The sequence below is a fragment of the Diadema setosum genome, chromosome 10, assembly GCF_964275005.1.
Source record: "Diadema setosum chromosome 10, eeDiaSeto1, whole genome shotgun sequence".
Classification (NCBI taxonomy): Eukaryota; Metazoa; Echinodermata; class Echinoidea; order Diadematoida; family Diadematidae; genus Diadema; species Diadema setosum.
Genome location: NC_092694.1, coordinates 33,315,629 through 33,445,059, shown reverse-complemented (window position 1 = coordinate 33,445,059; position 129,431 = coordinate 33,315,629). Strand labels below are relative to the sequence as shown.

General features: G+C 37.5%; 5 protein-coding genes across 5 annotated transcripts in view; 1 reads left to right on the top strand and 4 right to left on the bottom strand.

Moving 5' to 3' along the window:
* Positions 1-15,693: 15,693 nt before the first annotated feature.
* LOC140233955 (uncharacterized) lies at positions 15,694-19,298 on the top strand. Its single transcript, XM_072314043.1, has 4 exons — positions 15,694-16,518; positions 17,632-17,743; positions 18,449-18,461; positions 19,151-19,298. Exons 1-4 carry the CDS (start codon positions 15,694-15,696, stop codon positions 19,296-19,298), a joined length of 1,098 nt encoding a protein of 365 aa, XP_072170144.1.
* An 8,126-nt stretch (positions 19,299-27,424) lies between these two features.
* On the bottom strand, positions 27,425-34,335 carry LOC140234028 (uncharacterized). The gene is made up of 6 exons (XM_072314109.1): positions 34,187-34,335; positions 32,396-32,500; positions 31,716-31,866; positions 30,420-30,511; positions 29,440-29,731; positions 27,425-28,366 (listed from the first exon to the last, which is right to left on the bottom strand). The coding sequence occupies exons 1-5, from the start codon at positions 34,208-34,210 to the stop codon at positions 29,447-29,449; spliced, it is 657 nt and encodes a 218-aa protein (XP_072170210.1). The 5' UTR covers positions 34,211-34,335; the 3' UTR covers positions 27,425-28,366; positions 29,440-29,446.
* Positions 34,336-37,837: 3,502 nt separating this feature from the next.
* LOC140234136 (uncharacterized) lies at positions 37,838-77,947 on the bottom strand. Its single transcript, XM_072314208.1, has 5 exons — positions 77,912-77,947; positions 42,301-42,405; positions 41,607-41,757; positions 39,782-39,876; positions 37,838-39,458 (listed from the first exon to the last, which is right to left on the bottom strand). The coding sequence occupies exons 1-5, from the start codon at positions 77,933-77,935 to the stop codon at positions 39,174-39,176; spliced, it is 660 nt and encodes a 219-aa protein (XP_072170309.1). The 5' UTR covers positions 77,936-77,947; the 3' UTR covers positions 37,838-39,173.
* Positions 77,948-83,912: 5,965 nt separating this feature from the next.
* On the bottom strand, positions 83,913-113,186 carry LOC140233954 (D-aspartate oxidase-like). The gene is made up of 12 exons (XM_072314042.1): positions 112,948-113,186; positions 104,942-105,053; positions 103,912-103,994; positions 103,267-103,332; positions 102,104-102,158; positions 100,981-101,082; positions 99,003-99,076; positions 93,747-93,826; positions 87,014-87,044; positions 85,816-85,933; positions 85,286-85,387; positions 83,913-84,074 (listed from the first exon to the last, which is right to left on the bottom strand). The coding sequence occupies exons 1-12, from the start codon at positions 113,139-113,141 to the stop codon at positions 83,955-83,957; spliced, it is 1,137 nt and encodes a 378-aa protein (XP_072170143.1). The 5' UTR covers positions 113,142-113,186; the 3' UTR covers positions 83,913-83,954.
* A 15,517-nt stretch (positions 113,187-128,703) lies between these two features.
* Positions 128,704-129,431, bottom strand: part of LOC140233953 (monocarboxylate transporter 12-like) — a 12,295-nt gene continuing 11,567 nt past the window's right edge. The window contains exon 4 of the mRNA XM_072314041.1: positions 128,704-128,870. Coding sequence (XP_072170142.1) covers positions 128,704-128,870 — 167 coding nt within the window. The remainder of the gene's footprint in view (positions 128,871-129,431) is intronic.

The window sequence follows — 129,431 nt, the reverse complement described above, 5'->3', positions numbered from 1 at the left end:
ACGGGTCACATCGCACTGCTGGTATAATTCCGGGGAACTCCCCGTTACGGCTTTTATCGAACAAACAGAATCCCGAGACGCCACAGTGTGTTCCTGCAATTAGTCTGATGTTACCAAACCACAATATGATACACGAAGATGATTGATTGACACCATCATGACCATTATGTAGGACCGTGGAGGAGGAGGAAAACATAACAGTAACCAATAACAAGAAGTAAAGAATTTTAACTGGGGTACCCACATTGTCCTCTACAAGCTTTGCTTTTCAGTGGGTCCCCGCCATCCCCATCCTATGATTAATTTATCACTGTAATTCGTATTTGTATGATCCCCTTCTAAAGTATGATGCACCCTTTTTTATTGATTACTTTAATATGTTGAAGTTTCTTTACTTTTATGTACATTTTGCACAATATGTTATTGATTATGTTGAGATCGATGGAGAAAATGTTAAAAATGCACTTAAAAAGAAATAAAGATGTGTCGTTATAAGTTATCACCAGTTTCATCACTAGTCATTTGGTTACCACTACCTCTCCAATTTCTTGCCCAGCACTTAGACCAATATACACTTCCTGTCCACTTTGCTCAAGAGGCTTACGCAAAATGGGTATTAATCGTGCTATAAGTATACTGATTGCTCAACTATTCCCTCCCATCTTGTTAGAACTCATTGGGAACCCCATGTCCAAGCCTGTAGCCGAGCCGAGAGCCTGAAGACGCAAAGCTATAGCTATTTTAATCATCTAAACACCTCTGACGCGTTTTGAAAGGAAGAACATTCAGAAAAAGAAAAAAAAAGAATAGAAAGCAGGCGAAGCTTTCCTTGTACGAGTTTTCCTCTTTGTGCGGCAGATATATATATATATATATATATATATATATATTTTTTTTTTTTTTTTTTCGTGTAGCGCGCCAACAATAACAAGTTTCTTCGTCATGCTTCCACCTATTTCCTGTTCTGTCCCTATCCCTGGCAAAGTCCACAGAACTCAAATTTAAAAGGAGAAATTACTATGTTCTCTTCTTCATGAGCGATAGCATTTGCACAATCAATTTTCTTTCTATGTTTTCTTCAACGTTCATTGAATTACTTTAGGGAACTTTTTGCGATGTTCCTTCACTTTCGTTTTGTTTTGTTCGACTGCTACCACTATCACTACTTCTCTTTTATACAATGTTTTCTTTAAAGAACGTTAACCTTCCAATGGTTAAGTAATACAGATACGCAGAGATTGCCAGGACCAGTTATAAAATGCTACTTATCATATTACATGACTTTCTAAATCCTTCGTCTTTGATGTTCTAAGCTAATGAATCAGTTCTGCAATTGGTTCTCAAGCCAGTCATATACTTTATAGCGGAGAGATGGAATTACTTAATATCTTTTCGTCTCTCTCTATATTCATTATATGTCTATTTGTCTGTCTGTCTGTCTGTCAGTCTAATATGACACGTATCTATCTCCCGTGTAGGACCTATATCAATCTCATTGATGCTCAATATCGTTTGCAACGACGTTGTTGAGTCAAAGGTGCTGTTAATCAAGGTACCAATCAAACACAATGGGGCAACGATCATATCCTTGTCACACGTTTCACGGAAGTTCCAAATCAATCTACGAAATACTATGTAGTAAGAAACGGGAAGTGCATACAGGCGAAGACAAAGAAAAGAAAATGAAATAATGATAATAAAAACAAACATTTCGGGTCGTAAATTAAGGTTTAGATAAAACCTCAATTAAGGGTCAAAGGTTACAGAGACGTTTAGCCAGGACAGAAAGATGCAATATAAAGCCACTAAGTATGACAGTGAATCGACAACTCCCGATAACGGAAATGATAATCCAGTCCTTAAAGCACGATGTGTATGAATAGGCGGTAAATTGTATATGGGCTGCTGTGATCAGCTTGGCCCCATTAAAAAAAAAAAAAAAAAATGATACGATAACAACTCTTGCTGGAATGGCAATTGTCGTGGTAACAACAAGAATCTAGCTTCCTGATTGGCTGTTGCTATTATACATATATACTTGTATATAATATATATATATATATAATAAATCCTTATATATAGAATGAACTTGAATAAATTCTGAAACACAATGAATTCTTTTCAGAGGACACTTAACTTCTGAGAGAAATGTTTATCATAAAGGCTCGAAGTGAGGTAGATCCATGAAAGTTAGATCGGGAATAAAATCGGTCACATGAGAAGAAGGCGCGTTAGTGGGGCTCGAACATCGGTAAATCAGAAACCTCATTAATTCTACAGGAACAGCAAATTAACTACATACTTCACGTGACCATAGCGTTCTACTGTGTGACACCCAAATAATGTGCTCATTTGCCAAATTAGACCGAACGAAGAATTGAATGAACAGCTTAATTGCTTGTTTTTATTTATTTATTTCATTTATTGTGTTTATTTCTTTATTTTTTATTAATTACTTGATTGATTGATTAATTAATTTACTTATTCATTTACATGTATTTTTTTATTCATTTATTTATTTATTCATTCAGTCAGTCAGTCATTCTTTTACTCCTTTTTAATCTAGCGATACCCAGGAATATACTATAATTTGTGTTGAATGTGTTGATATAATGTCTCCCTCGACTACATAGGAAGTAAGTGAATTCTAATTTATCAAAGAATCATGTAAGAGAAATTGTACACATGTGACTGCAGAGTCACGCAACCAGTATAGTTTTATAGCTCTTCCGACTTAAAGACAATCCCCATGTTGAATGACTTCTTATCTAAAATATTCATGGCCTATTTAATACCAAGGGAGAAAGAGAGAGAGAGAGAGAGAAAGAGACAGAATGTGAGAGATAGAACTTTACAAAGAGCGAGAGACAGGCGGACAGACACGGAGAGTTCTTGCCATGAAAGATACAATCACTTTAATGAATAGTGCTAGGAAACAGAAAGCTACGGATAGCTGCAGATAAATTAAGAAGAAAGGTAGGTATGCACGTTGTCTTAGAGTTACATTTTATCTGTGTCACAAAAGAACTGTCTTTGAGAACTACAGGTGTAACTCTATTTGCATACAGCAGTGCGCAACATGCGGGTTTTCTTCTTCTCATTCATGTCATTCTTCTTCTTCTTCTTCTTCTTCTTTTTCTTTTCTTCTTTTTCCTCATCCCTCCTCCTTTTCATCTCCTTCCTTAGCCTTTGCTTAATGAATCAATCAAATTGAATAAAGTCAAATTAAATCTATATTTTCCTCATAGGAAGCATCATTATGTAGTCACTGGTAGTAGGCCAATATCTATTCTATAGCTGCTTTTATTCCAAATAATGCCGATCCTTACTCAAATTACATCTCATCTGTATTTTTTTTTTTCATTATTGCTTGCCATTGCATTTTAGCAATAACTTCGGTAATGGACGCAAAGTCCCAAATTTTGTAAAATGTGTTTCATGTCTCTATGATCCAAGATCTTTTATCGTCAGTTTTAAAGTACAGTGAAAGTCTGCCCATCTTTTTCTGTTTTCTACATCAATGAATGGCATATACGTACATTCGTAGTCATTTAAAGGTCATTTAGAATGGTCTCATATTCAAGTAATGTGCAGTTTAATCGCCCCGTCACTGTACAGGCATGCTAACCTGGAAACATTAAACCGCACATTACTTGAATATGAGACCAGTCTGAAGCAAATAAATTTCACACAACAATAGATACATAATGTACTCTTAAATGAATCCCACAAGGATTGGAACAATCATCCCCCCAGCATTCGCATTGATTCCCACTGATCAGTTACAAGCCATTTGCGCAGCCGAGATTATGAGGGAAACATGACTCTTTATTTCAATTCTTACCTTGTATATTATTCAATTCATTCATTCATGTTTTTGTTATTATTCAATTTTTTATTAAAAGGGTGATTTTATACGATTGATCATAATTCGTATAAGCAACAGCCAACGACAGACGGGAACGTCGACAATGGAAAGGAGAAAATGCTAACAACGATGACAAATAAAAACAGCGGAAGAGATTTGGTCAATCTATTGTAGATTTATTGCCATCACAAACAGGCTCTAATGTTCCTGACACCATAGAAAGGGTGGGGTTTCTTCCGATCTGATACTCATGCAGACCACTAATAGTGAGCCAAATACGAAAGTAGATCGTTTTGTATATGTACCTCGGTAGATATGACGCAAAAGTGATACACCAAATAATGACTTCCTAACTTTCTCACGTATCGTATTAACAGAGTTTTTCTATTCCCACTTTTTTCCCTCTCAGTCGCTCAGTCTGGTTTTTTTTTTTTCAAATTATTCTTGGTGAATAATATCATGTGCTCTGATCCTACAGATTCCAAGGCTAGTTCTTTCTTTTTCACTTGGTGCTTAAATCAATACGGATCCATCATACGATTATATTCACACAGAGTAATCGTAAAAAAAAAAAAAACCTACAATACAAAACAAAACAAATAAACAAATAAAACAAAACAAAGCAAAAACCTGTGCAACTATCCACTACCTCTCTCTCCACAAAACAAAGTTCATTGCACAGGACCTGGTCCATTAACGAAATGTGTGTTTGATGCTATTTCAAAAAAAAATGTTCCAAAGTTTGACAGTACTTATCAAAGTTTGGCAGAATCTAACAAAAACATGAAAAAAAATGACATTTCTGGCACACGACAATTCATTTCATCTCATCACAAAGTGAAACATGTAAGATAGGTAAATATGACATTATGCTGACAAAATTAATAACAACAAAGAGTGAATTTAAATGCATTATTTCTTGTTTTTTTCTCCACAATCTAAAAATATATTGTTTCCTGCGACTGCAGGCACAACAAACTTTGAGTGTAAATGAGTAGCTTTTATTGGATTGATCAAAGGCCCTATAGATACAGGCAAAAATTGATTGGACCTCCCTCCCCCCGAATTACAGCTTTGAACCTCAGTCATATTGTTATTCCTCCTGTCAGTATCGTCTCATATTTTTCTTCTTAAACTCTTGTCATCTTCTTAACACTATTCTTGTTTGCTGTGTATTGATTTTATTTTTATCTTATGAATGACTTTGTTTCTGTTTTCTTCCATGCAGGTACGGTAGCAAATAGATACAAAATATCCAAGCAAACTAGAAGCAACAAATCAGTGCAAGATTTTTCATTTATTTTTTCTTTTGTCTCTGATAACAAAATAAATCGCAGAGCAGCGAAGAGCAGAGCAGCAGAGCAGCGCAACAGAGCTTAGCAGAGCAATAGAGCAGCGAAATTACATAATATATAATCATAACTTAGAGGAGAGAGAACAATATCGAATAACACCCTACAAGTCCATCATTTTAGCATTCCTCCCCATTTCCAATATTTTCGTATACTTACAATTTTTCTGTAAACTTATCCTTTATTTTGTATATGATGTATTCAATTTCTGTAGTATATTCATATGTTTCTGTTGGAACTAAAAAAAAAATGAATGAATGAATGAATGAATGAATGAATGAATGAATGGATGAATGAATGAATGAATAAATGAAACTAAATACGCAATAAGCAGAGTTAGACTTGGACGGCGACCCAAACAGCCATACAATCATGGCAAAGGTATATTGCCCAGATTTACATTACCACACCGAACGCACATTCTAAAGAGAAAGTCGAATGATTATGGGACAGTGAATTTCCTGTTACAGATTGTGTACAGGTACGTGTTGTGAAGTATTGACGGAATCTGCATGTGTGTCATTCAATTTATGTGAGAATATTATGTGGGTGTATTTGTGTTCATGTGTTAGGTAAAACGTTTGCACCTTTTTGACTGAGAAACTATGAGACCGTTACCAATCTAAAATTTGGAAAATTCTGCCTTACATTCTTATTTCATGTCAGGAATACATACACACACGTCAGGCCAAAAAAGAAAAAAAAAAAGAAAAGTGAAGCGTATATAATTATGACCAGTAGGAATAATATCAAACCATCTACATGACCATAGGTGACCCAGGCCTGCATCACAAAACCAACAAAAAGTCGCCACACAGGAATTTTTAGTTAAGAGCAGATCCTGAAAGAGCAGATTTTAGTCTTTAAAATGATGTATAACTCAATTTAAATGGAAACTCTTAACCTATCCTAATTTATTGGAAAGAAAGCAAACACCCTGGGAAAGTGTGAAGTGAAAAAAGAGGCTCTGACATGTCTTAAGTACAGGGTCTATTCAAGCGCTTAAAATCTTTACCAAGCCGAGCTAGGTGTGGAATGAATGGGATAAAAGAGAATTTACACCACCGGAGCAACAACGATGAAGGGAATGTTAAATTAAGCTGAAATTGAACATGCTTTATTGACACATTCTGACCAAGATTAATGCCAGATTTGAAAGCAGTAGCCAAATACGACAAAGTCAAGATTTGCTAGGTTGACCAATTTCACCTATTTTCAGTCCTCACACAAAGCAGTGCTTTTTGTTGGTCTTGTGATGCACGGTCACGTTAAAGAGTTGCAAAAAGAAACTTACCTTTCGGTTGTGGTGAACTCGAACAAGATCATCAATCACCAAGAGAATCTGTTTCATCGATATTTCAACGTCCACTCGACTTAAATCTCCGAAGTTTACCACAGTTTATCAAAGACAAGCTACAGTTATGTGGTTCTTTCTGCGAGTGTTTCCCGGATACCATGCAGCGCTCGTTTTGGAGCTGCCCATGCAGGGGGAAGTGCCTTCGACAACTCGTCGAACGCTCCCGCAACAGCGAAGGTGGGGAAGTAATAGAGCAAGTTTTCACACCAAAGGAGGTGCGAGAGGGAGGGAGAGTGAGGTGGGGGTGGAGGGAGGGAGGGGTGCATGAGGGGATGAGTGAGATAAGAGGGAGAGAAATGGAAGGGTAGAGGTATACAGAGGGGGAAGATGGGGGGGGGGGAGGGTATACACACTGACAGGGTTCACAGGAAGAGGAAGCGGAAGCGGAACTATAGAGGGAGGGCGAGGAAGAGAGAGAAGAACCCGGCGAAACCAAACCCGGAAGTGAATTCATGTCTAGAGTAGTATGTCCATATTGAACGGGTGTCACGGGGATGAATATCAGGTAATTTGCAGGTTAATTACCCAACTCTTGACTCGAAAAGCATGATAGCACGATTTAGGTGAAAGGTCATATCGAAGCAACACATCATGACAAAGCTAAAAAAAAAAAAAAAGAGAGACAAAAAATAAAGATGACTGTTTCAAGGAATCGACAAAATATAAATATACCATGTTTCATGTGTCTGGTGTGCCCAAGGAGATTATGTTATACCTCCACTGTGTGTTATTGGATGTATGTTTGTGTGCGTGTGTGTGTATATATATATGTGTATGAGTATGGGGTGTATGATGTCTATGCGTTTATGATTACATTTGGTATGATATGCAGGGTCCGCGGAACAGGAGGAGGGGGGGGGGGCTGGGACTACATCCCCTCTTCCTTTGACTCTTTAAAAAGAAACAAATATCATAAAAAAAAATACAACAAATGCAATGACTTTCCGAAGGCTCTTCCCAGAGATTGTTCAGTTGTCGTTCCGCTGCCCATGCCCGATATGTTTGTATTCATGTTGGTTTTTATGTTTGTATGTGCATATGATTTAACTATAATCACATATAAGTATACATTGTGTATGTTGTTTGTCTATGTGTGTGTGTGTGTGTGTGTGTGTGTGTGTGTGTGTGTGTGTGTGTGTGGGTGTGTGTGTGTGTATGTGCGTGTATCTGTGCATGCTTCACGTGCAGACTGATTTGTGAGTAGGCGTTATGTCTCGCCTCGTCATAACATAGATTGTTTGCAGTCAGGTGATGTGTGTCCTTGCCTACGTCACACACGACTGGCGCAGGCGTAAATTGATTAAGTTTAATTACATTAAGGCCCGTATTCGGTTCAACACTTTTAACGTACTCAACAGGCTGTATGCTCAATATCAGACTGTCATTCTCCCTCCAGAATCTGGAATTTTTAAAAGTATCTTATGACATCATTGTGGTTCGCGTGAAATACTGTATTACAGTCAAATCAAACAAGCCAAATGGCAGAGATTTCTCCCGAATCTTACATAAACACACGCCAAAGTGATGTTTTTCACCTCCCATGTCCTCAAATAATAAAACGATGACCAAAATAGAACGATAATGTATACAGGGCCTGATGCAGATACTAGAATGATCTTTTCCCGTAAGATAACAAGGACGCCCAAATTCATAAATATACAGTAATCACGTCCTATTGTGAAAGCATATGAAATTACGTCACAGTTGCGACTTTCCTTATTCATATTTATCTTATGTTGAGTTTAATAACTGCAAAATGGGCTAAGTCTCATTTTAAAATATTTTAAAGTGTTCAACATCTGATAGAGAAAATAAAACCTTTCATATAATACCTCACTTGTTGCGTGCATGGCATTGAATGTTCTTGTCGTTATGATTAAAAAAAAAACTCTTATCTTTTTTAATCTTTTTAAGCGGTTTAATCGCAAATATTTCAAATTGACAAGAATAGAGTTTACTCCTTTTTTTGATCAAACTCTTCACAAAATATATCATCATATCATATACTTTACTCCCCATATTATCATTTGATATGGTCTTTTTTTTTATCCCCTCTCCTTTTTCCCCCTACAACCACCAATTTTCCGAGGCTTATAGCCATATGAATTTGATTTTGTGTAATTCCAGTCATATTTCTCTATACAATAACATTCGGTAGAACAACCTTAACCGTAATTTCGATTGTGAAGAATTGCCATCACAGATAATGTGTGTGTCTGTCATCAATTATGTAATTTTTTTGTTTACTAATTATTGACAAAGACAGACATGATTGTGTTCAGATCAATAACAATAAAAATCGATATGCGAAGTGGATGAGAAGAAATATATTGAATTGAATTATAAAACTAAAATACAGATTTCATATTTTTTTTTTTGTATCAACAGAATCAGTGATGCACACTACTTTCAACCACCTTTAATAGTAGATGATATGATGACTTCAGACTATTATCGTCTCCTTACGGATCCCAGATACCTGGACACATATTTCCATAACGTTTTGTTTAATGCTATCTTAGGAAATGGACGGAAAATGGATCGTATCGCTGCTTATAGTAAATTGGGAATATCAGATTAGTCGGTTCGCTATATGTAACTTACCACCCTCGTGATACTGGAATTCGCACCCCTTGCTGCGGCCATTTCTACACTATTTTGAAATTTTGTTTATTTTATCTTATTTTGTTTGCCCCCGGGGTGTTTTCTTGCCATTTTGACGATTATTCAATCTGTCAACTCTTCGCAGGTTTGTGCAGAGCATGGGAGTTGATTTTCATCAAGGATTATAACTTCGTCATCACTTAAAGATCAAAATATTCGATAAGTTTCCTCTCTACTTAGTCCTTCCTCTTCCTCTCCCTCCCTCTCTGTTCGTCTGTGTGTCTGTTTGTTTGTCTATCTATCTGTTTGACCCTTCCTAAACACTCTGTCTGTCCTTCGGATTTTGGCTTTTGCATATCTGCGTTTTTTTTTTCTCATTCTCACATTGTCTTTTGCTAATTCGTTTTCAATATCGCTTGCATAATCCAGACCTTTCGTGAGTTCTCTGGTATTCTTTTCAGGCATAAAATCTAACCGATCAAATCGCATTAATCTCCGAATAGAACTCATGCAATTAGAATCAATGTCGTTGCTATGATTGTGGTTGTAGTGATGTCGGAATCGCTCGTCAATATCGTCTTTGTGTGTTATCATTATTTCCGTTTCTTCGCTGCTTTATTATCTTACAAAAATACGTAAGAGAGTGTCTACGAGGAGTGCGATATATTGAGGTCCCTATAACCACCCCCTCATTGTGTGTTTTGTTGTCACTCCATTTTATTCAATGCTGATATGAATTTTTGACCATGTGAGATTTGAATACGGTGTATTTTGTATCAATTTGTGCAACAAAACAAGTCAAATAACAAGAGCGCCCTCTTTCGAAATTCAATTTTCAAGGGCCTTTCCATGGGCACACACCTTGGAGTACTGCCATATTAGTTGCTACGGTACACGTCTACGGCAGTCTCCCATCAGTTACCTGATCTCACAGGGTATACTATGCGATCTGCCTGTCGCAGTAATGCCGTGGGTAAAGAAGTGAGTTGCTTTTGTGTGTATCATTCTCTGCGAGAGCATTAATCGTCCAATGGTTGTTATGGCAACGAAGACCTAGACGGAGAAGAAAGGATAATGATAAAAAAAAAACAACGACAGCAATAACAGAAACTGTCAGCATTCATAAGTCCTCTAAAATGAAGGACAGAACCAAAGGTTGGGGTACATGTATTTGAGATTCAAGGTTTCCAACTTAACAACGAAAATAAACAAATTATTTTAATAACATCTAGAATAAAATATCTTTTACGTCACGAGGGCAATATACAGATGTAGGCCTAATTGAAAGGATGACAGGTTTCTTCTTCCTTTTTTTTTGACGACGACGAACTCACTAAAAAAAGCAAGACAGGAATTAAGTCATATGCCCTTTTATATACAATAATTGTGTATACAATTATAGCCTCCCTGAGAAAGGAAAGATTGAATTGAAAAAGAATTCCAGCAAAGTTACATAAAAATGAAGTAATATTAGCCACCTCGTTTGTGTATGCTCAGTAAAGTACAACTGTACTAGGCAACATTTCTGCATAGTATGGTTGGACCTACTACTCATCGACCGCCTAATGTTTATTTGCTTGATAAGAATATTTAACACTGAAATTCACGTAAAAAAAACTTGACCTACGTGACTGAGAAAATCCAGCATTATCAAATGCCGTTGTTCCCTTTTTGATTCGAAGTTTCAGTGCAAAAATATCGCCGTCGAACTTGCGTGGCCTCGTTTCAGCTCCCCGCGGTAAAGCTCCTTATTGAGATCGACCGCCTTGATTAAAACCATTAATGAACAGTGAATTTTCGCGTTTTCCCACACCATCCTCATCAACGGTCAAAGCCAATCCATTTTTATGTGCTCTGCGCGCAGTGAAGTGCGTACTAAACGCTCTGTGCGCCAATGTATACGCGGTCGGTTTCAAAAAGGGTGGTCGATATGTGGTAGGGCTACCATACCAATTACTAGAGTATGCTGAGGTATACTTAACCCGTTCCATACGGGAACCTTTTGGCCCATGTGTCAAGTTTACGGAGATTTCAGAGATGAGTACGGAACGGGTTTATAACAGCCGTGAAAGAGCCGCGGGTTTTCATTGCCATCAACGAAATTCAACGGGAAACCCGTGCAAAAGGAGTGGCGCAGTAGCAATCTTTAAACTTGATAGTATGGGTTTCCTAAAAGGGGGAAAAGGGAAGAGAGGGGAAGATTGGGGAGAAAAGGAGAAAAGAAAGAGAGGGAATGGGATAGGAAGGAAAGGAGGGGGAAATGGAGATACGGGGGGGGGGAGGGGAAAGGAAGAGGGGAGGAGAGGAGGGACAGTGATCAGAGAGGGGGAGGGAGGAGGAGGTAAAAGAGGTGTAGAAGAATAAGGGGAGAGTTTGTCTTCACCTGCCTTGGAACTGTTCCGATCTCTATATTCTTCTTTATGGATTAAGGTGGCTGTGATTACCTCCTTGCTTGATAAGGACTTGGCTGAAAGACAGGCTGATGACGGATAATCGTCTTCTCTTATTTTCTACTTGGAGTCTGGCTTGCTGTCTAATTCTGTCCTTTCCCTCATACTTCATGTCCAGCAAACGTGTCTCTGATAAGGGAATAAGAATCGAATTGACATCATGAATTCCTACAAACGTAAGATGCTAACGACATGCTGATATTTTCGGATGACAGCTTGAATAGAACATTCTGGCAGTCATTCCTTTTTTTTTTTCAGGTGAAATTAGAAGTGTTTTATAGTATACAATAGAATGAGGTATATAGCGTCAGCGATATTGCGTTCAGTAATCTATTTGACCGTTTCAAAGCAACAAGCGCGGAGGAAATGATTCCGCGTGATTTTTTTTTTCTAAAGAACCATTATGTTAAAAAAATGTATCTGTAGGTCTATAAATTATATCTCTGTAATCTGTCACATGGGGTGTGCGGGCACGCATGCATGACTATACATTTTGTACGAGCATGTGCGTGCGTTGACGCAGTGTGCTTCTTGACGTCTTACTAGACAAAGTTCTGTACTATAGTACTATGTGTGTGTGTGTGTGTGTGTGTGTGTGTGTGTGTGCGTGCGCGCGAGCGAGAGCGGACGTTTACAGTTGCTAGGCCGTTAGTAAATTGGAAATCAACCTATTTGCATAGCACACATCTGGGTAAAGTCCGGGCTATATAGCAGCAGCAATGTGTTTATTTTTCATCCTAAAATAAACATGCTGCTCAAGTGTAGCCTGAACAAAGTGTAGGAAGCTCCTTCCCTCTTTAATAACTGAAAACAGCATGGGTTTATGCGTGACCTGAATCATATTTAAGAATCATTGTGTAAAGGCACAATAACATGGAAGAGATATTGATATAATTTTTTGCTCGTTTGAATGTTTCTTCTTGTCTTAATGATAGATACATCACAATACTCTTTCGAGATGATATCTGTACATATTGTTGCATTAGCCACATTGCTCCTTCCCGACATGATTCTTTGTGTTTGGTTTAGTGGTACTTGCGTAGGCCTATATACATGTATCACAATGTACTTCAGATTTTTTTTTTTTTGAAATGTTATTCGAAATATTCAACACGACTTGAGTATGTTGAGGATGGAAGTTATTATTGTGTGTCAATGTGTTAAGGAGGGGATAGTTAAATGAAGAGACAGAAAAAACAGACAAGACATAGTCTGGCAGGTAGACGGAACTCGTATTAGGCTGATAGAGAATATATTCGTACATCAGATATATAGAGAATATACTCGTAAGCACGTAAGTCAGATATAGCTAGATAGAGATAAGGATAGCCTAGGAGACAGGGATCGATATACGAGATTGAAATGAGAATGGAATGAAAGATCAGAAATATTGATAAGACAAGAATTGAGGAGAGAGAGAAGAGACGAGGGGGGGGGGGGGGCGTTGAGAAAGAAAGAGGGTAGATGAAAGGTTTGGGTAAATAAGTAATCCAAATTTGCGCATGAATTCCCCGCTCCGGTTGCCTCAGCTTTTGTTTACTCAGTGCCCGAACAAAAGCACAGCGTTCGAGTCCGCTGGTGTCCAAACACAACGGGGAAAGGCTATAATGCCAAAAACTCAAAGTGAACGCATGAATGCATGGATGAGACGTTATAGGGAAAGAAAATCAACTCCATCAATGTTATGCGAGCTATAATTAAACGGCCAGTCACTGTCAAGTCGATGGTTGCCAAGGAAACGCGACGCCGCGGCATGGGATGGATGTTATTCAACTACAGCCAGAGCGAGGAATGACAGTGATCAGGAGAACAGGGCACGGTCCGGCTCGGATAATTACACAGCAACTCAATGAATTATATCATTATGTCACATGCAGATGCCTGCCAAGCTCGGATCGGAATATTGCCTGCTTTCTGAATCCTTTGAAAGTTGTTTGTTTCGATTGAAAGGATTCATTATTGCCACAGCGTTTCTTCTCTGCATGACCACTGTTCCCATGTCGATAAATGAAATGAACTGTTCAATCCGTAGTAATGGTGCGACGCAGATTTATTTCAGCTTAATCACACACTGTGCTGTTTTTGACTAGGCTATTCAAGATTGCGAATTAATGTTTTTGCCTGGAGGTAGATTGCATTCATAAGATCCGTTATAGGCCAAGCAGAGGATAAAACACGGGGGCACGGTCGGCAGAAGGAATTCTGGAGCGATCATTCATCGTGCGATGCGGGAAGTGAGATGTCTGCGTGATTTCAGCCCGTCGGCAACTGGTTACGGTCGGGGAACTCGCCCGTTCATGTTCTAATCACAGTGAAGGTAAGCGATTGAAGTCATATTACGGGTGCTGCTTGCTAGGTGATATCATGGTTCGCGTGTTACTACCTGAGCACGGATGTCCTGAATGTATACGAGGGGAGAGTGCTCATAATTATGTAAAGGTATAGGAAACAGACAGGAACTGGCAGTTAGCTGAGATTGGACTTCAGATTTTGGTTATCATGCAATTTTACTGGCGAAGTCGGTGTCTATTCTGCTTCTAGTACGCAGAAACAAAAAAAAAAAAGCGAAGGGTTGTTCTCAAAATGATACACGATAAAATGGATTGTGTGACCATTATTATTGTTTTCTTATGTGAATGTACTTAATGGACTTAAGAAGTGAGTACATGTTTTATTATTTTGTATTTGTATGTTTGTGTGTAAAGTCTATGGATGCATAGTCTAATTGTGTTTATGACAAATGTGTGTGCGTGTGCTTTATATGAAGGGATTTATGTATGAATTTTTCCCCTCATCTCACGCTTTTTTTAATACATATAACACTGTCTACTTCATATTGTTTGTTATTTCATACAATTGCACAGTGCCTTTACCAAGTACGTTTGTATGAAATGCTTGTTGATACTATACATTATATCAAACATTGGATTGCCATGTTTAGAAAACGTTCATCAATGTTAAAGTATGAATCTAGAGCATCAGCTGAAAAGACAGAGATAATATGATAATGATAACGATAATTATCTTATATTGTAGCCTCTTCGGTGTTATAGTATTGTTATACCATAGGGCAAGAGGTCAAGAGTCTTATAAACTATACCAGAGGGGCCTAACTGTTCTACAGTATATTACCATAGTTCTTATGCATGGATATTCTTTTAATAAACAAACAAATTAAAAGACAAAATCACTCACAGGATGTACCGTCTCAGAACGTGTAGGATAGAAATGCCAATTTGATTGAAACCAACGACAATATGTCATGCAAAATTCATGGTATAATTAAAGTACTCCATCTACCCCCCCCCCCCCAAAAAAAAAAAAAAAACCAACAAACAAACAAACAAAACAAAACCAATCAATCAAACAAACAAACAAACACACACAAACACATTGTTTTTCTTATTTCTTTCAAACCGTCTCGTTATGCACCATGAACGCCTTCAGCAAAAGTTCAAGGGTTGTTTACTAGGGTCGGGTTTGAATAAGAACCCGCGGATATATCATTATGATAGCGAATCTTGCTGGAATGGCAATTGTCATGGTAATGACACGAATTCAGTTCCCTGACTGGCTGTTTCTACGGGAAGTTGCCATTCCAGCAAGAGTTGCTATCGTGACATCTATATAACGAAATGGGCCCGATGTCGAACGGATATCAATTGACTCCCTGGTAATGTAAGGCTTAACAGTCTGAACAGGTAGCAAATAATGCTACGTAACGTTTTCTGAACACTAATGCTCTCCTCATCTGAAGTAACATCACATTGTCTGTTTTCAATGCTCGAGGGTAATGTGGATATCGTGGACTTTACTTTATTCAAGCCTTGAAATGGCTTCATTTTGTTCGTGGTATTATGTCGTCACAATACGTCCTTCGATGCAGGTTCTCTGAATCTATAGGATTGTCTGCAGTCTGTTACTCTGCGGTCGTACAATGTATGTCAAATGAAATATGCATTGCCGTGGATGTAAATCTGGGATAATCCTTGATAGAAACACTGGCATTCTGATTTGAGTCTTCTAATCATTTCTTTGCTTGTATTGTCTTCAGAAAACGATATGTCCAACTTTTCAACTCCTCGAAACAAGAGGAGCTTGGGGTATGGTGCGTCATCAACCAAGCTACGACTTCTAGTGGACCATGATCCGGCATTCGGCATGAAACGGTTGAAACTGGGTGGTCGGGAATTGGAAGACCTCCCGCGGGAACTGTTCGAACTGACCGACCTGGAGTATCTCGCCCTCAGTCCCGACCGGAAGTCATGTTTGTTCTTCCGGCTCCACTCTGTGCCCCGTGACATCCAGCGGTTGGTCAACCTGCGCGTGCTGTGCCTGGACACCAACGAACTGACCGAGCTGCATGCGTCAGTCTGTCAGCTGGTGCAGCTAGAGAGATTGGTGCTAAGCAACAACCTCCTAACAACTCTTCCGAGTGACTTCAGGGAACTCCAGCAGCTGAAGAGTTTGCATCTGGCTAACAACTACTACGAGGAGATCCCAGAGGCCGTCTTTGACTTGAAGCAGCTCGAGTTCATAGATGTGAGCGATAACAAGATCCTCAAAGTATCGGATCGAATTGGCGAACTCTCAAACTTGGAGGCGCTGTTGATGCTGTACAATCTCCTTGAGGAACTCCCCGAGTCAATAGGCAAATGCTCGAACTTGCGCAACCTTTGGCTAGGTATGAACCGCCTGACCACTCTGCCACGAGGCATTGGTCGCCTGCTGAAGCTGGACTGGGCTGAGCACAGCCACTCGTCAAACTTGGACGGCAACCCCCTGGTGTATCCGCCCATCGAGGTTTGCCGTAGAGGGCCTTCCAGCATCGAAAGGTACTATGAAATGTACAGCACCCCTTCCGGCGCAGCTGCAGACCTCAACGTGGTAAGTTGTTTGTCGCGGTTGTTGCCTAGAAACCAGCTTTGTGGAAATCATAACAGAATCCCATATAATAATGCAGTCTAATTGATAAGCTGATAATTATAATATCCGCTTCCACATTGAAACCAAAGCAATGATACACTGTATACTCTGCTAATTTTTGTTATTCCTACATTTCGACGCCCAAGACTGCTGTTAATTTTCTTCACAAGACTAGTGTGTAAGCTATCAAAATTTGAACACAAATTTCTGGCAAGAATTATCATCTAGTCCTCATTTGATTGGTGACGTCTCTGAAGTTATTCCTTAATCCATATCGGAAACATTTGGAATAGAACTGGTAAAATCCATGATTTTACATTCGATCGTGTAATGATTAGTATACGTAACGTATATTGTCGAATGGATGACTATTATTGTAAAATCGTTCGTTCCGTTATACACGTATTGACTTTGTGAACAATCCAGAAATCCAATCCAATCAAATCAAATTGAACTGATGAGAAATGAAAAAAGGTCAATATGAATATAAAATAATAGACTAAAGGGTATGCAGACTATTTTGTTTTTCATCACGGCCGAAACGCGAGAGTCGTGCCAGATATCAATATATTACATGGGTGTTTGTTTTCGAAGATGAACTGAACACAGGACAAACCACGACAGTGGGAATATGCATACAACCCTTTGCTGGCAGTAGATTCTTTATTGCTAGTAAAAGAAGCAGAATCATAGAAGTACAAACATTTTATACGTGTACGAGTATGATAGAGCGTAGGTCGGCCCCTCTCACCAACGGAAACTCGTATTCTCTAGTACGGCCGTGGAACAGGCATTTCAGAAGCATGTCCAGCTTGATAAAGGGCAGTATATGACCGCTATGTCTCTTAACTGAAGTGTTATTATTATCATTCTTTTTATTGTTATGGTTATTTTATTATTATTATTATTATTATTATCATTATTATTATTATTATTATTGTTATTATTATCAATATTAATGTTATCATTATTATTATTACTATTATTATTATTATAATTATTATAATTATTATTATTTTTACATTATTATCATTGTAATTATTATTATATTGTCATAACAATCCAATCCTGCAGTCTGATATAGACGAAGATGACCCCGGAATTCTTTCAGACGATTCCGGGAGCTCGCTCGGGGAATCGTTCGATCGCAACTTGAACGGGAACACGTTCCGCGTCATCATTGAAGGTCCGTAGAACAAGATTAAAGAACATTCACCAGTTTAAACTTCCCGCCAACCACATGGGTAAAGACGATAATAATCTAGGCGGGATCACACATAACTTTTGTCTTTATACACTCGTTTATGATTATGCCTAAGTATCTATGCTCGGGATCCTGTTGACTTTCTTTATGCCACTTTTGATCTCATGATTGGAAACGGAGAAAACCAACTTTAAACTTGACAAAATCAACGTTTAAAAGCTGTTTTAAACAATACTTGCACTTCATTTCATTTTATGCTTTCAATATTTGAGGTTGGATAGAATGAGGGTGTATATATCTGTCAGTCGCGTGCTTTTGGCAAGCTACTGGAAAACGAAAACATGGAGCTTTTCTTGTTTTTTTTTATTTTTAATTCGGATCATACCTTGTCTTCCCTTATATGTATTATTTTACTCTACTCTTATACTCTGTATATACTCTAATTGCTGAATGGCTGTTTTCCGAATGTGGTGCACCAACAAGGATGAGTTAATCCTTTTTTTTTTGTGCCAATGAGTCAGGTGTGCTCAAATTTCACATGCATTCCTATATGGACAGATAATTATTATGATGTGACACGCAAAGGGATATTGCCCATTCAATGCCCGCACTTATTAGATGCTGATATACAATGTAGCAAACACTATCATCTGTTCTTTTCTTTTCTATTATCCAATGCTATCAAAGGAACTCCCAAAAAGTAAGTAAACTGTTCCCCCTAGTTGCCTTGATTCCTATTACCTCCAAACATGTGATTATGATTATCATATCGACCCATTGGCAATTGACACAGACTGAATGTTAACCAACATCATGCTGAAACATAGGAGATATAAACATGTCTTCACAATCCTATCCTTATCATTCATGTTAACGCACTGATATCATGTTTCAGGGACGGATCCCGACATTCCGTAAAATGTGGCGCCGTTACAAAGTTAAAGGGGGCGCACGAGCCCCCCATTTTTTCTCTGTATTTCTTTTGTTTTAACAAAAATAAAGGGGAGGGGGGGGGTGGGCGGTGCAACCCCGCCTGGATTCGCCACTATGTTTTCCTGGTATCACACACACACACACACACACACACACACACACACACACACACACAACACACACAAACACACACACACACAAATATATATAACTAGTAGCATTAATCAATAGTAACATTAATTAGTAGTATCATTGCTAATAGCATTAATCATCAATTTAATAGTATAGTTGCAGTAATACAGAACCTACATACATCTTACATGTGCCTAAATCTTTATATCAGTTCAACTGCATCGTTGGTGATATACATCAGTGCGTAAACACGAGTATCTGTCTGACTCAATTCATCTATTCATAGGATGAAATTAATCTCACGTTTATACATCCATACAACAGGTCCTTAGATGCTACTGCCGCTGAATCTGTAGAGAACGGTGTCAATGATGCAGGATCTGTTCGAGGAGGCGAATCTGTGCGGAAACCCCGTCGCCCTGACAACCGCCCTGGCAGGCAACGGCCAAGTTATAACACAGACGTAGATTGAAGTATAGGAGAGCGCGAAAACAACCGTACGTGTTGGATACATCATAGTATTACGATTGATGTTCTGTGATCACTGATTTTTTACTATGCTCTACGGTTATCAAAGCGCAGTCCCGTGTCCCCTCCGGCAGAAATAGGCGGCGAAATGCCACCATATGCATGGTTATCAACTGTTGGAGCATTAGAAATTGCATGAATGATTGACAACTGATTGAGCATGGAGCGGCTTCCCGCCTTAACATTTCAGTGACCTCTTTCAATCATCGTGAGCAATCGATGTTACTTCATCGTAGCATGGAGCTAGTTTCGTCGCAGCTCCATGATTTTAGCATAATAGTTCTTACAACATTATTATCTATTTAAAACAATTTTAATCTTTGAAGAGTCACTGGCTTTGGAATCTCTTTCCTGCGCTGGTTCAACCGGAGAAAGACATTCTCTGGCATATAATACAGTGTATTAGAAATAGAGATATTGATGAGTTAGTATAGGCCTATGGCCAGTTTCAATTAATTAATCTTAATTTACCCCGTCGGGCTGGAAAGGTTGCAAGAAAACTTGCAACCTTTGATTCATCGCTATCTGAAATAGAAAGTTTCTACTTTACTTGAATGTAAACTCTATTTTAAATTCAAATAACTTGCGCATAATTATGGTTATACGCTTGTATACAGGAAGCGAAAAGGAATACCTTCGTCTTTCATCTCATTTTGCTAACATGACTCTCTCACAATAATTAATGTTTCCATGAATAGAGAGTTTGGCGGGTTGAACTAGTCATTGCCTTTTTCTATTGATTTTATCTATTTATTGTTATTATTCTTCTTATACAAACACGTGATTTTAAGATTTACACAAATTAGACGGCGAGTGTGTGTATTAGCGTACTATAACACGCAGTTTGTGTAATTATTATCATTATTATTATGATAATTTTTCTTGGGGGGGGGGGTCCAAGTGAGGTCAATATTTGACAATTTTAATTAAGAAAAAATGATATTTGTCTGTACTTGATAATGCCCCACACAAACACATAAGGATACACAATCACACACACAGGCATTGATTTTTAATCCTGACATAATCTTTTGATAAGGCCTGGTGACATGTTTTTATTAAAAAAAAATCGTACTAAACTCCGCGGCAATATTACGAGAATATCATCACGAACCAGAACTGCACGTGACAGCTTGACTTGCCGAGTATAAGGGCACCGGTAGGCCTACATAACTATTCCGTGATTCTAAACATTTATTGAATTTAACGATCGTATTCTTGCAAAACAATATATTTGGGGGAGATTAATAAGTCGAATAACATTTGGTTGTTGTTGCTGTTGTTGTTGGTAATAATGAGGGGTTCGTCTGATAGGGTTTCCCCACAATATTCCCAATGCAAAAATACATTGTACATTGTACTGTAGTTCAGTTGTGGAGAAATGAAAGCTGAGAAAATACACATTCACTGGAATAATTGGCGGGAAATGATATAATTTAAAGGGAAAGGCTAGTAACTGATCAGTGGAAATGCTGAGGGATGATTGTTCCAATCCTTGTGGGATTCATTTAAGAGTACATTATATATCTATTGTTGTGTGAAAATTATTTGCTTCAGAATGGTCTCATATTCAAGTAATGTGCGGTTTAATGTTTCTAGGTTAGCGTGCCTGGTCAGTGACGGGGCATTTTTCCTTGATAACAATTTTACTATTGTGGTTTATGTGCGACTTCTATGATAAGTCGCAATTGTCAATAAAATGGAGTCCTATAGAACTTGGTGAATTTATTCAGTAATAAATTCTCGTCACTTATCATAACATGCTTGGGTAATAATTTCAAAGACCTGCTAAGTCATTTAGAAAGTTTCCCCCTCCCCCACATTATCAAGTAAAAACTTGGATTTGTAGAACTTCAATCTAGGACGTTGATTCACGGTTGATTATACAATAACCTGCATTGGCCGGGCTGTGGGGGTCACGCTGTAAACGAAAAAGAAAAGTACTTACTAACATATCCCTGCTTCAAGAAAAGATCTGAAACAGCATCTTGTGTCCAATTTGGATTAAATTTCTAACATTCCATTTTTACTCTATAAATTTCTCCAGCAGTTGCCGTTTTATTAGGAAACTTGTAGAATGCTGATTCACTGGTGATTTTCTAAACGGTATTGGTCACATGTGGCTTTACACACAGAGACAATAGTGCCCTAACAAAAAAGTCCTGTGGTACTCCCTGTGGTACTTGTCGGTACAACACAATGTACCACACACTTGTAATGTTACCACAGGAACTGTGTGGTACTGTACCACAGGCTTGTAGGGTACTCCCTGTAGTACTTGTCAGTACCACACAATGTACCACATAAATAAATGTTACCACAGGAACTGTGTGGTACTGTTTTACAGGCTCATGTGGTACTCCCTGTGGTACTGGTTGGTACCACACAATGTACCACACAAATATATGTTAACACAGGAACTGTGTGGTACTGTGTCACAGGATCGTGTGGTACTCTGGGATGTACCACAGGGCAGTACCACAGGACATTACCACAGGAAAGTTCCACAGGACAGTACCACAAGACAGTATACACACAAATTGTCCTGTTGTATTTTGGGATGTATACCACACAACAGTACCACAGGACAGCACCACACGACTTGTTCTGTGGTATTTTTGGACGTACCACAGGACAGCACCACAGGGCAGTTCCACAGGACAGTACCACAGGAAAGTACCACAGGAAAGTACCACAGGATAGTACCACAGGACAGTACCACAGGAATTGTCCTGTGGTATTTTGGGACGTACCACAGGACAGTACCACAGGATAGTACCACAGGACAGTACCTCACGACTTGGCCTGTGGTATTTTGGGACGTACCACAGGACAGTACCACAGGGCAGTACCACAGGACAGTACCACAGGACAGTACCACAGGAATGTACCACAGGATAGTACCACAGGACAGTACCACACGACTTGTCCTGTGGTATTTTGGGACGTACCACAGGGCAGTACCACAGGAATGTACCACAGGATAGTACCACAGGACAGTACCACACGACTTGTCCTGTGGTATTTTGGGACGTACCACAGGGCAGTACCACAGGACAGTACCACAGGAAAGTACCACGGGATAGTACCACAGGATAGTACCACACAACTCGTCCTGTGGTATTTTGGGACGTACCACAGGACAGTACCACAGGAAAGTACCACAGGGCAGTACCACAGGAAAGTACCACAGGACAGTACCACACGACTTGTCCTGTGGTATTTTGGGACATACCGCAGGACAGTACCACAGGAATTATCCTGTGGTATTTTGGGACGTACCACAGGACAGTACCACAGGATATTACCACAGGACAGTACCTCACGACTTGTCCTGTGGTATTTTGGGACGTACCACAGGACAGTACCACAGGGCAGTACCACAGGACAGTACCACAGGAAAGTACCACAGGATAGTACCACAGGACAGTACCACACGACTTGTCCTGTGGTATTTTGGGACATACCACAGGGCAGTACCACAGGACAGTACCACAGGATAGTACCACAGTACAGTACCACACGACTTGTCCTGTGGTATTTTGGGACGTACCACAGGATAGTACCACGGGATAGTACCACAGGACAGTACCACACGACTTGTCCTGTGGTATTTTGGGACGTACCACAGGACAGTACCACAGGGCAGTACCACAGGGCAGTACCACAGGACAATAACACAGGAAAGTACCACAGGACAGTACCACATGACTTGTCCTGTGGTATTTTGGGACGTACCACAGGACAGTACCACACGAATTGTCCTTTGGAATTTTGGGACGTACCACAGGACAGTACGACAGGAATTCCTGTGGTAATTTTCGAAGTATACCACAGGAGAGTACCACAGGAACTGTCCAAAATCCCACAGGAAAATCATAATATGGTGCTATTCCACACCGAAGTACCACACAGCAAATTAAATTCGTAAGTACCACAGAAAAATGCTACACGATATTCTTTTTTTTTTCTTAACATTTTATACCAGAGGACTATCACATCAGGAGAATATCAAACAGCAGTACCACACAGGAGTACCACACAGGAAAATTGTAAGGCAGAATCAACTGAAATTTATAACAAAAATACAAACAAAAAAGCACATATTAGTATTTCTCAATTAATTGATAGATGAGTTATGCTGTGAATTATAACAATTGATTTGCCATTACTTATCCTGTCCTATACTCCTACAGTATTACCTATTTAGTGAAAGTGCTGATGTAAAGCATGAGAAATTTCATAAGGACTTCTGTGGTACTCCTCTGGTACTCCTGTGGTACAAATTTTTACATAGCTCATGAATATTCATAAAAGCACTCTAGATTTCAGAAAATACATATATGACTTAAAAAGTCAAAGTATTAATGATGGAACTTACTTTGAACTTTATGAAAGATTGTCTAATTATGTTATGTTATTCCCAATATCATAGATATTGTTATGAAAGTGTAATTTCACATCTTGATAATAAAGTATAATCGAGTTAGTAACCATGCCTTAATGCTTTACGGATAGACGGCCATATATATATGTACTGAGAGAGTCGATGCCTACCTAGGAATAGAATATGACTATATAGATCTATTACAGGACTAGATTGGCACTTGGCCATTAGATTCTCGTTTGAGGTTATATGTTAGGAGTAGGACAGGTTATTAAGTAGGGCCATGTTTGTCCTTAAATCCATCACTCACCTATCAGAAATATTCCTTGAAATGTGGCTAAAAGTCTCCCAGATTTTTTTTTTTTTCGATCTATCTTGTGTGGTACTCTCCTGTGGTACCATGGAAATGCTGTGTGGTACTGCCCTGTGGTAATGCTGTGTGGTAATGATCGACCTGTGGTACTGTCCTGTGGTACTGTCCCAAAATACCATAGGACAGTTCCTGTGGTACTGTTCTGTGGTACTAATCCTGTGGTACTGCCCTGTGGTACGTCCCAAAATACCACAGGAATTCCTGTGGTACTGCCCTGTGGTACGTCCCAAAATACCACAGGAATTCCTGTGGTACTGTCCTGTGGTACTGTTCTGTGGTACCGGTCCTGTGGTACTTTCCTGTGGTACTGCCCTGTGGTACGTCCCAAAATACCACAGGAATTCCTGTGGTACTGTCCTGTGGTATGTCCCAAAATACCACAGGACAATACCTGTGGTACTGTCCTGTGGTACTTTCCTGTGGTACTGTCCTGTGGTACCGTCCTGTGGTAATTACAACAGGAGTACCACAGGACTTTTTCGTAAGGGTGTTTCTATATTTTATGTGGATTTATTCTCTATTTTTGCTGCTCCTCAGGAAAAGGAGATGCTGAAATAAATTAGAATGTATCAATCGCAATGGATGGGTGTCGTGTCTTGATTATCGGCACTCCGATTTGTAAGTGCATGGTGTGTGTAATGAGAGGATCTTGAATTGATGTGCTCATCTTGAGGAGAAAGCAAACATGCAATGGCCTAAACATGTAATGTGTACAAAACTTATACATACACACACAAGCACACGCACACACACACCACACAGGCGCGCACACATTGCTATATAATACATAATATAATTACTATATAATATATAAATTACATAATTATACATACATTGTATATGTATATAATTTATATATACATATACATTGTATAATACAGTTAAACTCGCATAAGTCGATCTTCTCGGGACTGAGCAAAACACATCGACTTAGGCGAGTTTCGACTTGTGCGTAAGTCGAAAAAATCGACTTAACAACAGTCACACCACACGTACATTATGTATAATGTACATGTATGTTGTCTACTCTGGAGCCGACAGGTGGAGAGGTGTGCCGCAGCACGGGTCGCCCGGCAGGGCCGCGGCTAACTTTGCATGGACAGTGCATTAGCATTGGCACAGGTCCGATTACTTTACACCCTTGTTAAACCTTGGGGAAGTGAATATGAACCATATTTGAGCAGTGATTGATTCCAGTTTACCATACCGTGGCTTGAAATGCGTGTAGAGGTGTACTTCTGATTTACCCGTGCCCGTAACTTTCCCCCAACTTTCCGCTTTGAAAACTCAGCAGCTTCATCCATCCACTGCACAGCGCAGACTGCAAACATACACAGACTATACACAGCCCAGTCGCTGTACGCACAATTATACACAGCAAAGTCGCTGTACGTACGTAGCGCTAGCGCGACAGGGCTGTACCAGCGGACCTCCAAACACGAAGAGAGTTCAACAATCGCATGCGATCGCTTTGAATTTTGATACTTTAGATCAATTTTTTGTCACCTGTCTGGTCGGGCTAGTTCTTACGTAAACAAAAACTGGCGTCTCGTGATTTTGACAGTGATTCATTGCACAATAAAATCTTATTCGACTTAGGCACAGTGAATTTAATGGTTTTTCCGTGAAAGTGTTCTTGGAATTTCATCGACTTAGGCAAGTATTCGACTTACAAAATTCGACTTGTGAGTGAATTATTACACGTAAGTCAATGGGGAAAAATCGGGACTTTTTAAAATCATCGACTTGCGCGATTATTCGACATATGCGATGTCGACTTAGGCGAGTTTAACTGTACATACAACTGTACATACATCGTGTATATCCAATTTGCAAAAACTGTCGACAAGCAGTCTCCTCGCATTATCAATATAGTTCCAATATTGTTATTCATATTACGATGTGTGTGTGTGTGTGTGTGTGTGTGAGAGAGAGAGAGGGGGGGGGGGTGGGAGGAGTGTAGGCTTGAATGACCATTGCTCCCCCACCCTCCCCCTAAAAAAAAAAAGAAGAAGTAATAATGATAATGAATGATAATGAAAAGTCCAGTAAACTGTTTTCCCTGATGGGAGTACAGGCTGTGGTTAAAAAAAAATGTGGGAACAATTCAATATTATAGTAATTATTTGGGCAAACTGCAGACCCACTGGTTATGGTAAATCAGTCCAAAGCAGGGAATAAGATTATCAATTTTGATGAAATAATGGCAAGGACTGATTTTGTAGCTGGTAGAAGAATAATGATGAATAAAAAGTCTATCTTCGCATGAATATGACCTGTGTATTTCATATTCTTTTTTGGAGGAAACAAGAGCTAATTCTCCATGGACACTGCAGTAAAAATGGCATGTCAAATACACGTACATGTACAAGTTTGTATACGGTAGAATTTTCTTTGCGCTGCATCTACTCCTGTTGGTTCCCTTGTTCCCAGCCTAATTTCGAGGCTATTTTTACAAGCCTACTAGACAAATCAGTGTTATAAATTCAATGATTCTCCACATCATGGACTATTCTAGCCAATATACATTCTAAATGCACACTATTAATCTGTCCTTGAGCAATTCTACTTCATCGGCCTTGGGTGAAAGAAACAGTACCTGGGCTAATTATGCATTCAAAATCAAACACTAGACAATTATTCATGTAATACTTATATACTGTATAACAAAATGGATTTTTTTTTTTTTTTAATAATTGTGGTTGCATTTCATGTCCACTTGCAGTATATTGACTTCCCAAGACCCAAGTATGAAAGGTTACAGCCACACTAGAAGCGTTCTTCAGGATTGTCAAATTCCCTAGGATCGTGCCATGATATCTGCACGCACCCAGGTGAGCCTCCAATGCAATGGTTCCAAGCTGGGAGAGCATGAGCATGTGTATGCACATCAAAAATGCCTGGAAATTCACAGTGAACACCAAGCAGACCACTCAGTTTTCAATGTGGTGGCTCGCTGGCTGGGAGGCACACATGACGCCCGAATCACATCCAACAGTACAGTCTCTAGAGACTGTGAGCAAGGCTAGCTTCAGCAAATGCGACTTACATGAGATTCATGATACAGTGGACTCCCGTTATAACGAAGTCCTAAGGACCGGCAGTTTTCTTTTGTTATATCGAAATCTCATTAGAACCGAACAAATAAACAATAAAAATACACAGAGCCGATGTTGCGGCCTGAGTTTTTAATTCATTGTAACCGGAATTTTGTTATTATCCTGTTCGTTTTAACGGGAGTGCACTGTATGGATAAAAGCCCTGGCTGATGACGCCATTCCTAAACTCAAGAACTGAAGCAGAATGGCGGTTCAATGGGAAAGAACATGATTTTATACACTGCAACATGTTATGTACACTCAGACTATAAATAAATACACGCATCACTGAAGAGGATTGGGAAACATTCTCTACAACACTGTCAGCTATGAGTTGTGAATTGAACAAAATGGACATGTAAAAGCTTTTCCTCTTCCTCAATTAATAATTGAAATACCTCAGAGCAATTTGAAAAATGGCATACAACCACAGAAATATAAGAACAAATGTATCTCTATGCTTACAACACAAACAATATAGCGTATATGTATGTTACAGAAGTAATGTTGTATTGCATTGGAATACCCTAACTGCAGGACAATAAACTAGAATTATGCTAAAATCATGACTAAAAGTGATCAGAATATACTGGACATTGTCAGCGGTGATCTATCACTACGTTTCCTCCCACTTCGTCTAATAGCCATTCAATCTCAACCCACATGGTCTAATCCCATTTGGTCTACAACCAGTTCTTCCACTGACCATTTAGCCCAATTGCCACTTAGCCTCATTATCAGTTAATCTACTTCCAGATGGGATATGCAAACTTTGTCTAATACCCACTGTTTATTAGACAAAATGGGGAAAAAATCCAAGGAGAAAAAAACAACAACAATCCATTACAGAGACTCCTAATCTGTGACTTTTTGTGGGATTAGAGCTGGGTGGTCACAAATACGGAAAATATTTACAGTTTTCCAAAACAGAGCTCACTAGTGCACGAGAGAGTGGATTAAAATACTCAATGGGCATTTCATGAATCTCTTTTGGTATGTTCATCTATCCTGGACTAAGGCCAGGGATGCACTCGATTAGTACCTCCTTGCTATCCAGAGTACCTATGTAGTACCTCCTTGCTGAGACTCTAAATCCAGCTACAGCATGTACAATGATTGAGGCCTCTTGCATCCTGCATAACATCTTTTGGCAACTGCAAGGTCAATAGACATGGAAGTTATTATAACTTATTTTGGTTGTTGACATCCCCATGACATTGATGTTACATTCAATAAACTTATGCATGAAACAAAATTAAAGAATTAACCAAACTCTATGTAGTTATCTTTTTTGCTTGTGCCAATTGTTATCCAAAATCATCCGAACTAGCAAGTCTGTCAGAAGTTGAAGTCATCCTGACTTCCCACAGGGAAGGACTAAAGATGATGCTGCTGCTACCATGCAGTATTGCAGTAAAGGGTGTCAAGAACAACAACTTCTTCACCGAAGCGGACATAAAGGTACAAATCTACTTCCTAGGACATTTAATGAAACAGTTCTAACTGAACTACATAATTCCTCAAAGACTAATGCTAATATCAGCTAAAAGTGGTTTTGTTCTTTCCTTGCATATAAACTTTACATAACACTTGTTAGGAAATAAATCAAGTCTTACTAAAATGTCATTAAATGTTTATGTGCCATGGTGCTAACCACCAGTCTTGTGTACCACATTATTCTAAGACAGCAACATAGTCATGCTTTTGGAAAACATTCTGTTAAAAGCATTCTGTTTATCAAATCTATGTAACTTTTATAAATTTTTGTTACCCATGACATGTAATGAGCAAAGTTGTACAGAAAATACCAAACTTTGCTTGATATAAATTGGATGACAAAGCTATGACTGTTTTTCTTTCAAACAACCAGTAGCTGCATTACTGTAGAGGCATGACATTTGCACACAAAACAGTGACCGAAACTTAGAGTTTACTCTCAAATCTAGTTGAGAACACACAATGATAGTCAATCACTACAGAAAATGCAAGCTACATGCGGCAAGAATGGAGTTGCGAGAAATGTTCTCATTGTACAGAGGCATTCAGTGATTTATCAGTTGGTTTAGGCAGGTTTGTGCGTTTGAGCAGAATATGCAAACTTGTCATGTCGTCGACTGAGTCGGGCATGCGAATGTGGCACATAAAGATTTAAGAAAACTGCATACATGCCTCACATAAGGAATTTCAACATTTCAGAATCAAACAGTAAACAGAATGGCATGCCTACCATGTTTCTATTTCAGTTTTGAAATGACAATGTCCAGCTTGTTAGAGATTTCTCTGAGAATGTATGTTTGCTCCTGGATCAAGTAATGACAGTCTTCCAATGTTGGCACTTTCCTTGCTGCAGATGCCTGGGAAGGTGGCATAGGAGCAGACTTGGGAGGAAGGACTGAGGATGTTGCACTATTAATTCTGGACTCTTCAGTCTTACACCGCACCGGTGACTCTTCCCCTGGACCGTGGAGCCAAGAGCCGTCACTCATGTCATCAAAGAGAGCTGGAGCCATTTCATCCTCCTGCAAAATATTGATGAAATCGTCGGTCCTATGCCAAAAGGGCCTTAAACCACTTCCACTGTTACATGTCAAAAGGCCCTTAATGCTATAGACTTTGTACACTATTAGACAGTGCCCTTTTGGCATTACAGGGGAAGGGGATGCCCTTGTGGCATAAGGCCGACAAAATAATGATTTGTATAATCTTCACAGCCAAATTTTGCTCATGAAGACTTTGCAATACAAAGAGTAAGAGACGATGTTCTAACTCCATTGACGGTGGGCTGGTTTTACTATAACACGCATTTCCCATAGACACTTACCTGAGTATACTTGGGACTTGTCCTCAACGGGCTAGGGTCATACATCTTAGGTGTATAGTGCTCTCCCGTTACAACACTGTTATAATAATATTCTGGTTACAACGAAGTCAAAATTCAGGCTGCAACATTATCCACTCTATGTATTTTTATTGTTCATTTGTTCAATTAAAACGAAATTTTGATATAATGAAAGAAAACTACCGGTCCCAAGGACTTCGTCATAATGGGAGTCCACTGTACAAGGACCTGACTTGGAAGTACCTAATGCAATTGATAACAATAGGTTAAAATACAGTAGGCTCTCACATCAATTACGACTCAATCTGTAAGTGACCTATAAAGAATGTGCAGCATAACTACTCATAATATATTGTTGCTTCTAATACCTCACTTGAAGAGGGAATTGGCTCAGCTTGTAGTGTAGAAAGAATGGCCAGGATCGACTCATGCAGACGGTGATGACGGACATTTCCTTCTCCTGCATAAATGATAAATTATGAATTTGAGTGACTGGATAATGGTATGATTTTGAGTATATTTGGTAGCATAGTATAAGTACAGTAAGTCACTACACTGCACTGACAAAGGTGTTCAGAGACAACCTTCAACCCTCTCAGAAATATTGTTTATGCGTTTGAGTAATTTTTATCTAAAACTACATTTTAAAAAGTGTGGTATTGTAACAGAACTGTTGCATGGCTTGACTATTTGTAAAAGATCAAATCTCCTGGGTTCATCATATAATTGAAGAACATTCTAACAGCTTAATCAAAATACAACATATCGAATTAACATCAAATGCATTCTAATACAGTAATCAAAGTTATTTAAGTTCTATTGTTCATTCAAAGTAAACTGTTTCACAGAGTCCAAAAGTATCAAGCTCAAGTTCAAAATTATCAAGAACCACTTCCTATATTGTGTCTAAAAAGAAAAAAAAAATGTTTGAAAGAATCTGAATGCAATGATGTTTGAAACAGACCCAGTGTTACAGGCAAATTTGAACTAAATATTGTACAAATATGTATGACTCGTAGACTGGAGAAATACAAGGGTAATACAGTAGTTTTCAAATTGTAATTTAAGTGAAGATACAGCCAGGGTCACATGAAAATAATGCAAAAGATTCTTGGTATAAATGTGTTGCTAAAAGCTATTTGTTTATTCTGGCAGCTTTTTCTGTGCCAGTTGCGGAGGATTTTTGCATATGTTTTGGAATATCCTATTTACTCACCATTTTTTTTTTTTTTTTGTTAAAGAACTTCAAAATCATATTCTGCTTGGTCAAGCTGTTCTGTTACACATACAATAATGTCAAATTCAAGAGATGCATGATGAAAACATTACCAGTTATATTTTCAAAGAGGATACATTAATATGTAAATCAGGAAAAGAAGTTAAGTGGACAGTAGGCCTATATCCTAAACAGGATAACTTGGTTCTCTGTGACTTTAGTAGATGTAATCATGTACAGCTCTGGTAAAACCACTAGTAAGAACATATAAGAATTATTTGATACAAAAACATCTGTTTCATTGTTCAATGAGTTTGGTTACATGTATTTCTGATATTATCATCATAGTATTCCTCTATGCAAGTATATATCACTAAAAGTATATGCTTTGAGACTAATAGGCTCTGCATAATCACACAAAAGGAAACGGTCAGATGGTTGCACATACCTTTTTTGTCGAGTTCCATTTTGTAATGAAGAGCACTGCTTTTCAGGTCGTGCCACTTCTTTTTGACCTCACGCCACGTCCGTACTGGACCACCAGCAGTCTGCAGGACTCGTGTGGCCATTAACCAGCACTTCTTTTTTCTCCTTTCAATCTGCAATTTAGAGCAGCTGGTCAATGTCTCAACTAATTAATTATAATCACACATGAAGTTCTGCATAAAATATGCTCAGATGAATAGAGGTTAGCAGGTTAGTTTCACTTTCAATTTCTACATACTACACTAGAAGCTTGGGTCTACAGGCTACAATTACGACACTGACCACACCTACCACATATTCTTTGAGGCAAAACAATAATTTTTAAATTTTATTGTCATTAAAAGTTGTCAAAGTAGGCCATTACATGTAAGAACAGACAATTGCACTATGTAAGGAATTCAATGTTACCATTTCAAAAACAGCAGTAGGCCTACCAATCATTTACAGATAGGCAGGGCACTGATGATGCAGCCTGTTTAATTTACAACTATCCCATCCTGGTGTATATGATGTTAAATCATAACCTTCATGTCATCACAGCACAAAACTTGGACAAGAAGTATCAGCTATTCACTTTTTCCTTTTTTCTTTTTTTGCTGAACATCATAGCCGAGTATAACACACAATATACAAGTCACTTACTTTTCCTGAGCAATGGCCTGCCCTGCTGGAAAGCTTTGTTGCATGTTGCTGAACGAAAGTCAGAAGAGCCCCTATCTCTTCTTGGCTGAAGTTGTGTTTCCTTTTCTGTTTAATGAACAGAATAACATAAATTATGCCTCGAGTTATAGATGCCATCAAAACGTACAATTAAAAAAAAAAAAAAAAAAAAAAAACAAAAACAAAAAAAAAACCACTAATTTATATACAAGGTATCGCTTACTGACTGTCTCCACTACTGGTACGGTACCTGGGTAGCGGGTACTAGCTATACTAGACTCTACTCATAGGGTTTCTTACCTAATTCAATCCTGGGTTTTAGCTGGGCTAGATTATTTCATACTTCTATACTTTATTAGCACAGCCATATTGGCGTATACCAGTATGCATACCTTCTACTACGGACAATATAAAGCCAATCACTTTCTAGTTTTACAAGAGTTCCATACAACCTAGATCTGAGGTTATATGTAACGTTAGATGGTCTTTCACACCCTGTTTAGTTGGATTGAGTGAGGAGTTTGTGAATGTTTGGAGATCAAATAACAAACAGGTGCGAAAGTACACCAGCGCATGCCTATAAGTTGAAAAAAAAAGGTGATTTCCAGAGACTCCAACCCCAAGCACCTTCTGATCTGGAGATTCTCCCGCCTGAAACCCTTAGCAATTGGGAGACTCCAACTTGATGAGCACGAAGTTCCTTGCTGCCGGGGTCCAACTCGAGGGTCCTAGATGTTATCTCGTGCTATATCTAAGGCTTATTTTACAACATACGATGACACAGAGTAAGAAATCATTTCAAGTGGGAGAAATTAAATCTCAAGGGGGAGAACAGGAGATTTTGCAAAAATGGGCTTTCGGCGGGAGATCTCCCGTTGAAGGCGGGAGAGTTGGAGTCTCTGGATTTCTATCTTGTGAATGTTTGGAGATCAAATGACAAACAGGTGCGAAAGTACACTAGTGCATGCATATTGTAAAGTTGAAAAATAAAAAGGCGATATCTATCAATGTAATATATGACTAAGAGGTGTAGACTTGATAACGTTTATGTCGTTAGGTGCCTTTACGCGTATTTAATAAACAGATAAAAGAGTTGACTTTAGGATTAGAGGTCTAGGGTTTACAACTGTGTACAAGGCAAGGAGCGTCTCGGGGTTAGGTTAACTTTAACCTGACAAGTACGTTTTGGGGTCGCTGGTGCGGTTAGGTTAGGGTTACTTTTACTGCGACCAGCCCCATACGCATAGCATTATGCTATGTGTATGGGGCTGGTCGCAGCGCGCAGTAAAAGGGTTATAGTGTAGCTGTAAAATTAGAGTTTATGGATTTCAGATCAGGGTAGGGTACCGGTATCATTAATTATTACCGGTTGATAGGCCTATGACATATGTAAAATTTTATGGTTGTGCGGATCAGAAATAGCCCCCACCCCAGCTAGGCCTAATCCTACAAATAGGACAATGTAGGTTAGTGGGATATATATAGAACTCTTTCCTAACTCCCTAGTTACGGAAAGTAAAACTCAGGATTGCCTCGTAGGTCCTACATGCATTGACACATATGGGACTGAGCTGAGCACAAATAGACTCGTTCAATTGTTACAGGTTGTGCAGCAGCGCAGCAATAGCAATCAGCGTGAGAGTGCAAAGGATAGACTGGGAACTGTGTTGTTATTCGGACTATCACTGCCAGTGATTTCGACCGGAATCGGGTAAATTGTAAACTAAATAATGACCACGAAAGAGCAATTAAAATGCTTCACAAGAATCATACCCTCTGCTTCGTTGTCGTTGCCATTTTGCTCTGTTTTGCTTTTGTTTTTGCTAGTTGCAGCTACAGTAGCCCCATATCGTAACTCGTGCGATGTTGATGCGATGGCAGCAGACTACGCTGCATGCTGCAGACGACGTGCGTATCCGTGAGACACTTACCAGCAGACGGCACATAAAATTGTACTAAATTGAAAGATCGTATTCCGATGTCTCGTAGCTAGTGGTGACGACGCTATTGCTGAAGTATTACAATGTACAGTGTATTACTTGTAAACTGAAGAGCATAATTACTGTACAAAGAGCGCCCGGGGTTAGAAGGGGGCGGGGTCACTAAGGGCAAGATAATACAATGTGTCCATGTAATATCTATTTTATAACACTGAAAGGGCCTACGTATATATTTTGATATTCCGGTAATTTTCGTAATCTAAGTTTCGTAGAAGTCCTACATGCATATTATGTACTCAGTTTGTTTGTGTGTTTTTTTTTTCTCTCTCTCTCCCTTTCTCTCACTTCACTCTTCCTGCAGCACAGCGACTCGGTGTAGGGATTTGTCCAAGGTGCGTTGGGTTATCTATGGACTGTACAATATACAGATGTAGTTCTTAATTGTAAATCCGCTTCTTATGTAACAGTATAAGCTCTATATCAAGGACAATCATATTACATGTATACAATTTGTTCTACTACGTGTTGATAGAATACAGCCTACACTCACTGCTATTTAGCATAGTTCCTCCCTATAGCATTTCTATACTCCTACAATCATGTAAACTCATCTTTTATCATGCATTGTGATGTTGGCCTAATCTATGCATTCAGTTTCTGTAAAAATGTATAATTTATGTTTCTATTGGAAATTGAAAAATGAAAGAATGAATACATGAATGAATTTTATCAGATTATTATATCTTGATATAAAACATAATGTTATCAAGATATAATAAGATAATAATTGACATCTGTGATTTGGCACACACAGTGATTAATTATTTGTATTCTCAATACCCCCCCCCCCCCCATAAAAGGGAAAAAAAAAATAGTACAAGGGTTGTATTTAATTATGGACAATGTGAAGTACTAGTAGCTATAAATTGTTATACGTGTACATGTCACCATTATTTGATTCATGGGTGTCTAATTCACTGTGTACAAAGTTTAACCCTAAAAGGGCCGGGCTTTTTTGGCTATGCTCAGACCGCGAAATTATTTTTCCAGCATAAGTTCCGGACCCCAAGTCTCAAAACTTCAATTTATTGACGGAATAAACGGCAATGTAATGTGAGATACTATTTGTATTACATGCAATACTTTCGGTGTGTTGAAAATTTTAAAAGTTCAATGATCTAATTAAGAAATGTATTACCCCCCCCCCCCCCAAAAAAAAAGAAGAAGTAAAAAGTGGGATTTGAAGCAAAAGGTGGGACTCGAACCTGGGACCTCCAGTGTATGAGTCAGAACGTACACCTTTTGCCACACGAGATATCGCTGCAAGCAGACGTTCTTTTTTCATTCTTAGAGCGTCTTGTTAATGATTACGTCATACGGTCTAATGAATATTCATACATTCTCTCACGGGATCCGGAACTTAAGGGAAAGATAATTTAATTTTAATAAATGAGAGTGATTAATTGTAAAAATAATCAGGTTTTTATGACTTTCATGACAGAGCACTGTTTTCCATAGGATATGTACACAAAATCACAAAATTGTGCCCGTTTTGGGGTGACCATTCCCTTACAAAAATGGGCGTGGCTTCGCAAAAGTGTGCGCGGACGTTGCAAATTTGGTCTCAAAAGTTGCGCGAGACTTGAACAAACAAAGTCAAGAAGCCTCGCGATGAGGCCTTCTCGTGTTACAGAATTATAGCGCGAAATGTCGGGGGGGGGGGCGGATTCTGCCCCCCCCCCCCCCAGCCCTTTTAGGGTTAAGGGAGATGGACCGAAAGGGGTGTGGTTGTGGAAACAGATGTATTTTTGTAATATTCTGCATTATATCTACATGGACAATCACAATAATCTCAGTGATATTCAGTTTTTAAATTGATGTTTATTATCATCACCCTTCTTTACTGCTCATGAAAACACTGAAATACAATCACATACAATGGTATACATATTACAACAATCTGTAAATGAAACTCAACAAGGAAAGAAAAATGTCAATATCAATATAACAGACAACTTTGTAATAATTCATCCAATTGTCACATTTCATCAAAGCTGGAGACTCTAATTAAGCTGACGTGACAGAATCCCCAATTAAAATTAAGTATTTTCACTCGAACTGCAGACAAAAGGTGTGAGCCCAGGGTGTAAATAAGCAACAACCTCTGTAATCCCCCTCCTCTCCCCCCCCCCCCATCATAGTATTACACAAAGAAACCATTAGGAAAAGATCATCGAATTACCACATAAACTGAAGTTTGCCATTATTTTTATACCCAAGACTGTTTTCATATGCATTAATAACATCGACATTTAATCTCACCCTTTTATGCATGTTTACTGGAAAATGGAGGACCTGTAAGACCATGCACATGCAGGAACATTGTGAAACATAAGTATGCAAAACAGCAAAATTAAGACAAAATGTATCTTTATTTCATCATATACATGTTATTCAGGTTTCAGATTTATATGGGCAAAATATTTCAAGAAGTGCAAAGTATTTTTCTCTAACCTCAGACAAGTTTTGGTTTATTCAATTAGGTATTTTGTGCACAATGCAAATTTCTTTGCATTCACATACTACAGTAATGATTTGAACAAGACATCCAGCAAAAGATTATTGCTGGGAAAATGGTGATATTCTCTTCAGGATTAAACGACAAGTTCACCTTCATAGACATGTGGGTTGAGTGAATGCAGCAATATTAGTGGAACACATCAATGAGAGTTTGAGGGAAATCGGACAATCCGTTCAAAAGTTATTAATTCTTGAAGTTTCTGCTCAGTCATGGCTGGATGAGAAGACTACTATAGCTTGTGATGTCATATGAGTACAACTACATAAAGAAAGTATAAAGAAAATTCAAGATATTCTCACTTTTCTCACATAATAAAAGAACACTCGACTTCTCTCTTTCAGAAGTCAGGGGGAATAATGTTACCCCTAACATAAGTCAGTAAGAAGTCGAGGAAATGTGCACTTTATTCAAAAAATCAAGTTTTGTGAAATTCTCTTTTTATTTTCCTTATATCGTTGTATGCATGTGACATCATACACTGTAGTAGTCTTCTCCCCCAGCAGTGATTGCACAGATATTTTAAAAATTCATAACTTTTGAACGGATTGTGGGATTTCCCCAAAACTTTCACTGATGTGTTCTACTAACATTGTTGCCTTCACTCAATCCACATGTATATGAAGGTGAACTTGTCCTTTAATAGATGTTTTCTGAATAATGCATTATGGTATAATTTTGATATGCATAGTAACTGATTTCTTAAAAAAAAAAAAAGAGTTTACACTGTACATGTTTACGAATAGGATAGAAGTGACTAATACTGCAGTACGTTTGTACATGACAGTAGGATGCAAAGAAAAGTGCTACTTAAAATTAAATCTTGATTCCAATATAATGAAGAATCAAGAAATAAACTGGTAATGCATTTTTTTTTTTTGCCAATAAACTCACTCTTTATTGGCAAAAAAAAAAAATGCATTACCAGTTTATTTCTTGACTCTTTGTTTTATATATACAGCTGTATATACATACATTGTATATCATATATTTGCTCAACATACTAAGGTATCTTAATTATCAGAAAAGAAAGAAATTTTGTTTTATATTAGTGAGAGAGAGAGAGAGAGCCTGAATGAAATTTCTCAGTAGATCACAGTCTTGCTTGTGGTGGGGTGGAGAGCTCTAATTCTGCACCAGCTTTGCAGCATCCTCGACACAGCCCCAGCGGAGGGTGATCCCAGCTCCACCATGGCCGTAGTTGTGCACCACTTACCGGAAACAGACAGAAACAAAGGTACTATAACAACACATTTGAGAAAATTGTAAAGCAGAAATTTGATACAAAGAGACCTGATACAATACACAACGGTATCATTGGCCGAGAATCATACAGGCTTTACGAAAATGTCACAACACTGAAAACTACCAACGATGAATAAAACAATTTTGTGCTTGTTGGATAATGCATACCAGCAAGCAAATTTTAAACTTAGTTCGTTCACCGGTATTACAAACATTCAACATCTGTATTGTACAATTTCTATGTTAAAAACCTGCACTTTCATAAAATGAAAAGAAAAACCAGTAAATATTTTAAAACTTAGAAAAATAGATCCAAGACTGAAATATACACTCCCTTGAACTAATATCATCTTCTTAAGGAGATGATTAAACACAAGTATTGCTATCTGTTTGAAGTGTTGTTGGTGTAAGGAATGTCTGTAGCAGTTTACTGATTGTTCCTTAATTATTTTGGTTGTTGTAACATCCTCATGGCATTGATGCTGCATTCAGTAAGCTAATGCATGAAACATATTGTAAGAATTAAAATCAAAAGTCCTTGAATCATCTTTCTTGCTTGTGAAGTTTGTTAGCTAAAATCATCAAAACCAGCAAATCTGTCAGAAGTTGAACTCATCCTGAGTTCCTGCAGGGAAGGAGTAAAAATGATGATGCTGGTACATGTACTGGTACATGTATAGCAGTAAGAAGTGCCAAGAACAACACCAACTTCTCCCAAGTGGACATACAGGTACAAATCAGCTCCCACAGACACTTAATGTGGAAAACAGTTCTAACTGAACTACAAAATTACTAGAATACTAATGCTTTGGTAGTTCCCTGCAGCTAAATCAGCCAGTAATGGTTTTGTTGTTTCCTTGCATATGTTACATATTTACAGAATGCTTGTTAGAAAACAAATCAAGTCTCACAACTGAAAACTGCATTCATTCCTCCCATAAGGAATTTCAACATTTCAGAATCACACAGTTAACAAAATGGCAAGTCTAACATGTTTCTATTTTAGTTTTGAAATGACAATGTCCAGCTTGTTAGAGATTTCTCTGAGAATGTATGTTTGCTCCTGGATCAAATAATGACAGTCTTCCAATGTTGGCACTTTCCTTGCTGCAGATGCCTGGGAAGGTGGCATAGGAGCAGACTCGCGGGGAATGACCGAGGGTGTTGCACTATTAATTCCAGACTCTTCAGTCTTACACCGCACTGGTGACTCTTCCACTGGACCTTGGAGCCAAGAGCCATCACTTGTGTCATCAAAGAGAGCTGGGGCCATTTCATCCTCCTGCAAAATATTGATGAAATAATGATGAATATATATATATATATATATATATATATATATATATATATATATAATCTACATAGCCCAATTTGCTGATGGAGACTTTGCAATACTAGGGGAAAGAGATGATGTTCCAAAAGACTTCAAGGTCATACATTCTGGGTGAACAAGAAAGTAACTTGTAAGTACCTAATGCAATCGATAACAACTGGTTAAGGTATGTTTAAGAGAAAGGGTGCTCTCACATCAATCATGACTTAATCTGCAAGTGACCTAAAGAATGTGAAGCATAACTACTCAGAATATAATGTTGCTTCTAATACCTCACTTGAAGAGGAAATAATGGGCTCAGCTTGAACTGTAGCAAGAATGGCCAGGATCGCTTCATGTACATGGTGAAAAGGGACACTTCCTTCTCCTGCATAAATGATATTATGAATTTAAGTGATTGGATAATGGTATTTATTTTGGTAATGCCATAAAATTAAGTCATTACACTGCACCAACAAAGGTATTTAGAGACAATTCCCACCCATAAGACATAAACATACTGTTTATGTGTTTAATTGAGTGAATCTAAACTTCATTTTAAAAAGTGATGCAAGCTCTGGATTATAATAGAATATGGCTTCACTACAGGTATCTCTAAAAGTTATAATGTAGAGGTGATATTACTTATAAAATTGAGAAGCCTAGTCATAAGAATATATTTGTTTAATGCAGTATGGACCAACATAAAAATGTCAAACCCTGCAAATACGAGTACATGTGTAATTGGTAATGCATCATGGACCTCGTAGGTGGATGTCTCAGTAGTAATCTGTTTGGTCTAGTAACCTCACATGTACGTAATAATGAAAAAAAAAAAGTGCTCTTAGCAAGTACAACATATTCTCAATATATCTTTGATTATCAAATATGTAGCAAAAGATCACCACAGTTTAAGGGGATGATGTAATTCTGGTTGAGATTGGGATACAGGTTTAAGCTTTTGTGAGATGATTAGAAACCACTTGAAATATCAGAAGCAAATTTATACAATTCAAAGAGGAACTTAAAGTTTTTTGATGAAAATCGATTTTGAAATGGCCAAGAAGTACGTAAACAACAAAGTAAAACAAAGTGGTCCTAACAAAAGGTGGGACCTACCTTTTATTAGGGCCATTTTTGCTGGATATCTCAGCCATTTCAAAACTCTTTGAAATGTATGCTCTTTAATATTTCATCTAAATTCATTCTGTGTGAATTTCCTGGGTTCATCCTCTAATTGAAGAACATTATAACAGCTTACTCACAATACAACAGATCAAAGTAACTTAAAAAAAATGCACTCTAATAATTAAAAGTTAGTTGAGTTGTATTGCTCATTTAAATGAACAAAGTTTCACATAGGCCAAAATTATCAAGAACCCGCGGCACTGCCTGCCGTTATACATTGTGTCATTAAAAGAAAATATATAAAAGAATCTGAATGTAATGATGTGAACAGGCCAACTGTTACAGGCAAATTTGAAATAAATATTGTACAAGTATGTATGACTTATAGACTGGAGATACAAAAAGGTATAGTTTTCAAATTGTAATTTTAGTGAAGATACGGTAGGGTCAAACGGAAATAATGCAAAAGATTCTTTGCTTAAACGTTTTGCCGAAAGCTATTTCTTTATTCTGGCAGCTTTTGCTGTGCACTTGTGAAGGAATTTTGCATCTGTATTGGCAATATCCTCTTTACTCACCATTTTCTACATAACTTAAAAATCATATTCTGCTTGGTAAAGTTGAACTGTGATACAATGATTTCAAATTTAAGGGATGCATGGTGAAAATGTTATCAGTGGCATCTTTTCAAAGATGGATACATTATATGTAAATCAGGAAAAGAAGTTAAGTGGACAGTATATCCTAAACAGGATAACTTGGTTCTCTGTGACTTTAGTAGATGAAGTCATGTACAGCTCTGGTAAAACCACCAGGTAGAAGATGATGCCTGTCTGTTTCTTAGTTCTATAACCTCAGTTACGCGTATTTCCAATATTATTATGGTAGTATTGCTCTATGCAGGTTTATATCACATTTAAGTATATGCCTTGAGGCTAACAAATTGTGCATTACCACACAAAAAGGATATCATCAGATTGTTGCATGTACCTCTTTCGTCGAGTATCATTTTATACTGAAGAGCTTTTCTCTTCAGATGTACCCACTTGGCTTTGATCTCACGCCATGTCCGTGCTGGACCTCCCGCAGCCTGAAGGACTTCTGTGGCCATTAGCCAGCACTTCTTTCTGCTCTTTTCAATCTGCAATAAGAGTAGATTCAATAACAGTACAAATTCAATCACTTATAATCACACATGAAGTTTATTATAAACGTACAATATGTAACGATGAAAGAAGTTAGCATCCTGGTTTCACATTCCCTTTCTACAAGTGGTGACTTGTTTCGATGAGTGAAAATCATACCACACTTACCACATATTCTTTGAGCCAGTCCGCTTAAAGGGGATGGCTAGTAACTGATCAGTGGGAATCAGTGGGAATGCTGGAGGATGATTGCTCCAATCCTTGTAAGATTCATTTAAGAGTACATTATATACCTATTGTTGTGTGAAAATTATTTGCTTCAGAATGGTCTCATATTCAAGTAATGTGCAGTTTACTGTTTCCAGGTTCGCATGCCTGTACAGTGACGGGGGCCCTAAACTGGTGTATAACATAATCATAACCTTCATGTTATCACAGCATCGAACTTGGACAAGAAATACTAGCTATTCACTTTTTTTTTTTTTTTTGCTGAACATTATAACTTCTATAAAGATACAATAGGTCTACTAGTCACTTACTTTTGCTGAGCAATGGCCTGCCCTGCTGGAAAGCTTTGATGCATGTTGTTGAAGGAAACTCAGAAGAGCCCCTATCTCTTCTTGGCTGAAGTTGTGTTTCCTTTTCTGTTTAATGCACAGAATAACATAAATTTGACTTGAATAATAGATGCCATCTTCAAACATAAATCATACACAAAATGTTTTCATTTCTATTCTCTTTAATGTCAAAGTTGTCTGTCTGCAGTTAAGATTAGGGGAAAAATGAACCAGGGCATAGTAATCAAGTTCAGTAAATTACTTGTGTACTGGTATACAGCACACAGGACAATTAATCATGCAAAGTACACATAGTGTACCGCCGTACATAAATTTACCATTTAGAGCAAGGCCTCAGTAAAAGATTGTGTAACTTGTATTCAAATACAATCTGGTGATCGATGTACATGGAGACCCTAATCAAGTGCTATAGATTGCATCTAGACTGATGGCATCTGTCTCTTCTTGTCAGTGCGACAGTGGGCTTCTTATCTCTCTTATGTATTTATGGTCTAGCCCCCCCCCCCCCAAAAAAAAAAAAAATAAAAAAATAAAAAATAAAAAAGAAAAAAAAAAAGAAAAAAGCCCCCAAGTAGAGACAGATCTTCTGGTAAAACTGCTGTGCAAAATAACTGACTTGGCCAGGTCAATTTTGCATAGCAAAGTGATACGAGAAGACCTGTATTTACAGAGAGGCTGACCTAACCCCGGGGCGCTGTACAGTGGGTCGCTGGTGCGGTTAGGGCCGACCATATATTATTAGATAAGAAGCCCAATAGGTATTGTTTTTTTTAGGAAGAGACAAGTAGCATTGGTCTAGAGGGCACTATAACCTGGAAATCAAAGTGAGGTCTGACGATTCTTGACGTCTACATGTTGTATGGTATTATAAAGCTGTTATTAAACTAATTTTTGGAGCAACCCGCAGTGCTGGAATTATTTTCACGGTCACTGTCTAATTAAGCCTACAACTAGGCGCCTACTGTAAACTAGTAAAAAAAAAAATATATATATATATATAAATTAAAAAAAAAATGAATAAATGAATAAAAATACACCAGACTAGACCCTAGTACTACTTATAATTGTGGTGAGTGATTGAAATGTCCAGTTGGAATGAAATAGAATCTATTACCTGTATTTTACGATGTACATTGTACTACAGTGTCAGTGGTCCTATCCGCCTACCTAGCTAGGTAGTCATGGTACACAATTTGTAGTTTTGTTTGTTTCTAGTCAGTAACAAACTAGACTAGTACCGGTACTTTAGGTCAGTACTAGCCCGACCAGACTTTACCGTATATATTCTAAGTTTTGATTTCATTCCAATTGGACATTTGAGTCGCAGCTCACCACAGCTACCGTGAGCTAGACAACAAAGCAAAGACAAAGTTGTGTAAACTTTACAGCGACAGGGCCAGGGCAGTGACGGTGTATCATGATAGCAGAGCACCCCAAGTGCTGACGTGCCGTACATACTGGGGCATACTAGAACCTAGATACTGCAGAACTACTGTTATTGTAGTGTTCAAGCGTTTCCAATTCGTGTTCAACACTCTAAAGACACATTCGCCAGCCAGCACATTGCATCAATTACAATTCAAGGCACAGAAAGAATTTACGTACATGCTAACTCGGCCCACGGGACAACTCGTCCCACCCGTCGAGGGTGGGCCGAGTTGTCCCACTCGTTGGTATCGATAGTGATCGTGAGCGCTTGTCTGTGTTTGAGGTTATTTTGTCTTTGTGACGTCTTTTTTAACCGTAACTTTTATGGAATTGTGCTCAGTGGTTTCTAGGGCCTGGTAGGGGAAAATATGACCAGGTAAGCTCTGAGATTGTACTGTAGTACTAGTTTTGGAACTACATGGCATTAAAGATCAAAAGTGGGATTTTTTTTTTTTGGTAACACCTAGAACTTTCGACAAAGCTTAACATTTGCTAATATTTCACATTTTTTCTTACCTGCGCCTAAAATTGTATTATGATGGCCTGTAGGCCCACGGTAAGACAGCAAACTTGAATTTGTTGAGCTTCTTGGCTATTTCATTCTTTTCAATCTCAGATCATTATATTTTGTTCAGTTTGTTATTGTATAGACCGATTCAATTTCGATGGGGTCGGGCTAACTCGGCCCACGGGACATCTCGTCCCACCCGTCGAGGGTGGGCCGAGTTGTCCCACCCGTTGGTATCGATAGTGATCGTGAGCGCTCTGTCTTTGAGTTTATTTCGTCTTTATGACGTCTTTTCTAACCGTAATTTTCATGGAATTGTGCTCAGTGGTTTCTGTAAAGAATATTTGCCAACTTTTGGGGGATACAACGACGTAACAATGAAATTTGAGACGTTTTTATCGCGGTTCGCGATCCCCATAGGTTCACGTTCATTTCGCGCGGTGGGCTAACTCGGCCCAGCTAAGTTTTAGCTGTTGTTTTGTCAGTAAATCTCTGTAAAAATATCAATTTTATCATGTATGAAGGTGTATTCAGGGTTCCTTCAACTAATTTCATCTTCGAGGGAATTTAATTTCGCACATGTGTGGTGAAATGTGGGATATTTGTTCGCATGATTTCACCTTTGCCGTATCCGCACCGCACCGGTCTCGCCACCAGCAGCTCGCTCACGCATCACTGTGGCAGAGCTGAGCAGCGCCATGCCCATGCCCACTCTCGGCGAGGCACGGGGCGGCGCGGGGCACCCGCGCGAACGGCACAGAGGGAGCAGCCAGCCACTCCGTACCCGTATCCCCAGTAGAGAAGAAATCAAATTATACCAAGCTGAAGCCAGCGCCCAAACTCAGCGCCCAAACTGTGCTCTCGATACCTACTGTTATCGATACTAGGCCTCCGCGGCGATACCATTGGAGTCCAAACTCGCCCTGTAACCACAGAACTTCTATGGTCACGACCTCTACGGCACAAAACCACCACGTTCTCGTTCCCCTCCTCTTCGGACGTCTGTCACGGTTTTTTTTTGTTTGTTTGTTTTTTTTTTGTTTTGTTTTGTTTTTTCACGGAAGCGATTGGAGGTTATTTAGTAAGGTTTCGAACCAATTAACGGGGTCACATTTTCCAAGTATATTTCATGACAAATACAAGAAGGGTATTTCTGACAATAAGTTATTAAAACTATAGAAAACATGAATAGTCGGTTACGACAAAGTTTCAACGAAATGTTTAAATGAAATCAGGTTATTTTCGCCCATATATCGATACCTATTTTTTTTTTCTTTTGTAAGATGATTTTTGTCAAAAGTTTGTGAAGATTGAGCAAAATATGAAGAGTCGGCTGCCATTCAAAGGTTTAAAGGGAATTAATAAGATAAATTTGGGTATTTTCTGCCTTTATTTATTCTTTCCCTTTTAAAAAAGAAAAAGAAATATATATATATATATATATATATATATATGTATGTATATATACAATGTATATATATATATATATATATATATATGCATGATAATCTGATACGAAGTGGCCGCCCCTAGTTTAATCAGAAATACTTGAAAGATGATTTTGGCAAAAATTTCTAAAGATCGGCGGCCATTCAAAGTCAGAAAACAGTTTTGGCACTGAGACAAATTTTTAGTGTGGCGTACTGATATATTCGGTCTGGATAGTTGCTAAATAGGATGACTTCTCTACCCTTTTCGAATGCTATATTTCTTTAAATCATGAAAGTCTTTGATACAGATACAATGTTCGCTCTGTACTTAGTGACAAATTCACGACACGTGTTTTTGATAAAATTTAGATGAAATCAAAGGAAGCACAGATAATAAACGCCCGTTTAAAGCAAATAATCAGATGAAATTTTGGTATTCTGTGCCTTTGTTCAATATTTCCCTTTCAAGAAAGTCAGATGAAATAGTAAATGTCAGCGCCCGGTTGAAGGGAATAATGAGATGAAATTAAGGCACTTTCGGCCTTTGTTTAATCTTTTCCTTTAAACAAATATATTTCTTGATATGATACAACGCACCCACCCCTAGGTTGATTAGAAATACCTTAAATATGCGGGTCGGGGGCCATTCAAAGTAAAAAATGAGTTTGGGCGCTGGGACTGAAAGTTTCGTATATTGGGTCTAGGTATACTCGCTGAAAACAAGTATGATGTCTTTCAACTATCGAGTAATATATTCCTTTATATCATAAAAGTTGTTGATACAGATAACATGTTGAACTCTTTACTTCATTTCATATTCATCAGACATGTTTCTGATGATCTTTGGTTGAAGTCAAATGAGGTGTAAATAGTCACCACTCGTTTAAATGGAATAACCAGCTTAAATTGGGGCATTTTGTGCATTTGCTTAATCTTTCCCTCTAAACAAATATATATTTTTTAATCTGTTACCACGCGTCCACCCCTAATTCGATTGGAAATAGTTCAAAGATAGTTTTGGTAAAAATTTGTAAAGATTGCCAAAAATACGAAGAGTCGGCGGCCATTCAAAGTCAGAAATGAGTTTGGGCGCTGGGACTAAAACGGGTGCATACTGGGTCTGGATATAATCACTGAAATCTGCAATGACTTCATCACCCTATCGAGTGATATATTCCTTTAAATCATGAAAAGCTGTAAATACAGATATCATATTTACTTTGTATTTCCAGACAAAGTAACGACACGTGTTTCTGGTGATCTTTTGTTCAAGTCTGATGAAACATTAACAGTCCGCACCCGGTTACAGGGAATAATCAGATGAAATTTGGGCATTTTCAGCCTGTGTTTAATCTTTCCCTTTAAAGAAATATATCTTCTACTCTGATACCACGTGTCCACCCCTAATTCGATCGGAGATAGTTTAAAGATGGTTTTGGTAAAAATTTGTAAAGGTTTCCGAAAATATGAAGGGTCGGCGGCCATTAAAAGTCAGAAATGAGTTTGGGCGCTGGGACTAAAAGGGGCGTATATTGTGTCTGGATATAGTCACTGAAATCTGCAATGACTTCTTCACCCTATCGAGTGATATATTCCTTTAAATCATGAAAAGCTGTAAATAGAGATATCATGTTTACTTTGCATTTCATGACAAATTCACGACACGTGTTACTGTTGATCTTTCGTTGAAGTTTAATGAAACGTTAAAAGTCAGCACCCGTTTAAATGAAATAATCAGATGAAATTTTGAGCTTTTTCGGCCTTTATTTAATCTTTCCCTTTAAACAAATACATCTTCTAATCTGATACCACGTGTCCACCCCTAATTCGATCAGATGCAGTTCAAAGATGGTTTTGGCAAAAATTTGTAAAGGTTGCCGAAAATATGAAGGGTCGGCGGTCATTCAAATTCAGAAATGAGTTTGGGCGCTGGGGCTAAAACGGGTGCATACTGGGTCCGGATATGGTTACTAAAATCTGCAATGACTTCTTTACCCTATCGAGTGATATATTCCTTTAAATCATGAAAAGTCGTTAATACAGATATCATGTTTACTCTCTATTTCAGGACAAATTTGCGACACGTGCTCCTGATGATCTTTGGTTGAAGTCAAACGAAACATTAATAGTCAGCGCCCGGTTAAAGGGAATAATCAGATGAAATTTGGGCATTTTCGGCCTTTGTTTAATCTTTCCCTTTAAACAAATATATCTTCTGATCTGATACCACGTGTCCACCCCTAATTCGATCGGAGGTAGTTCAAAGATGGTTTTGCTAAAGATTTGTAACGCTTACCGAAAATATGAAGGGTCGGTGGCCATTCAAAGTCAGAAAAGAGTTTGGGCGCTGGGATTAAAATGAGTGTATACAGGGTCTGGGTATAGTCGCTGAAATTTGAAATGACTTCTTTACCCTATCGAGTGATATATTCCTTTAAATCATGAAAAGTCGTTAATACAGATATCATGTTTACTCTGTATTTCAGGACAAATTTGCGACACGTGCTCCTCATGATCTTTGGTTGAAGTCAAACGAAACATTAATAGTCAGCGCCCGGTTAAAGGGAATAATCAGATGAAATTTGGGCATTTTCGGCCTTTGTTTAATCTTTCCCTTTAAACAAATATATCTTCTGATCAGATACCGCGTGTCCACCCCTAATTCGATCGGAGGTAGTTCAAAGATAGTTTTACTAAAGATTTGTAACGCTTGCCGAAAATATGAAGGGTCGGTGGCCATTCAAAGTCAGAAATGAGTTTGGGCGATGGGAATGAAACGGGTGCATAATGGGTCTGGGTATAGTCGCTGAAACCTGAAATTACTTTTTTACCTCATCGAGTGATATATTCCTTTAAATCATGAAAAGTTGTTAATACAGATATCATGTTTACTCTCTTTGTCGTGACAAATTGACAACACAAGTTTCTGGTGATCTTTCGTTGAAGTCAAATGAAATATTGATAGTAAGCACCCGGTTAAAGGGAATCATCAGTTGAAATTTGGGCATTTTGGACCTTTGCTTAATCTTTCCCTTTAAACAAATATATCTCCTGATCTGATACCACGCGTCCACCCCTAATTCGCTTGGAAATAGTTTAAAGATAGTTTTGGCAAAAACTTGTAAAGGTTGCCGAAAATATGAAGAGTCGGCGGCCATTCTAAGTCAGAAATGAGTTTGGGCGCTGGGACTGAAAGGGGTGCATACTGGGTCTGGATATAGTCACTGAAATCTGCAATATCTTCATCACCCTATCGAGTGATATATTCCTTGAAATCATGAAAAGTCATTGATATAGATATCATGTTTAATTTGTATTTCATGGCGATTTCACGACACATGTTTCTGGTGATCTTTCGTTTAAGTCTGATGAAACATTAACAGTGTGCGCCCGGTGAAAGGGAATAATCAGATGAAATTTGGGCATTTTTGGCCTTTGTTTAATCTTTCCCTTTAAAGAAATATATCTATTAATCTGATACCACGTGTCCACCCCTAATTCGATCGGATGTAGTTCAAAGATGGTTTTGGTAAAAATTTGTAAAGATTGACAAAAATATGAAGGGTCGGCGGCCATTCAAAGTCAGAAATGAGTTTGGGCGCTGGGAAAAAAACGGGTGCATAATGGGTCTGGGTATATAGTCGCTGAAACCTGAAATTACTTTTTTACCTCATCGAGTGATATATTCCTTTAAATCATGAAAAATCGTTAATACAGATGTATCATGTTTACTCTCTTTGTCGTGACAAATTGACAACACAAGTTTCTGGTGATCTTTCGTTGAAGTCAAATGAAATATTAATAGTAAGCACCCGGTAAAAGGGAATCATCAATTGAAATTTGGGCATTTTGGACCTTTGCTTAATTTTTCCCTTTAAACAAATATATCTCCTGATTTGATACCACGCGTCCACCCCTAATTCGATTGGAAATAGTTCAAAGATAGTTTTGGCAAAAATTTGTAAAGGTTGCCGAAAATATGAAGAGTCGGCGGCCATTCAAAGTCAGAAATGAGTTTGGGCGCTGGGGCTGAAAGGGGTGCATACTGGGTCTGGATATAGTCACTGAAATCTGCAATAACTTCATCACCCTATCGAGTGATATATTCCTTTAAATCATGAAAAGTCATTGATATAGATATCATGTTTAATTTGTATTTCATGGCGATTTCACGACACATGTTTCTGGTGATTTTTCGTTTAAGTCTGATAAAACATTAACAGTCTGCGCCCGGTTAAATGGAATAATCAGATGAAATTTGGGCATTTTTGGCCTTTGTTTAATATTTCCCTTTAAAGAACAATATCTATTAATCTGATACCACGTGTCCACCCCTAATTCGATCGGATGTAGTTCAAAGATGGTTTTGGTAAAAATTTGTAAAGATTGACAAAAATATGAAGGGTCGGCGGCCATTCAAAGTCAGAAATGAGTTTGGGCGCTGGGAAAAAAACGGGTGCATAATGGGTCTTGGTATATAGTCGCTGAAACCTGAAATTACTTTTTTACCTCATCGAGTGATATATTCCTTTAAATCATGAAAAATCGTTAATACAGATGTATCATGTTTACTCTCTTTGTCGTGACAAATTGACAACACAAGTTTCTGGTGATCTTTCGTTGAAGTCAAATGAAATATTAATAGTAAGCACCCGGTAAAAGGGAATCATCAATTGAAATTTGGGCATTTTGGACCTTTGCTTAATTTTTCCCTTTAAACAAATATATCTCCTGATTTGATACCACGCGTCCACCCCTAATTCGATTGGAAATAGTTCAAAGATAGTTTTGGCAAAAATTTGTAAAGGTTGCCGAAAATATGAAGAGTCGGCGGCCATTCAAAGTCAGAAATGAGTTTGGGCGCTGGGGCTGAAAGGGGTGCATACTGGGTCTGGATATAGTCACTGAAATCTGCAATAACTTCATCACCCTATCGAGTGATATATTCCTTTAAATCATGAAAAGTCATTGATATAGATATCATGTTTAATTTGTATTTCATGGCGATTTCACGACACATGTTTCTGGTGATTTTTCGTTTAAGTCTGATAAAACATTAACAGTCTGCGCCCGGTTAAATGGAATAATCAGATGAAATTTGGGCATTTTTGGCCTTTGTTTAATATTTCCCTTTAAAGAACAATATCTATTAATCTGATACCACGTGTCCACCCCTAATTCGATCGGAGGTTGTTCAAAGATTGTTTTGGTAAAAATGTGTAGAGATTGACAAAAATATGAAGGGTCGGCGGCCCGCAAAGTTAAAAATGAGTTTGGGCGCTGGGACTTAAAGGGGTGTATATTGGGTCTGGGTATCGTCGGTGAAATTTTTACCAAAACCATCTTTGAACTATCTCCGATCGAAATAGGGGTGGACACGTGGTATCAGATTAGAAGATATATATAAAGGGAAAGATTAAACACAGGCTGAAATGGCAATGCCCAAATTTCATCTGATTATTCCCTTTAAATGGGTGCGGACTGTTAATGTTTCATCAGAATTAAACGAAAGATCACAAGAAACACGTGTCGTCACTTTGTCATGAAATACAGAGTAAACAACCTGTATTAACAGCTTTTCATGATTTAAAGAAATATATCACTCGATAGGGTAAAGAAGTCATTACAGATTTCAAGTACTATATCCATACACAATATACGCCCCTTTTAGTCCCACCGACCCAAACTCAATTCTGACTTTTAATGGCCGCCGACCCTTCATATTTTCGGCAACCTTTACAAATTTTTGCCAAAACCATCTTTGAACTATCTCCGACCGAATTAGGGGTGGACACGTGGTATCGGATTAGAGAATATATTTCTTTGATTGGAAAGATTAAACACAGGCTGAAAATGCCCAAATTTCATCTGATTATTCCCTTTAACCGGGTGTGGGCTGTTAATGTTCCATTTCACTTTAACGAAAGATCACCAGAAACTTGGAAACTTGTGTCGTCAATTTGTCACGAAAAACAGATTAACATGATATCTGTATTAACGACTTTTATGATTAAAATGAATATATCACTCGATGGGGTAAAGAGTTTAGTCATTTTAGATTTCAGTGACTATATCCAGACCCATTATGCACCCGTTTTAGTCCCAGCGCCCAAACTCATTTCTGACTTTGAATGGCCGTCGACCCTTCATATTTTTGGCAACCTTTACAAATTTGTACCAAAGCCATCTTTAAACTATCTCCGATCGAATTAGGGGTGGACGCGTGGTATCAGATTAGAAGATATACTTCTTTAAAGGGAAAGATTAAACACAGGCTGAAAATGCCCACATTTCATCTGATTATTCCCTTTAACCGGGTGCGGACTGTTAATGTTTCATCAGACTTGAACAAAAGATCACCAGAAACACGTGTCGTGACTTTGTCTGGAAATACAAAGTAAATATGATATCTGTATTTACAGCTTTTCATGATTTAAATTAATATATTACTCGATAGGGTAAAGAAGTCATTGTAGATTTCAGTGACTATATCGAGACCCAGTATGCACCCGTTTTAGTCCCAGCGCCCAAACTCATTTCTGACTTTGAATGGCCGCCGACCCTTCATATTTTTGGCAACCTTTACAAATTTGCACCAAAACCATCTCTAAACTATCTCCAATCGAATTAGGGGTGGACGCGTGGTATCAGATTAGAAGATATATTTGTTTAAAGGGAAAGATTAAACAAAGGCCGAAAATGCCGAAATTTCATCTGATCATTCCCTTTAACCGGGTGCGGACTGTTAATGTTTCATCAGTTCATCAGACTTAAACGAAAGATCACCAGAAACACCTGTCGTGAATTTGTCATGAAATACAGAGTAAACATGATATCTGTATTGACAGCTTTTCATGATTTAGAGAAATATATCACTCGATAGGGTAAAGAAGTCATTGCAGATTTCAGGGACTATATCCAGACACAATACCTAGTACACACCCCTTTTAGTCTCAGCGCCCAAACTGATTTCTGAAGTTGAATGGCCGCCGACCCTTCATATTTTCGGCAACCTTTACAAATTTTTTCCAAAACCATCTTTGAACTATCTCCAATCGAATTAGGGGTGGACACGTTGTATCAGATTAGAAGATATATTTGTTTAAAGGGAAAGATTAAACACCGGCCGAAAATGCCCAAATTTCATCTGATTATTCCCTTTAACCGGGTGCTTACTATTAATGTTCCATTTCACTTTAACGAAAGATCACCAGAAACTTGTGTCGTCAATTTCTCACGAAAAACAGATTAACATGATATCTGTATTAACGACTTTTATGATTAAAATGAATATATCACTCGATGGGGTAAAGAGTTTAGTTAGTGCAGATTTCAGTGACGATATCGAGACCCAGTATGCACCCGTTTTAGTCCAAGCGTCCAAACTCATTTCTGACTTTGAATGGCCGCCGACCCTTCATATTTTTGGCAACCTTTACAAATTTGCACCAAAACCATCTCTAAACTATCTCCAATCGAATTAGGGGTGGACGCGTGGTATCAGATTAGAAGATATATTTGTTTAAAGGGAAAGATTAAACACAGGCTGAAAATGCCCAAATTTCATCTGATTATTCCTTTTAACAGGGTGCGGACTGTTAATGTTTCGTCAGACTTGAACGAAAGATCACCAGAAACACGTGTCGTCAATTTGTCTGGAAATACAAAGTAAACATGATATCTGTATTTACAGCTTTTCATGATTTAAAGGAATATATCACTCGATAGGGTGAAGAAGTCATTGCAGATTTCAGTGACTATATCCAGACACAATATACGCCCCTTTTAGTCCCAGCGCCCAAACTCATTTCTGACTTTTAATGGCCGCCGACCCTTCATATTTTTGGCAACCTTTACAAATTTTTACCAAAAATTTAACACAGGCTGAAAATGCCCAAATTTCATCTGATTATTGCAGACTGTTAATGTTCCATTTCACTTTAACGAAAGATCACCAGAAACTTGTGTCGTCAATTTGTCACGAAAACCAGATTAACATGATATCTGTATTAACGACTTTTATGATTAAAATGAATGTATCACTCGATGGGGTAAAGAGTTTAGTCATTGTAGATTTCAGTGACTATATCGAGACCCAGTATGCACCCGTTTTAATCCAAGCGCCCAAACTCATTTCTGACTTTGAATGGCCGCCGACCCTTCATATTTTTGGCAACCTTTACAAATTTGCACCAAAACCATCTTTAAACTATCTCCAATCGAATTAGGGATGGACACGTGGTATCAGATTAGAAGATAATATTATATTTCTTTAAAGGGAAAGATTAAACACAGGCTGAAAATGCCCACATTTCATCTGATTATTCCCTTTAACCGGGTGCGGACTGTTAATGTTTCATTAGACTTAAACGAAATATCACCAGAAACACGTGTCGTGACTTTGTCATGAAATACAGAGTAAACATGATATCTGTATTTACAGCTTTTCATGATTTAAAGGAATATATCACTCGATAGGGTAAAGAAGTCATTAAAGATTTCAGTGACTATATCGAGACCCAGTATGCACCCGTTTTAGTCCCAGCGCCCAAACTCATTTCAGACTTTGAATGGCCGCCGACCCTTCATATTTTTGGCAACCTTTACAAATTTGCACCAAAACCATCTCTAAACTATCTCCAATCGAATTAGGGGTGGACTCGTGGTATCAGATTAGAAGATAAATTTGTTTAAAGGGAAAGATTAAACAAAGGAAGAAAATGCCGAAATTTCATCTGATCATTCCCTTTAACCGGGTGCGGACTGTTAATGTTTCATCAGACTTAAACGAAATATCACCAGAAACACGTGTCGTGACTTTGTCATGAAATACAGAGTAAACATGATATCTGTATTAACAGCTTTTCATGATTTAAAGAAATATATCACTCGATAGGGTAAATAAGTCATTGCAGATTTCAGTGACTATATCGAGACACAATATACGACCCTTTAAGTCCCAGCGCCCAAACTCATTTCTGACTTTTAATGGCCGCCGACCCTTCATATTTTCGGCAACCTTTACAAATTTTTAAGAAAACCATCTTTGAACTATCTTCGATCGAATTAGGGGTGGACGCGTGGTATCAGAGTAGAAGATATATTTCTTTAAAGGGAAAGATTAAACAAAGGCCGAAAATGCCGAAATTTCATCTGATCATTCCCTTTAACCGGGTGCGGACTGTTAATGTTTCATCAGACTTGAACAAAAGATCACCAGAAACACGTGTCGTGACTTTGTCTGGAAGGAAACATGATATCTGTATTAACAGCTTTTCATGATTTAAAGGAATATATCACTCGATAGGGTAAAGAAGTCATTGCAGATTTCAGTGACTATATCCAGACACAATTTACGCCCCTTTTAGTCCCAGCGCCCAAACTCATTTCTGACTTTGAATGGCCGCCGACCCTTCATATTTTTGGCAACCTTTACAAATTTGCACCAAAACCATCTTTAAACTATCTCCAATCGAATTAGGGATGGACACGTGGTATCAGATTAGAAGATAATATTATATTTCTTTAAAGGGAAAGATTAAACAAAGGCCGAAAATGCCGAAATTTCATCTGATCATTCCCTTTAACCGGGTGCGGACTGTTAATGTTTCATCAGACTTGAACAAAAGATCACCAGAAACACGTGTCGTGACTTTGTCTGGAAATACAAAGTAAACATGATATCTGTATTTACAGCTTTTCATGATTTAAAGGAATATATCACTCGATAGGGTAAAGAAGTCATTGTAGATTTCAGTGACTATATCGAGACCCAGTATGCACCCGTTTTAGTCCCAGCGCCCAAACTCATTTCTGACTTTGAATGGCCGCCGACCCTTCATATTTTTGGCAACCTTTACAAATTTGCACCAAAACCATCTCTAAACTATCTCCGATCAAATTAGGGGTGGACGCGTGGTATCAGAGTAGAAGATATATTTGTTTAAAGGGAAAGATTAAACAAAGGCCGAAAATGCCGAAATTTCATCTGATCATTCCCTTTAACCGGGTGCGGACTGTTAATGTTTCATCAGAATTGAACAAAAGATCACCAGAAACACGTGTCGTGAATTTGTCTGGAAATACAAAGTAAACATGATATCTGTATTTACAGCTTTTCATGATTTAAAGGAATATATCACTCGATAGGGTAAAGAAGTCATTGTAGATTTCAGTGACTATATCGAGACCCAGTATGCACCCGTTTTAGTCCCAGCGCCCAAACTCATTTCTGACTTTGAATGGCCGCCGACCCTTCATATTTTTGGCAACCTTTACAAATTTGCACCAAAACCATCTCTAAACTATCTCCGATCAAATTAGGGGTGGACGCGTGGTATCAGAGTAGAAGATATATTTGTTTAAAGGGAAAGATTAAACAAAGGCCGAAAATGCCGAAATTTCATCTGATCATTCCCTTTAACCGGGTGCGGACTGTTAATGTTTCATCAGAATTGAACAAAAGATCACCAGAAACACGTGTCGTGAATTTGTCTGGAAATACAAAGTAAACATGATATCTGTATTTACAGCTTTTCATGATTTAAAGGAATATATCACTCGATAGGGTGAAGAAGTCATTGCAGATTTCAGTGACTATATCCAGACACAATATACGCCCCTTTTAGTCCCAGCGCCCAAACTCATTTCTGACTTTGAATGTCCGCCGACCCTTCATATTTTTGGCAACCCTTACAAATTTGCACCAAAACCATCTTTAAACTATCTCCAATCGAATTAGGGGTGGACGCGTGGTATCAGATTAGAAGATATATTTGTTTAAAGGGAAAGATTAAACAAAGGCCGAAAATGCCGAAATTTCATCTGATCATTCCCTTTAACCGGGTGCGGACTGTTAATGTTTCATAAGACTTGAACAAAAGATCACCAGAAACACGTGTCGTGAATTTGTCTGGAAATACAAAGTAAACATGATATCTGTATTAACAGGTTTTCATGATTTAAAGGAATATATCACTCGATAGGGTAAAGAAGTCATTGCAGATTTCAGTGACTATATCCAGACACAATATACGCCCCTTTTAGTCCCAGCGCCCAAACTCATTTCTGACTTTTGAGTGGCCGCCGACCCTTCATATTTTTGGCAACCCTTACAAATTTGCACCAAAACCATCTTTAAACTATCTCCAATCGAATTAGGGGTGGACACGTGGTATCAGAGTAGAAGATATATTTCTTTAAAGGGAAAGATTAAACAAAGGCCGAAAATGCCGAAATTTCATCTGATCATTCCCTTTAACCGGGTGCGGACTGTTAATGTTTCATCAGACTTGAACAAAAGATCACCAGAAACACGTGTCGTGAATTTGTCTGGAAATACAAGGTAACCATGATATCTGTATTTACAGCTTTTCATGATTTAAAGGAATATATCACTCGATAGGGTAAAGAAGTCATTGCAGATTTCAGTGACTATATCCAGACACAATATACGCCCCTTTTAGTCCCAGCGCCCAAACTCATTTCTGACTTTGAATGTCCGCCGACCCTTCATATTTTTGGCAACCCTTACAAATTTGCACCAAAACCATCTTTAAACTATCTCCAATCGAATTAGGGGTGGACGCGTGGTATCAGATTAGAAGATATATTTGTTTAAAGGGAAAGATTAAACAAAGGCCGAAAATGCCGAAATTTCATCTGATCATTCCCTTTAACCGGGTGCGGACTGTTAATGTTTCATAAGACTTGAACAAAAGATCACCAGAAACACGTGTCGTGAATTTGTCTGGAAATACAAAGTAAACATGATATCTGTATTAACAGCTTTTCATGATTTAAAGGAATATATCACTCGATAGGGTAAAGAAGTCATTGCAGATTTCAGTGACTATATCCAGACACAATATACGCCCCTTTTAGTCCCAGCGCCCAAACTCATTTCTGACTTTGAGTGGCCGCCGACCCTTCATATTTTTGGCAACCCTTACAAATTTGCACCAAAACCATCTTTAAACTATCTCCAATCGAATTAGGGGTGGACACGTGGTATCAGAGTAGAAGATATATTTCTTTAAAGGGAAAGATTAAACAAAGGCCGAAAATGCCGAAATTTCATCTGATCATTCCCTTTAACCGGGTGCGGACTGTTAATGTTTCAGCAGACTTGAACAAAAGATCACCAGAAACACGTGTCGTGAATTTGTCTGGAAATACAAGGTAACCATGATATCTGTATTTACAGCTTTTCATGATTTAAAGGAATATATCACTCGATAGGGTGAAGAAGTCATTGCAGATTTCAGTGACTATATCCAGACACAATATACGCCCCTTTTAGTCCCAGCGCCCAAACTCATTTCTGACTTTTAATGGCCGCCGACCCTTCATATTTTCGGATACCTTTACAAATTTTTACCAAAACCATCTTTAAACTATCTCCGATCGAATTAGGGGTGGACGCGTGGTATCAGAGTAGAAGATATATTTCTTTAAAGGGAAAGATTAAACAAAAGCCGAAAATGCCGAAATTTCATCTGATCATTCCCTTTAACCGGGTGCGGACTGTTAATGTTTCATCAGACTTGAACAAAAGATCACCAGAAACACGTGTCGTGAATTTGTCTGGAAATACAAGGTAACCATGATATCTGTATTTACAGCTTTTCATGATTTAAAGGAATATATCACTCGATAGGGTGAAGAAGTCATTGCAGATTTCAGTGACTATATCCAGACACAATATACGCCCCTTTTAGTCCCAGCGCCCAAACTCATTTCTGACTTTTAATGGCCGCCGACCCTTCATATTTTTGGCAACCTTTACAAATTTGCACCAAAACCATCTTTAAACTATCTCCAATCGAATTAGGGGTGGACACGTGGTATCAGAGTAGAAGATATATTTCTTTAAAGGGAAAGATTAAACACAGGCTGAAAATGCCCAAATTTCATCTGATCATTCCCTTTAACCGGGTGCGGACTGTTAATGTTTCATCAGACTTGAACAAAAGATCACCAGAAACACGTGTCGTGACTTTGTCTGGAAATACAAAGTAAACATGATATCTGTATTAACAGCTTTTCATGATTTAAAGGAATATATCACTCGATAGGGTAAAGAAGTCATTGTAGATTTCAGTGACTATATCGAGACCCAGTATGCACCCGTTTTAGTCCCAGCGCCCAAACTCATTTCTGACTTTGAATGGCCGCCGACCCTTCATATTTTTGGCAACCTTTACAAATTTGCACCAAAACCATCTTTAAACTATCTCCAATCGAATTAGGGGTGGACGCGTGGTATCAGATTAGAAGATATATTTCTTTAAAGGGAAAGATTAAACAAAGGCCGAAAATGCCGAAATTTCATCTGATCATTCCCTTTAACCGGGTGCGGACTGTTAATGTTTCATAAGACTTGAACAAAAGATCACCAGAAACACGTGTCGTGAATTTGTCTGGAAATACAAAGTAAACATGATATCTGTATTAACAGGTTTTCATGATTTAAAGGAATATATCACTCGATAGGGTAAAGAAGTCATTGCAGATTTCAGTGACTATATCCAGACACAATATACGCCCCTTTTAGTCCCAGCGCCCAAACTCATTTCTGACTTTGAGTGGCCGCCGACCCTTCATATTTTTGGCAACCCTTACAAATTTGCACCAAAACCATCTTTAAACTATCTCCAATCGAATTAGGGGTGGACACGTGGTATCAGAGTAGAAGATATATTTCTTTAAAGGGAAAGATTAAACAAAGGCCGAAAATGCCGAAATTTCATCTGATCATTCCCTTTAACCGGGTGCGGACTGTTAATGTTTCATCAGACTTGAACAAAAGATCACCAGAAACACGTGTCGTGAATTTGTCTGGAAATACAAGGTAACCATGATATCTGTATTTACAGCTTTTCATGATTTAAAGGAATATATCACTCGATAGGGTAAAGAAGTCATTGCAGATTTCAGTGACTATATCCAGACACAATATACGCCCCTTTTAGTCCCAGCGCCCAAACTCATTTCTGACTTTGAATGTCCGCCGACCCTTCATATTTTTGGCAACCCTTACAAATTTGCACCAAAACCATCTTTAAACTATCTCCAATCGAATTAGGGGTGGACGCGTGGTATCAGATTAGAAGATATATTTGTTTAAAGGGAAAGATTAAACAAAGGCCGAAAATGCCGAAATTTCATCTGATCATTCCCTTTAACCGGGTGCGGACTGTTAATGTTTCATAAGACTTGAACAAAAGATCACCAGAAACACGTGTCGTGAATTTGTCTGGAAATACAAAGTAAACATGATATCTGTATTAACAGCTTTTCATGATTTAAAGGAATATATCACTCGATAGGGTAAAGAAGTCATTGCAGATTTCAGTGACTATATCCAGACACAATATACGCCCCTTTTAGTCCCAGCGCCCAAACTCATTTCTGACTTTGAGTGGCCGCCGACCCTTCATATTTTTGGCAACCCTTACAAATTTGCACCAAAACCATCTTTAAACTATCTCCAATCGAATTAGGGGTGGACACGTGGTATCAGAGTAGAAGATATATTTCTTTAAAGGGAAAGATTAAACAAAGGCCGAAAATGCCGAAATTTCATCTGATCATTCCCTTTAACCGGGTGCGGACTGTTAATGTTTCAGCAGACTTGAACAAAAGATCACCAGAAACACGTGTCGTGAATTTGTCTGGAAATACAAGGTAACCATGATATCTGTATTTACAGCTTTTCATGATTTAAAGGAATATATCACTCGATAGGGTGAAGAAGTCATTGCAGATTTCAGTGACTATATCCAGACACAATATACGCCCCTTTTAGTCCCAGCGCCCAAACTCATTTCTGACTTTTAATGGCCGCCGACCCTTCATATTTTCGGATACCTTTACAAATTTTTACCAAAACCATCTTTAAACTATCTCCGATCGAATTAGGGGTGGACGCGTGGTATCAGAGTAGAAGATATATTTCTTTAAAGGGAAAGATTAAACAAAAGCCGAAAATGCCGAAATTTCATCTGATCATTCCCTTTAACCGGGTGCGGACTGTTAATGTTTCATCAGACTTGAACAAAAGATCACCAGAAACACGTGTCGTGAATTTGTCTGGAAATACAAGGTAACCATGATATCTGTATTTACAGCTTTTCATGATTTAAAGGAATATATCACTCGATAGGGTGAAGAAGTCATTGCAGATTTCAGTGACTATATCCAGACACAATATACGCCCCTTTTAGTCCCAGCGCCCAAACTCATTTCTGACTTTTAATGGCCGCCGACCCTTCATATTTTTGGCAACCTTTACAAATTTGCACCAAAACCATCTTTAAACTATCTCCAATCGAATTAGGGGTGGACACGTGGTATCAGAGTAGAAGATATATTTCTTTAAAGGGAAAGATTAAACACAGGCTGAAAATGCCCAAATTTCATCTGATCATTCCCTTTAACCGGGTGCGGACTGTTAATGTTTCATCAGACTTGAACAAAAGATCACCAGAAACACGTGTCGTGACTTTGTCTGGAAATACAAAGTAAACATGATATCTGTATTAACAGCTTTTCATGATTTAAAGGAATATATCACTCGATAGGGTAAAGAAGTCATTGTAGATTTCAGTGACTATATCGAGACCCAGTATGCACCCGTTTTAGTCCCAGCGCCCAAACTCATTTCTGACTTTGAATGGCCGCCGACCCTTCATATTTTTGGCAACCTTTACAAATTTGCACCAAAACCATCTTTAAACTATCTCCAATCGAATTAGGGGTGGACGCGTGGTATCAGATTAGAAGATATATTTCTTTAAAGGGAAAGATTAAACAAAGGCCGAAAATGCCGAAATTTCATCTGATCATTCCCTTTAACCGGGTGCGGACTGTTAATGTTTCATCAGACTTGAACAAAAGATCACCAGAAACACGTGTCGTGAATTTGTCTGGAAATACAAAGTAAACATGATATCTGTATTAACAGCTTTTCATGATTTAAAGGAATACATCACTCGATAGGGTGAAGAAGTCATTGCAGATTTCAGTGACTATATCCAGACACAATATACGCCCCTTTTAGTCCCAGCGCCCAAACTCATTTCTGACTTTGAGTGGCCGCCGACCCTTCATATTTTTGGCAACCTTTACAAATTTGCACCAAAACCATCTTTAAACTATCTCCAATCGAATTAGGGGTGGACACGTGGTATCAGAGTAGAAGATATATTTCTTTAAAGGGAAAGATTAAACAAAGGCCGAAAATGCCGAAATTTCATCTGATCATTCCCTTTAACGGGTGCGGACTGTTAATGTATCATCAGACTTGAACAAAAGATCACCAGAAACACGTGTCGTGAATTTGTCTGGAAGGAAACATGATATCTGTATTAACAGCTTTTCATGATATAAAGGAATATATCACTCGATAGGGTAAACAAGTCATTGCAGATTTCAGTGACTATATCCAGACACAATATACGCCCCTTTTAGTCCCAGCGCCCAAACTCATTTCTGACTTTTAATGGCCGCCGACCCTTCATATTTTCGGAAACCTTTACAAATTTTTACCAAAACCATCTTTAAACTATCTCCGATCGAATTAGGGGTGGACACGTGGTATCAGAGTAGAAGATATATTTCTTTAAACGGAAAGATTAAACACAGGGTGAAAATGCCCAAATTTCATCTGATTATTCCCTTTAACCGGGTGCGGACTGTTAATGTTTCATCAGACTTGAACAAAAGATCACCAGAAACACGTGTCGTGACTTTGTCTGGAAATACAAAGTAAACATGATATCTGTATTTACAGCTTTTCATGATTTAAAGGAATATATCACTCGATAGGGTGAAGAAGTCATTGCAGATTTCAGTGACTATATCCAGACACAATATACGCTCCTTTTAGTCCCAGCGCCCAAACTCATTTCTGACTTTGAATGGCCGCCGACCCTTCATATTTTTGGCAACCTTTACAAATTTTTACCAAAACCATCTTTGAACTATCTCCGATCGAATTAGGGGTGGACGCGTGGTATCAGATTAGAAGATATATTTGTTTAAAGGGAAAGATTAAACAAAGGCCGAAAATGCCGAAATTTCATCTGATCATTCCCTTTAACCGGGTGCGGACTGTTAATGTTTTATCAGACTTGAACAAAAGATCACCAGAAACACGTGTCGTGAATTTGTCTGGAAATACAAAGTAAACATGATATCTGTATTAACAGCTTTTCATGATTTAAAGGAATATATTACTCGATAGGGTAAAGAAGTCATTGTAGATTTCAGTGACTATATCGAGACCCAGTATGCGCCCCTTTTAGTCCCAGCGCCCAAACTCATTTCTGACTTTGAGTGGCCGCCGACCCTTCATATTTTTGGCAACCTTTACAAATTTGCACCAAAACCATCTTTAAACTATCTCCAATCGAATTAGGGGTGGACACGTGGTATCAGAGTAGAAGATATATTTCTTTAAAGGGAAAGATTAAACAAAGGCCGAAAATGCCGAAATTTCATCTGATCATTCCCTTTAACCGGGTGCGGACTGTTAATGTTTCATCAGACTTGAACAAAAGATCACCAGAAACACGTGTCGTGAATTTGTCTGGAAATACAGAGTAAACATGATATCTGTATTTACAGCTTTTCATGATTTAAAGGAATATATCACTCGATAGGGTGAAGAAGTCATTGCAGATTTCAGTGACTATATCCAGACACAATATACGCCCCTTTTAGTCCCAGCGCCCAAACTCATTTCTGACTTTGAGTGGCCGCCGACCCTTCATATTTTTGGCAACCTTTACAAATTTTTACCAAAACCACCTTTAAACTATTTCCGATCCAATTAGGGGTGGACACGTGGTATCAGAGTAGAAGATATATTTCTTTAAAGGGAAAGATTAAACACAGGCTGAAAATGCCCAAATTTCATCTGATTATTCCCTTTAACCGGGTGCGGACTGTTAATGTTTCATCAGACTTGAACAAAAGATCACCAGAAACACGTGTCGTGAATTTGTCTGGAAATACAAAGTAAACATGATATCTGTATTTACAGCTTTTCATGATTTAAAGGAATATATCACTCGATAGGGTGAAGAAGTCATTGCAGATTTCAGTGACTATATCCAGACCGAGAATGCACCCGTTTTAGTCCCAGCGCCCAAACTCACTTCTGACATGTAAAATGGCAGGCGACCCTTAGTCATTTTCGCCAGTCTTTAAAAATTTTTGCCATCTCTCAAGTTTTTCGGATTAAACTAGGGGCGGCCACCTCGTATCAGATCTCAAACTATATATCTTTAAAGGGAAAGATCAAACAAAGGCAGAAAATGCATGAATTTTATCTGAGTTTGAGTGGCCGCCGACCCTTTATATTTTCTCCAATCTTCACAAATTTTTGTCAAAATCATATTTGAAATAGTTCCCATAAGCCAAGTTGTATCAGGTTATTAGATATATTTCTTTGAAGGGACAGAATAAACCAAGGCAGAAAATACCCTGATTTATCTGATTATTCCCTTTAAACCTTTTAATGGCATACAACTATTCATATTTTGCTCAATTTTCACAAACTTGTGACAAAAATCATCTTACAAAAAATAGGTATCGATTTAGGGGCGAAAATAATCTGATTTCATCTAATCATTTCCTTGAAAATTATGCCTACTATTCATGATTTCTATAATCTTAATAACTTATTGTCTTGTATTTGTAATGAAACATAGTTGCAGAAGGTGACCCATGATTAATTGGCTCGAAACTTTAACTAAATAACCTGCTATCGCTTCCTTGCAAAAAAGTAAATAAAAAGCCGTGACAGACGTCCTAGAGACAACAGATGAGGAGAACGTGAGTGATTTTGTGCCGTTCAGGGTGAGTTTGGACTCCACACGGTATCGTCACGGAGGCGTAGTATCGATAACACGAGGTATCGAGAGCACGGTTTGGGCGCTGAGTTTGGGCGCTGGCTTCAGCTTGGTCAAATTATGTAGCAGATCATTCGATGTGAACTACATGAAGGTCATTATATGCATTTGATTTTAACTGTTAAATGTTTTGTTGTTGCTGTTGTTGTTGCTGATTTTATGTATAGATCTGCGTTCTACTCAAAAGTTATTTCTGTCCAATTTATGTTACCTTTTTTCTTAATAAAAACAAACAAGCAGAAGTCAAGGGGTGAGTCTGTTTATGGGCATTACCGTGGAAATTAATAAATTGTTTGATATCCAGTGGTCAGTTATTTGACCTGTAGATATGGATGGTTTGGTTGAATGGTTGATATCATGAAACCGGTAATGAAATGTAGTGCTAGCTAGATTGGCCTTGTTTATGATTGTAGGGCCTACCTTTTGTGTGTACTTTCAAAAATAAAAAGGAATTGTTTTTGTTTTGATGACATTGCCATTTTTGCCATGGGTTATACCCTAATTCAAGAGAAAAATCCTCTGCCACCTGTACCTGCACGATAATGGCCAACCGTCAAGTTCTTTTTCTTTTTTGTAATTTCCTTTTTATATATGTACTGTATATACAGTGTAAATCTCTCTCTCTCTCCCTCTACTGTATCTATGTTATGTATACTGTGATGATCTATTGAACCAAACTTGGACTTAAACATATCTTAATCTTTTCCATGCCTTATCCCTATTATATGTGTTAATCTTTTACATTTTTATTTATTTGTACAAAACAAGGCTGATTATAAAATTCTCAAATCCTTGCTTGTCCTGCACTCATACTGTTGAATTCATGCACATTTTTTTTTTTTTTTTTTTTAACAAGCAGCAAAGATGAATAGCTTCTCAAATGGTCTTCCTTCTCAAGCACGGTACTCAAAGTGTTACATAATTTGCAGTCATGCAGGGTCACAAAAGAAACATTACAACATGCACTGGTAGGCATCCGTAAGGTCACGCATATAAGCTCTCATCTTCCTTCACAAAAGAATCTGTTGTTTTGTGGCCATTGCATATCCTTTCGACTGTTGCCCTGCCTGCCCTTGATTACAATGTACCGGTACTGCTCTTTCCAAGACTGCAAGATCACAGCAAATGTTGAATAATATTAATGTGAGCATGTAAAGTATGTTTTGTTTTGTTTTGTTTTGTCATTTTAACATCTATTACTTTATTATTTCCTCTCTATTTTTTTTTTCTTGAATAACAGAACATTCTCATTTGACTTGAAATAATGCTTTCATTTTTAATTATCACATTACCAAGTATCATCTGTGTACAAAGCTTTCTTTCCACAACTGCATTGTAAAGTTCTGTATTTTTTAATGATTCTTCGTCTGGCTCTATAGATCGCCTACTGCCAATATTTCCGCTTCCTTTCCCCGTCTCTCTTTCACTCTTCCATCAACCCATTCTTTTCTTATGCGTGATCAATGTGTTTGTCAAGTGTCAAATGAGATTTGATTTGAAACACTGCATACTTCATGTGAATTGCACGCCAGTATTTTTTTTTTTCCGAATTCATATTTACATAGAACAACTAGTGTGTGCATATCTACACTGATGTTCAATGTAGACAAAAGTTTGACTATATTTGTTATTCTGTATAGAGTCTAGTTATCCTGGCGCATTGGATGCATCCTGGCGCATTGGATGTACGCATGAGACTGTTTGATTTGTTCAATAAAATCTATGCAACGTCAACTGGAGACTGTCAGTGTCATCATTAACCCGGCTTACAACATTAATAAGATTGCTGGGATGGTTGTGTACGAGGAAGAAATCCGGATGGTGCAGGTGATGGTGTACTGGGTCGACTTGACGGCGAATAGCGAATAGCGAATACCGTATACCGAATACTTCTATGTGAACGCAGCCTAAGGCTGCGTTCACATAGAAGTATTCGCTATTCAGGCACCGAGTACACCATCACCCGCACCGTCAACTCACCATCCCATGCAGTGAGGATTTCTTCCTCCTACATCCCAGCAAATCTTATAACAATTTCTAAACTGCATCAGAATGTCAGTCTACATGCTTATTTTTGCTAAAGGGCAAATCCAGACCAAAAGTGTCATTATTTCATAAACGAGAGACGGTATACGCTGCAAGAAAATCGAACAAGCTCGATTCCCACTTTGCTATACTTTTCGCAGCTATTCGGTACTTTCGAATAGTGCCCTCCTATGTGAACCGGTGTGAGGAAATCCTATCGTTCGATTCAAGCTATTCGCGTGCCCTCGAAAAACGAGCCCGAATACTCGAATAGTATACTTCTATGTGAACGCAGCCTTAAAGCAACAACTTATTAGCAGCTACGGCACGCAAGTGCATACCGGGTACCTGGTAGTAAACTTGTTGCTTTTTTTCCTTGTCTATTCTTCTACTCCGGAGGGATCCTAACCAGGAATGCAGGTATTGATCAGCCTGCCTGTTACATTCCACAAGTCCTTCATTATTGTACCTGATTTCAGAATTCTTGTACGTGGCAGCTTGCCGGTTACCATGGTCACACAGTCTGGTTCTCAGTAGGAGCCCTATTGGAATGTGACTCCTGATGAGCTTATTCTCCATGTATAAGTTGCAGCTGAACAAACTTGCTGGTATGTATAGGCCCCATCATATTTCTAGTACCATAGCCCAATTCTAAACTCACCTTTGACTTCATGCTGAGACAGACTACTGTACATTTTTATTTTGTCTGTACTATTTTCATGAGAAATATGAAAATACATGTAAATTGAAATTGAAATTGAGAGTAACAGGAATGGAAGAGACCAACTACAATGTAAGAAACCAACTCATTATGACTACAAATGAAAATAAACTGGACGAAGGTGTCAACAAGCTGAGGTGAGAACTTATTTCTTCTTTTTCTATGTCACTGTCGAACATCCCAATGTAGTGGCCGACTGGACAAGGGAAGTTAAGATCGGACTACCGAACTTAATATGGAATGTTAAACAAAAGAGTAGGTGTGGTGTGAAAGGGATGAACACATGAATGGGAAAGGAATGAGGGCGATAAAAAGAAACAGCATACAGGTCAATGAGAATGTGTGTCAACCTATGAACCTATACAATTACAAACTGAACAAAATATAATGATCTGAGATTGAAAAGAATGAAATAGCCAAGAAGCTCAACAAATTCAAGTTTGCTGTCTTACCGTGGGCCTACATAATAGCAGGCCATCATAATACAATTTTAGGCACAGGTAAGAAAAAATGTGAAATATTAGCAAATGTTACGCTTTGTCGAAAGTTTAGGTGTTACAAAAAAAAATCCCACTTTTGATCTTTAATGCAATGTAGTTCCAAAACTAGTACTACATTACAATCTCAGAGCTTACCTGGTCATATTTTCCCCTACCAGGCCCTACTACTACTTGCAGTATCCATCCTGCACAAGTCTGCATGCAATAATCAATACCACAGAGTTTACTGGTCTATCCTGCCAGAGAAGTAATACCTGGTACTTGGGCGTAAAAGAAAGAAAGAACATACATGTACTAATGTAAAATTAATTTCAGGGCCAATAGTATTCATTGTTAGTAGCAAGGTGCAGTCTATATGACAATTCAATGATAAAGTGATAAGTTAGGTTGCTACATAGATGTACTTCGATCACAATGTAATTTACTATTGCTTTATCTGCTGCTTTCGTTACAAGGTTATATATTCCATTCATTTCAGTACTGGTATAACAGTATTTCTTCAAATTCATGAAATTCTTCCGTCGAGATGTTTTTTAATGCAAGTGATTGACAAATTGCCCTACATCGATGTAATAATTATCTCTATAAAATCATCATATTTACATAAACATTTATATCGATGTACGTGTAGGGCAATTTGTCAATCATTAGCAGTAACAACAGTATTTCTGTTTTTATAGTACATTGAATAAATATCACTTTGAAAACAGACTTCACCATAGTACTAGTAAATCATTTCAGACATAAAAAAGTGACATTTTCACATATTAAAACTCGTATTATTTCACAAATGCTACATATTCGTAAATTAAGGAGCAGTGTCCCAACATAGCGAATAGTGCCATCCGAGTCACGTGATAATTGCCAATAATACAGCATGCATCCAAATCGTTATTTTATGTGTGTGTTGTGTGTGTGTGTGTGTGTTTTTTTTTTAATTCAGTATCAATCATTAATAATAATGATAACGCTGATGCTGGGGGATAGACAGAAAAACAGCAAAATGACAACTGCAAACTGCATAAGGTTGGAATACATATTATTGAGTCATCCTGGAAAAAAAAATATCAGAAAAAAATAAAAGACCAAAAAAAAAAAAAAAAGAGTCAAGCAACCCCCTATATGCCCAGCCTTTAGCAGAAACCCTTGCCCTTTCACCTTGGCATTGGCTGGCGGTAGCACACCAGCTCAGCCCAATTCACGCGACGTTGCAGCAAAACACAGTTGAGTTGAAACAAGTTGCTCCCTATCTCTAGTCTAGCTCTCAGCTCAAAGTTCAAGACAATGGATAGGAAAATGCCAACTGACTACTGCATAGAATTTAGTACTCACGCGAGAAAATTGGGAAGTGCAGCAAATGACGCCTTTTCCTCCAATTTCAACCACCGCCCGTATCCGTAGCGACGTTTACGGAGTGGCTGGCTGCTCCCTCTGTGCCGTTCGCGCGGGTGCCCCGCGCCGCCCCGTGCCTCGCCGAGAGTGGGCATGGGCATGGCGCTGCTCAGCTCTGCCACAGTGATGCGTGAGCGAGCTGCTGGTGGCGAGACCGGTGCGGTGCGGATACGGCAAAGATGAAATCATGCGAACAAATATCCCACATTTCACCACACATGTGCAAAATTAAATTCCCTCGAAGATGAAATTAGTTGAAGGAACCCTGAATACACCTTCATACATGATAAAATTGATATTTTTACGGAGATTTACTGACAAAACAACAGCTAAAACTTAGCTGGGCCGAGTTAGCCCACCGCGCGAAATGAACGTGAACCTATGGGGATCGCGAACCGCGATAAAAACGTCTGAAATTTCATTTTTACGTCGTTGTATCCCCCAAAAGTTGGCAAATATTCTTTACAGAAACCACTGAGTACAATTCCATAAAAGTTACGGTTAAAAAAGACGTCACAAAGACAAAATAACCTCAAACACAGACAAGCGCTCACGATCACTATCGATACCAACGGGTGGGACAACTCGGCCCACCCTCGACGGGTGGGACGAGTTGTCCCGTGGGCCGAGTTAGCCCGGATCCTGACCTATTCACCTACCGCCGCTAGCGGCGCTATAACGGTCGCCATAACTGGGGGCCAACGGGGGGCTTCCAGCGAGCTAGCTACCCAGCGAGTTGCACTTGCAGCTCAGCGGCCTAGCGTACCCATCGCGCATAGTTAGCCGGGCGCAGCCGCTGCGCCGCGGCCGGCGACCGCTGGCGCCGCGCTAATATTGTGATTGTTTACTCACTGTGTGGAAAAGTCATTCAGCGGCCATTAATGCCTTTCTTTTGGACAAATTGAGTGATTCAGACATATTGATCTACTTTGAAAGCTTCAAAGGAAGGATCAGGAAAACACATTGTGCAGTTGTTAGGTGCACAAATAACAGAAAAAAAAAATGGAAATGGAAGCTGCACGGCAGAGTGTGAAATTCAGACACCGCTGACGCATGATAAATCAAGGCAAAATTAAAGACAATTAAGTGAAATACAACGGTATAAAAATGCACAGATTTCGAAACAAACTATGTCTACAGTACTAGATTCTCTATTTGATTAGGTTATCACTGCATATTCGTAAAATATGTTGTTCATCTTAGAAGACAAGTTTAGATCAAAGTTCTAATTTGATAATTCACCGATTTTTTTTTTTTTTTGATTTTTTTATCCTTGGTGTCCTACTTGCCAAAGTTAGAATCCACTTCCTGGCTAGACCTTATTATTATGACAAACATTTTACAGCCTACACTACAGCTAAATAAATGTTTCAAGATGCGTTAAATTCTTATATTGTTTTCACTTCTTCAATGTTCAGCACTGAATTGACCATAGGCCTATTCAATTTTGGCCTGGAATTCACTCTGAATTTGACTTTTGATAAAGTGATACTTATAAATATTAAACCATGGATGGTGGCAAACATCTGTTTCATAATCATACTAAGAAAATATGATTTGAAAATCACTTTTGTAGATTATAATATTAGGCGTTAGCGTGATTTTATGCAAGGTTACTTAGACCTAAAACAGTAGAAGTTTCGGTTGTAGACATCAGGCAACGTAGTCGTAACTTAAGTTTAGGCATATACGGCCTAGAAACGCCTAGATTTATATTCCGTTTGGTTTACTCAGTTAGGCTTGCCTGATGTTATCGACAACCGAAAATGATATAGGAATGGATGTAGGGTTCTAGAAGTCAATAGGTCTAGATCTAGTCTGGACTTTTGCCTAGATTTCTAGACAAGATCTAACGTTAGACAGATTCTACCCTGCTGGCCCGACACTCCCGAGCAAAGGCAAAAGCCTGCCCTAAAAAGGTTAAGTTAACTGATAGCTTGCAATATTGCGCCATATCTAGCTCAAGATTTTTATTCATTATTTGTATTTAATTATATCAGTTAACTTGCCAACAGCCTAGGCTTATTAGCAAGACGTCTGCCTGCGCCTAGCAATAATACTCCCCAGCGGTTTTTATTCTCTTGCAAGTCTTACACAAATGTGAATATACGGGGCTAACACGCGAGTACCCAAGTCATCGCCAAAGAAATAGAGTCTACAAACATTCACGGATCGTACCGATATTTACCTTGAAATTCAAGTTTTGGCTACAGCCGTATGTCATCTACCCATTCGCTCATAGTCGGTATAAGTTGTTTAATTTTATTTATTCTTGATTAGCTAGCGAAAAAAAAAAATGTAGACTCTAGTTGTCACAAATCCAGATGCGTCGATCGCTGCCAGCGCGCGAGATAGCTAGCTGGCCGGCTGGCGCCGGGTGGTAAAAGCACTGGCTGCCGCTGGCACCCTTGCCACGCACGCAGGGCGCTTGCCGACCCGGCCTGTTTGGCCCCCAGTTATGGCGTCGCCTTAAGAGGGCGCACTTCCATGAACAGTCGCTTGAATCGGTCTATAGGTTCATAGGTTGACACCACAGAACTATATAGGTAGAATGATCAAGTGGGGTCTGAAAGCATAGCCAGCGCACGCGATCTCCGCCATTTTGGTTAGTCTTTTGTTACGTCACGGCTTGCGTGCGCGCAGCAGGGTTTGCAGAGTTTGAGTACAGCATAGCGTAGGCCTACGCTGACTTTTTTTTTTCTTTTTTACCTCCCCCTTAGCCCTATTCATCGCAAGCCGTGACGTAACAGAAGACTAACAAAATGGCGGCATGTAATGTGCGCGCAACTGGCTATAAAGCTACGCATGGGTTGTGAATGGGCTTGATCAATCTACCTATTTATATCTGTGGTTGACACACATTCTCATTGACCAGAATGCTGTTTCTTTTTATCGCCCTCATTCCTTTCCCATTCATGTGTTCATCCCTTTCACACCACACCTACTCTTTTGTTTAACATTCCATATTAAGTTCGGTAGTCCGAACTTAACTTCCCTTGTCCAGTCGGCCTCTACATTGGGATGTTCGACAGTGACATAGAAAAAGAAGAAATAAGTTCTCACCTCAGCTTGTTGACACCTTCGTCCAGTTTATTTTCATTTGTAGTCATAGTGAGTTGGATTTTTACATTTTAGTTGGTCTCTTCCATTCCTGTTACTCTCAATTTCAATTTCAATTAACATGTATTTTCATATTTCTCATGAAAATAGTACAGACAAAATAAAAATGTACAGCAGTCTGTCTCAGCGTGAAGTCAAAGGTGAGTTTAGAATTGGGCTATGGTACTAGAAATATGATGGGGCCTATACATACCAGCAAGTTTGTTCAGCTGCAACTTATACATGGAGAATAAGCTCATCAGGAGTCACATTCCAGCAGGGCTCCTACAAGTAGAACCAGACTGTGTGACCATGGTAACCGGCAAGCTGCCACGTACAAGAATTCTGAAATCAGGTACAATAATGAAGGACTTGTGGAATGTAACAGGCAGGCTGATCAATACCTGCATTCCTGGTTAGGATCCCTCCGGAGTAGAAGAATAGACAAGGAAAAAAAGCAACAAGTTTACTACCAGGTACCCGGTATGCACTTGCGTGCCGTAGCTGCTAATAAGATGTTGCTTAAGGCTGCGTTCAAATAGAAGTATACTATTCGGGCTCGTTTTTCGAGGGCACGCGAATAGCTTGAATCGAACGATAGGATTTCCTCACACCGGTTCACATAGGAGGGCACTATACTATTCGAAAGTACCGAATGGCTGCGAAAAGTATAGCAAAGTGGGAATCGAGCTTGTTCGATTTTCTTGCAGCGTATACCGTCTCTCGTTTATGAAATAATGACACTTTGGTCTGGATTTGCCCTTTAGCAAAAATAAGCATGTAGACTGACATTCTGATGCAGTTTAGAAATTGTTAATAAGATTTGCTGGGATGTAGGAGGAAGAAATCCTCACTGCATGGGATGGTGAGTTGACGGTGCGGGTGATGGTGTACTCGGTGCCCGAATAGCGAATAGCGAATACCGTATACTTCTATGTGAACGCAGCCTAAGGCTGCGTTCACATAGAAGTATTTGGTATACAGTATTCGCTATTCGCTATTCGCTATGCGCCGTCAAGTCGACCCAGTACACCATCACCTGCACCATGCGGATTTCTTCCTCGTACACAACCATCCCAGCAATCTTATTAAAAATTTCTAAACTGCATCAGAATGTCAGTCTACATGCTTATTTTTGCTAGAGGGCAGATCGAGACCAAAATCGTCATCATTTCATAAACGAGAAATGGTATACGCTGTTCGAAAATCGAACAAGCACGATTCCCACTATACTATTCTATGCTATTCGGGATTTTCGAATAGTCCCCTCTTATGTGGACCGGTGTTAGGAAATCCTGTCGTTCGATTCAAGCTATATATATCGAAAACGAGCGCCGTATACCCGAATAGTATACTCCTGTGTGAACGCAGCCTAAGACTGTAAGAGTATGTTTGAAAGAAGGTGGTGCGGTGCAGCATATTGGGAAGTTCATTCCAATAATTAGGCCCATGGTGAACATAATACACAATGTATTTTTTTTTTGTTTTTGTTTTATTGTTTTTTGCGTAAATTGTTTCGGGTACATGGAAGGTGATATGCATCCTTCTGACATGTTGGATATTGGTCCTATTAGTTAATTTAGATATGTTAAGTTTATGTAAATTATGTTTATGACTTGAAGCATGCAGGACTAATGTTTACATACTATCCATGTGCAAATTCATAGAGCAAAAGTCAACAAAACACTGATGTGTACCCGGTACCTCCAACCTCATAATAAATGGGATCTGGCTTCTACACTGTGTAGCTATGGAGTAAGTTCCTGTTGGTTTGTGGGGCTGTCTCTGGTGTGCTTTGGATATCCTTTCAGTCCCTTATATGTTTTGCAAAGTCTCCGTGGCCATGCCTCAATCTTGTAAGCTGCTCTTTTTTTTAATCTTTACTGTAATTCTTATTTTGACTATTTGTAATCATTTTGATTTATGGTTATTTGTCTTATACTGTATTGCAATCAGTGGAAAACCAATAAATACAAAAAAGATCAACAAAACACCCAACAATAATGTCAGAGCATTAATGTGACCAGAAACTATTTTTTTTTTTGTGTAGCTTTGGTTTGTTGTTGTTGTTTTGTGTAGTTTTCCATATTTGTAGTTTACTTTTCAGACATACCCCTTATGAATTATCTACATTTAGTTTTCCACACAACCTAATTCTCTCCACTCACCTCCACACCTACGTCCTCAAACTCTTTTGATCTGTTTCCATTCATGTTCAACTTCACCTTGTGATCACCTGTAGGCCCTACCTTTATTTTCCATCGGTTCCTTCGGTCGTCGGGTGAAACTACTTTCCTGCTTTCGTTTTGGTTGATTTGTCTATCTTATGATTTTAATATGTAAATTAACTACCCTGGAAAAAGTAAGTGGATAGAATTAAGAAAGAGTCTACCAAAGGAACTGACCGAGAACAGATCTGCTTTCTTCAGCCCCTACAGCTATAGTGAATATTCAGTTTTGAGAGGACATTGTCTGGTTATGCGGAGTGACTGAGCATAATGTTGGACACCGAAATGAGTGTTACAATAATGCAACATTTCATGAAGTGTATCTGGATTGACATATGTACAACAATGTCATTTCCTGCGATGCACCTCACCTGGGGCAGAGTTCATCAATTGGCAACTATCTGGTAAACTACTTGTATGTTTTACAGGTAGGTCAAGAGGTGAAAATCTAGAAGAAAGCAAACTATCGACTGAAGTAGGCCTATTAACTGAAGTAGGACTGAAGTCAGTGTCGTAATGGTTCCATGACATTTGCTCCTGCAACAATTGTTCACTTGAAATTCTGCATGCTAAACCAAACATAAATTCTACAAAGGAGCATTACTCTAACCCTACTCCTATCACAATCCTTACCTTGATCCCAAGTCCTTGGAGAAAATAATACACCAGAGCAATTGTTACAAGATCACAGGAACAAATGTTGTATTACCGTTATAACACACTATAAAATGTGGCGGAATTAAATTCACAGTTTATGAATGTGGCGGAATTAAATTCACATTTTATGAATGCACACTATTCACTGATGATGAAGTGTGATGACTCTAAAAAAAAATGATGTTTTTGTCACATATGTTTTTTAATCCATAGTACAGCGCTACTTGAGACTTTTTTTTTTATTAAAGATATCAAATTTGTCTACATTGAACATCAGTGTAGATATGCACACACTAGTTGTTCTATGTAAATATGAATTCGGAAAAAAAAATACTGGTGTGCAATTCACATGAAGTATGCAGTGTTTCAAATCAAATCTCATTTGACACTTGACAAACACATTGATCACGCATAAGAAAAGAACGGGTTGATGGAAGAGTGAAAGAGAGACGGGGAAAGGAAACGGAAATATTGGCAGTAGGCGATCTATAGAGCCAGACGAAGAATCATCAAAAAATACAGAACTTTACAATTCAGTTGTGGAAAGAAAGCTTTGTACACAGATGATACTTGGTAATGTGATAATTGAAAATGAAAGCATTATTTCAAGTCAAATGAGAATGTTGTGTTATTCAAGAAAAAAAAAAATAGAGAGGAAATAATAAAGTAATAGATGTTAAAATGACAAAACAAAACAAAACATACTTTACATGCTCACATTAATATTATTCAACATTTGCTGTGATCTTGCAGTCTTGGAAAGAGCAGTACCGGTACATTGTAATCAAGGGCAGGGCAACAATCGAAAGGATGCAATGGCCACAAAACAACAGATTCTTTTGTGAAGGAAGATGAGAGCTTATATGCATGACCTTGCCAATGCCTACCAGTGCATGTTGTACTGTTTCTTTTGTGACCCTGCATGACTGCAAATTATGTAACACTTTGAGTACCGTGCTTGAGAAGGAAGACCATTTGAGAAGCTATTCATCTTTGCTGCTTGTCAAAAAAAAAAAAAAAAAAAAAAAAAAATGTGCATGAATTCAACAGTATGAGTGCAGGACAAGCAAGGATTTGAGAATTTTATAATCAGCCTTGTTTTGTACAAATAAATAAAAAATGTAAAAGATTAACACATACAGGGCTAAGGCATGGAAAAGATTATGAAGTCCAAGTTTGGTTCAATAGATCATCACAGTATACATAACATAGCTAGAGGGAGAGAGAGATATACACTGTATATACAGTACATATATAAAAAGAAAATTACAAAAAAGAAAAAGAACTTGACGGTTGGCCATTATCGTGCAGGTACAGGTGGCAGAGGATTTTTCTCTTGAATTAGGGTAAGGATTCCCATGGCAAAAATGGCAATGTCATCGAAACAAAAACAATTCCTTTTTATTTTTGAAAGTACACACAAAAGGTAGGCCCTACAATCATAAACAAGGCCAATCTAGCTAGCACTACATTTCATTACCGGTTTCATGATATCAACCATTCAACCAAACCATATCTACAGGTCAAACAAATGACCACTGGATATCAAACAATTTATTAATTTCCACGGTAATGCCCATAAACAGACTCACCCTTTTGACTTTTGCTTGTTTGTTTTTATTAAGAAAAAAGGTAACATTTATTGGACAGAAATAATTTTTTAGTAGAACGCAGATCTATACATATAATCAGCAACAACAACAGCAACGACAAAACATTTAACAGTTAAAATCAAATGCATATAATGACCTTCATGTAGTTCACATCGAATGAGCTGCTACATAATTTGATTTCATCTCTACTAGGGATACGGGTACGGAGTGGCCGGCTGCTCCCTCTGCCGCTCGCGCCCCACGCGCAGCGCCCCGCTGCGCCCCGCCGCCGCGCCTCCCTGAGTGGGCATGGGGCTGCTAGCTCAGCTCTGCCACTGTGTGTGTGAGCGAGCTGCAGTGGCGAGACCGGTGCGGTGCGGACACGGCAAAGATGAAATCATGCAAACAGATATCCATCATTTCACCAAACATGTGTAAAATTAAATTCCCTCGAAGATGAAATTAGTTGAAGGAACCCTGAATACACTTTCATACATGATAAAATTGACAGTTTTACGGAGATTTACTGACAAAACAACAGCCAAAGCTTAGCTGGGCCGAGTTAGCCCACCGCGCGAAATGAACGTGAACCTATGGGGATCGCGAACCGCGATAAAAACGTCTGAAATTTCATTTTTATGTCGTTGTATCCCCCAAAAGTTGGCAAATATTCTTTACAGAAACCACTGAGCACAATTCCATAAAAATTACGGTTAGAAAAGACGTCATAAAGACGAAATAAACTCAAACACAGACGAGCACTCACGATCACTATCGATACCAACGAGTGGGACAACTCGGCCCACCCTCGACGGGTGGGACGAGATGTCCCGTGGGCCGAGTTAGCCCGACCCCGCAATGACACATATGGGACTGAGCACACCGTTACTAATGACAGAAATCAAGGTACGAACAGTGCAAAGGATATCAAAACTAAAAGTACTGCAGCGTCATTCGGACTATCACTGCCAATGATTTACGAAACCCTAGCATTTTTCACATAACAACAACGAAAGAGCAATTTAAAATGTGCCAAATGTTTCTTACTACTAACAGTTAGTAATCATCATACCCTCTGCTTCGTTGTCGTTGCCATCTTGTTTTGTTTCTGTTTGGTTTCTGTTTTTGCTAGTTGCAGGTACAGTACTGATCCCGAGCTTGACGGCAGCAGACTACACACAGCAGACACTTGCCAATGTGGTAGGCCTAGGCTATTGATACAGAACTATCGAGATCTACCACCTTTGTTTTTGTTTTTGTTTTCAAATGATAAAATATGCACAAGTATTCACTTCGAATCGAATAATACAAGAAACATCAATTCACTTTGGTGTTAGTATACGACATGAGAATAATTCTTTTAAAAATAAATAAAATAATCATACATTTTTCAGGTTTCAAGATGAAATGGAAATAATTAGTGTCGCAATTAATTACCGAAGGAAAAAAAAAAAAATGGAAGTACAAAGTAATTAACATCTGAAATAAAACACATCCCCCAAAATTCTCCTTACCTGACCTAAATAACCTTCCTCACCATATTATACTACTGTACTCTACTTTAACTCCCCCCCCTTCTATCGTATTGCCTCTCCAACTTCATATATCCCATTCGATTCATACGTATTATTTCACTCAAAACTTTTTTTTTTTTTTTTTTGCTAATACTTAATCAACATTCAAAAGCGTAATTGGTCTATAATAATTCTTAATATTTAAAGGATCATTACCCCCTTCTCTCAATGTAATACTCCATTCTTATGAGATGTTCATAAAATACCCATCAGTCAAAGCTTCTGTCAAATGACATCCTATCTAATATGACCAAAAAGTAAAATATAAAAATCTACATTTATCGTAAAACATCATTACTGGAGCTATATTCATCTTCATCGTTTTTAAAACCTCATAACATTCCTCTTTACTATCTTTCCTTCACATTCTTCCCGACTCTCCTCACTTCATTCTGAAATAATATTTCTAAAACACAAATTATCATTTAAGACATATTCTGTTACATCACTCTTTTTATATAACGTATTTTTTTTTATATAATTCATAAAATATCTTAACTATAAACTCGCAACATCTTTTATTTCTTTAATATCTATCTCATCATACAGCTCATCTCATACACTTTTCTTTTTACTGAATTTCAACAATTGTTCAAAATGTTCTGTATTCTTTTCCCCACCCTCAAACCAAACTGCTCTTGACCTCACTTTACACCCTTAAGTGCTTCCAGTGATATATATGAAGAGTTTGTTCCCAAAAAAACGATAAGTCCATTTTTGAAGATTTTAAAGTACGGTCTCGATCATAAAGTACAAAATAATACCTTTTAAATGACATATATTGGTCCTTACGTATAAAGGCACATTTTTGAAGTTATGGTCAAAAGAAGCAAATATTTTCTTACGTGTATTGTTCTCTTTATTTTTCCTGACCTTTAATCGGAAATAGCTCCATTTGGCAAATATGGACTTATTGGCCTTTGCAAACAAACTCTTCATATAATCAACTTAATTGTTTTTGTCTTTCCTTCAGTTTGTTTAACCAATCCTGAAGAGGTAGCCTAACACAAGTCAATAAACATCGCTTTAAGTCCTTTTCTAATTTTCCCTCTTTATTCTCCTTTCTTTCGTTTTATCGTCAGAATATTTTGCAACATACCGACTCATTTACATCTTTAAAAGATTACAAAATACCAATTTATCAACAAATTCTCTTTCTCAATCTCGTTTAATAATTTCTATTTCAGTTATCATTCCATCTACAAACTCTTTACATTAAGAAGCCCACTGTTATTAAATTTCAAATATCATTTACCACGGTATTGTTCATATCTTTCCGCAAAATTGTATTTTTTGGCTAAGGCACGAGGGATCTGTGAGTGACTAATTAATGTCAAAATTTTGCAAATCCTCACCAATCTGTCTAGATGGTCTGATACAAACCAGTAATATAAATGGAGTTGCAATAACAGGTTCTTTCGCTTGGAAGTATACTGTAAATTGTTTTCTGTCCGGGTTCCTTTTCCTTCAAATATCCACTAAATCATATAGCAGACGACCCTAAAATAATATGTACATTGACGGTACAATTGAACATTATTTAATAATGGTATTCGAATGTATGGGAGTGGTGACGATTCTCTGTACGTGGGGGGAGGGGGGACACAAAGGGCAAGTTAATAATATCTGTTACACGATTATGATAGATATCATTACACAGTGTATCTTGATATAAAATATAATTATGTCAAGATATATATTCTATATCTTGATACAAAATGTAATTATATCAAGTTGAGATAAAATAAGATTATGATCGGCATAATATCATGCGATTTGGTAGAGACTTATGGTGACATATTTAGAACACACTTTGATGAAATATATGCAATTCTCAATGAAAGATATTACAAGAAAATTGAGTATACTATAGGGACAATGCGAAGTAGCTGAATTGTCGTATTTGCCACCACTTGATCCGCATAATTATGTGTCTTCACTGTGTTTATGGGTGGTAGACCGAAGGGGGATGGGGTTGTGGAAACTGATGCATTTTTAAGATAATCTGTATCCATATGGACAATCATAAAAATTTCAGTGACATTTATTTGTATATCTTTAATATCGTTCCTTCTTTTTTTATTGCTTCATTCATACATTCAAATACAATCATGTACTATGGTACATTGTATATTATAACAAATGCATCACAAAGTGAACAAAGAAAGAAAAATCCCAGTTAACATGTCAAAATGAATACATGTATAAGAAACAGTTTCATGATAAGTCTTCAAATTGTTACATTTCATCAGAATGTGACATTTTACTCAAGATTGATATATATTGTACGTTATAAAATCTCCAAACAATAGTAACTTCACTTTGCAGACAAAAGGTCTGAGCCCAGGGTCTTAGTAGGCCTAACTTCCTACGTAATTTCTATACCGATAGTATCACACAAAGTAAATAACATGAAATAAGACACAACAATGCCTTTCAAGTAACCATCTAGGAAGAGACCATCGCATTATCACGTTAACTGAAATTTTACATTATGCTTCTTAAGAACATTTTACACGTGATTTTAATCATTACTACCTCAGGAGAATACAATTTTCAAAAGCCTTCGTAAGATTTTCACACGCCTTTTCATCCTTTCATGTGCATTTACTAGAAAATGGAAAACCTGTAAGACTCCGCACATGCAGGAACGTTGTGCAGCACGAGTATAAAACAACAAAAACATAACAAGACAAAACATCAAGAATCTTTATTTCATTTTATACGTTTTCAGATTTCAGATCTCTACGGGTTAAATATTTCAAGAAATATCAAGTATCAAAGTCATTTTTTTTTTTCACCTCAGTCAAGTTTTGGTTTCAGACAGGTGTTGCAACGCCTGACTGAGTCCAAAACCATTCGTTCGATAAATCACAGTGATTATTATGCCCATACTACTCCAATATTTTACCAATTGAAACTTTTGAGGTTTCAAGATATTTATATTTATCAGTGTGCAATATTTATGTATTTGTGTTTTAACAATATGATTCCTAAAAGTTTATTAGATTATTTTAAGTTATATACTAAGAGTAGATATAATATGAGAAATGTTAACGTATATAGTGTTCCTTTTGCCAGAACCTTGCCGTCTCAAAAATCGATATTTGTCAATGGACCTAAAATATGGAACGGAATTCCTCCTGATATTCGAGGCAGCACATCATTACGATTATTCCAAAGGAGATACAAGTTATACCTTCTAAATCAATACACTGAATTTTCTGATTGTTAGGCCGTTTGTGTGTAGGCGTGCGTATGTGAGTGTGTGTGTGTATCTGATAGGTGTGTACAGCCATGTTTCAACTTGCTGAAATTGAGATGTTTTATATTCATCAAAAATATTTCCATGATATGATTTGTTATAATATATGTGTATATTTTTTCTGGAGACAGGCTTAAATATAAGGCTGTGCCTTTCTGCTTGTCTCCCAACACTATCCAATCATTTATGTTTTGTTATACTTCTCATGAATGTTGTTGTAATGATAATGCTTTTGTGTAGTCTAATTGATTGTAATGCTGAATGTTTTCTGTTATATGTTGATTTGTTTTTATGGAAGTGTTAAATAAACCTGAAACCTGAAAACATGACTGAAGGGAAAAAAGTGACTATCTTTTAAAGGAAACACATAGTGCCAATTCCATTGCATTTACATTGTACAGTAATAATGTGAACGAGATACACAGCAAATACAAATAATATCATGTGATCACTGCTGGAAAGATGATTAAATTCTCTTCAGTATTCACAAATATTGAAGACATTTTCTGAAAAAAAGAATTAAGTACAATGTATATGAATCTCTCTCGTCCGTAGAGGAGTTTTGGAATGGGGGGATCCTCATTATAAAGAGGGCCAGCCCAAGTAAAAAAGCCACATGACATTTTCTTTGTTTGACCCGCAAAATCACGTTGCCGTATCAGCAAGATTTTGATACACATAGTTGACCTCTTCATCACGAGGTTACACCGTGTGTTTACAAAGATAGAAGTGACTGAATAATACTGCAGTACATGACCGTGTGATGCAAACTCATGTGCCCACTTGCCAAAGAAAATTAAAATTCAATCTGACAAGAAATACCAGTGGCATTTGCCAGTAAAAGGAGTGGACCTTTGCCTGTTTGCCTGGCCATTTGATATTTAAGTAGGTCATTTATATATATATATATATATATATATATATATATATATATATATATTCTTATCATTATTTGCTTTATATAAATTCTGTCGAAGATAGCAGGTATGTTAAATCTAGTTTAGGAGTTGGTCTATTTTGGTCCTTTTTTGAGAGAAAGAGAGAGAGAGAGATAGCGAAAGAATTTTTCTGTAATGTTGGAATAAATTCTTTATCAATAGAAACACAAGTTAATTGCTACTCTTTTCAAACCTTATCATCTTTCCTTAAGTGCTGATGAAAGAGGCAAGAATGTCGCATTCATTATAGCAATGGAAATTCTTTTCTCTTTCAATCCAAGTGAATGTTGAGGTCTATTTATGGTATAATCTCTTATTATGGCTTGTAGAATATGAATCATAAATCAAAAGAAACACAATATTTTCTTCTCATTTCAGACAAACTTTCACTGATTGTTCTCTGTAATGAAATTCAGCGCTTGTGGAAGAAATGTTTTTCTTGTACGTCATGTTTTTTTTTTTCTTGCCATTAAAATGTATTAAATGTTTCTTCGATAAAATCAACACATTTTTTGTTGTTGTTGTTGTTGCTCTAAAATCACATTAGTATAACTGTCAACCATGATATTCAATAATGTATAAGTGGTAAAAACAGCGCAAATCTACAACTTTTCACCCACCTCCCATACATCACTATTAGCTGGTGTGCACAAAAATAGGAATCCCATTTTAAGGTTGAATGGATATACTATAAAAATATATTAAATGGGAATAGTTGGCAGACACTCTTTATACAGTGGACTCCCGTATATGACGAAGTCCTGGGGACCGGCAGTTTTCTTTCGTTATATCGAAACATGTAAACAATAAAAAAAAAAACAGAGAACGGATAATGTTGCGGCCTGAATTTTACTTAGTTGTAGCAGGATTATTGTTATAACTGTGTTTGTTATAACGGGAGTGCACTGTATCACATTGGTTTTGTAAAGAATGAAGCACATTTTCACTATGTAGACTTAACACTTTAAATTACACACATCAATAAATGCAAAATATCAGCTCTGTCATTGATCAAACCATTTATCATACCATTAAGCCCTGATTTATTTGTGCGATGTCAATAAAAATTCATAACTCCCTGAGAAAGAGTTTTAAGAGGAAGAGGAAAATGCAAGCACAGATCAAGACTACACAAGTCAATGTTTACATTCTTCGGTGATGAGCTACAGCAATTACTCACTGATGTGATCTGTTAAGCCACTTATTACCATAAGTAATGCCCAACATACTAAGATATCTTTATTATCATAAAAAAGAAGAAAGAAAGCCTGTTTATTACTGAGAACGGTGGAGAGAGAGTGCAAGAGAACAGAAGCCCAAATGAATGTTCCCGTTGGATCAGAGCTTTGCTTTGGGTGGAGTGTAGGAGAGCTCTTTCTGCACCAGCTTTGCAGCATCCTCAGCACAGCCCCAGTGGAGGGTGATCCCAGCTCCACCATGGCCATAGTTGTGCACCACCTACCACAAACAGACAGAAACAGAGGTACACTATGTACTATAACAACACCTTTCAGAAACTTTTAGAGCAAAATGAGATATGAAGAGTCCTGATACTACAGATGATAAAAATGTGATCTTGCATAATATGAAGCCAGCATTGAAGTTTCCACATGAGATTCTTGACCAAACTGTTAAAGGGATCGTACAGTTCTGGTTGAGACTTAATTTTAGGTTTCTAACATTAATTTTTTGGTGAGATAATGAGAAACCTCTTATGAAATATGAAAGAGCATGTAATTCTATGAGGAATTCAACATTTATTTGATGAAAATTGGTTTTGAAATGGCTGATAAATAAAAAAAAAAGAGCGATTCTAATAAAGTGTGGGACCCACACTTTATTACGATCGCTTTGTTTTACATTGTTTTTGGATGATTCAGCCATTCCAAACCCGATTTTCATCAAATAAACTTTGAATTCCTCTTAAAATGGTATGTTCTGTACTATATCATAAGTGTTTTCTTGGTATCTCGCAAAAAGTTAAAAGCCCAATTCTCATCTCCACCAATACTGTACCATCCCTTTAAATCTGGATTCTTAGCCTTATGATTTACCGCATGGTAAACTATAACTGATAAGTGAATGCTTCTTCCCCATCAAAAATACATGAACATGAAGTTAAGAATGTTTCTTTCCAGAAAAGGGAGGGAAGATATCAGTATGTTTAAATGCATAGAGTGGCTATTTATTGTTTGGGGAATTCAAAATGGATTTGTAATTCCAAGGCCACTAGATGTATACTCAGAAAAGGTTGTTTCATCAACCTATAAAAATTGTATTCTTAAATGTGTAAGCCTTATATTGAATTTTGATTGCTGAATAGCGCCAACATTGTAATGTTCATGCAAATCAGATCTCTAAAATGACAAGAAACAGTTTTATTTTATTTTTTATTTTATTTTCTCTTATTTTCTCTTATTTCTTTCTTTCTTTCTTCTTCTTATTTTTTTTGAACAAACAAGCACACAATCCCCCACTAAGTTCAGTACATTCATACTTGTACAGTACATCAAACACTTAGAAAATTTTGGTGGGCAGTTTTGGGGAGCCTAAACTCAAGTTATGTACAAGTGGTACAATGAAGGAATGCCTATCCCCCATGGGAGGGGGGGGGGGGGGGAGAGAAAGAGATACACACAGACATACACTACACAGGAATAATTTCTTACCTTAACTTTTTCTGTTCCAAAGTTCATGGTCTCTGCCTCAACTCGAATTCCCTTAGTGCGCTGAGGTCTAAGTCCAACCCACTCTTTTAAGATCTTGGCATCCTGGTAAGGAAATACAGACACTACTCTATTACAATTTTCGAGCATGCACTCAAAGAGTTGAATGTTTGTCTTGCATATTACTATAATTCTTTGAGCCTTCCATCGACGCCCTATACCTCATGACATTAACGTATCACCTTCTTATGTAGTCTGTCTGGAAATATTATGAGTATTTCCACAAAAAGCATACGGGCCTACTTTTCAGGTATCCGGGGTGATTTCATGATTCCCATGTGCATACCTCTCCCCCTATATACAACACAATATTTCACATGACACTTGATAAATCAGTTGAATAAACTTTAATATGAACTTTGCCCCTAAAGTCAAATAAGTAATCCTCTATTTTTTCGCCATTTTTTTTTTTTTTTTCTGGGGGGGGGGGGCATATGTTATGTATGGACAGAAATTGCAGTTGCAAGTCAAACCTTCAAACTTGGTAGGATGCCGACAGCTCTCTCCCAAATCTCTTTGGAGTCTTTCTGGTCAACTTCTGTGTCCCATCGGTCAACCTGGGCCGTCCCACCTAGGGTCACGTCATCTTGCCTGTCACAGGATAATAACATTGCAAAAACAGATCACATCAGCAAAGACAAAGATTTTGAAAATCAACTTGTAATATCACATTGTCACTCATACTGTTGAAATGAAAATAAATTGTGTTTGTGAATTTGAATATCATTATTAAAAAAATATATTTCAAACTGAATGAAGTAAAAGTTGGAGATAAACTGTTACTGAAACGCTTTGCCATTCTCTTTTCTCTTTTCTGAGTCTTTGGTGTGACCCACCATTACCAACCCTTTATCAAATCATCAATAAACAGGGCTTTCCTTTTTATTCTTCTTATTTCATATTCTCAAACCTGAGATTAGAATGCTACACAACTCGTCAAATCTACCATTTTGCAAAACCAGCAATATACGCACGAAACTCTGTAACCAGATAAACAAACTTTTTGGGAAAGCATCTCAAGGTTCAAGCAGATGCTGATGAAAATGTAGGGGATTCGTGTGGTGGTGGGTCACACACCATGTATTAGCGTGCTTCATAGAAAATACAATTATGTTCCAAATCTTTAAAAAAGAATGTATTTCAGGAGATAAGAAAAGAAAACAAAGAATTCAATGAGTCCATTTCAAAGAGTCCATACGTCACACTTCCTATACCAATATTCGAACAATCACCTGATTTCTTATCAATGGTTTTTAATAAAACTATTCTTTGATTTGATAAATTCTCTACGCTAATGTCTTTGACTTGATCAAAGCATATTCATGTGGTATTAGTGGGTCACACACAAAATATTTTCCAGCAGGAATATCTATAATGATCATGTTAAAATGTAAACTTTTAGATAATCGACAAACATGCTGTCATCAATAGCAAAATGCAATGAAGGCAGTGAAAGGGAAGACAGTAAGTTGTAGCCTGTAGTGACTGCAATTTGTTCTTGCTTGGGTGTATTGCCAATGTTTTCACTGGCACACATGTACACTTCAGAACTTGTAGGCAAACTTTCAGGATGCTTACAATGTTTTGTAATATGAAGCATTATGTGTGTCATGATCAAGATGATATAGGACAAGTGTCTTACATAGAAACCAATCTGAACTGGTCACAAACCAATCATCAGTGGTTGGGGAAACAATACGAACTAGAACGTAACAATGGCAACACAAAGATTTTGAGCAAGGCTATGAAATTAAATGATTTGAAGTTTACAATTGACGTTTTTCCTGACTTTGTATTTAAATATACATATGAGATTTTAAATCAAAGTTTACTAGAGTGGAAACTTGATATAAAGAGATCTGATAACAAAATACCTGATACAACAATCTAGTTTTTCTGGTCCTACACTTTTCCCCCTTTGTTTTGTCTTGTTTATTGACTACAAATATATCCAACAAAATATCTGATGTAACGAACAAATTATCTTGGTCCCAAAGATCTTGTTAAACCAAGTTTCCACTGTATTCGCATGAACAAGAATCAATGAAACTGTTGGCTGCCAGCAATTAGCCTACACCAAGATGAACAAAATGGACTGAAAATGAGTGACGTCACATACAGGTGTTCAGTAAAAGTTTATTATGCCACTCTCAATTGGGCAATTCCACGGTAACTAGGACACAGGTGCCAAAAATTCAAAATGATATTTGTTTCAAACACCATACATTTTCAGACAGTACTTGAGTTGAAGTTTTAAGAATCATTATGTTTATCAATAAAAGCGGCCATTTTGATTTTCAAAATGGCTGCCAAAATATGCCTATAACTCAATGGTGAAAAGAGTGTATTGTCGCATAACTTACTCTCTGTATATCCACTTTATTAGTACCCTAAACAACAATCTTTCATATGCATGCAGTTACCAGTGAGAGAAGTCTTTTACCACACGATAGAAAAAAAAAGCTGGTAGCTTTAAAGAATTTGATAAAAACTGTTAATTACTTTGATAATGATGGATGTAACGTCAGTTACCAAAAACAAGGAATTTTTAAGTTAATTCATCAAAGGAAGTGAGCTGTATGATGTAACTTGGGATTTCTAATGTATGCCCATATGCCTTTATTTTAATACCAGAAATAAGGATACTTGGCATACTGGAGAGTCAAAATGAACACTACAAAATGTGTACCGTCAGTTACCGAAACGTCATACACGAGTATGTAACGTCAGTTACCATGACAGTAATTATAACTGAGGCAAATTTTTTGACTTTTGGCCATTTCAATACATCTGGGAAGTCAACTTACAACAAAGAGCAGCAATCCCTTTCATAGGAAATGATGTCATTACCATGGTATGTCCATGGATATTCTTTTTTTATTTTATTTTATTTCTAAATTCATTTATTCATTCATTTACCATGATTATCTTTTTTTTTTTTTGGGGGGGGGGGGGGCTTGAGCTTTCGATTTTTGATTCAGCACAAGTTTAAGGTTAAATCATCTGGAAGTTTAGTTTGCCACATGCAGTACATACGCACTCAAATTAGTACATTCCCAGTCCTACGGGATGATAAAGCTACCAAAGTTTGTAGGCCTACATGTAATCAGTGACATGATTGCATGTTAACCACATTTTCTACAAAAAAACAAACAAACAAACTTCTGCACAGCTGTATACCAACAGTTTAACAATCTTCACCAATGTTTGCTTTTGCTGGCATTTTTCTTTTTTTTTCAGGAAGCTTACATGTAGTCAAGTTTCTACCTCAAGGCAAATGCACAAACAGATATTTCTTCTCTTGCACTTAAATGTGTGGTGTAGTTAACATGGCTCATCTTGCATTATGGTACGTAAGGCATGTACTCATTATTGTTTGAAACTTAACACTGATGTTGCTCAAAGTGAGAGAGGATTCTATAGGGTTTAAAAAATATTGTTCACACAGTGTGTATTTGTTGATTACTTTATTCTATTCATGCAGGGACATTTTGTAATACAACATATGATAATTATGAACAGGAAGAGTCTTTTATATTGATTTTAGTATTCTTTCGTTGCAAAGTCCGATTTCTTGGTATCTCAGATGTATTTGCAAGCCGTGATATATCAGTGAAAAGGAAAAGCAAAACAGTTAAATTACTTCAAGCTAGGAATAAAACAATAATGCTCTTTTGACCAAAAAAGCATTTATTTTTCTTCTTCACAGAGAAATATTAAAAGTGCGACACTTTTCATTTAAATCAATTGATGATGGAGATCATCAGGAGTAAAATAAAGAAAAGAAGGAGAAATATATCACAATAGATTTCATGACCACACTATTTATGCATATTTATGAGTTGATACATGTTTTTTTTCCCCATGACCTGGAAGATATTTTGATATTTTTTTCAAGCACAAAAATATCCATGTTTTGTGTAGTACTACAAGGTATTATGGGTGGAGCACTCTATGTACAATTTGTAGATAAAAACTTTCCTGTTCATTAAAAAACAAACCAACAAACAAACAAAAAAGCCCTTAGCCACGTCAATATATTTATACTTGGAACTGCTTAATCTATTAATGGCTCTGTGTAATCATAAATGTTGAATAAAAATTAAATCTTCAGACAAATGTCAAGAAATATCCTCTTGTGCATTTACATTATCTTTGCCCAACTGTGCTATGGCATGGGGGGGGGGGTGCCCCCTATAAGGGCCCACCCAATATTATTTGTGTCTTTAGATTTTGTTTTAATTTGTTGCTGTAGTTGCCTGGGATTGTCACTGGTACATTGCAGCAGTATAATAACCTGTTAAATAAATTTGTTCTCTGTAAACCCCACAGCAAAGTATGTGTAACGTCAGTTACGTAACGTCAGTTACTGACATGTCTACCTTTAAGTTTTCATAGAACACAAAGAAAATGGACTACTGTTTCATTTCATTGTATATTTATGACTGATAAACCAAGGTATGACTCCATATCAAACAAATCATTCTGAATGGTCAGAATTATGAAATATCACATAGCTATTCCCAATCATGATTTTGCATGTGTAAACCCTATGGCAAATGTAAGCGTAACGTCAGTTACGTAACGTCAGTTACCGTCATGCCTTCACTGAAATTGGCGTGGTGCTAAAAGGAAATATCTAAAGTGCACATTATTTTGCACACCTGTTCCTAAGAACCTAAGTGTATTGCCATATTAAACACATAAAGGCTAAAAGTCAGGGACATGAGATATTTCCATTTTCATCTACACCACAATTTCCCATGTCCTTTTTCCGTAACGTCAGTTACCGACACATTTTCACTTGCTATGTGATAAGAAATGCAGTTTGAGAGAAAAACTTTCCACCTATTTCTTCATTCTCATGAACTTATTCATCAATGCTAATTGCAAGCCCAAGGTGCTTTCATTCACAAAACTACAAGGTAAACAATTTCATGAAAATCCTTATGTGTAACGTCAGTTACCGTGGAATTGCCCAATTATCAAATAGGACTATCAAATCGTCATGAGTGATGAATTTGTAATTCTGACTACAACATAACTGGAAATTTTATAAATACCACGTAGGTATGGAAAAAGAGAGTATAACCATGTTCTTACACTGTACCTCTGCATTGTCACTGGTAATTTCATTTTCATGTAATAATCAGTAACACACTGCTTTGCACCATTCACAACCCGCTATATCCCACAATATGTTAGTACTTTAAAAGAGAGAGAGAGGTAGACAGACAGACAAACAAACAGAAAGCAAGCGCAAATGTCAGTGAGAGCAAGATAAATGCAAAGTAAGATATATTCAGGCCTCAGCAAAGAAATGTGAGCTCTAGTGTATCGCCTCCATTCAGTTGCACCAGTTGTTGTAAAACCAAGATATTCAAGACTTTAAGTTATACCAATTTTAAAATGCTAGTTTATACACAACTTGCAAAATCTAACATTTACCATACAGGTGGTGATAAGAAGCAAATGAATAAATTAAGATTTGAGTCAGAAGGTGAATTAACATAATGGATATGGTTGCATGGTAAAGTAAAGCAAAAAGAAAAGATTCAGCAGTTCCTACACCCGCATTAAAGTGAAAAAAAGAAGATTGCACTCTCCCAACACCTGTGTAATGGTGTAATGTATTGTCATCTGCATTTATTATTAATTAAGCATGCTACATGGTGACAATAAAAGTCTGGGTAGAATGTTTTGTTTTCTTTCTCATATTCCCAATCATCAAACAGTCGACTTCAAATTAAAGCTATGAAACACATATGGTTATAAATTTGCCACAATGGCTTAATTCATTTTTCAACGTGTACATGGTGTAGTGATGCAATTCAACCAAGCATTATTAAAAGATGATAATTCCTGATATATTTATGCTCTACTTCACACTGCACAAATCCTAATTTAATTTCTTGTAAAACTTTGCATACTATAAACAGTGTATAATATTTATGTATCAGGCTAATCACATGACTCATGTTTTAAGTATAGACAATAGTACAAGTTTGTATCTTTATTTGATGCTTAAATGAAGATTTAAAACAAATTAAAAAATATGAAAACAAAACAGCTATTAAAAGAAAGTGCTTTTCATAGCATCAACATTTTCTTCCACTCCTTACTATATAAAATCCCTGTAAGCATTGTACCAAGTGTTGTGAATAGACCACGATTTGTAAATCAAGCAATTATGCAAATTTCTAGCTCTTTAGACTTAATGGAGCCAGGATAAATAATATAGAGCCACGTGGTAGAAAAAGAAATCTTAAAAAAAAAAAAAACCAACAACAATCCAACATAATATTCATGTAAAAGACATGCCTCAATCAGCAAGTTTTTGGACCAACCCAGGGCCGGGAATTACAGAAAGAAAGGAACAAAAGACGTAGTAAGTCGGCAAAGTGTATTACAGATCATGCAATTCGATGGTTTGGTTATACTTGCTGGCTGAAATTTGTACTAATATCCATTTGCATGTACTACACCGTAGCACAGAATATTTCACAAACTGATCCAAAGCTGTAGTGTAACACATTAAATTTTTGCTTTTACCTCTAAACCCACAGAGTACGTCGGAGCTGGATGAACAGTTATTGCAGTGAGCTGATATGATTGAAAATTAATGCCACACAAATTGATTACACAGCGCTGGTGTGGTTTGTTTGTTTTTTTTTAAAGAGATTTCTGCTTTATTGACTTATTATTTTTTTATTAATTTTTTTTTTTTTATGCTGCTCACTTTCTAAGGGAGTTTTGTTTTGTTTTGCAGACACCAAAACTTACAAGTTATAATGAAACAAATCAACCCATCAGAATAACTTAACTTGATACACCATGCAAACATTTATTTTCTGAATTTTGAATTTTAGATTCTCCTGATACCACTCGACAGTAAGCTCTTCAAGAAAAAAAAATAAAATCACACTGTTTTGAAAAAAAAAAATTCTCAAAGTAACGGTTTCATTCAAACTATCGTGTAAATGGAACATGCACTGTCTTCGTGAAATCAAACACATTTTCATATCAAAGCATTCCTTCACAAATTCATACAGAAGAGAAAATATCAAACTTCACATAATTAACTACAATAAAATTTTGAACAAAAGGCTAAAAACTTGAATTTTGATAACTCTACCTGTTAATATGAGTTTTGGGGAGTTTTTCACAGTGCTACCCTATTTTATTGAATGTCTAACACCATCTAGAATCAAGTAGTATTTTGAAAAGTTTGTATACTCATTTAATTTTTTCTCAAGTTCAGAACCTCATTTCCTCACATACATAGTATTGTTATTATTTGATTTTCCATTTCCTGTTATTGTTAGGTGGGTAACATTCAATCTTAATGAGTAAGATCATTTCAAAACTCATTTTACAGGATTTTGACATAGGCCAACACACACACACATACACACACACACACACACACCACATTATAATACACAATCTCTCTCTCTATATATATGCATACATCAAATTTAATTCTTATTTCATTTTTCGACAAAAATATACAGACGTCACTTTTTTTGGTAACAGAAAATAAGGTGCATAAAACTATGTGAGATGAAAAGAGCGTACAATAATTGTGGAACCTTATGATAATTGTCATGAAAACTGAAGTGATAAGAGGGAAGCAAACAGTACGTAAAATTTGAAAAATGGAGGGACCAACTAAAAAGACAAAGCTTGTGGATGTGGGCCCCTCAGATTTAGAAATTAAGAAACAAACTGGTACACACGTACTGCATTTTTGGCCAATAAAGCATGAGTTTATTCGACTCAAATTTTCGGCGTCCTACGCTGTAAATTTGAATTGAGTATTCAAAACACCGATGAACACTGAAGGCGTCTTACGCCTCCTTCTTCTTCTTCTTTGTCAAGACTCCTGAAGAAGGTGTAGGACGCCGAAAATTTGAGTTGAATAAACTCATGCTTTACTGGCCAAAAATGCATTACCAGTTTGTTTCTTCTTTTATTTATATATGTATATATATCATACATAATATATACATTAATACACACACACACACACACGCACACACACACATATCTGGAGACTTATGAAGCGATGCAGGGTGACAGCTGCAGGAAAAGAAAATAGATTTCTCACACAGATAGATATGAGAACACAGTAAAATTTACCATAATACCGGGAGCGGGACCGGGAGTAAGTTTTTCAAGTAGCCAATTGCGTGTTGTTTTTAGATAATCCATTCATCACCATTATCATTATTCGATGAGATGTCAGGTTATGGAGGAGGGGGAGGATCATTATTTGTTCGTGGGTGTTTGCTCAAAGGAGACAAGACATACAAACAAAGATTTAAAAGCTGATTTGTGGATTTAATGTGACCACATTAAAAAAGTAATCTGCATTTCCAACAGAGATGTATAGTTTACTCACCGCATGAGAGAGTGAAAATCTGTTGTTCCCGAAGGATTGATTTTGATGATAAATTTGTATTCGCCAGATTCATTGGAAAGCTGTTGATGGAAGTGAATGGTAAAAGCCCATTCAAAATGAGAAGAATAACCCCAGCCTTTACATGTCAGAAAGCCCGTGAACATGATAATTAGGGAGCTTTAGATTTTTGCAACTGGGACGTTCAGAGAGAGAGAGAGGGAGAGAGAAAAAAAAAATCCTGTTCTGAGCATGCGCAAAATTGCATATCTGTTGATCTATTAATCGCTCGCGTCGTCTGAGTTTTCACTACGCGTTCTAGGCTATCTTTATATACGTCCGTTCAATTCACGACGTAGAGAGCTACTTCATGCTCTGATCTTATGGGGGTGCCATTTTATATTCTATGGGTTGCGTCTCAGCGTAAAAGCTATTTTTCAGCACGACGCACGGAGAGAGGAGAACGTCCAACGCCATCGTTGTCTCGAACGTCCGCGCCGCAAATCTAAAGCTCCCTACCATCAAAACACCACACAGACTGGAAACCCCTTCATTAGTGCACATGATAGCATTATCATAAATGGTATGCTCAGTTGTGCAAAGTGTACGAGTGCTAGGAGTGTGTGCGAGCGCAATTTTTGTGCCTTCACAGTCATATTCTTCGCGAAGTTACTATTAAAACTGCTTTATGTGTGCATACACATAATTATATTCAACATTCTCATATTCAAGCATAGCAAAGAAACGGTACTAAAAAAAATGCAGATCATAAACATCATGAACACATTAATCAGGGCTGTACACTAACCCATTTTTTTCTATTGGTTCAATTCGTCTTTCGAAATAGCTAAGCATTTTTTCCCATTTTCTACCGGTCCTATCCTGAAAAAGTTACTGGTCTGACAGTGATTTTTACTGGTCAGGGACCGTTGGACCAGCACTAGTGTGCAGCTTTGCATGAATACACTCAAGATTTGCAGCCCCAAGCCTGCAATCCAGACATTTCTTTGGGCACAACTCCAATGAATTAACAAATATCCTATTCAAAGACAAATTAAAAAATAAAGGCATCCTAATTATCATATTTCACAGACATCAAAGAAATGGAAGATTTAGTATTTAGTACAAAGACAGTAATACTGAACAGTCATACTTATGAGGAAGTTATTAAAAGAGAGTGTACTGTTACAAACTACTGATTAGTATTGCAACATTTAAACATTACAACTATTACAGACTCAATGCACTCCCAGTATAACTGACACGGTTATAACGAAATTCCCGGTGCAACAAAGTAAAAATTCAGGTCAGAAAATTATCATCTCTATATCTTTGCATCATGCTTTACTGTTCAGCTATAATGGAGTATCGATATACTTTGTAACCAATAAATAAATAAATAAATAAATAAATAAATAAATAAATAAATAAATAAATAAATAAAAAATGCTGGTCCCAAGGACTTTGTTACAACAGTAGTCACCAGTACATCGCTTTCATCATATATTGAATAAAGCAGTTTACAAATTGTATATAATTTTATGATGTACACAAGTGTGCTCTCATTTTCTTGTTCGTTCACTTTTGTTTGTTTGTTTGTTTGCTTTTATTTCTGCATTCAATCAAATGCAATTTGAATGCAAACTTCAAAAAGTACAAAGACAAAGAATAACAAGTGCAATGAAATGAATCGATAACAGTACATAAATAGATTCACATAGGTGATTGCATTGAGCAATGTTGATACACAGAAACATGAAATAAAATATACAGTATTTTTCAGTAAACAACAGAGATAATTGAATGCAGGAGACCACCATCATAAGCGATTAAACTTGAAATGGATGGAGGCCTCACTTTATCCCCCTCCCTCTCTTTCACACACTACTTTTCTCTGTCTCTTTTCCTTTGTCTTCTCACCATTGACTTGCCACCAGTTTGTTTATCCTTACTTTGGGTCTTTAATTGTACCCATGCTCCTCATCCTGTTCTCCACACTAGGCTTTTGTTGGGACCTACACTCAACAAGCTTTGCTTTTTAGTAGGTTCCATCGTATTTCTCTTTGCATCCTTTACTTTGATTGAAAATGACACATCGACCGCTACGTATTGTTTGTATTCCTATTTCTTTATGTATATATCCAAGCTGGACATTCTGTATTATCATATTTTGTTATATATCATGTATTTTCCATCGAGAAATACAAAAATAAAATTGAATTGAAGTGAATTGAATTGAGTTTGAACCACCTATAATGACATCCCCTACAGGTTCCCGACATCCATTACATGTTACTTGAACTGTTGATGTGAATAGGTCTACAAATTACAAATTCTAAAATTCATTAGATCAAAATAATGTATTGCAGAGTTCTAATCATTTTGTTTGTCATATCTTCTGCAATATCAATGTAACAAAAGACAATTAATCATGGCAAGGGAACATGAAATTGTGCTCGGTCTAGGCAAGGGTGCATTCCAATGTCTTTTGTTAATCATATTAGTATTTCAGCAATGATTGACAGATGAGGTCACAACAAGAATATTGGTTTGGAATTATTGATTATTATCATTATTATTATTATTTTTTTTTTTTTTTTTTTGGGGGGGGGGTAATCCACGTAATCTACAGAAAAATAGAGGAAAAATAAGATAGAAATATACGGAATGTTTCTAGATATGCTTTTCACTGCAAAAGTGATGTTGAGGGTATTATAAATCAACACAAATCAGCATGCATTTGTATTTCAGGGAACATTTAACTTTATGCCTTTGAATTCTAAATCGATCGCTAGCAACGTTTATTACCACAAATAGCAAGCCAATAAACAGCCCTCCGAGAAGCTTTGATAATAATGATAATAATGATAATAATAATAATAATAATAATAATAATAATAATAATACATACATACATACATACATACAATTTCTATAGCGCCATTCTCCACTCTGATATGAATATAGTAATTATGTAATCACATCTGTCATGTGGTTAGTGTACACTGTCACTCGTCAAAACATGTGTTTAAAGGGATCGTATAGTTTTGGTTGAGACCTAATTTCAGGTTTCTAACATTATTTTTTTGTGAGATAATGAGAAACCTCTTATGAAATATGAAAGAGCATGTAATTCCATGAGGAATTCAACGTTTATTTGATGAAAATTGGTTTTGAAATGGCGGATATATTCAAACAGAGCGATTCTAATATATAGTGTAATAGTGTGGGACCCAGCTTTTATTACGATCGCTTTGTTTTACTTTGTTTTTGGATGTTTCAGTTATTCCAAACCCGCTTTTCATCAAACAAACTTTGAATTCCTCTTAACCCTATTCTAACTGGGCTATTTGAGACCAAGTTTTTACTGAGGGGGGGGGTCAATTTGACCCCCCCTTCAGATCTCGGCCACCGATAGCGTGATCGCCGCAAAATTTTGCCTGAAGATAGAGTTGGATGTCAACTACAAGATTACGTTGTCATACAATAGAAAAATATTGCCTTTCTATTTTTAATGAATTAATTATGCAAATTTGTGCATGAAATCATATTTTCACCTATAACTCCATTAAAAAAACTGGAGGATTGCTAGATTTTTGTGTCAGAATTCCTCAAGACACATCAAACAATTTTTGTGTAAAAAAATAGCTCAATTGAAATTAATTTCTTTTGTTTTTTATTGTTTTGTTAATTTCTTATGTATTTTATTGTTTATTCAACCTTTTGTTTTCTATTGTTTTTTGCCAAAACTTGTTGCAGGCACTTTTTCAGGCTTATCTACACTAGAATTAATTAATTTCAATGGTTAAAAGTTGAAATAATCTAATTTATATCAATTTAACCCAAAAACACAATTTGCATTGGATTTGCACACGATATCATGAATTTGAGCTGTTTTTTGGTTGACATGCATATGCAAAACATTACGTAACTTCAAAACGGTGTACCCGGACGTCGCAAATTTGGTCTCAAAATATGCGGGAAACTTCAATGAAAAAAGTCGTGAAACGACACGGCAAAAGCTTTGCGCGTTGCGAAATCGTGGCGCGAAACGTCGAGGGGGGGGGGCCAATTTGACCCCCCCCCCCCAGTTAGAATAGGGTTAAAATGGTATGCTCTGTAATATTTCATAAATGTTTTCTTGGTATCTCGCAAAAAGTTAAAAGCCCAATTCTCATCTCCACCAATGCTGTACCATCTCTTTTATGCATCAAAGAGTGCACTGCTCAGGCGTACATACGTATATAAGAGAGACTGCATAAAATGAATTTTACTTCTCTTTGAAATTCTCTCACAGCTACATAAAAACAGGTTTATGTGATGTGACTTCATGAAACCGACTCCTGTATAGATAGGCTGTCTCCAGGTTCAGGAATGGTGATATGATTTCACAAATATCAAGAGGACATCATGCACACCAGTTCTACATGCTATAAAGGGGAAATCCAGTCCAAATATAAGTTAGTCTGGTAAGAAAGAGTAAATTATTACGTTTTCAAAGGTAAACTTTTGATCGAAATTGGGTGACAAAATTAGTTATCACATTTTAAAATTTTGCTAATTTTTAGGGAAACAGTTCTCGAACGGTCAATATGAATATGCAAATGGCAAAGAGCGCATGTCATCCCCTCACAACTTGCCATATAGTTTGGACATGAAATTTGGAAATGTCCAGTTTTTCATTCAAATGCAATTATGCCCGAGGCACAAATCCTGGCATATCTAATTAATCACTATTCTGAAGTTATTCAACCAGGAATAACATCATGTTTCAGACATCAATGACCGAAACATCAAATGTTCGTCACTTTTGTATACGATCAATGGAAAATTGTGAGGTCATGACATGGCTAGCTCACTCATTTGCATATTCATATCTACAGTACAAAAACTGTTTTGCAGATAATACCAAAACTTTAAAAATTTCATAACTTCCTTACTTTTCATCTGATTTCAGTCAAATTTGTACTGTTGAACTCTTAAGATTTTACTCTCTTTTTATCAGACTAACTTATAACAGCGTGAGAGTATTTGAAAAATGAGGAACCACCCCATGTCAACCTCACATGTGAGTAATTGTTAGATTGGAGCGGCATCGAAGTGCATAGATGGTAGTTCAATAAAAAGAAGAAGAAACTTTATGTACCATGATGTTCTCAATTATTGGTATGTGTGGAACAAAGAACAAAAGGCAAAGTCACTATGGCAACCATCACGCGCACAAGAGAGAGAGAGAGACCATTCCCTACAATAACTCACCTTGGTATATAGTAAAACGCTCCCTCGCTCTTTGAGGAATGACCTACAAAGTCATTTGTGGATTGTTTGGATAACTGGACAGGAGACATGTATTTGTAAACAGATAGGAAAGAGAACAGGCAATGAGGTCATTCAGCATTTAAACTGTCACTTGTGTCAAGGATAGATAGGCGTATACTGTTCTCTTACTGTCGTTTTGCAAAAGATATATTTTGTCGATCATCACATTAACACAAAGGTACCACTATTTGCATAGACAGATACTGAAACTTCAAAGGTTCATTGTTTTATTCAAATTGAGGATGATCCCTCTGGTACTTTGTTTGCTTTTATTGATATTTCTTCATCCTAACAGGTGGAGATGAATTTGTCGCAATGCTACGATTCCCAACATTGATACATGTATCTAAATAGAGTGTGGGGCAGCAGGATTTTTTTTTTGGGGGGGGGGGCAGGGGAGCGGTGGGGGCACCTTTTATAGGGAGCTACAACGCCCTTTAATTCTTAGTGATCTAAATTTACAGATCAGGAATGCCTTATTTTCTCTCACCACAATATGCGATGAGTGTTTGCTTCTAACACCGCAAGTTTTTGATTCGCCTTTGTTTTTGATTTTCTATTTTTCAAAGTACATGCATACATGAAGATAGGGTGATAGAGTGTGTATTTTGATATTTAAGGATTTAGTAGACCCTCCGATGGAATGAAAATGCATGCCAAAATGAAATACAAAATTGACAACAATCTCATGAAATGCACAGCAAGAGATACGATGATAAACTATTTGTAACTATAACGTGGCTAAAACTTGTATTTAATGCAATGAATAGCATGTCCAAAAAAAATGAAAATGAGCAATTATAATGCTGCACATTCACATAAAGGTTTTTTCTGCCTTATAGAGAAGATTTTGATATTGCCTGTTGTCCTATGAATAGTGACACTTGAGGAACCATTTTTTTTTTATCTATTTGTCATCAGTGAGTAATTAAAACCATGATGTGGCTTGTTAACAGCCCCCCCCCCCTGCAAGACACACAATGTGCCTTGCAAGAGGCATTTCCCACTTTAGTTGACAGTTAATTTATATTTGCGATGGATAACCGCAAAAAGACATTTTATCCAAGTCCGAACACTCTGCAGAGCCTTTAATACGAATATGTTACTCACCATGTGTGACTTTGGCATAGTTGGAAAAGCAGAATTGTATAGAAAATTTAACTTCACTGTATTGAGGATAAACACACAAATAACTACTGACACTCACATACTATTATATCACTTTATATACTGTATACTCGTATAGTCAGACCCCACCTCCCTGGTCAGACAGACACTCATGCACACACACCAGGGAGGTGAGATGTCTCACCTCCATGCACACACCTACACTCACACACATTCACCCACGACACAATCAAGTTACAATTAGTCTTTGTATTAAACTTCTCCTTTTTCATTAATCTCGTGAAACCTGGGAATTTCCTTGAATTCGTTATATTGAAATAGTAGAGTGCGTAAAGGTGTGTAGATGATAACTTTAGGACCTGACTTTTCGCTTCGTTGCATTTTGTAATAGAATTTCATTATTGTACCTTGCTCGTTGAATAACGGGAGCGCATTGTACACCCACATGTTGATAAGGTGTAGCTTCGCCCACTCATATTTTTTACATTGTATATATGCACGGTTTCATTTGGATACGTAGGGCTGTTCCGGAATACGTCGTCTACAAAATTGATTGGGGAAGGACAGAAGGATGGACGGACAACCCGAAAACATAAAATACGAATGCCTCCAGCCATGGCAACCACACTTCATGGTGGAAACATACAGAAAGACAGAGAAGATATAAAGTTTAAAAAAAAAAATCATGAACTTTCACTCATTCTACCTGCACTATGCTTTCATTGTTATAGCCATTTTAAGTAAATTCTAAAGGAATATGTGACAATTCCTGCGGTGATTCGTAACTTACCCTCATGACTTGACCACGGACTGGTCTCACAGAGTCATCGTTGGCTAGAAACCTCGACCACACCCCTGTACAATTCACCACTACATCATACTGGCCGGAGAGCTGGAGGGGTTACCACGGATACCGAAGAGAGAACATCAAACTACGAAATGCCTGGGAGAGGGGACCGACTTCAATAGTGACTGAATAACACTAAGCATGACCTTCTGTACTAGTTTGTTGTTCTGTTGTTGTTGTTGTTCTTCTTCTTCTTCTTCTTTCTCTTCTTATTTTTTAGTTTCTGCTGCAGGCTTTCGAAACTACTGTATATGAAAACTTACCTACCTTATTCATTAATGATACTGTGCGCCAAGTACATGTATATACAGCGGCCGTATTTATGAATTCACATTCGACTTTGCTGTTTCCTTTTTCTATATATCACGCTTTTTACATTAACTGTGTGTCATGTATAAAACTGGATTTAGAGAGAATATAAGGGCCTACATTTCTTGAAACGATTGAGCTATCTTCAGGTAAATTTTTTTATATCTAATGGGCAATATTTCATCGCCCTAGGTTTGGTTACTTTGTTGAATGGGATTAAGTCTTCTTGATGCTTGGAAGATACACTGTTTATATATTATATCATTTTTTTATCTTGTTGGGCAAATTGGTTTTGAATGTTGGTCTTGTTTCTAAACAACAACAACAACAACAACAAAACAACATTGTTATAGGAATTAAATTTGTACTGTGGGACAAAATGATTTCTTTATCAAAATTCCCTCAAACTACCATATATAGTACGAAAAGTATCTCCAAAGACTGGATATATAGCTTTGTGAAGACATTTTCTGCCTCGGGTTTCAATAGCTCATCAGAGTTTAGACAAGAGTACCAACAAGAATAGACAAAAATAATGATATGCAATATAACAAACATGTACAGTGTCTAGCATCTACATATCATCATAAACTTCTTATAAACCAATCCAATGTATACATTTGTAGTATGAAAGGGTTGTTTCATTAACCCTTATAAACCAATGCATGTACATTGTATTGCCTCCAACAGTAGGTGTCGAAATTATGTTTCTATTGCTCAGCTTCACAAATGTACAAATAAACTCTTCTCAGTGTACCTCAGCAAAACTGGATATTCTCCGCTGCATCAAAATACCACCATTCTTCTGGAATCTGTCGAGAACACAACAACATAGTGTCAAGGACACACACTTTTTGACATGCCAGCTGCATGGATTATTGTGGTATCATTCAGCATATACTGTAGTCACAGTTCATTACGGTATCAATGAGAGGAAAATAATTAAATATGAAGTGATTTATTAAACCTTTTCGAGCCCAGACATGTACACTTGTAGCTTATATTTCATCAGCATCAAATAATCCATCCAGATTCCGACATAGATGCAGAGGCAGCACGCCTTACGTAAGGCAGAGTAAAAAAAAAAATTCTACCAGTTGAGACTGTCATATTCCATACATCATTGTAAATGTTGCTTGAAGAATTTCAAAAGCCTCTTCATTCCAAAGCTTTTTGAGTATTCCGCTCAAATTACCATATTAAATGTTAAGAAAATTAGGTTCCTATTTTACTCAAAAATTGGCCAGTTCTTTTAGATTTCTGCACGTTTCTATAATATGGAGATTTTATGATTGTAACCCCTTCCATTCACATTTGCAATACAATCATATCATATGACAGGAGACATGAACAGATTTGATAACAACAGTGCATTCCTTTAAAACCCTATAGCGATATGGATCTTAATAAAATGATTGGCTGAGTGATATAACTCATGAAAAGTGTTTTAATTTACATATTAAAGAGCCAAACTTTTCTTTTTAAAGGGCCCTAGTAATGAACAGTATCAATAACCACTTTTCTGCACTCAGCTGCATGGACTGTGTATTACAAACACGTTGCACTTGTTTGGGTGCTCAATTTACTTCAGTTAGCTTTGAGCTGGTGCTGGCCTGAGGAACTTGCAGAAATGGTTGACATGGACTTTAAATCACAATGCGCACTACTTTATGGGGCAATAAACGGTAGAGTTACCAACCCATGAAACTTTGAACCAGTTCAGAGCACACGCAGTCTTGCTTTGTCTATTTCCGATTGTTCCAAAGTTACCATCGGGCAGCCATTTCCTATAAACGCCCTGTGAAATTGCATTATTCGCATCGCATAGGCCTAAAAATGACTCCATTGAGCGATACGTTCTGCTACAAATAGCATACGATCAGTCATATATTGTGCGATCACAATTTGAAGTTTGAATACCTCTCTGTCAGGAATGGAATATATCTGTGGCCCTCACACATGAAGGTGGTGTAGAACCAGCCAAATCTGGGGAAGTGAAACAGAGTTGAAGGATTCACACATATCCCTTTTGCACATTGTACACTCTTAAACAATACGTCATCTGCATTTATTATACGGTACCATCAGGTATTATCAAATACTTTGATATATGTATAATGTACTGCAGACTGTTTTAAAAGTATCTTTTACTCTACACCTGTTGGATGGCAAACAAAGAAACTGAACTCTAGACCAAAAAAACAAAAAAAACAAAAAAAAACAAAACAAAAAAAAAAACGTTATCCCAATGAACAAAACTTAAAACACATCTTAAAGATAGAATTATCCTTCCGAACTATGAATTTTAATATACACATTAAGTATAAAAGTAACGTTGTCAGCAAAACACACGGATCACCATCATACAAAAAGATGAAATAAAAGTGAATGTATACCGAATAAGGGCAGCTGATGCTGTTAAACAAAAAAATATGCATTTCCAATCTTAGACCCCTGTCTGAGTTTACTCAGGACAAGTCTTCAACTGGTAAAAGATAGAGAGCAAAGGAAAGACAGACTTTGAAAAAAAAAAAAATCTCACTTTGAAAAAAAAAAAAATCTCACTTGAAGGAAGGAAACAGAAGTTGCAGCTCTTTCTCAGGAACAATGCGGAAGTCAATCACGTCATCTTTCCAGTTCGGCTCTGGCTATAAAAGGCAAATAGTAAAAGAAAAAAAACCACACTTACACTACAATAGTCCAAATCAATCTAATTATTATCTCCATTATTGTCATTGTCTTTCTCAATCTTTCATTTCCTTTAATGACCTATTTCTGGCCTGAATGTTAATTGATATGCACATGGATGACCCCATTGCAGGTATATGCATTCTTATACGCCATCTATAAGGGATTTTTTTTTTTATATCTCCTTTTTTTTTTCTTTGCAGTTCTTTTGGGGTGTGTCCTATACAATTTTGCAGGGTCTTCGCTATGGTTTTGAACCAAGTAGAGATCTTGACGTTTGTAGTGCACTGTCTGAAGCTAAGTGGTGTAATCGCAATGTAGTTATCCCCGTTTCATTTTACCCGAGTTAAGCTGGGTTTACACCAAATCTGGCACGAGTCAAGAAACGGGGTTTTGCTATCATAGGTGCGCAAAAAGGAACCATGTCTGGTTCTGTTACAATACCACTTCCCCGCTAATAATTTCGTTACAAAATTGATTTTCTACTGTATAACCACTTGATTTTGTTGCTCTTGATTTTGACATAAGAATAACATTCTGGGTGATTTTGTACCGAGTTATTGCTTCTCTTGTAACAGAACCAGACAAGGTTCCATTTGGCGCATCATAGCAAAAACCCGGCCAGTTGCTGATCGTACCGTGCTTGGTGTAAATGCAGCATAAGAAATATCAATGTGATATCTCAGTTCGATGGAGTATGCCTTGTAAATTCACTACAAACCATTATGTTCTCCCAAAATGTTTTCACGTTGCATTTCATAATGATTCGAAGTAAAACACTTGGTAGAACCAAAAAAAAAAAAAAAAAATGCAATCAATGGATAACAGTCTGTGAGCATGGTATGCAAATAAAGGAAGCATGTATTGTGTGATATGTCTCCTGAAAGCAACTAAATATTTAGCTCACCACTTTGTGTTTGTAGATGTTGTAACCAGAAGTGAAGTGAACACCAGATTTCCCAGCATTTGTGGAGAGAACAATTTTCCACAGATGTTTGAAGGTGGAAGAAAACCATCTCCTGCGGGAACATGTCCACACGTGCTTCATACAGTCAGTACATTATGAAATACAAAACGTGACCAATATAGTATTTTCCCTGTCTTTGGTGTTTTTGCATGACTTACATCTCACATCAAACGTGAATTCGTGTACAATTTCAATGCAAACTGTGTTTACAGGCAAATTTCATAAAAGCATGATTATTTGGGGGTTTTATTGATTAAAACTAATCAATAACATATTTTCTTGTTCGGAACGATGTTGCAGACAAATTTCTTTGAAAAAACAAAGAAATTCAAAAAACAATAAAATACTGAAGAAATTTTTTCTGATTGCACTTTTTTTTTCTCTTACATTTGCTAAGGGCACTAAAAAGAATATTTACACAAAACATGTGCCTGTTTTGAGCTTTATTTAGTGATTTATACCAAATTGTCTAATTTCATGCATCATTATGCATAGATTAGCATAATTTAGCATAAATAATAATTTTTCTGAAAAACTAACTTCATGGTACTTTAGATTACGTCATAGGCAATAACGTGCAAATTTCAAATTTTCGTCGCGATCGTGCGGTCAATGGCCGAGATCTGGAGGGGGGGGGGGAGGCCTGGGAGCCCCCCCCCCCCCCCCCCCCCCCCCCCCCCGGCTCTATCATCTAGTGAAATAGCCCGGCCTAGTTAGGGTTAAAATCTAAGAACTTTGATCTCTGTAATGGGCCCTGCTATAGAATTGAGCTTTTGTGTGAAAAGGAATTAGGAAAAGGTAATACAAGTTTCCTCTGAATATTCCTAGAGTTGAATATGGAAAGCAGAATATTAACAGAAATCTTCATACTCTAGATTCTCTCTCTTCCTCTCTACTATATCATAGGTATATATATATGAAGAGTTTGTTTGCAAAAAACCGATAAGTCCATATTTGCCAAATGGAGATATTTGTGATTAAAGGTCAAGAAAAATAAAGAGAATAATAAGAAAATTTGTGCTTTTTTTGACCATAACTTCAAAAATATACATTTATATGTAGTGACCAATATATCATTTAAAAGGTATTATTTTGTACTTTATGATAGAGATCGTACTTCAAAATCTTCAAAAATGGACTTATCGGTTTTTGCAAACAAACCCTTCATATATATATATATATATATATACACACAATGCTGTATATATATATATATATATATATATATATATACTATGTATAACAATATATTATGACCGTGCATCACAAAACGAACCAAAAAAAAAGTCAAACCCCTTGATTTTCTGTGAGGACCTTATGAAGGTGAAATGGGTCAACCGAGTCAATCTTAAGTTTTTCACATTTTTTGAAAGAGCTATTCTTCTTCCACATTATTCTCTAGTTTGGGATCAGAACATGAATGGGAAAGTGTGCTTTCCCCAGTTTTTCTATAGAGTAGAATGATCAGGTATGTCTTAGAGGCCCCTTTTTCATTTCTTGAATACTTTGCACACCCTTCACTTTTTAAGTTTATAATAACTTTTGAAAGAATAACGCTAGTATACTGCTTTGAAAGTTGGCATTAATCATGGACAGAATGTGTTAATATTAGAAGATGCTTAATTTCAGCTTAATCTGATAATCCTTTCATTGTCGTTGCTCCCGTGGTTTACATCCTGTGTAATTGTCCCTTTCATCACACAGCTATAAGCATGACTTGGTAAAGATTAAATGCTTGAATAGACCCTGTACTTCAGAGCCTCTTTCCTCATACAGTTCATACTTTTCCAGAGTGTGTGCTTTCTTTCCAGTATTTAGATAGGTTAGGAGAGTCCATTTGTGAATTGAGTTATACATCATTCTAAAGCTTAGAGTCTGCTCTTGGGCAAGTCCAAGATATCGCGCACCTTACGTATGGGACATTCAGAGATTTCAAACCTCTGAAAAGTAATGAAGGAGCACTTGGATTTTATTGTTTATCATCAGGAGGACTGGTATCCCTGAGAAGAATATTGTGTTTAAGTTTGATGTCATTTGACCTTGGGTTAATGGTTTTATTAAGAAAAATATGCCAACTTACGTATGGGACCAGAGAAAAACTGGATTTTTCAAAATAAAGTTTGAACTGAAAATTCTCTGAAAGTACCTTACTGATCAAGTTCTGTTTGGAAGTGAAGAAAGGTACAATACTGAAGTATCTTCCAGCAAAGTTTCACTGCAAAAGAATAAAGCATATTTTCATGAAGTTGGTTTAATTAACGAAAGTACACCTTACGTATGGGACATGGCTCAACTTACGTATGGGACATTTGTCTTTAGTGCACAAATGCATTCATGGGAATGACTTTAAATTTCCCCATAGTGTCATATTCAGTTCCACAAATCATGCTACAACATGTAACAAAGGAAATAGACTTCTAAGTGGGTACTTTCCTGGTTCAGGTACCTAGCAAAAGCTAAAATAAAACAAATAAAAGTAATTACCAATTTACAATTAAATGTCTTAGTTTGGATTCCGTCATGCATTAACACTGTCCTCATGATGTCTGCACATACAGATATAGTGTACTGACACTCTATTTCTAGCCCATTTGTAATTACTCTAGTCAATATTTTTTCATCAAATGAAAAAAAAAATGAGCGAATTCTAGCTTGTGACCTTGATATAGCATACATGTACATGTACAATAACTAATTTGTAGTCTTGATAATTTCAACTTTAGAATCAAATGTCATGTACAGTGTAATTTGCAAATACAGTTTGAAGTGGGTACTTTCAGTAGCTCTAGGCTTACCTTGCAAGTTGTCTGAGTTTTTATAAAGCTTTTATAATTGTTTGAAATGCAGCACAAAACACAACAACAACAAGAGTACTTCATTTTGCTCTGTAATCATCATGTTTTGCCATGTGAATTTTAGCTGAACTGCAAAATCAATCAAATTTTAATGAAAGTTTTAGATTTCAAGGAGATAGAAGAATGTATGTACCAATGCTGTTTTTTTTTTTTTTTTTCAAATTGCTTGGCTTCGTGTCTATGAAACCAAAGACGACAAAATTTGTGTTACTTTGTACATACATACATGCTTGTGTAGCGATACAGGAAAGATTATCATTTGCACATTCAAATCTAGATTTGAAACACTTAAGTTACTCACTGATCTGCAAATTACAATTTTGAATAAATTCTAATAACCTCATTTGATCATACACTACCAGATTGCAATGTATGTTGATAATTGTGTAGATGTGGGGTACAAAGTAAGTATGAGTTGATGAAGGTGTCTCAGAGCACATCTGTCTCTTCAAACACAAAATAGAAAAGAATATTGAATTCCCTATTTGTTTGTGTAATTTGTGTTTTTAGCACTCCAACCACAGAACCAGTATTGATATTGTGGTTTATAGCAAATGTAAACTATAGTCTTCATTTTACAGGATTTTCAGAAATCATGTTCATGACCTTGATGTTAAAGTCATGACATATTCTGAGGGTGAGCAGTTGAAATATTAACAATCATATCAAAATAAAAAGTATTCTCATAGGGTTTTTCCTTTGCTATCAACTCTAGTAATGACAAAGTTACCTGCTCACACCTTAAGTGATTTTTCTTTTCAGTAAGACCTATAATGTTGTCATTGATGAGCGCCATAAGCACAATTGTTTTGATTTCGCTTTTGAGGCTGTACAACCTGTGGTACATGCTGAACAGTGTACTGCACCTAAAATGACACTCAGAGAATCCCATTCTTGGACAAAGTCATTTTGTAGAGAGGTAAAGTTGAAAATGATAACTGAATTAAGAAAATGTCCAATATCAAAATGTTAACGGGGAATGTTAATTTAAGACCAGCTGCACAGCCTGTAATGAAAATAAGAAAATACAAGTATAAATGAATATTCTTTATTTTCCTTTCTTAATCATAGAATGACTCAATAATGCTGTTCTTACACTCTCCCTGAGGTCAACTGAGTAGGAGAGGCAGATATATAGACATTTCCTTCAGAGTAGGTGCAAAGATAACCATTAACCAAACAAATGTAAGGACATATAGCATTCATGTCAAAAGGCGGTTTTCCCATTCACTTTGCATGTAATGTCCCATACGTAAGGCATTTGTCCCATACGTAAGCAAACTTTAATTAGTTATAAGATGAAGGACTAATTAAATTTCCTCATTTAGTTTTGCTAATCTGGAGTTGACATGAATAAATTAGAACTTCCTAAAGTATGATTGGTCAATGTTACAAATCTTCAGAAAAAACTTAAAAAAACATACTCAAATCCTTACGTATGGGACACTATGTTCTGGGAAAGTGCATAATTTGCATAATTAATGTGCTGACCTTGTCTTACCAATTGCAGATTATACTAACTCATACAGGGGTCATGTCCATAAAGGAACTAGGTCAAGGACAAATTCAACTGATTTTAGATGAATATTTATAATTTGTCCCATACGTAAGGTTTGTTTTTGATTTATGCAAATCAAGGCCATATTTCTTGCATAAATTTGCATAATTCAATATTTTCTTTGCTGGAAATATATGATTTAACTCTTTGGCTACAACATGATATCAATAACTTTTTGATAAAATCAAGATGAATTTTGAGCATCTGAGGGGACATTATCTTGGACTTGCCCTCTTTCAGAATCTGCCCTTAACTGGAAACCCATGTCTGGCGACTTTTTGTTGGCTTTGTGATGCAGGGTCACACACACACACACACACACATATATATTCCTCAAAACAGCATAATCTTAGGTCATATGTTACTGGCAGTGAGTTGTTTGTCTGATAGTCCTGTGGAAAGGCCAATATCCGGGCTAGTGACAGCAATCTCAGTGTTCAAGGACGGCAATTATACAGTGCCCTTTGGAACGGCAGTCGAAGAGACTTATAAAAGGTAGGGAATCCCATTTGCATGCCTTAAATGAAGAGTTGTGTAAACACAGTGGTATGTTGAAGAGAGTATCATTTTAGAAACTCCCATAAAGTATTGAAAGTGGAAGGTAACATTTAGTACATTTTTATTGACCGTTAGATTTTGAATTGAATTTTTTCGGGGCTCACCGTAAATTCCAGTACATTACTAGGCTACCTTTGCAGACCCATGCACTGCATGTGTGTCCATCATGTATATTTTGTGAATAAAGTTCATCAAAATTTACAAACATTTCTATATCTAATACATTCTTGCCACACACTACATCAGCTCTTATACTTATAGATTTGTGTTTATAGATAAAAAATACAGAAGACTGCAACAAAAAGGCTTAAGTGTGGCTGACACACAGCACTACTGAGTAGTTGAGTTTTGTGCATTATTCAAATTGTAGATAACTGTTGACTTTCAAATTTCTAAGCAGTGACCTAAACAAGTCCCCTGAGGTTCATATTTAATGTTTTGCTGCATTTTGGGAGTTCTGTAAAAGGTATTCCCTACCTTTAAAAGCATTTTTTTTTTTCACCATGTACAGATGAAACAAGGAGAAGTAGAAATTACGCGGTGCATAATATATGTCCCCGCCGGAAGTAGCATTTAGTAGCAAAATGTACAATATAGGTAAAAAGATCAAGGTCAAAGGTCAAAGAAGTCAAAGGACAAAATTCTGTGTAGAAGTTTTGAAGCCCTCACCTAGTGCCATCACATAAAGCAAACGGAATCGAAATCGGGTTAGAAATGGCGAAGGAGTAGCATTTAATAGCAAAATGTACAATACAGGTCAAAAATCAAGGTCAGAGGTCAAAGAAGTCAAAGGTCAAAATTCTGTGTAGAAGTTTTGAAGCCCTCACCAAGTGCCATCACTTAAAGCAAACGGAATTGAAATCGGGTTACAAATGGCGAAGGAGTAGCATTTTGTAGCAAAATGTACAATTTAGGTCAAAAATCAAGGTCAAAGGTCAAAGAAGTCAAAGGTCAAAATTCTGTGTAGAAGTTTTGAAGCCCTCACCTAGTGCCATCATATAAAGCAAACGGAATCGAAATCGGGTTAGAAATGGCGAAGGAGTAGCATTTTGTAGCCAATGTACAATATAGGCAAAAAATCAAGGTCAAAGGTCAAAGGTCAAAATTCTGTGTAGAAGTTTTGAAGCCCTCACCTAGTGCCATCATATAAAGCAAACGGAATCAAAATCGGGTTAGAAATGGCGAAGGAGTAGCATTTTGAAGCAAAATGTACAATATAGGTCAAAGGTCAAGGTCAAAGGTCACAACTGAAATTCTTTATAGAAGTTTCAAAGCTCCCATGTAGTGCTATCATATAAAGCAAACAGAATCAAAATCGGGTTAGAAATGGCGAAGGAGTAGCATTTTGAACATTTTGATCACACACGGACGCACGGACGGACGCACGGACGGACACACGGACGCACGGACGGACACACGGACACACACACGTACGGAGCCCGTTTCATAGTCCCCTGCTCGAACTCGTTCGGCGGGGACAACAAAAACCCAGCTTTACTGCTTTAATATAGTTTTAAATGTGAGTTCAGGATAGAAACAAGGAAAGGTAGAAATTACGCGGTGCGTAATAAATGTCCCCGCTGGAAGTAGCATTTTGTAGCCAATGTACAATACAGGTCAAAAAACAAGGTCAAAGGTCAAAGAAGTCAAAGGTCAAAATTCTGTGTAGAAGTTTTGAAGCCCTCACCTAGTGCCATCACATAAAGCAAACGGAATTTAAATCGGGTTAGAAATGGCAAAGGAGTAGCATTTTGTAGCAAAATGTACAATACAGGTCAAAAATCAAGGTCAAAGGTCAAAGAAGTCAAAGGTCAAAATTCTGTGTAGAAGTTTTGAAGCCCTCACCTAGTGCCATCACATAAAGCAAACGTAATCGAAATCGGGTTAGAAATGGTGAAGGAGTAGCATTTTGTAGCAAAATGTACAATACAGGTCAAAACTCAAGGTCAAAGGTCAAACGTCAAAATTCTGTGTAGAAGTTTTGAAGCCCTCACTTAGTGCCATCACATAAAGCAAACGGAATCGAAATCGGGTAAGAAATGGCGAAGGAGTAGCATTTTGTAGCAAAATGTACAATATAGGTCAAAAATCAAGGTCAACGGTCAAAGAAGTCAAAGGTCAAAATTCTGTGTAGAAGTTTTGAAGACCTCACCTAGTGCCATCACATAAAGCAAACGGAATCGAAATCGGGTTAGAAATGGCGAAGGAGTAGCATTTTGAAGCAAAATGTACAATATAGGTCAAAGGTCAATGTCAAAGGTCACAACTGAAATTCTGTGTAGAAGTTTCAAGCTCCCATGTAGTGCTATCATATAAAGCAAACAGAATCAAAATTGGCTCATAAATGACAGAAAAGTATCAAACTGAACATTTTGATCACACACGGACGCACACACAGACGGACGGACTGACGGACGGACACACGTACGGAGCCCGTTTCATAGTCCCCTGCTCGAACTCGTTCGGCGGGGACAATAACAAATGTAAAAATGTTAATCCGTATAATCAATGTTAAGCATTGTTAAAATCAATATACAAAATGTGAACAATAGTTAAAATAAAAAATTGTGTCTAGAATAAACCGTCTACAGTTATGGTTTATTGAGAAAAATAGTGGTATATCCTATTATATTTTAGGCTTTATTACAAAATTTTCATATGGTAGGATGTTTTGTGATACAACTGACCTGGTAGACACATATGTATCAAACGTGATATCTCCAACATTCATATTATGTCATATTATGCTATGCACATAACAGAGCAAACTTTACTTCTCTACTGAAGAGCCGAGTTAAATCCCGCTGGAATTGTCAAACACACCCCCCCCCCCCCACACAAATAAAATATTTTAAAAATGATGATATTTGCAATAATCTACATAGGATTGAAGAAGGCTGACTACCCTAAAGCAGAAGAAGAAAACAAAAATACTTCTTTCAAGACAGAGATTTCTATATAATTTCCATACTCACATCACGTCTTCATTTGGCGTACCAACAACCAGGTAAGGCTGTATGAAACCTGCCGCCCCATCAGACGTCGTGTCCGGCGAGAACTTCTCAGCAAGGATCGCAACATCAGCATCTGGGCAGAGAGCCTGGATGTTGACTGCCGTGGCAACGCCAATGATGCCAGCTCCTACCACTGCCACTTTCCGCCTTGGCATGACTAAGATGTCTTGCAATGGGTCCTTAAGACAAAAAGCAATGAACTGAATTGGATGTGTTGTCTGAGTACAAAATATGAGAACAACTAATATATGACTATAGATTCAAACCGAGTAATATATTTACACTGTACATAAATTGTGGCTGAGAATAAAAATTAGGTTCAAAGGCAATTTTTTTTTTTTTTTTTGTGAGAGAGTCAATCGGATTGAGATATGACACATAACAAACAAAGTTATTGACAACATGTAGATGGAAATTAAGAGGGGTATATCTTTTTACATTGATATACTGTACATTTGATATTAAAGACAAAATACACAACAGCTGCTAACGGATAAATAAACACACACCTGATTGTTTGATAGGCTCCTCAGAAATGTTAGTTTGGTGAAAGATGAAGTGTGATTAATACTTACAGTGAAAGACCAGTCAATATCGCTGGGGATATCGCTCCGAGGGGATTACGTCTGGTTTCACCGAATCCCTGTCCTATAATTTAGGAGATGAATCATCATAGTTAAAAACATAAAATGTTGTAACAAGTACATGTAACACTGGTCCAAATAGACGAAAGGTTCTGCCTATAATATGAACCGTATTGTATACTTGTCCAGCCAGCATGTCTATGTTCCGCGTGATAAATAATTCTTACACCCAATCGAATAGGTGCGTATTGTTCCCTGTGTGGACACCGAGTCGTGTAGGCCTATTATGTGGACGACCTTCCCAAAGATGACCTAGTCTCTTTGGCTGGAACATTGGAAACGTCAACAAGTTCTGTTTGAAAAACACTGAGAGTGTTGACTCTGATGCAAAACGCAGGTTTGTACTTTAGATGTAAGAAGATGTTGCTTATTTTAGCTACTCTTCTCATAATATACAGTATTACATAGACTCAGTAGTGAGGGGCAGGTCATTTTGACACAGACATGCAGATTTAAACATAATGCAAATACATCGACTGCCCCCTTATACAAGAACGACCCCCAAAATAATGAATATTGTATACCATTGGAATTACCGTTCATTTACTTATCAGAAATTACCACTTAATGATTATAACAAGGAAAAGTAGAAATTACGCGGTGCGTAATATATGTCCCCGCCGGAAGTAGCATTTTGTAGCAAAATGTGCAATACAGGTCAAAAATCAAGGTCAAAGGTCAAAGATGTCAAAGGTCAAAATTCTGTGTAAAGTTTTGAAGCCCTCACCTAGTGCCATCACATAAAGCAAACGGAATCGAAATCGGGTTAGAAATGGCGAAGGAGTAGCATTTTGTAGCCAATGTACAATACAGGTCAAAAATCAAGGTCAAAGGTCAAAGAAGGCAAAGGTCAAAATTCTGTGTAGAAGTTTTGAAGCCCTCACCTAGTGCCATCACATAAAGCAAACGGAATCGAAATCGGGTTAGAAATGGCGAAGGAGTAGCATTTTGTAGCCAATGTACAATACAGGTCAAAAATCAAGGTCAAAGGTCAAAGAAGGCAAAGGTCAAAATTCTGTGTAGAAGTTTTGAAGCCCTCACCTAGTGCCATCACATAAAGCAAACGGAATCGAAATCGGGTTAGAAATGGCGAAGGAGTAGCATTTTGTAGCCAATGTACAATACAGGTCAAAAATCAAGGTCAAAGGTCAAAGAAGGCAAAGGTCAAAATTCTGTGTAGAAGTTTTGAAGCCCTCACCTAGTGCCATCACATAAAGCAAACGGAATCGAAATCGGGTTAGAAATGGCGAAGGAGTAGCATTTTGTAGCAAAATGTACAATACAGGTCAAAAATCAAGGTCAAAGGTCAAAGAAGGCAAAGGTCAAAATTCTGTGTAGAAGTTTTGAAGCCCTCACCTAGTGCCATCACATAAAGCAAACGGAATCGAAATCGGGTTAGAAATGGCGAAGGAGTAGCATTTTGTAGCAAAATGTACAATATAGGTCAAAAATCAAGGTCAAAGGTCAAAGAAGTCAAAGGTCAAAATTCTGTGTAGCAGTTTTGAAGCCCTCACCTAGTGCCATCATATAAAGCAAACAGAATCGAAATCGGGTTAGAAATGGCGAAGGAGTAGCATTTTGTAGCAAAATGTACAATATCTAGGTCAAAGGTCAAGGTCAAAGGTCACGACTGAAATTCTGTGTAGAAGTTTCAAAGCTCCCTTGTAGTGCTATCATATAAAGCAAACAGAATTAAAATTGGCTCATAAATGACAGAGAAGTAGCAAATTGAAGATTTTGATCACACACGGACGCACACACGGACACACGGACGGACGGACACACACACACGTACGGAGCCCGTTTCATAGTCCCCTGCTCGAACTCGTTCGGCGGGGACAATAACGATAATAATGATAGTGATGATGATGATAATCTGATAATAGTAAGACGAACAATAATAATACATAATGCCAATAACGCCCACAACACATAGTTAATAATCATGCGCTTAACTCTTTATGTGTCACGGTGTAATCCCCTGTGTCCCACTTTATTCTGAGACAGCAACGTTGCCACGCCTTGAGAAAACAAATGAATGTACAATGTTCAATGGTACCGGTACACAGTTTAATGTTTGTTTAGACTGCAAAAAGATGGGTTTTCAAAGGAGATTTTAAGATATTAATGTTGCTAATTTTATTTCAAAAGAAGAGATTATGTAAACGTTTGTGCAAATTTGGTTCCTCTGTTTGGAAAAACAAAATAGTCCTAGCTTTTTGAGCCAAGCTTTCTATTGTAAAGTGTAGATTCAAAGTAATTCCCTCAAACAATTGGGATACTCAAGTTCATCAGCTGTGGCATAAATGTCGGTTAAAATATCGGCTTAGTTAAACTGCAAAGGAAACAACCAATTTCAAATGATTCATAGATTATATATATTTGTAATTGCACGGACCAATCAAGGCCAGGGAAACATTTCTTTAGCATCGATGTTGGGATTGAATCAACACTGCATTGTTGGTGAATATGGCACATAACTTTCACAACACCATTTTCAGAAATAGTTTTAAAGCATTCAAATGAAGAAGAAGAATGGATAGACTTTGGCTGTTCCGAGATTTCTGTACCTGGTACTGTTATATGTAATGATCACCACTTACAATATCTGAACCATTTATGTTACAGCACCATTCATTTACCATTCAGAACTAGCCATTCAAGACAATTCAAGCTTATACTTGTGCTTATTTGCACGATATTGAATGGTGAATAAATGATTGATGTTGTCACTCAGTTACTATTTAGAATTTACCATTCATCCTCTTCCACATCCACCTGCGTACCACGGGCTTATCATCCACCATTGATTGGTTTATTACCAGAACTACCGACTACAGGTAATTCAATTTTGTAAGTTCAGCTTTGGAAAACAAAGCAGGCCCCATAAATTCAGCTTGGAAGGTAGAATTACGATGCAGAATTTATCATTCAAAACCACTACCAAACTAATTTAAACAATTGGAATATCTTATTTAGACAATGAATGGTAAATGAAATGGTACCAATCAAATTGATTTTTCACTATTCAAATTACCATCGACCATCGACCATTGTCAATCTATTTACCCTGGCTTCACAAAATAACATTTAGCTTTAACTAATACCGTCAAGTACGACACTGGAATAATAGTATCCACTCAGATTACCATTGGTTTACCCTTCAGCATGCGACTCAACATGCTATTTGGTTTACCATTTAGCATCGCATTCAATCCACTCAATCCACATACCATTCATTGGTTTACCAGCAGACCGAGGCCTAGCCCGACGAGACGCTGTTAATACGCTGTGCGAATACACAGCGACTGGGCCGGGCTGTGTATAGTTACAGCAGACCAATCGCGCGGACTATGCTATCAATGATACGAGTATACCCTTCAGTTCAGTAGCACACGGGTCCCTTGTTCACTGCAGGCTATACCCTTGACAATACCGGCAACTCAAATTATCACTGCCTGGTCATGGTCTAATGTCTAAAGTTCAGTTCATGCACCACTGAAGCTTTAACTTTTCGCATTGCATCAGTTTTACTTACCATTCAGCGCTCTCCATTGGCATGCCACTGGCCGTTCTTGCACAGGCTGAGTGATGATTTACAATAGCCATCCGTAGGCTCCTACCATTCACACTGCATAAATCACAGGTCATCATTTGCACACCACTAACGTTAGAGCGACGACTACTATGACACTCACTTTACCCCACTATTATAGCCCGAAAATGGTTGACCCTTCATGAAGACTTTGGGGCTATTCTAATCATTAAAAAAGTGCATGTCAGCCTGACCCCTGCTAGTGATGCCAAGTTCAAAAAATTTTTATGAGTGAGATTTTCGACTCTGATCGGCGTCTCGGCGCTCGCGCGCATGCGCGCGCTAATTAGGGGGCGTCCCGATCGCGTGTTTTTTTTTTTTTTTTTTAGACGGCACAGATTGGGGACCCTATCCCTAAACCTAACCCTATTCCTAATCCTAACCCTAACCATCAAACCCTAACCCTAACCCTAACCCTAACCCTAACCCTAACCCTGACCCCAACCCTAACCCTAACCATAAACCCTAACCCAACGTTTTTCCCATAGGTTTAACACGCGCCATGCCCCAATCTGTGCCGTCTTAAAAAAAAAAAAACGCGTCCCGATCCCCCTCCCATGGTAGGGAGCTTTGTTGTTGTTGTTGTTGTTGTTGTTGTTGTTGTTGTTGTTGTTGTTGTTGTTGTTGTTGTTGTTGTTGTTGTTGTTTTGTAATTACAGTATTAGCTCCTAATGATGCCATCTGGGCCCGTTTCATAAAACTTGTTATCAGTGACAAGTTGTCATAGCTGTAATAAGCTACTGAAATCCTCGCAGCTGATTGGCTAAGTGCAAATTTGTCATAAAAGTGAGGCAGTTGTCACTGATAACAAGTTTTATGAAACGGGGCCCTGGTGCATATTCCCAACACTTAAGGACGTTCCTCAGTTAAAGTGAAGTCATTTTCTTCAAACTTTCCATACCATAACTTTGACACATGCGAAACCCAAATATGTAGATAAAACCATTGGTTCATGTGCTTGCTTTTCTTCTACGGGACTTTGAAGAATATGATTAATCTGCCGTCCTGTACGAAAATGATAGGGCCTATAGCGTTACGGGATCAAGACCATGATTGGCAACAAAATCTGCAATGACAAACTTAAATCCCCATAACTCTTTCAAAATCCAAATTCTCCAAATTTGCAAGAATTGCAGAAAAAGGTACTCAAAACGAGGTATAGGTTTTAAAATTAGGGTTTACACTCTCTTTCTTGAGCAAGCAGCGCCCTCACGCGGCAGAAAACACGGAAATCTCTCAAATCCTTCTCATCGACGTTTTCTGTTAGGGGTGAGCTAAAGGACAAGGTTCATGAAACTTATGCTGTACATTCAAAACCCATGTCATTTTCACGAAACTTGACCAAATTGTAGAAGAAGGCTTACTATTTCCAGAAAAAACAATAACAAGTGGGGGTGCGTGTGCTCGTTTTTGTGCTAGCAGCGCCCCCATGCGACATATATCATCGTAAGTCCCCAAAATCTGATCAGGAACCTATGCAGGGATGCCCTGGCAGGGTGCGTTCATAAATCTCACGCTGTACTTTCAAAACCCATGTCATTTTCACGAAACTTGACCGAGTTGTAGGAGAATGCTACTTATTCCAGAAGAACAATAAGAAATGGGGGTTCACGTGCTAGTTTTTGACCGGCGGGCGAATTTAACCCCCATGTAATGACTAAACTGAATGACTAAAATGACTAAATTTAATTGACTTGCCCCATGGTTCCCATGGACTAAACTTAGTGAGAAGAAGGTAATATGGGTGTACCTGATGAAGGTATAATATATCCACACACACACACACACACACACACAAAGAAATGACAAAATATCTGTTCGGGAAAGGGGCTGCCAGGCAGTCCCACTGGCCGGGACCCCTAAAATATCCTGGAGCCAATGGACCAAATTTGGACAGAAGAAATACATAATAGAAAATTATATAAAACCTGACCAAATAATGTATCTGGTCGGGAAAAGTGCTGCCAAATCGCCCGCGAAGCCCCTGAAGCCCATGGACCAAAGCTGGTCAGAAAAAAAAAAAAATACTAAGAGTACATACATGTCAAAGATATCAAGCTGACAAAAGATCTTCCCCGGGACACTTTGCCATACACACGTGCGCGCACACACACACACACACACACACACAAAAAAAAAAAAGTCTTGAAAAGGTCTTGGTGGGTGGGAGGGCAACTGCTTGAGGTCATGGTAACATCCCAGCGCCCGCAAGAGTAACAAATCTCCATCTACCATCACTTACTGCCAAGCGTGCCGGAACACTTCTGTTTTTGTTTTTTTTATTTTTATTTTTTTTTTTGGGGGGGGGGGTGGGGGGGGGGCAAAATCTCAACGGGGACGATATGAGATCCACGGCGCGGGAGCGGATGTGGAAAGGGGGATACCCCCCCCCCCTCCACTGGAGGGAGCTTTTGTAAAACAGGGTACAAAAGTCGCGTTTATAGACCACTTAAAAGCAAATTTCTAAGGAATTAAACATAGTGAAAAATAATCAGTGCGAAGGACTCATTATTACATACGGGAGTACACTGTACATAATAATGTGATTGTGTGAGATCGTCGGCGAGGGAGCAAAGCGACCGAGCGGGGGGAGGGTGGTAGGGATGGGGTACCCCCCCCCCCTCCCACGGTAGGGACTTTTTGTAAAAACAGAGTGTAAAAGTCGCGTTTATAGAGAATCTAAAGCAAATTTCTAGGGAATTAACATAATATTGAAAAAATCAGTTGGAAGGACTATGATCATAACATACGGGAGTACATTAATAATGTGATGGTGCGAGATCCTCGGCGAGGAAGCGAAGCGACCGAGCGGGGGGAGGGTGTGGGAGGGGGATACCCCCTCCCACGGTAGGGACTTTTTGTAAAAACAGAGCATAAAAGTCGCGTTTATAGAACATTTAAAAGCAAATTTCTAGGGAATTAACATATTGAAGAAAATCAGTTGGAAGGACTATGATCTTAAACATACGGGGGTATAATAGTGATGGTGTGAGATCCTCGTCGAGGGAGCGAAGCGACCGAGCGGGGAGGGTGTGGGAGGGGGATACCCCCTCCCACGGTAGGGACTTTTTGTAAAAACAGAGTATAAAAGTCGCTTTTATAGAGCATTTTAAATTAAATTTCTGAGGAATCAAACATAGTAAAAGAAATCACTGCGAAGGGCTATGATAATAACTTATGAAAACTTTTCATTTTACTATAAGTACGGGCAGAACGAGCGAGCCACTTTTACTTTGCAATTTATCTGAAATGTACTCATTAAAAGCTTAAACGTGATGGCATCGTTCGAACAATAAAAAATATTCTTATATGCTAGAAAGCAAAGAAGAAAATGAAATGTGTAAGGTTTACTAAAGGTATGTTTCAGCGGGCACACTCGAGGACACGAGGCTACCATCTATACACTAAATTTACTCATAAGTTACTATTAGTGTATAGATACAATTATGTATGTTGTTAGTGTATTATAATTTTCGCCCCGTTAGGGGCGAAAAATTTTGCATTTTCAGTTATGAAATTACAACATTTAGACAAGAAATATGCCTTTATTGTTCATTTTGGTCTTTAAATCAGTGATTAATTATTTGTTACAGGGGGGCACTTTGGGGGGGGGGGGGGGGCAAAAATTCGTTTTGCCCCCCCCCCCCAACATTTTGTTGGGGGGGGGGGCAAGTGCCACCCCTGCCCCCCCCCCCCCCCCCCCCGCTTCCGGCTTCCGGCGCCCTTGCTTACTGCTTCCTTGTAAATTATGCCATTGTTGGGATACCCTATGCACTACGCACGTTGGGGGTTTCACGGATTGATGATTGCGCTGTTCACCCCGTCGAACTCATGGGCTTTATCAGCTTAGTGCTGACCTTGTGAGCCTTTGTGTGTGTGCGTGTGTGTAGTGTCGGACTCGTGGGCCATTTTTGGGTAGCCTTTAGTGGCAAAGTCATTTTGCTTTTACTTGCGTATCAGTGTCGAAGTGGTAGACCGTTGATGTTGACGGTATAGGGCTGTAACATTTACTCGTGGGCTTTTTTAATTTTTTTTTTTTTTTACTTGACGTCGAACTCGTGAGCCTTGTTCATCTTGGCCTAGCTGAATTCACGAAGGTGGTATAATACGGTTACAGCTCGTTATGCCGAAGGTTCGTTATTCCGAAGGCTCTTTAATCCGAAGATTCGTTATTCCGAAGGTTCAATGTTCCGAATTTCATTTTCAGATTAACGAATCTTCGGAATAACGAACCTTCGGAATAACGCCACAAATGTTCGGATTAACAAACCCTTTTTCATTTTCGGATTAACGAACATCTAGGTATAGGGAATTTGAGAGTTTCGGATTAATGACCCTTCGGAATAACGAACCTTCGGAATAACGAACAGCACCCGTATAATACAAACTTGTCCATGGTTTAAACCATGAACAAAGACCATGGGGCGCCAAGTGTCGCATGGAATATTTCGTTTCGAAATCAGTCATGTTCGTCGACGAAATGATGATTTTGTAACGTTCGTTGATTTCGTAACGAAATGTTCCATGCGACACTTGGCGCCCCATGTTCTTTGTCCATGGTTTAAACCATGGACAAGATTGTACTACCTTCGTGAATTCGGGCCGTAGTGTCAAACTCTTCAGTGACTTGGGCTGATTAAGTGAGCTGCTGACACTGCCATCTCTTGACACTGCTGCGTCATGTTGAAACTGGTCGTATAGTTATTAAAAAAAACCAACTTATTATTTGGCTTTGCCACGTGGTGTAGTTAATCAGCGCTACCAGCCGCGATCCGCAGTTCCTTGTCTAGTTTTAGAAACTTCTCCACTAAATCTAGGCAACCTATATACGTACATGCACTCAAAAGCAGCCATACAGCCATACCTTTGCAGTATTGAGAATGACAATTACGTTATCATCAGAGAGAAAGCATCAGCAAGGCCAGTCAAAACCTCAGATATAGTCCCTCCAGTAATTCAACCTTAAGAAATAAATTATTGAATCGACCTGCTCACTCTTCCCCTCCCCCTCCCCCCCCCCCCCCAAAAAAAAATGCCCGAATCCACAAGATCAGAGCATTCCCCCCCCCCTTCCTCAGAAAAAAAAAAGATCAAGACGAAATGTTTTCACCTTCCTATGTGTTATATACGCTAAATATAAGAAAGTTGGCTGAACTGATAGTATAACTTGTGTGTTTGATTTCATATTCGCATCATATGCAATTCTATTTCAAAATGTCGTTATCTCATGGGGTATTGAAAGTTTGGTTGGTTTGGTTTGATTTATTGTTTTTATACTTAACAGTGTTTAACAAAACAGATATACACACACAACAGAAAGGTAACTCCCCTATAATAATTAAAAAAAAAGCAAACTTATTTCGCAGGGGTATTGCTACACTTATTGACTAACTTCTTTGTGAGAAATAATGACAGTGATCTTTATAGTCATGCACGAGTGACCTATATCCATGACAATGGTCACTTTTCAAAAGTCACAAAAGTTACTTTGTGGGGTATATGAAACACTCTACTTCTGGTGGATGTTTCAGTGATGTCGTTATTCTATATTTCATTGTGCCAGCCCTCCCTTATTCAACCTCGCGGAATACAAAATATATACGATTTGCAGGTAAAATAAGGGCAAAATAAGAATGTGAAAAAAGAAATTAGCACAAGGAAGGTGAAAAAGTCGATCCCGATTCACACGATTAAGGAGCACGATAAGTTAAAATTTGCTGCGTTGTGATACGATCCAAGACAATCTGATGCGATGATCACGATCAAAAATGAATCGTGTTAATCGTAGAAAATTTTGAACCGTTCAAAAATTTTCTACGATTAACGCGATTGCTACGATTGACCTCAAGATCTGACACAATCTGATACGATCTTATAAGATCACCGCGATTGCAGTTCACGATAAAGACCACGATTTCAATCGTGGCGCCAATCGTGATAGTGGGAACCCCACTTTACCGTGGGCATCTGTATCGTCAAACGGAACCGTTTCCTGTTCTCAACGAGGTTGTGATACATTGTGTTATTTAGATAAACTCGCATGGTTGTTGTAGAGAAGAACTTTAAGCAGTCACCGCACTTGATCCTTTTGCTGGTGTTGGGATCAGTGCTTCACATGAGATTTGTAACAAAAATAGAAAAAAAAAAACAAGACGAAAATACTGTATTTTTATAGGGGCACCGAAGATCAAGATTCCAGGAATGGTGCCAGTTCTTTTTCGTTTGACATGATTATAATGTTGGTATTATCCGTATATTGTTGTCATTGTTATTATTATTATTATTATTATTATTATTATTATCATTATTATTATTATTGGTATCATTATTATTATTATTATCATTATTATTATTATTATTATTGGTATCATTATTATTATTATTATTTTTATAAATGGAAGTCGACGCCATTATCACAGATGTTACATTCACGGATATTATATGTTTTTATAATTGACAAACTAGGTTGTAGTGTGTTATATCTTCTGGAAAAACTGAGAAATGAAAAGAAATAAGCAACAAAATAATAAATGTTCAGTGTAAATTTTTAATAACAATTCGTTTCGTGCTTTGGAGAATTTGGATAATATTCAAATGAAAATACAACAATAAGAACAATTTTGGTAAACGTATTTTTTCCAATAAGAGCAAACAATACGAGCAGATTCAATTTATGATTTTAGATATACAATGTACAGTGAATTGTTGCATTATCTTTTCTATGGCTTGATTTATGTGTCAGGGGCCGTGAAGAGGGGAGGGGGCATATTTTCAGTTGAGATGGGGATTCAGGTTTTATCTTTTTGCGAGATAATTAGAAATCCTTTTTATGACATATTTAAGAGCATACAGTTCTAAGATGAATTCAAAGTTTTGATAAAAAAAACGGTTTTTAAATAGCTGAGATATCCAAAACAAAGAGGTCCCAATAAAAGGTTGAACCCACCTTTTGCCATGACAATTTTGTATGACTTTGTTTCTTGATATATCAGAGTTTAAAATCAAACTTATTCCAATGAATTTTAAATTAGTCATAGAATTGTATGCTCTTTAATGTTTCATAAGAGGTTTCTAATTATCTCGCGAAATGTTAAGACCTGAATCTCTATCTCAACAGAAACGAAACTATGTCATTTCTTTAAACATCTATGATGGAATGACAGCTAATTTTTCGAGACAAAAAGGATAGAAATCTGTTTTCTAGGATTTACACACAAAGAGGGATGAGATATGAAAAGAGGTGCTAACGCTAAGAGGGGGAGGGGGATTAATGAAAGTCCTGGTTTGATGTTAGGCCCATTAAAAACATATGGTTAGACATTATAAAGAGACCATGGAATAACATTACCATGCGCTTCTGTTGTCGTTTTCAACACTACATTGTATTTCAATACAATTATTGTTGTTTGAGCTTGATTATATCCTTAAAAAGAGACAATGTTTATCCATCACTCGATAATTTAATAATAGGCAAATAACGTATTTGTTCAAATTTTTCTATTTACAGCTGGAGCATATTTTGTTAACTAAATGGCATAATTGAAGAATTTGTTTGCAAAAACCGATAAGTCCATTTTTGAAGATTTTGAAGTAAGATCTCTGTCATTAAGTACAAAATAATACATTTTAAATGATATATTGGTCACTATATAAAGGTACATTTTTGAAGTTATGGTCAAAAGAAGCAAGAAATTTCTTCTTATTCTCTTTATTTTTCTTGACCTTTAATCGCAAATATCTCCATTTGGCAAATATGGACTTATCTTACAAACTCTTCAATTGTAAACAGTCCTTGTTTCAATATAAGAGAGAAATACAAATGTAAAATGAGATATCGATGTTACAACACAGACACTATGAATTTACTCAACCATTATACCCAGAAAATATTGTGACGAACACAACAACACATACACTGTGTGTTCACGCAAATGAGATTAATGCATACATACATAACAGGCGAAATATTGTAGAAAAAGGGAACAAAGTCCTTAGTCAGGACACAACAAAAATAAGAAGAAAAAAAGACGTAGAAAAAAAGAAGAGAGGTATGTGAACATGACACTCAATAGAGAGGACAGTTGATAGTACAAAAGTTAATAATATGAAGTGTTGTATGTAGAAAGGAAATGTATTCTCAATTTATATCTAAATGTAAACTTTTGCAGGAGATTCCGTGATAAGCTATTCTAAAATTGCACGAAGAAATGTATGTTGGGTTTCATTTAAGGGGAGACTGAATTTTTTGGATCATCGCGTGGAGCAGTTATGTTCCTGACTATCTCAATCAAAGATGGTGAAAATATTTTTGGGAAATTATTGTTATTGGAACAGCCTTTGATCAACCATGCGAACCGCTATTATTTGAGTTTCAAAAGTTTTGGTAATGTACCTGTTTCCCCAGATTATGGTATTAACCCTATTGAAATTATTATGATTATTATTATATAAGGAGGGTAAAAATTCTGGGATGGCATAAAGGACAATCTTTAAAATTCATGTATACAATTCAGAAAATCCATGCCTTCTAACTTTCAGTACACTTAAAAAGCGAATATTGCTTCTAGTGGCCATTTACAGACTATAAAGACTATAAGGTGGATGAGGGGAGTGTACAGAGGGGTGAATGGTACGGGGAGGGGCATAAATAAACTATTTATAAGATGGCAAGGTGAATACACAAGTCATGTCGTATAAACATACACATTGAGTTTGCATTTCTCAATCCAAATATATATATATATATATATATATATATATATATACATATATATTTTTTTTTAAATTTTTTTTTTAAGCATAGTGTTAAGGTACTAATGACCATTGATCTGCCGCTGACGTCCTATGACGGCCAACGAAACAAACCATACTTATAATGCATGATCAAGGATTTACATTGTACTATTAATGATAATCCTCCTTTTAAATTTCAATATCTTGCAATGTCATATTATCAGTCCTGCCGTCTATACACATACTCGTGCCTTGTAGTGACAATTGCCTTGTAGTAAAAATTAAGGTTAATGTATGCTCATAGTTGCATACACACTAAAGAAGCGTTTTCCATGCATTTTTATTTCATAAATATATTTCCACTTCGAATCAATCTACAATACTTCTATGGAATAGAAATTGTAGTGAACAATAAAATACCTACTTCTAGCAAACTTTCCTGTAGCAATCATGGCTATGGATAGTAGTTTTTTAATAGCTTTTTATTTATTTTTTTGGGGTCATTAAAGAAAAACATTAACATCACAGTCCAAAACTTGAACGCTTTTACTTTGGTATAGAGTCTAGTCCGAATCGGCGCTCCTGTGGTGTCGTCCTGTCCACCATGTTTACGTAATAACTTTCTGCATGACCATATGCAAACATATCGAAAATAACCCTGAACACTTTTGCAATTCATGAGCAATTTACGAATCTGTGTACGGATTTTTACTTAACCGGAGAAAATATTCAACAAGGAAAAGTAGAAATTCGCGGTGCGTAATATATGTCCCCGCCGGAAGTAGCATTTAGTAGCAAAATGTACAATATAGGTAAAAAGATCAAGGTCAAAGGTCAAAGAAGTCAAAGGTCAAAATTCTGTGTAGAAGTTTTGAAGCCCTCACCTAGTGCCATCACATAAAGCAAACAGAATCGAAATCGGGTTAGAAATGGCGAAGGAGTAGCATTTTGTAGCCAATGTACAATATAGGTCAAAAATCAAGGTCAAAGGTCAAAGAAGTCAAAGGTCAAAATTCTGTGTAGAAGTTTCGAAGCCCTCACCCAGTGCCATCACATAAAGCAAACGGAATCAAAATCGGGTTAGAAATGGCGAAGGAGTAGCATTTTGAAGCAAAATGTACAATATAGGTCAAAGGTCAAGGTCAAACGTCACAACTGAAATTCTGTGTAGAAGTTTCAAATCTCCCATGTAGTGCTATCATATAAAGCAAACAGAATCAAAATTGCCTCATAAATGACAGAGAAGTAGCAAACTGAACATTTTGATCACACACGGACGCACAGACGGACGGACGGACGGACAGACAGACGGACGGACACACAGACACACACACGTACGGAGCCCGTTTCATAGTCCCCTGCTCGAACTCGTTCGGCGGGGACAAAAAATAGACATCCATATACAGATGTGTCAGGAACTCTCTAAAACATATTTCACAAAGCTGCACATTATTACACATATTCTCACAAAGCTGCATATTACAATAAATAGGTGCGTGTCTGGCTGGTCAACGTTGTCATGCAAAACAATAATTGTCCGATCGTGTGATTCCTTGAAGTACTATGACTCTCAACTAACAGGCCATTTTATGAGTAGACGATTAAGAAAAAAAAATAGCAAACTTCATCCCTCGCTCCCGTCCAAATTCCACCAAACAAAAAACAAAAACAAAGAACAAGCGTGTTCTTAATGTTCACAATTGATAACGAACTCCTAGACAATAACAAAGGTAACAACAATGAAAGGATAATCAGATTAAACTGAAATCAAGCATGCCTCATTAACACATTCTGTCCATAATCAATGCCAACTTTCAAAGCAGTAGCACTATCCTTTCAAAAGTTATTAGAGTTGAAAATGAAGAGTGTGGACAAGGTTTTTCAGAAATGAAAAAGGGATTCTAAAGACACGCCTAATCACACTATTCTACCAAAAATGTTCGAGATAAACTGCTTTAAAAAAACACATTTTCCTGCCCGTTTTATGATACCAAATATTAGCATAATGTAAAAGAAGACCCGCTCTTTCAGAAAGTATGGAAAAGTCAAGTTCGGCTAGGTTGACCCATTTCACTTATTTTCAGTCCTCACGCAAAATAAGTGTGTGCGACTTTATGTTGGTTTTGAGGTGCACGGTCACATATGAACAACAAATTGGTTAATCTGGGGGCAGAGTTTTAGGATTTATAGTGATCGGGATGAGGAATAGGTGTGTTTTCAAAATTTACAACAAATCACAACGAACTAGGATGATGACATGGCAGCCTCACAACAAGAATGCATGAGTTAGGGCGCAAGGAAGCAGAACAAAAGAAAACGTACGCATAAATTATCCACATGTGAACTTGTTAAGCATGTGGTATTGTAATGGAATTACATTGCTACATTAGTGAGGCTCTATAATGTCATCTTTGTTCAGTGTAATTTTTTGGGGTTTTCAAAGTATCGAATTCTATGCTGAAGGACCACGATAAATTCCACAAATCTATACATGGAGCTGTTGATTTATGTACTCCATGATGTGAAATTATGGAAATCGTCTGGAATGTCCCTTTAATGCGCATCATCTTTTTATAATATACATAAACACCATACTTGTATAGTTTTAACGAAATACATGGGCAAACTGTAACTGTAACTGTAGATGTCGAACTACTGAATGCAGTCCCATCGTGAATAGTATTTCAATGAACGCCTTGGGTGAGTTTTATCTGTGAACATGCACACGAAATTATTTAGGGAGAATTATGATTTCCTGACTGGAGACGCCCTCATTTTTGGGTTTGTCTTCCTTCGCTGAAACACTTGGGTAAGCGCCTGTAGTATAAAACCGCTGACCCCAGCTGTAAGCAGGCAAGCTCCCGTCAAGTAGAAACAGGCGCTGTATGAGCCTGTGGTATCAAAAAGTACACCTGTGAAGAAAGAATTAGTGATTAGCAGGTGAGTAAATATGTCCTTGGTCCCGTTACATAAAACTTTTTTAGCAACCTTGAAAAATTCAGGTTGGGATTTGCCCAACCTGAATTTTTTAAGGTTGCTAACCTAAGAATGTAAAATCCGTTGCATGAAAACTCTGGTTGGGAGCTTCCAACCAGAATTTTGTGATTTCAACCGGAAAAAAATCCGGTTGGAGTTTTATGCAACGGGCTCCTTGTCAGACTTTTAAGTTAATATTCTTATCTTGACGGTAGGAATTATGATTATCCTTCCTAGTTTCTTTTCTTTATTAACAGAAAAGCTCCTTCCACATGTCTATTTATATACCAGCCGCATTTTCGAGTTGGTTTTCAGAAATTGAGTCAAACAAGAGAAACAGACGGCAAACAACAACAACAACAGGATAGATGAAATTTGAATATTTCATATGACACTATTAAGCTTCTCTTCTTCTTTTTTTTTTTTGCTACAGATTATGCGACTAATTTTAAATGATGAAACGTTTAAAATGATAAAAAATTTGGTTAAAGATGGGG

Excerpts from the sequence above, each read along its gene's own strand:
- LOC140233955 (XM_072314043.1), top strand. The coding sequence starts at position 15,694 with ATGTCCAACTTTTCAACTCCTCGAAACAAGAGGAGCTTGGGGTATGGT. Across the intron at positions 16,519-17,631 it reads CAGCTGCAGACCTCAACGTG|TCTGATATAGACGAAGATGA; the intron begins GTAAGTTGTTTG and ends CCAATCCTGCAG.
- LOC140234028 (XM_072314109.1), bottom strand. The coding sequence starts at position 34,210 with ATGGCAACGACAACGAAGCAGAGG. Across the intron at positions 30,512-31,715 it reads AATGGAACTCGACAAAAAAG|GAGAAGGAAATGTCCGTCAT; the intron begins GTATGTGCAACC and ends TCATTTATGCAG. Across the intron at positions 29,732-30,419 it reads CAATTCCCTCTTCAAGTGAG|GAGGATGAAATGGCTCCAGC; the intron begins GTATTAGAAGCA and ends AATATTTTGCAG.
- LOC140234136 (XM_072314208.1), bottom strand. The coding sequence starts at position 77,935 with ATGGCAACGACAACGAAGCAGAGG. Across the intron at positions 42,406-77,911 it reads CAACGACAACGAAGCAGAGG|AAAAGGAAACACAACTTCAG; the intron begins GTATGATGATTA and ends TGCATTAAACAG. Across the intron at positions 41,758-42,300 it reads CAGGCCATTGCTCAGCAAAA|ATTGAAAAGAGCAGAAAGAA; the intron begins GTAAGTGACTAG and ends CTCTTATTGCAG.
- LOC140233954 (XM_072314042.1), bottom strand. The coding sequence starts at position 113,141 with ATGCCAAGGCGGAAAGTGGCAGTGGTAGGAGCTGGCATCATTGGCGTT. Across the intron at positions 102,159-103,266 it reads ATTCCATTCCTGACAGAGAG|ATTCCAGAAGAATGGTGGTA; the intron begins GTATTCAAACTT and ends TGTTCTCGACAG. Across the intron at positions 85,388-85,815 it reads GCATCCTACCAAGTTTGAAG|GATGCCAAGATCTTAAAAGA; the intron begins GTTTGACTTGCA and ends TTTCCTTACCAG.